Source organism: Mustela nivalis, assembly GCF_964662115.1.
Source record: "Mustela nivalis genome assembly, chromosome: 7".
NCBI lineage: Eukaryota > Metazoa > Chordata > Mammalia > Carnivora > Mustelidae > Mustela > Mustela nivalis.
The window spans coordinates 146,550,381-146,691,096 of NC_139026.1; the positions used below are offsets into that span (position 1 = coordinate 146,550,381).

Consider the following 140,716-nt stretch of genomic DNA (forward strand, 5'->3'; position numbering starts at 1 on the left):
TCTAGCAGAGCTAAGCATGAGATGATTCTAAAGAAGAGGGTAAACTCAGGTATTCGACATAATGAAAAATCTGAAATACGTACCTGCTCTCACGTGTGTCCTGCCTTTGTTCCTAGCACGAAAGCACGGGGGTCGCACTCCGACCCAGGGAGATCCCCAGAGGTGGGGGGGAGGTTGGGAAGTGTTGCCCTGGGTCGCTGAGAGTGGGGATGGCGACGGGCAGAAATGTGCTGAGTGGCCTCCTGCGGTGGCAGCTGTGACCGAGATGCCCGTCTTTGTGTCCTGAGGAGACGCCAGTGTGTCACGCCGTGGACTAAGTGCGTCCTACGTCTAATCAGAGTGACTGAGATTTCGCCAGAGGAAAGCACCGTTGTAATCATGCCGCCATGTGGAGAATTACAATCCCCCACTCTGGCGTGTGGGGTCTAAGGTTGCGGAGTTGTCGGAGCAAACAAGGAGACAGAAGTAGGCATCGCCGTGCAGTGCAGGGAAGAGTGCAGCCGGTAAGAACTGCAGGTCCGCTGGGGTCCCCCCAGGGAGCAGAGCTGGGAACCAAGGCCGAAGCCTCCCGGAGGCTGGCGCGTGAGTTTGCCGCTGGGAGGACTTCCATTCGGCACACACTCACTGACGCCGGTGGTCGGGAAACGACTAGGATACAAACTGTACGACTGGCTCCTGCCTTTGCAGAGTTTATAAGGAGCCAAGAGAAAGGACAGCACACAACCGGCGTTTCTCTGCCTTGCCGCAGCAGCTGGTGTTACAGGTGCACCTTGAAGGACTGGGTCCCGCCGATGATGGGGTGAGGCAGGTATTCCGGGAAGGCTTCCTGGAGGAGGTGCACGCGTCTGCCTTCCGTCTGGGAAAGAACCGCTGACCACTTCCGGGAAGGAAGACAGGAAAGACAGAAGGGGAAGCACACTGGGGCGCGGGCGGCTCAGCGTGCTTGGGGACTCCGGCTGGTCTATAATCAGGAGAGGGAGATGTCAAGGCCCGTCAGGCGGTTGTGGTTAGTGGTTAAAAATGGAGCCTGCTGCCTTTCGGGCTGTCCCCTCTGTGAGCTCTTCACGGCGGGCGAGCAGCAGGGGCCACACATCTCTGATGACTGCACGGGGCGCCTATTTCAGAAGAGTGAGGCTGACAGTCTTCATTAGAGAAGTTTTGTGGGGAGAGGCCTGCCTCTCAGGAGACGTGTGGGAGCGCAGCCCAGGGCACCTGCTCCGTCCTCCGGGAGGGGCGGGGGCCACACTCCAGCTGGGGCGGCGGCCCCGGTACAATCAGGGGCGAAGCTGGTGGTCGCCGTGGGCGCTCCAGGCTCAGGACACAGGCAGCCCGCCTCGCCGGGGCCTCCTCTCCCATTGGGATGTCTGTCATTTCTCAGCAGGCGGAGTGTCCACAGATGCTGGGTTAAAAAGAGATGTCCAGTGTGCCAGGTCTCCAAGATTGAAATGTTCCCATTAATTAAAAAAAAGTTTATTTAGCCCAGTTCTCTGCCTGAAACATCCAGGCAAGTGTCTCCAAACGTGTCTCATCAACTCCTCCTTCGTTTGGCTCCGGTCTCCTGGACAGGAGAACTAGTGGGGCAGCCAGTTGTGGTGGAAATGCGGTCTTTTCTGGGACCTGGAGGCGGCGAGGCTCCATGCAGCTCAGCTATCCCAGACCACCTCCGCCGGAAACGGCAAGAATTTAAGCTGCGGTTCCCGCCAGTGTCCTCCGTCCGCCCTGATGGAGCCGCTTTCCAAGGAAGCGCGCATCCAACCACAGGAGCCTCGAAGGACCAACCTGGGTCTTCACCGTGGCTTTCCACAGAGGAGCTAGACTGAAACTGCATGGAAGTTTCTCAGACCCTTTCTCGAGGTAGGGCCTCTCTTCCCAGAATTTCCGTGCTCCCGTAAGCCCCACACCTCCCCTAGCAGCCCACAGTTGTGCGACTCTCCCTTCTCCTGCTCCCTGCCCCGAGGCCTCCCAGCCCTGGGCGGGGGGGCGCTAACACCCACAGCCACCGGCCCAGCCTCTGCAGGGGAAGACGTGGGGGTCTCGCCGGACAATGTTCCAGAAGGCCCTGGCGCAGCCTGGGAAGAAGTCCTCTCCCGCTGCTTTTGAGCAGAACATGCTTCTGGGTTATGCCCAGACAGTGACTTGAAACCTTCCATCTCACCCCCGCAGTTTTGTTATCGTGGGGGAATTTAAACACCTCCAGGAGTGGGGAGGAGTTTTGGGAGCCCCTACACGAGGGGTCTATCCTGGAGCTTGGACAGCGGCCTGCCTGCTGGCCTCTGTTCCCACTGACCACCTCCCTATCTGATGATCTGGAAGGAGATCTGAGACGTCAGGTCATGCCGCTCCCCGAGGCTTCAGTACTACCTCTAAGAGCAGATCTCGCCTTTGCCGAGTTCCCAACTCACAGACACGTCGCAGCACTTCGTACCCTACCTTACCGAGTCAGCTTCGGTCGCACTCTCTGTGCGTGGGAGTTCCGACCGCGTCCACCATTGCAAACGTCACTCTGACGGAGCAGCTGGGGTGGGGTCACACACTGCATTCACTTGTCACGTCTCCTCTGTTGCCTTTGATTTGGAAAAGTCCCTCAACCTTTCACTGTCATTTATGACCTTGATATTTTTGAGGATCAGGGCCCATTGTTTTGTTTATGTCTTTGCTTTAAATTCGTGATTGTTCCCTCTTATTAGTTTTTGCACTTTCAGCAGGAAGGCCACCTAGCTGAGGTCATGTCCCCTGACATTAGGAGGCCACCATTATTGGGGATGCCAACTTTCAACCCTTGAGTCACATGAGGTCCACATGTGTATCCGCTGGAAACACACCCTGTCCCCCTTGAAATGACCGAAGCGTGCGCAGTTAGGGAGCCGTGAAATGGCGGCATAGCTCGTCCCTCAACAGCCTCCCCCAGTGACGTCAGCCTTCCCGGATGACTCCTGCCCGGACCCCATGACAGCCGCATGGGACTTGTGAAATCACTCCTTTTCGATGTCTCAGTCAGCTTACTGTAAAGAAAAGCTTTCTCTTTTCCTTCCTCATCTTTAGTATTTTTTTTTTTTACTTACCATGTATTTGCATTTCCTAGTATGAACTCATGCGTTCTTCCCCACCCCCCACGTGTTCTCATGTATTACTGTCCTATTCCTTCAGACACTACCACTCATCTGACTAAGCTAGTTCCTTATTACATTTCTATTCGGGTGGCGTTTTGGGGACAGAGCTCCGCCAAAGCTTAACCCCTTTTTTGAGTCCCCTCTCGCCTCTTAGTAAAATCTCGACTCACTCTCAAATCCAAATATCGACCCCTGGGGTTCTTCCTTCCTTGCCCCTTGGGGTCCTGTGCCCTCCACACACCTCACCAACTTGACTTTTTGCCTTGCTGTGCTCAAATACTTCTGTTTTGACCTGGACTGGCCTCCCCCTCCTTGCCAGGGTGCTTCTCTGCAGCCTCTCCACTCTGGTCTCCTTGGCCTTGGCTCACTTCTCACTCAGATTCCCCCTGCAAGTGGGCCCTGGCCCCTCCAGTGCTCGGCTCCCCCAGGGGCAGGTCCATGCACGCAGCGGGGGAACCTTTCCCGCACCGTCCACTCGCTGTCTCCCCAGCACTTAGCACAGCCCTGGACGGGAAGCAGGTACCTGGTGAGGACTTGTTTAACTTAATAAGTGAATAGTTCTAAATCATCAGGAATAAAGCTTGAGCATTGTGGCTAAGCCACAAATGAGTTCCCTAACGTAGAGGTGACTTTTGATGGTGCTGTACACAATGGAGAAAAAGTGTTTATTTTTCACAGAAAATGCTGGGAGAATAAAAGAAATTTCGGCCTTTACTTGGAGAAAAATATGTTGTTGTTTTTGATTGGGCAATTCAGCAGACATTAGGGAGGTCTTAGGCACCCCTCCTCCCCACCACACACACACACACACACACACACACACACACAACTAGATACCACAGATGGTTTCTACCTGTGCAACTGGCCACTGTCAGGCCTGACCGGCACGTCCGTGGCAAATTCTAGCAGTGTTGACAGAGCGATGAATACAGCACTATGACGACCCGGAAAGGAAACCAACCGTCAAAAAAGAAAAGGTTTAAATGGTTGACATTTGAGCAGTACCTTGAAAACAAAGCCTGATTTTACCAGAAGTGGAAGGGAGATGGACAGCTAGGCAGAGGGCAGAGAACAGACGTGTGTGTGTGTGTGTGTGTGCACTAAAGAACCCAGGTGCTCGAAAGTGAAAAGAGGCTCCAGGCTCACCAGGAGCCCCTGAGCCTCCTTCTGCTCTTTCCTTAAAAGGACTGTCAGGGACGCCTGGGTGGCTCAGTCGGTCAAGCCTCTGCCTTTGGCTGAGGTCATGATCCCGGGGGAGCCTGCTTCTCCCTCTGTCTGCCACTCCCCCTGCTTGTGTTCCCTTGGCTCTGACAAGTAAATAAAATCTTTTTAAAGGGAGTGTCAGTAAATGGTACCATCCTACCGTGTAGAGCCCGTGCTTCACTCCGTGACACACCCAGTGTCTCCCCCAGAGTCAGGTGCATGTGATGAAGGTCAGGTGTCCGACCCGAGGGCAGGGAAAGAGATGCAAGGAAACATCTGCACTGAGGACCAATTTGTGAAGGGCCTTCTGCTCCATAAAACACAACCTGGACTTGACCCTCCATGGCCATCATCATCGGAGGACGGCAGGGAGGATTTCTAAGGAAATGTGTGTTGGCACCGTGAGTGGGGGGTGAACAGATGTGAAACAGAGACCAGCCGCCATGCTATTAAATCAGGAGAGAGGAAACAGGAAGCGAAACCATCCCAACGGGGAGGAACGATTTTTTAGGTGGGATAGGTAGAACTTGTAACTGTATGACATGGGAAATGAGGGGGACCATGGGTTGAGAAATTTACACTGAAAAATTTTTTTTAATTGATCTTATCTTTCTAAGCGGAAATGCCATAAAAATGTGTTTTGTGTTATAACCTCACGTTCCAAGGTGAAAATGGGTGTTTCTTTTGAAACACAGGTGAAAAAAAAACCAAACAAACAACCAAAAACAAAACAAAAACAACACAGGGGTGCCTGCTTGGCTCATTGGGTTAAGTGTCTGCCTCTGTGCAGGTCATGATCTCAGGGTCCTGGGATTGAGCCCCTGGTCTGGGCTCCCTGCTCAGTGGGGACCTGCTTCTCTCTCTCCCTCTGCCCATCCCCCTCGCTCATGTTCTCTCTCTCTCCCTCACTCTCAAATAAAAAAAGGTCTTAAAAAAAAAAACCCCAAAAAAACAAAGGGGAATAAAAACCCAGTTTTTCTTTTATTTTGTAAATTTTATTTGTATTTTCACTCTAGCACAGTTCACTTTCAGCGTGATATTATTTTCAGGGGTACAATGTAGTGATTCAACACGTCCATCCACCGCCTGGTGCTCCTGCCTCCCCACCACCCAGTCGCCCATCCCCCACCATCTCCGTGCTGGTGACCAGCAGTGGGAGCTCCACAGTGAAGAGTCTGTTTCTTGGTTTGTCTTTTTCCTCTGTTTGTCTGTTTTGTCTCTTAAGCTCCACATCTAAGTGGAATCATATGGTGTTTGCCTTTCTCCGACTGGCTTACTGCATTTAGCCTAGTACCCTTCCGCTCCATCCGTGTTTGTGCAAATGGCTAGATTTCGGTCTTTCCGATGGCTGAGTAATACCCCACTGCACCCAGACCACGTCTCTTCATCCATTCATCTGTCAGGAGACACTTGGGCTCTCTCCACAGTCTGGGTGTTGCAGACATTGCTGCTGTGAACATTGGGGTGCAGGTGTCCCTTCAGATCACTCTGCTTGTATCTTTCGGGATAAAGACCCAGTAGTGCGATTGCTGGGGTGTAGGGTAGCTCTACCTTTAACTCTCTGAGGACCCTCCACACTGTCTTCCAGAGCCGCTGCACCGGCTTGCATTCCACCAACACTGCAGGAGGGTCCCCCTTCTCTGCATCCGGGCCAGCACCTGCTGTTCCTGGTGCTGCTGATTGTAGCCCAACAGGTGTGAGTGGTATCTACAAACAGCCAGTTTTGACTGAAGAAGGATCACACTGTGTGAGTACGAAAGAGGAGATGTCATTTCAGTATAAAGATGTCATTTCAATAGGAAGTATTCTCGGATCTCTTAGGTTACTGACCTTTTCCGTAATTTAGGAAATTATCTATGTGTCAAAATGTCTGCTTGAGTGTTGACACAGGCAAAAACGGTGGAAGTCTACCACCAGCTTTGGAGAGTTCCCCATCTTCCCAAGGTGGTCTGCAGCGCTGAGTTCAGGCGTGGGGAGGAGGGGTCCGGGCCCAGGAGTGGACAAGTGCCGGGAAGCAGGCCCGTGGCACTGACAAGGCCCCCCCGACCCGCCAGTCCTCTCGGGAAGGGAGCTCCCAATGCTGGATGTCCCGGGACGTTCCACTCTTCCTGCCTGTTACGAAGTCATTACAACGATTTTACTTTTTAATTTATTTTAAAAAAGATTTTTATTTATTTGCAGAGATCACAAGCAGGCAGAGAGAGAGAAAGAGAGATTGAGAGAGAGAGAGAGGGAAGCAGGCCCCCGACCAAGCAGAGACCCCGATGCGGGGCTCGATCCCAGGACCCTGAGATCATGACCCGAGCCGAAGGCAGCGGCTTAACCCACTGAACCGCCAGGCACCGCCCCCACTTTTAGAATATTTTTATTTATCTAAAATGATTTAAAATATCATTATTTAGCCTGTGAGCTTTCTTGCCACTTGGATGTGACAACGTATCAAAGGGGCGCGGGGTCTGGGGTGTGTCGCGGCCCCGGCCTGACCGGGAGCGGAGGCCTGATTCTGCCGGGAGGTGGGGGGCGCGGCCCCGGGGTCTCGGGGTTGGATCGCGGTGCCGGGAGTGGAGGCAGGGCGCGGCGTGTGTGGGTCTCTGCCCCGGGGGAAGGGGGCGGGGGCGCGGTCCCGGTGGGAGGGCGGGGGTCGGGCGGTGTCTGCCGCTGCCCCAGGAGAGTGGGGGCCGCAGTCCCGGGGTCCAGGACGCGGAGGGTGCGGTCCCTAGGGCCGGGGGAGCGGGTGCGGCGGCCGCCGGCAGACGGGTACCGCGGAGCCCGGTCCACGCCGCGCAGGGTCGCCGGCTCGGGTCGCAGCGGGGGCGGCGAGGGCGGCGGGGCGGGGCCGGGAAGCGTGCGCGGGATGGGGCGGGGTGGCGTGCGCGCCCGCGCCAATCACAAGCGCCGCCGGGAGGGGCGCGCGCACGGAAAGGCCGGGAAGCGGAGGGGCGGGGCGGGCGGCGCGCGCAGCCAATCGGGACGCCGCGCCGCCCTGACGAGAGGCTCTCCCGGGCTCCGAGCGCCCGTCGGCAGGCCGCGGCGCGGGGGGCGCGGGCGCGCGGGCGCGCGCGCGCGGAGGGCGGGACTTCCGCCGAGCCCCGGAAGCGGGAGCTGTGTGTTCTCCTGCGAACGGGAAGGAGCGTTGGGGCGCCGGAGCCGCGAGGTTGAGACATTTTCGGGCCCGAAACGGGAAGGAGCCGCCGCCGCCCGCCGCCCGCCCGCGCCGCGCCGCCCCCGCCGCTCGTCCGGGCCGGCCGCGCCCTCCCCGCCCCTCCCTCTCGGCCCGTCCGCGGGTGGCGCGGTCGCCGGGCTCCGGGGCTGCGGCGGTCGGCGGCCGGGCGGCGGCGGCGCTGCTGACAGGTGAGCGGGCGGCGGCGGGGCCTCGGTGCCTGCGCTCCCCGCTCGCCGCGGCCGCCGCCCGGGCCCGCGCCGCGCCCGCCTGTCACGGGCCGCCATCTTCCCGGCGGACGCGGCGCGCGGAGAGCGGGGCGGCGGGGCCGGGCGGCGGGGCGCGGGGCGGCGGCGGGGCCCGAGTGCGGGCGGGCCGGGGGGGCCGGGCGGGGTCGGGGGCCGGGCGGGGTCGGGGCCGGGGTCGGGGTCGGGGGCCGCGCCGCCGCCGTCCGGCCCGCACTGCGGAGGCCTCGCCCTGCCCTGCGCGCGGGGGCCCGGCCCGGCGGCCGTCCGGGCGGGGACGGACGGGGTCACGGGGACCAGGAAGTGCGGCTCCGGCGGTCCGGGCGTGTCCGGGCGGCTGCGGCCGAGGCGGGCTCCGGGGGCGCCGGAGGAGCGGGGTCGGGGGCGCGGGGTGCGGGCGGCGGCGCCGGGACGCGCGGTGGCGGGGCCGGGTCAGCGGCCGCCGGGCGCGGCCCGTCCGTGGGAACTTCCCGTCGGCGCGGTTCGCGCTCGGTCCGGCGCCGGCGGCCGCGCTTCTGGACGCGCCGCGCGGGAGCCCCGGGAGGGCTTCGGGGCGTCCGGCCGCGGGCTGTGCGTCCTGCGGTCAGGGGACGTTCCGAGCCGCGGGCGGGCGGGCGGCGAGGCCGGCGCCGGCCTGCGGACCAGCGTCGTTGGCGTCCGGGGGTCCCCTCGGGGCTGCGGGTTCTCCTGCCGCCGCGCTCCGCCGCGAGAGGGACGCGCCGCAGTCGGGCCCCGGGGTCGTTTGCCGGCGGGGAGGGAAGGACGAGGTCCCCGTCCCGGGCTCTGCCCTCGCGGGCGCGGACGCCCGACTTGCCGCGGCCGCTCCGTCCGGGCCGCAGCCCCGCCGCACACGGGTTGACCCGCGGGCCGCGCAGGAGCCGCCGTCGCGGGAGCCAGGCTGCGAGCGCCCGTCCGCCGTGGTGCGCTGCGGGGCCGGAGGCCTCGGGCCGGCCGGGCGGGGACCGCTGGCCTCCGTCCGACGCCCGCCCGCGGCCAGAAGCGCGCTTGGCTCCGCTCCGGAGCAGGGCCTGAGCTCGCTGGCCGGCACCAAGGCGTCTTCCTGCTCGGCGGGGACCGGTCCGCTCGGGGCCGCGCTTTCCTCGTCTCCTCGTCCGGGGTCGGCCTCGCGGGGCCGCCGTGCCCCCGTCCGTGGTGCCGTCTCCGCCTGCTTGTACGAGCGCGTTGTCCCCGACCCCTGCGGGCGCCGCGGGCCGCCTCGCTGTCCCCGTTCTGCCCGCCCTGCCCGTGCCGGCGGGTGGACGGCGCCTGCCGGGCTCGCTGGCCGCTCGGTCGCCTGCCTTGGCGCAGGGGAAGCGGGATCCGAGGCTCAAGTGTGCATGTCGAGAAAGGGGCCGCCGTGTTGCAGTGGGAGCCGCAGAGAAAATGGGGCCGGCCAGGTAGTCGGTGAGTGGGCCTCGGGAAGAGCGGCTGACCCTGGCCGCGCGGGGAGGGCCGCGCTTGACTTTACGCAGGGCTCCGGGGTTGTGCTTTCTTTTATGTTTGTAAAGAGTTTGTGTATTTGGCAGCCAGAGACCGCAAGAGCAGAAACAAGCAGAGGCGGTGCGAGAGGGAAGGCAGGCTCCGGGCTGAGCCGGCTCCGTCCAGGACCCCGCACCATGACCCCCCCCCCCCCCCCCCGAGCCGGTCGCTGAGCCCCCCAAAGGCCTCCCAGGGATTGTGCTTTAAAAGCAGTTGGGAGTTGGAGAATTTATGGAACTTCATATGACTTCCACTAATAAGCACAGGTTTTGACAAATACATATTTAAACTGTGCGGAAACAGTCTAGTGGCTTGTTTTTGTGGTAACACACGGTTCTGAAACGCACAGGGCAAGTCGGGAGCCCCAGGTTGTGAACGGTCATAGGTAAGCAGCGCCTGCAAGGAGCCGCAAGACTGTGAGTGGATCTGCAACAGTTTGACAAGTTTTCTAGTGGGAGACCTGAGGGCCTGTTACCAGTGGGAAGTGGGTGCGGCCCACTCCTTCCACTGTTACTTCCACGGAATGCTGCAGGTCATACTTTCCCTCCTGATAAGTAGCATTATTATTTAGGCCTTCTAATTTTAGTAACATGCTATCTTTTTCTTCCTTTTTTTTTTTTTAGATTTTATTTATTCGACAGAGAGATCACAAGCAGGCAGAGAGGCAGGCAGAGAGAGAGAGGAGGAAGCAGGCTTCCCACTGAGCAGAGAGCCCAATGGGGGGCTGGATCCCAGGACCCTGAGATCGTGACCTGAGCCGAGGGCAGAGGCTTAACCCACTGAGCCACCCAGGTGCCCCTAACGTGTGCTATCTTTATGATGGTCCCTCGAGATGGTTAAAAGCTGTGTAGATAAAGGATACTTGGAATGCTATTCATAGTGTCTTCGTGTTAAAGGCACGAACGAGTATTAAATATGCTTTCAGAACCCCTGGTTGTAGTCTTGCAGACTTCTCTCATACTTAAGGATTTTTTCAGATAGGTAAAGGCAAGAAAATCTCAGTATATTCTTGTAATTCCTCCTACAAGGCCATTGACTCAACAGTTTTCTAATGGACAGAAGAAAACAAACACTGAGGTTTGTTTTTATGGAAAATGCATGGTTAGAAACAGAAACTTGCTGGGCATTATTGCTTATGCTGTTCTGTAAGATTTTATTCCTGTGAAGAGTTCTCTTTTCTGTAAGAGCTCATTTTAAAGTCTGCAGTCAACGAGGCCCTGCCTTTGAGCGCGCAACTCACCAGATCTGATTTGGGTTCAGTTCAGTTCAGGCTGTGCCGCTCAGTGTTGCACTTGTTGGTGTCCCTGGAGCGACTCCGCTCCTCCTGCAGTTCTCGGGGTTAGAAATTGAATTTCTTTATAGGAATATTGAATTGTAAAGTGGAAAGTTTAGGTTCTTTTATTAGAAGGAAGAGAACTCCAATGTGGAAATGATTTTTTTCCCAGTGTTCCAACACTTTATTTTTCCTGCACGTGTCTTTAACCTCAGGAACAGCTAAGAGAAGTGTTAAGTCAGCTCATACTTCTTCCGTTCCTATCTTCCCTCACCCCAAAACTCCTTCTGTCCCTTTGATACTTTTTTCCTCCCTTTGATATTTTTTTTTTTTTAAGATTTTATTATTTGTTTGACACAGAGAGAGAGATCACAAGTAGGCGGAGAGGCAGGCAGAGAGAGAGAGAGAGGGAAGCAGGCTCCCCGTTGAGCAGAGAGCCCGATGCGGGGCTCGATCCCAGGACCTGAGATCATGACCTGAGCTGAAGGCAGAGGCTTAACACACTGAGCCACCCAGGCACCCCTCCTTTGATACTTTCATAAACTATCTTTTCACCATTTTTCTGTGAATCCCTCATAGCTTAGTTAATAAGGGCTGCTGCTGAGTGATGCCAACACTTTCATGTCCTCTCTCGCGGTTCGGTTTTTTCTTCAGTGTCCTTCCTGCTTCCCTGATAGTGAGACCTAGGTCACAGAGTGCATTGTAGAACACTAGGACATTTCATATTTAAGTCACATTTGAAAGCGTGCTACTTAATTTTTAGAGGGAGTTTAATAATCATTGAGATGAGACTTAGTTTTCACTGAAAGTGTTCTTAATGGAATTTGGAATGCATATGTATGGGCTTAAAAACTTAAAATTAGGATAGTATTTATTTGTGTGATAAAGTGCCTTTTTTATGTGCAACATACCATTTTACTCAAACTGCGGCCAGAGCTTGCTTTACAGGCATATCCTGATTGCTAAGCCCTTGTAAAAACTCCTCCGTGACTGTCCCCTGTCTAAATGAGAGACGCCCAGGGGCCCTGCTCCAGGGGCCTTGGCATTTCTGCCTCCTCCTTGCTGGCTGGGCTGCCTTCCTTTGGCCTAAGCTGACCACTGCCTCTCCCTCGGAAGCGTGGAGTTGCAAGTGCTGTTGCCTGTGCTCCCCGTTTCTCTGGTTGAGATGGAATCTTTTTTTTTTTTTTTTTTTTTTACTTCTTCGCTCTTTAATCCATCTTTATAAGGGTATTTCAGGAGTCCTTCAGGAATCCTTGCCTTAATTTCTAAGGTTGTGCTTAATGCTTTGCTGTTTCTGTAGTAGCTCAGACACAGCCCCTAATGAATTAATGTAAGCTCCTCTGGGTGAGATCTCTTTTATTTGTAACCTCTTTGGGCAGCTTAGGTCCAGGTGCACTATACAGATCTTCTCGACTTGTGATAGGTCTGTCCCGGTAGAGCTACTGAAGGCTGAAAATACTAAGTTGAAAGTGGATTTCATGCACCTGACCTAGAGTATCACAGCTTAGCCTTGTTGGCTGTAAACAGGCTCAGAGCACTTACATTAGCCTGCACTTAGGGAAGAATCTCCTAACACAAAGCCCATTTGTTTATGAAGTGTTGAGTATCTGTCTCCTGGAATTCACTGAACACTGTACTGAAAGTGACAGAATGGTCGCATGGGTGCAGGACCGTAGTCAGTGTATCTCAGCTGTCACTCCTCTGATCTAGGGGCTCACTGGGAGCAAGATTGAAATTCAGAGTTTGAGGTCCGGTTTCCACTGAGTGTGTATTGCTTTTGCACCATTGTGAAGTTGAAAAATTGTAAGTTCAGTCATCGAAGGTTGGAGACCCATCTGTAGATGTTTAGTAAACTTTGCTCAACCAGCTGGAAAAAGGTGTGTCTGAAGACACCTCTCATTTTGGTTGTAGGGAAATGATCGGCAGATTGTACAGTTGCACGCCTTTGTAAACAAACATAAAAATCTTCACTCGAAATGATTGCAGTAGTGCAGTTATACAAAATAGACAAAATATTAGTGATTTGATAGTGGTATCTAGTGCATGCTGTGAATTGGATGGAGTCATTTAATCATGTGACCTAGATTGTTCCCTTTCTCAGTCTTTAAAAACTTGCCCCCTTTTAATAAAAAATGTTTCTTGGCTTTAAAGTTAAAGCAGATTGTATTAACCTAAAACAAATCAATTATAATACACAAAAATTAAATTTATTTATTTACTTCTTACAAGATTTTAAAAACTTATTTGGCAAGAGAGAGACACAGCAAGAGAGGGAACCCAAGGAGGGGAAGTGGCAGAGGGAAAAGCAGGCTTCCCGCTGAAGAGGGAGCCTAATGCGGGGCTCGATCCCAGGACCGTGCGATCATGACTTGAGCCAAAGGCAGACACTTAATGACTGAGCCACCCAGGCACCCTGGGAATGTATTTTTAAACTTCAGTGGATTTTTTCATTTTTCATTTCCTGTAGAGAGTCTTCGCTTCAGGATTTGGTAGGAACGAAAGGCAAGAGGTTGTGCCTTCCTTGAGCAGGTGTTTTTGATCAGTGAGACACTAGCAGTAAGAAGACCAATGATGCCGGAACTTTTCACTAAGGCTCCTGGTCTACAAGGGATTAGAAAAGTGGGATGTTTTATTTAAAGGAAAGCAGGCAGGCATTTGGATTCTTGAAGCTTCCATCCCCAACACTTACTGATGGCTCTCAGCACCACGCTCCCTCGAGTGGTCTCGCTCTTCCTGCAGCGCACACTCCTCTCCCGTCCCTGCCTTGTTTTTCTCTGTAGCTCTTACTACATTATGACGTACCATGTCATTTCCATAGGTCGTGTATGGTCTGTCTTCCGGGGCTTGAATTAACTCTGTAAGCTTGAGGGTTTCTATTTTGTTCGTGGACAGGAATCCAGGCCTCTCAGTGGTACAGAGTATTCACCAAATAATTCAGGAATACATCTGGGGGCTAGAGTGGTGAACAAAAGGGATGGATTGCCCTGCTTTTTGGAGCTCATGGGCCACAGGGGCAGGTGGATGACCAGATAACCTCATATGAGAGCCATACATTGTGCTGGCCTTGTGGGCCTCGCGGGGCCACGGGGCTCCGGAAGGAAGAGTGTGGTGGGGCAGAGTCAGCCTGCAGGACAGGATGACTGTCAGCGATCCCCGTGCAGGGACGCGGACGAGTACTCGGAGTGAGGCTCAGTGAAGGAGGGCGGTCAAGGTAGCCGCTGGATCATATAGAATGTGAGACGTCTTTGTGTAGGTGAGAAGTTCTCTCTGTATCCCAAGAACAGTGGAAAGCGCTTGGAGGGTTTTCAGCAGGAGAATTACATGACCAGAATTGCCTTTTGAGGTGATTAGCCGGCTTTGTGGAGAGTGACACGAGAGGAAGGAGAGGGCACACATGGGCAGGCGTTCCGCACGGGTCCCTGGGGTGGAGGGCCCTGGTGTTTATGCTTCCATGCGTCACGGGGGCAAAGGCCAAGCCCTGGCCTAAATGGAGAATAGCTCGCTTAGAAACTCATCCAGTTTTATTATACAGAATGTTTAAAGTGATGGTTTAAAAATATGCCTTAAATTTACTAGTGTTTAACGGTTGTAAAGTACGTTACATCAGCTTTTAAGGTGGGCTAATTGACAGATCCTTTTTTAGAAACATCGCTGAGAAATGAGAACATCCTGTTTTCAGATTTTAAAAAGCTTTGTTTTACTGTCAAAGCTCAAAATATAAGAACAAAAACAGTGATCGATTTGATACACATTTACAAGTCACCTTAATTTACAAGTTGATTATAGCTCTCTGAACATATGAAACGTGCCCTTTAAGTATTTTTTTTTTTTTGAAAATACCGTGTCCTTTAAAACCTATTCTTTAAAGACTGCTTTCTGAGTATTTCTCTTTGTTGATTACTTTATGTCTGTTTTATTCTTAAATCTTCCATCTGTGTAACTCCTGCCCCACCATGTAGAAGTATATGCCCACAGAGGTGCAGTACGGTAATCCTTTGCTGCCTGGCTTTTCCCAGCTCTGCAGAGTCATAGGATAGCAGGCACTTTTGAAAGTAGACTTGAAGTCCCTATGGAAAGTTACCTTTTAGCAATCTAGGCGTTTAGAATGCAAAACCATTTTCTCCTTAGGAGGTAAAAACATTCAAATAATTGGTGGGACGCTGGTTGTCATGGAGTGCAGAAGTTTAGTGTGAAAACCTTTTTGGATGAAACTTTCCTTGGGATTATTGGAAGTTCCATGTTCCTATTTGATTAATATCCATAACTCCAGTGCTGCTTGTTTTCAGACTCTAATGCTATTTCCGGTTTCCCTTCAACAGGTCACTTGTGTACAGACCATTGTACAAATGAGTAACTAGTGAATCAGCAGTATTTTCTTCTGCACCTCTTAAACACGGGGGTGGGGCCAGCCGTGCAGACCGAAGGTCTGCATGACGGCGGGTCCGCACACTTCTTTCTGTGTGTTGCTGTGTTTCCATTTCTTCTGCTGAAATCATTACCTTTCAGGCCTCTGTGCCGGAGAATTGACCCCTAAGGGTGAATGGAACGAGGGAAGAAGAAGACACGCTGGCAGGCCGCTTGGGGGCTGCTCCTGTCTTCCGCTCAGGCCATCATCCTAGGATCGAGTCCTGCATCAGGCTCCCTGCTCAGCGGGGCCTGCTTCTCCCTCTCCCCTGTCTGCTGCACCCCTGCCCTCTCTCTCTCGTTTAAAAAAGAAAGAACAACATGCATCTGCCATACACATCTGCAGGAGTGTCTGTGACCTGGTGAGGCTTCCCTCGGAGTGCGGCCTCTTCCTGCACAGAGTTCCTTGAGGGCCTCCTGACCCTGAGTTTTAGTAGGTTCGGTTAGGCGTCTGGACAGTCTTGGCACTTGTCCTTTGAAGTTCAGAATATGGAAAGTGTGCTTGTCACTGTGCAGGTTAACAGGTGCTCTGTTAACTCACTGTTTTTCTTGAAAATGCCAGATTATAGCTCAAGGTAAAGAGCCATAGGTCAGATGTTTTCCGAGGGTCATTATGTGGCCACAAATGCTATTACTGGGCGGTTTTATGAGCAGGGAAATTAAAGCTAGATCATTAACTTCCGGTTTACGTTGCCCCGCGTTGCTGTGGTAAGTTTGTCGGACACTTGGAAGCATCGTACTGGCCGAGTGTTTAGTAATGACATAGTACATTTGATCAGCCTTAATCCAGTTGCGTGGAGAATGTTGTTTCCATCAGCAGCATCGGTCACTGTGGAGTTACCAGACGGGGACGAGAGAGAGCTTCTGTTCTTCTGCCCTGTTCCTGCAGTGCTCTGAGTGAGTGCGGTAGCGCTTGGGACGGTCGCTGTCGGAGGCTGAGTGTTGGTCTGCTTTATTTTATTAACTGAGATTTGATAACTTATTTCTGAAATAACTGTCAGAAAAATAGTGTAACTCTGCAGTTCCTGTTCGAGGATTTTGGAGCTTTAATGACTCAAACTGAAGGCCCCAGAAGTGTAAAGTTAGTGCAGAGGCAGCCATTTAGCAGGCGGCAGAGTGCTGTGCCTGTGCTGTCCACTCTGAGCTCAGCCCTGCGTTGTGCTCTAATTACAGACCTCACGTGAGATGCTTCTTACTAGTGGGATTTCGAAAGAAAAAGTGAAACTGGTAAAAGCGTTTACTTTATGTATGCTACAGAATTTTAAGTTGGCATTTTATTATTTTTTTTAAAGCAGAATCTTAAAGCTGCTATTAAACTGTGTTTTTAAAAACATTTTAAAGAAAAGTAAGGATATTGTTTATCATGTTAGATAATTTAACTTACTGGCTTTAATTACCTTTGGAAGGCGCTAATAGGTCTTCCAGTTTGTGTCCTATATTAAGACTGCGGTTTACATATTGTCTTTGAGAATTAGTTTGAGAAATTCCCAAGAATTTGGTGGTTTCCTTCCTAAACGGCACCTTGGTATCTCCGCTGCTGGTGCAGGGTTCCCTGTTCAGGCTTTGGTAGTGTCCGCACCTGTGTTCGTGCTCCTCCCCTTTCGGTAAAGAGGAGCTCGCACCTGAGACAGGATCAGTTAGTTGAGTGCGGTACCGCCTCTCCCGGCCGAGTTTACTGGTTTACCGTCCTCCGCCGCTGTTCTCGCCCGCTCCCTGCCGTGTGCAATGACTTCAGATTTTAGCAGCCTGGAGTTTGCCTACACAATGTGAGAAATGAATGCAGATTGCCACAGTTCTCATCCTCAGCAATGTGTTTGGCTTGGAATTCAGAGGACCCAAAATCCTTGCTTGTTTTTGTTCTCGTTTTTCAGAACACCTGTTTTGCTGTTTGGAAAACTGGAGGTCTGGAGACAGTTTGCTTTACATGTCATGATGAAGACCAGAAAATGGGGTCTATCTTGTTTCTTTCTTCTAAGTCCATTGAAAATAGGACCCAGCTCTTGTATGCATTAGGTACAGTAGCCTGATACATTTGTGGCCTATGCCACACAGCCCAGCTGAGCTTCAGAAATGCTGGTTTTATTTAATCAAATTAATTAATTAATTTTTTAAAAGATTTTACTTATTTATTTGACAGACAGAGATCTCAAGCAGGCAGAGAGGCAGGCGGAGAGAGAGGAAGAGAAGCAGACTCGCTGCTGAGCAGAGAGCCGGATGTGGGGCTCTGTCCCAGGCCCCTGGGATCATGACCTGAGCCCAAGGCAGAGGCTTTAACCCACTGAGCCACCCAGGTGCCCCAGAAATGCTGGTTTTAACCAGAACATTTTAATAGTACTTTTTATAGTGAGTGTCATTGGGGTCAGGGGCTCCCCAAATCCCAGGACGGAGGGAAGTTCATTTACCTTGCTGAATAGCCTCTCCGAATTATTGGAGCTGATGCGGACTCTGATAGTTTGCTTGGAACATCTGTGGTGTTAAGTTCATCTGTTGAACTCCAATCCTGACTGAGTCGTGATCCAGTTATTTCTAAAATGGAGATGGTATTAGGCCTGGGATACATATCCTTTGGTATATCAGAATGAAAGATTATCTAAAGTGGTATGTATTTTTGAACTCATTAGCTGTGGAACTTAAATTCTTTTTTAAGAGTAGTGTCAGTTTTATAAGGAACACTTCATGCTAGGTGGTATTCGTTGCATTTCAGTATTCCCTTTTAGCATGGTCATGCTGGGAGGTGTGAAAGCAAGCTCAGGTTGTCACACCTGGCCTTTGAGCCCTGTGCTCAGGCTCCGGCTGCTACTTTGTGAGTCAGGGTGGTGCTTCGTGGCTCCTGGTGTCCGGCCTTTGCCTAGTAATTAGTTATGACTGCATTGGTGTTTAATCGTGCTCTGTGCTGTACCTGCCCTCAATACGCCCACAGCAGGTCAGATGAGTGTGCCCAGTGTCGCTGCCCGGTTAGTGGGAGTCAGGGTGCTGGGTGCTCCTCGAGTCGCTGCTCTTGACCTCCTCCTCAGATGTCCAGCTTGCTGTCCGTAAGGTGGACTAGGGGGTCCTTGAACTTCCTAGTCTGTGTTTAACATTCAGGTATATGTCTGTTTTCCCTGGGGAAGGGCTCAGCTTTCAGCAGATTTTCAAAAAGATATTTGACCTCCACCTTCAGTACAAGTCATAGTTTTAGTGTGTTTGCCACTTGGAAGTTCAAGGATTCGTTGTTATTTTTTTTAGTTAAATGTGGTTTTTTTATTGTGAGCATCACCGTAGTTAACTCTTCTGCATGCTCAGATTCCAAGTACACACATATGCACACACACATACAGCATCTCGAGAGTATTTGAGATGAAATGAAAATGAACCCACAGTAATTTTGCCCCAACCTAAAAACACTGCCTTTTCCTACATTAACACATTTTTATAGTATGTAGCAACAGAGGCTTTTACTGGGCATCATCATTTTAAATACCAAGAATTTCTTCTCATGTGTTTATTGCATGAAAAATGCAGTGACTAAACAAACACATATCTGCTGAGGTTTTGTTCTGTTAGGTTCTGTGTCAGAAATACAGTGACCGAGAAGGTAGACTTTCCTGCCTTCCCAGCACTGAAGAGACCGTGGGCATTTGGCGTACACCGTCCCTGGGTGTGAAGGTCTCGCAGCCCAGGCAGTGGAGAAGATGGGCAGTCCCAAGTGCGGGCCTTTGGGGATGAAAACCACGGAGTGGAAGACCATCTCCTGCATCAGAAAAGTCATCTACAAAGAATTGGTGTGGGGTTGGAGATGCAAAAGAAGTTGGGGTGGTAATTTGGTTCAGAGATGATGGTTATCTGAGTAGTTTTTATCAGTAATAGAGATCGGGAGACAGATACAGGCTTATTTGAGAGGAAGTTCAAACTGGTTTGTAGATTTCTGGATTGGGCAGCTGGGTAGATGATCTCTTTCCTTGAGACGGAGGGATTGTCAGTTTTTGTTTATTTGTCTTAAATGAGAAGGGTGGTGGGAATGGATTTTTCTTTTTTTTTTTTACAGATAACATTTTACAGATCTTTTTTTTTTTTTTTTAAAGATTTTATTTATTTATTTGGCAGAGATCACAGGCTGGTAGAGAGGCAGGCAGAGAGAAGCGGGGGGAGGGGGGAAGCAGGCTCCCTGCTGCACAGAGAGCCGGATGTGAGGCTCCACCCCATAACCCTGAGATCATGACCCAAGCCCAAGGCAGAGGCCCGACCCATTGAACCACCCCAGGTACCCCAGGAATGGATTTTTTTTAAACAGCTGATTTTGAGGAGTCTGTAGGTCAAAAAAATGGTCTGCGGAGGGGCACCTGGGTGGCTCAGTAGGCTAAAGCCTCTGCCTTCGGCTCAGGTCGTGATCCCAGGGTCCTGGGATCGAGCCCTGCATCGGGCTTTCTGCTTGGCAGGGAGTCTGCTTCCCTCTCTCTCTCTGCCTGCCTCTGTGCCAACTTGTGCTCTCTGTCAAATAAATAAATAAAATCTTAAAATAAAAAATGATCTGCAGATATTTGCTTAGTTACACTGATGTTCGATCTGTGGTGTTCACTGAAGCCATGAACGCAGAGCCCAGGGAAGCACAGCTCACGCCAGTGAGCCCAGATGCGGCGCCTAGTGGCCCATGGGCCAGGCTGGCTGCGCCGGTGCCACCTGCACCCTGCCGCCCTCTTTCTCTGCCTGCCTGATACACTGTCGGCTTAGAAAAGCCAGTGAAGTGCGTTCCCAGACCTGTTCAGCGCAGTTAGACTCCTTAGTGCAGTTACAGGATTTAACTAATAGAAATTGATAAAAATAGTAGAAAAACATCCGTAGGAAAACTAATTTGAAAACTTGGGAGTGTCTCAGTAAAAACAAACCACTAAGAAAACTATTCACTTGGGTCTTAGATAAGACAGTTGTAAAAAATTGGAGAATAATTATTCCAGCAGGACGGTACCGTTCACACTTTGAAACTAAGCTGTACGTTAAAGAGACAAAGTGGAAGTCTTAGGTGATGCGTTAGGGTTTATGTGAGAAGACAAGACGGCTTCGACCGACCGGCTCGCTCTAAGATGAGATCCCACGGGAAGGAGCCTGCACAAGTCGAAGTGGGTACAGACCGTGCCCGGGCTTTAGAGTGACCTGCTTCCGTTTCCAGTTGCTTCCGGCCACGCAGGGCAAGCCAGCGCTTCCCTGCACTCTGCGGAGGAGCAGCATCTGCGGCAGCGAAGGGAGCGGGAGGCCTGCCGGCCGCTGGGATGACCTGTGTCCCGTGGCGAGGAAGGGCGTGCGGAGGCCTGGGGGAGCGTCTCCGCGGCAAGCGGGGTGTCCGTCCCGGGGAGCGGCGTCTCCGGAGAGGCTGCACCTTGCCGGGGAGGCCCCCAGCTTCTCCCTCCCGTCCTGCCGGTCTCTGCGCCGGTCTCTGCTCCGCCGGCCCTTCCCGCTCAGCTCCTCGGGTGCTTCGTGCTCCGAGGGAGCCCCGGGATTGTGTTTGAGCGGTGAAGGAGGGAGAAGGGGAGCTCCGGGCGGAGAGGATAGAGGACCAGTGCGCCTTCCGCGAGTACGTCCTTGTTTCTCTGAACCATTGTTTTGGTAGCAGTGATGTATTCGAGAGACACGGAGAGCCCGAGTGTGAGTGAGAGCTGGACGGGAGAGAGCCTGAGCCTGAGGGAGGGGCGGAGGCCGGGGGAGAGGGAGAAGCGGACTCCCGACATGGGCTCCAGCCCAGGACCCTGCCGCGATGACCTGGGCCAAAGGCAGACAATTCCTCGACTGAGCCACCCAGGTGCTCCCTCCAGACCTTCCTTGACGTGGAAACCACTAAGGAAAAACTTGGTCATTTTCATGAAGGTTTTTCAGGTTGTCTTACGTATAGGCTGTCGTTGGGTCCCTAGCGTTGACTTACGAGGTCTGATTTTCAGGAGCTGTGTAGGAGTGTAGTTGTTACGGAGTATTTCCCTCTCACCACAGTGCTAAGAAATCCACATCTGTTAGGAATGTTAAATTCAAGAAAGGAGGACGCGCTTTAATGTAGGTTTGAAATTAGGCATATTATATCACCACTTAGAAAGCTATTAAATGGCTTTTAATTTCTTTAAAGACTTACTAGAGTGAGCCACCGCAGGACAGCAGGGGCAGGGGCAGGGAGAGGGAGAGAGCATCTTGAGACAGACTTCCCGTTGAGATCAGAGTCTGACGCGGCTCCGTTCCACGACCCAGAGATCCTGACCTGCACGGAGGGCAGGCGCGTGCCCCAGTGAGCCCCCGGGCACGGTAGTCGTCTCTATCACTTCATCTGTCGGACCGAACAGCTCTGAACTTCGAGCCCTGCTCAGTCTTGGGAATGTTTTCACGACTGGCTGAGTTCCATGGTCCTTCGTTTGGAGAAACACTGTTCTTCCTTTGTTTTGATTAATTGGCTGTTGATAACGCAGATCAAAAGTACCTTTTCTGAAAGTAAAGCCTTTTTTTTTTTTTTTTTTTTTAATTTAACATCTTTGCAAACTGCATGCCTGTTACAGGGTGAAGAAGTGGAAATAGTCTGTCAGTGTCAGGTGTACAGGTTTTTGTCGTGTTGGCTTTTCTTAAATTTAACTTCTTTAAGTAAACTATATATAGTTCCGGACTTCACACCGGTTTTCCACCTCTGGTTCTGATCTTTGGCCCCCTCCTGGGTCAGCGGCGTGCGGCTGTCCGGCAGCCCGGCTCAGGGCGCTCTAAAGTCGTAGTTCGGTGACCGTAGATGGAAAGGATAATAAAATGTGATCGGCGTTCCTCGGGGGAATGAAAGCTGGACGAGAAGACCGAGGTGCATGGAGACTTTCCTTTGAAAAGCGTTGAAGCAAGGTCCTGTCCAGAGCCTTGTTTTTTTTTTGAAGAGGGCTTCGGGGTCTCTTGAAAGACTTTTTGTGGTGTTGATTCTGACCTTTCCTTGGTGCAGCTGTACACTGATACTACATTAAGCCGTCAGCATTTTTTGTGTTCAGATGTAAAAGAGCGAAAGTGAAGATTCTTAGGGAGAGTGTGGATTATCTCAAGAAGATGATGCCATGTTCAAAATGAAGTTAACAAAACTGCGTTATCAAACAAGGGAGAGCCACATACAATGCAGTTCCCTGGGGTAAGAATAAATTCTGAAAGAGACTGCATGGGGCAGTTCTGCTCTTTCCATAAGGTGATAATACAGATGAAATGCCAGCAGTCGGCCTTTTTTTTCTGCCCTGGACACTAGACACACTTGGCTTGCAATCGGTGGTTGTGTGTGGCAGAGGTGGAGGTGCCCCTTGACCCGAAAGTGCCTGGGTGGCCGTGATCCTGGGACTGAGGGGGCCTGAGTAAGGCCCGGGCGGTTCAGCGGGCTGTCCGTCTGGCCGGCCACTGGGGCAGCTCTGGCTGGCCCGGGCTTATGGTTTACAGTAGGGGAAGTGGTTCTTACTGGGGAAATGATGATGGACGAACGGAGGTCAGAGTACACTCCAAGCAGGCTGGATTCGGGGCAGTTACCTTTTCAAGTATGGGGTTGAACTTGGTGGAAAATAGATCTTCCTTTATTGTACTCCTTTCATTTTAGATGGCACGGAGTAGACAGGCTGCATCGTGTCCGTAAGGGCGCCGGTTTGGGCTGGCCTTGTGCTTGCTGGTCGTGTTCAGACAGGCGTGCGGACCAGCTGAGCTCGTGCCCTATGTAGCTAGGCCTAATGTGCTCAGTGCTCCTTCCATCTGCTGCTTTTGGGTGAAAAGATGTGTATCTGTTTCGGGAGATGGTCTTCTCCTGGAAAAGAAGTGACTCATGGTCAGAGGAAAAGATAGAGTTGGAGGGCCGGAAGGCGCTGTATCTAAGGATATGATCACCTACCCCAGCTGTGTGCCCGCTTACAAAATAACCATCACAGTCACACGCAGGGTAAGAGATAGGACTTTTTAGTCTTCCTATTTGTTTCACTTGTTTCAAATAATATTTTATTTAGGCTTCCTTATGACCAAGTATTGGACTGGTAGTTTGAAGTTTGTCAAAAATGCTTGTAACCAGAGGGTTAATGAGATGACCTAAACTCTCCCTTTGTTTTGTGCTATATTTTCATAAGAATTCCAGCTAAGACAATCTTTTGAAATAATTGACCTCTCCAGAGTGAGATAACGTGTCATGCATCATTTTTTTTTTTCTTTTGAGGTAGTGTGGAGAGAGGCAGAGAGAGAAGAAGAGAAAGAATCTTTTTGAAAAAGATTGTATTTATTCATTTGGCAGGCAGAGATCACAAGTAGGCAGAGAGAGGAAGGGAAGCAGGCTCCCCGCTGAGCAGAGAGCCCGATGCGGGGCTCGGTCCCAGGACCCTGTCCCAGGACGCTGAGATCGTGACCTGAGCGGAAGCCGAGTGCTGACACTTCACCCACTGACCCACCCAGGCGCCCCGCCACCAACCAGCTTATTCATAAAGCTGGAAGGGACCTTTCTGAGTGTGTGTGTGCAGTTTGTAGAGAAGTTCTAAAAAGCTGTTAGTGGGATAATTTTTAAATGTAACTTCGGGGGTTTACTTCTCATGTGGGTACTTTTCCAGTCCTGTTGGCTAGAGAAATAAGTGTGTCTTGTGTCTGATTCTCTGCCCTCTCTAGGAGCAGAATCTGATCGAACTGTAAAAAATAAGTTCCCTTTTCCCACTGCCGGCTCTTTCAGTAGAAGCACAGGTGTACATGTGTGAAAGGAAATTAGAAAAATTAATCTGGAAGCTTACTGGCAGCATCTGTTCAGGACTGTTTCCCTACGGTTCCCTACAGTTTAAATGTGTAATTGAACAACCACTCACTAAGGTTGGATTCCTTCCTTTCATTTGCTTGTCTTTGCGTGCCAGCCACAGTTAGGGGAAGGAGCTCTGTGGGGAGTACGGGCTGTCGTGGAGAGAGTGCGTCTGAGAAATCGCTCTCCTGGAGACAGCTGTCTGTTGCTCTGTGAGTGTTCCCACTCTTCAAGCCTACAGAGTCCGTTGAATATATGATCTTTGTAAGGTGCTGTGGAAGGTACACAGACTAACCTCTAAGACAGGCTCATGCGGTGCAGACAGCCGCTGAGCTGCGAGAGAAACCGGGTAGTGCGGCCTGCAGCGTTAGGGGATGCGCGAGGGACCCGGACTCCTGTGGCAGTATTTCATTTTCTTAACGCCTCCATTTAGAGGTGTGCAAATGGAGTTCCTAGAAGAAAGTTGCTCTTCTTAACAAATGTCCTTCCAGATCTGCAGACGCTGTGATTGTACTGGAATGATTTGATTTAGCTTCTTTGACCATTTCTGTTTTTCCCAAGGAGTTTTAGTTCTAGAGGTCTGGAGGTAAACTGTCTTTCTACAAAGTATGTCTAGACTTTGAAAGTAACAGATTTTGGCTTTTCTAATTGATTCTCAAAGGGCATCATATAGTACTCTATTAAGGGCAGTCTCTAAAGTTTTCCACCACCTGTTTTCCATATTTGGATAAAACTATGCTTACTTACCTACTTGAATATTCATTTACGGTTTTTGGAAAACAGTCCTAGCAGTTCCCGGGTGTTCTCAGAAGGCGAGTCTGTGCAGCAGCATCTTGTCCTGTCCCGCTGCTCTTCTCAGGCTCTGTCCCTGAACCCCTTGCTCCCAGCTGCAGACTGCTGGAGGTGGAAGGTGCCTTAGCTGACTTGACCTCTCCCTCATTTTGTGGTTGCAGGCACGGAAGCAGAGCGTGGAGACAGCACTGGAGCTAAGCCACCTGTGTGCGGGTGTTACTGACAGAAGGACTCTCTCGGGGGTGAACTGTAGCATCCATTGGTGGGATACATACTCCTCCCGTACCCTGTATGTGAGGACATGAAACACCTGGGTTCCTTAAAGAGGGTCGGGATAGTAGTAGGGGAGAAGCCCAGATCTGGTCAGTGCCCCGAAGAACCGGGAAGGCTTTGCGTGCCTGGAGGAGGGAGAGAGGAATGGGAAGGAAGCTCTCCAAGAGGGAGGAGTGGCCCGGGCCAGAAGAGAGTGTGTGGCGCGTTGAACGCTGGGTGAGGGGAGAGCCTGGAGGGCGACCTGGCGGCGCAGAGACTCTTGGCTTCAGAAGAATGTTTCTAGATCGAGAAAAGAGGTCTTCTAGCTGGTCCCCATAGCGTGGAATCTCATCTCATATGAAATGCTTTACATTTCAAGGTCAACTGATAAAAAATTATCTGTATACTTGAAAACGTCCCAGGAAGGTGCAACAAATCATCTCAACGCGGCGCGTTTTTCTTCTGGCATTGAATCAGGTCGTCGTATAAAGAGATGAAATATTTGGCTTCTATTTAGGCACCATGTTGGTTTTTTTGTTTTTGTTTTTTTTTAAAGATTTATTTATTTGACAGAGATTACAGGTAGGTAGAGAGGCTGGCAGAGAGAGAGAGAGAGAGAGAGAAAGAGAGAGAAGCAGGCTCCCGGCCGAGCAGAGAGCCCGATGTGGGACTCGATCCCAGGACCCTGAGATCATGACCTGAGCCGAAGGCAGTGGCTTAACCCACTGAGCCACCCAGGTGCCCCTACCATGTTGGTTTTTTAAAAAGTGCTTGTTTTTAAATGCTTTCTTCAATCATCTGTGCACCGGTGCGCTATGGCCGGTCCCCCGAGAAGGGAGGAAGGAATGGAGACGGGCTGCGGGGCTGGGTCGTGTCCCGGATGCCCACTGGCCTGGGTTGGCGGGGTGAGCAGCCTGCCCTACTGAACTCCTGTGTGGGCATACAGAGTGGCAGAGCGGAAACTAGATGTGTGTCTGCGGATGAGCTCGCTGTGTGACCGTGACTGAGTCACTCCTGAACTCACTTTCCCAGTCCGCTAAGTGGGCAGGAGACCTTACGAAGAGAATGGAAGTCAATTCAGTGACCTGTAAAGCACTTCAAGGAATTATTGCATAACAGAGATCCAAATGCTAATTCTTTCCTTTTTGGATTTCTAATACGCAGACAAATCATCTATGTTTACACACCACCTGTCTTGTAAGCAGGGGGAAAAAATCATGTTTAAGAGAATGATATCTTTATTTTGATTGTTTTAGAAATTATCAAGTTCTTCAGCTATGGTTCTCGTTGTTTGAAGCATGCCAAGCACATGGATGAAAATAAGGATCTTGACCTCTAATGGTTTGAGTTATTTCCACTTTCTGGCTATTATGTTGCGATGAGTATTCATGTGCGATTTTTGGTGATGATATGCGCTTTCTGTCCTCGTGGGTGTGTATCTGGGTGTGGGATTGCTCAGTCATTCGATGAGCTTGTGTTCAGCATCTGCAGCCGTTTCCCAGAGGGGCCGTGCGGCCTCCTGTTCCCACCAGCAGCGTGCTGCGATTCCAGTTCTTTCCGTCCTTGCCAACACTTGTTGTTTGTCTTTTGATTATATCCATTCCAGTGAGTTTGAAGTGGCATTTCGTGTTTTGGTTTGCATTTTGCTAATGACTAATGATGTTGAGCATCTTTTCATGTGCTTATTGGCCATTTGTATGTCTTTGGGAAAATGTCAGTTCAGACTCTGCCTGTCTTTTACTTACTTGTCTCTTAGAATTGAGTTCTAGGAACACGCTCTTTCCTCTCTAGCTCCGTATATATACACATATCCTTTACGAAGTATGTAATTTGCAAATACTCTTTTCCATTCTCTGGGTTATCTTTTCACTTTGCTGGTGCTGTGCTTTGAAGTCCAAAAGTTTTTAATTTTGATGAATACCAGTGGATTTTTTTCTTCTGCTACCTGTGCTTTTGGTGTCCTCTCTAAGAAGACATTGCCTGACCCAGGCCATGAAGATTTACTCCTATGTTTTCTTCTGAGTGTTGCAGTTCTAGTGCTTACATTTAGGTGTTTTTTTTTTTTTTAAAGTTTATTTTACTTTTTAGTAATCTCTGTACCCAACGTGGCGCTTGAACCCACAACCCTGCCATCAAGAGTTACGTGCTCTACCCACTGAACCTCCTGAACCTCCCAGGTGCCCGTATTTAGGTGTTTGATCCATTTTGAATTAATTTTTATGTACAGAGTTGGACAGAGTCCGCCTTCATTCTGCTGCACGTGGATCCCAGTTGTCCCAGCACCGTTTGTTGAGAAGAGCTTGCTTCCCCCATTCAAAGGTCTTGGCACCCATTTGAACATTAACTGACCGTAAATGTGAGGGTCTGTTTCTGGACTCTCAGCGCTGTCTGTTGATCTCTGTGTCTCTCCTTACGCCGGTACCACACGGTCTTAATTGCTGTAGTTTTGTAGTAGGTTTTGGAATTAGGAAGTGTGAGTCTTTTGGCTTTGTCCTTTGCAAGACTGTTTGGCTATTCTGGGTCCCTTGAATTTCCATAGGAATTTTAGGATCAGCTCATTAATTTCTGCAGAAAAAGTAGGGGGGATTTTGATAGGGATTGGGTTGACTCTTTAGATGTGGGGACTGTTGCCATCAGAATACTACGTCTCCCCATCTGTGAACATACGGTGTCTCCTCTCCATGAACACCAGGCATCTGCGCATCAGGACTAGTTTTGTCTTCTGTTGGTGGTTCTCAAACATTGTGGTCTTGGGACCTCTTTGCACTTTGAAACATTGCAGATCTTTAAGAATTTAGTCTGTAGGGCTTATCTTTGTATTAAAAATTAAGACTCAAATATAAAAAGATTTTTCTTTGACAATAATAACAAAGCCATTACATGTAATATAAATAACAGTGGTTATGATAAAAGGTAACAGTCTTTTCAAAAAACAAAAAATAATTTGATGAGAAAGACATTGTTTTATATTTTTATAAATCTCTTCAATGTCTAATAGACTCTCAAGTCACTTCTCTCTTTCTGCATTTGATATGTTAGCAATAGGTTATTTTGGTTGAAGAATGAGAAGGAAATCTGACCTTACACAAATACACAGTTTGAAAAGTGAGGAATCTTTATTTAATAGTCTTTTCATATAACCTTGGCCATTCTCTGTAACTGCCCCAGAACCCCACGGCAGTTTACGAGGAGAGAATGTGTGGCTTTTTGGCATTGTTGTGCCAATTCGTATGACCTGGGGGCCCTGGGAAGGTCTCTGGGTCCCCTGACAGGCCCACACCACCCTTTGTGACCCTCTGTCTTAGAGAACAGGACTGAGTTATGCATTTTCACAAGAAAAATGCTGTGACACCCATTTGGCAGTTTTATTAATCTGTATTGATAACCCACTGGGAAGGGCGTTGGGTGCTTTTCCTGCTGGATCAGTGCTTACTCCTTTCTAGAGGAAAAGTGCGATGGGGCTCCGGGTTGTGTGCTTGCTTGGCACACATGCAGCCAGCAAGCCCGATGAGTTTTATGAAGAGCAGCCTCTGTGTGCCCGTCTGTCTTCAACTGCCAGCCACGTGCTGCAGTCCTGTATTTTTGTTTCTTAAATTTACCAAAAAAATTATTAGTGTATTTTAAAGCAAATTCTGGGTATGTAATGTCATCTGTAGTCTTGCAGTTTATATGTTTTCCAGATAAGACCTTTAAACAGATGTAGCACCTGGTTTGTGCCCAGTGGAATCAATAATCATTCGATAATACCCTTTGTTTCCTAGGCAACAGTCAGTTTTTCCTGTCAAAAATGTCATTCTAAAGTTAATTTATTTCAATCCAGATACAGTTTTCACGTTACATAAGGTTATTTTGGTTAAAGCTTTTGTATTTTGTGGCAATAAAAAAGTCCCTTCCATTTGTCCATGTCTGCGTGTGCTGCAGAAAGGAGGCCATCGGTCTTCCGGAATGCCCCGCACTTTGGATTTAGCTGATGGCTTTGTGTTGATGTGATTAAACATGTATTTTCCAGAATTTCCTTTGAATTGGGAGTCCAATCGAGAGGTCTGACTAACGACAGGTTCTTTTCTTGGGAAGAATGACTGATATCAATGGTGCTCGCTGTTCCCATCAGGAAGGATGTACACCCGGTCGTTGCACTTTCCCGACAGGATGGGGAGTTGCGCTGGTGTCCCCTCTCATGCCGCCGTTGGGAAGTCCTCCATCAGCTCTGCCCCGGGCTTGAGCACACATCCGTGGTTATTGCTTTTTTATTTCATTAGCTCTTGGAAACAGTTTGATTTTCCAATTTGGTCTCTCAGTGTTTATTAGTTGTGGCTCCTGTACGGAGAGCCGTTCGCCCTGACCAGCTGCGTGGCTGCGCTGCAGGCGTCACGCGGGAACGGCCGGCCGATGACTGCTGGCCTGGAGAAAGCTTCAGAGAGGTGACTTGGTATCCTGAGATCCTCCAGAGGTGACCGGCGTGGTGTGTGGATTTGGACACGTTTGTTACCCGTTCGTTCTTTCCAGGCTCTGTCCTTCTGTGGCCGTGAGAGCCCTGCCCTGCCCGTGGCTGCTGTGCCGAGTCCGCAGGCACGCTCCTGGGCTTCCTTGCTGTCATAGTGAGTGCGGCCCAGGTTGGCGTGACAGAAGCAGTCTCCGGCGCTCTTGGAGAGTGTGGACAAGCTGAGGAAAGCCTGAGGAGTTGTCACAGGTGGAAGAGACAACTGAATGCTGTGGGAGGTCCCAGGCGGGACCCCCGAGACCTTAATGAAGGTTTCATTATGAAACAGACATCTCTGGTACATGGGAGAAGGATTCTTTAGGAACCGATCCGAGACAACCATCCTCTCCCAAGTGTTTAATAAGACTGATTAAACTTTTAGGTGTAGCTTTGACAGGTGAAATCAAAAATGTCCAGCTAGCATAGAGACCACAGGACAGGAAGGAGGCCCTTTGATTTCATCTCTGCCTTTTCACTTCCAGAGATGAAGTCAAACCAGGGAAGTAAGTCCTTTTGTTCTGCTCAGGAAGGCTTTGTGAAGGCTTCCTCGGAACACTATCAGGTCTTCAAATTCCTAGGTCTTATGCTGGCAAATGCTTTGTTTTGGTGATAACCCCCCCCCCCCCCCATTTCTCTTTAAAGCCTGGAGACCTACTCTTTGGCCATTCCTGGAAGCAGTAGTTTAAATGGTTTAAGTCTCAGGGCGGTTTGGGGCTCTTGAGTGAGTGATGAAAAAGGTGGTTTTGTTATTTATTGAACTCTTGTCAGTGTTGCATCATCCTACTCTGTCTTTATTTTAGATTCAGACATTTGATAAAGTCTGATTTTAATGCTTTGTACCTTTTGTGCTGCTTAAACAAGGTGGAGATCAGTAAGGTCTTCCAGGTGCAGGACTTAGAAGAACAGTGCGTGTTAGATCAGTAATGAAGAGATCTTGTGGTGTGACGTCAGGAGTATTTGTTTGGGGACAGGAGGCCCGGGACAGACCAGGTCCGCTGTGTCTGTCGTGCTAGGACACTGCCCTGCTACCTTTTCAGCCTTTTGTCGTGGAACATTTTCAAGCATGTACTAGCGGACTGGATCGAATCGTGAGCCCCAATGTCCCTCTTCCACGGGGAACAAATACGAACTCCCACCTCTCTGTCCACATGTTATTGTGAGGAAGATTCCAGACATCACATTATTGACCTGTAAATATTTCAGTATGCAACGCTGTAAGGCCTGTTTTTGTTTTTGTTTTTTTTTCTAAATTAAAGGTAACCATAGCATCATTCTCACGTCTTAGAAAATTTAGTAATTGTTTGAAACCATCAAATATCGCATCGGTACTACTTCCCTGATTGTCATTTGTTTGAATTGAATAAAGCCACACAAACCAAGTAAAGCCATGGTTTGGCCAGTACGTGCATCTTGCGTCGGTTGGTGTTGAGGAAGCCAGGCTACTTGTCCGCGTATTCCGCACCCCTGGGATCTGCAGGGGCACTGTTGGAGGCGAGTTGGTCAGTAAGGAGCAGTAGGTTATTCATGAGCCCGTCCTGGGTGCGTGCGTACTGGTCGTGTGTTTGTTTTGCAAGACCACTTCCTGGCCTTGCTCTGGTTCTGTCAGGAGGCACAGAGTCTCTGACTGAAAAAATAGAGGTAGTAGTTGTAATAAAGGATTTTTACAGTTGAATTTCCCCCTTTTGGCTGTCTTACCTTGTTTTTAACGAAACATTTTTTTTCATTGAGAATCTTACAAATCGAGGAGTTCATGGTGGTAAAGTGTTTACAACACCTTCTGGGTGCCAACACGTAGTTAGCATCCCGCGACTTCATTTTCTGGATGTGGTGTTTGGGGAGAGTCGTGTCCGTCCATCCGTCTGTCCCTTCCTTCCTTTCTCTTTTTCTTTCTTTCGGTTTTATTGATTTGAGAGAGAGAGGGAGAGAAAGCGTACCAGTAGGGGAGGAGTGGAGGGAGAGGGAGAAGTAGTTGTCCAGCAGAGCAGGGAGCCCAGGATCGTGACAGGAGCCGAAGGCAGATGCTTCATCGAGTCACCCAGGCGCCCGTTGATGTTCGTTTCTGTGATAGTTTCACATGTTGCAAACTCTTACAGTTCAGCATCTGATACCCTGATTTTGGAGGACGTCGACCTCCATGAAACTGGTCTGTTTCAGGCGTTTCTTTGCTTCCTGCAGTTCATACTGCCAAACCTGTCAGCACAGGAGTGATTTTGTGCTTTCGTGCCTGATGGTAGCGTTGACTGTTGGAAGAGATTACCTCCGATCTTCAGATGGTTTCATCCACAAGAGTTTTGGGAATTTCTCATAAGCAGGTTATGGAGAGTAGGGAGCACCATCGTAAAACTAAGAACCTGCCTGGTTACCTTGCGAGACAGAAGTAGCGAGCTTTTAAATCTCTGTATCTGGCCTGTGGCTGCTGTGTTTCAGGAGAGCCTGAGAGGAACCTGGATTAAAGCCAGTCCTAGTGGTGCCCTGTGGCAGCGCGGCGCTGCAGAAAGAGGGAAACACCGAGAGGTCAGCCCCGGGTGTCTGAGAGCCCTGGTTCTTAAGCTGATCGTACGAAATAATGAGTATTGTTGTCTTCAAGAGTTATTATTTATGCTGTTTGGGAAAATCAGGTGCGATCTCTTGTTGGAAGTTCAGTCTCTAACTGTTGAGGCGAATCAGTGCTTTGGAAAGTCTGCTTTGCAGCAGCGGGGCTCCATCCCAGGACCCTGGGATCATGCCCGGAGCTGAAGGCAGATGCTTAACCACTGAGCCACCCAGATGCCCAAGTCCTGCTGTCTTGAGGTGGTTTTCGGTTTGTGTGGGTCAGCATTTTGAAGGGATTCCTTTTTAACTAATTATTGTTTATTTCTCTTTAAAACTCTCGTTCTGGAACAAAATAAATTAATGGGGCCAGTCAAAATGATACATGTGAATTTGGGATTCATCAAAGCACAAATTGGAGTCCTATTCATTTTATTCTTTTCTGTTTTTAAGAAAATGGTTTTCTGAGTATGAGTGGGTTTGTATATGTTAACACGTGATTTCTAGTCTTAGTATATTCTTGGGTTGAATTATGGGCAGATTCCTTTTTTTTTTTTTTTTTAAGATTTTATTTGTTTAAGACAGAGACAAAGAGAGAGAGCGAGAAAGAGAGAGAGAGAATGTGCGCACGAGCAGTGGGAGAGGGAGAAGCAGACGCCCCTGCTGAGCAGGAAGCCTCATATGGCTCAGTCCCAGGACCCTGAGATCACGACCTGAGTTGAAGGCAGATGTGTTACCTCCGGAGCCACCCAGGCGCCCTGTGGGTAGATTTTTTTAACTACCCAGACTGCAAAGGTGCCTGGGTGGCTCAGTCCGTTGGGTGGTTGGCTCTTGATTTCTCCTGGGCTCTTGATCTCAGGGTCATGAGTTCAAGCCCTGAGTTGGGCTCCGTGCTGGGCGTGAGCCCAAATTTAAAGCAAAGAGGTAAATAAGCCGCTTGGACTCCAGAGGGATAAACACATGTCCTGGAAAACCTGAGAATTTTAAGACTTCCTAGTAACTTAATTTCGAGCATCCGTTGTATTCTGTACTTCAGGTTACTGATGTGTTGTCTTCTGTTGTTTCACAGCATTCTACGGTCGCCATTCAGCTTCTCCCAGTGCAGCCACAAAGCAAACAGCTCATGACTTCTGATCAGGACACTAAGGTCGTGGCTGAACCGCAGGGCCAGCGAGTCCAGGAAGGGAAAGACAGCGCTCATCTGGTGAGTGTGGGTCGAGGCCAGAATTGGCCTGGTGCCTCGCTCTCCTTTTCTCGTCACAGAGGCTGTGAATCAGACGAGTGACTCTGGCATGCCTTACAACCGAAGTATAGGTGTTACATTCTGAATAAGTTCATGGGGAGCTTAGTAGTAGAGGAAGCAGTAGTGGGTGAGAGAGAAAGCATGTATCTCTAGACGCTTAAAAGCTTTTGGAGTTGAAATCACCAAGAAAAATGCAGTGATTTATAAATACTGTAATAACATTACACCTGTTGTACTGGTAGGTATTTAAAGAATTAACTAGGACTGTAAAATAAATTTTGACGCTTTTAAGATTTTACCGTATCAAGCAAAGCAGATTTTTAATTAATTTTGCCCATTGAAACTATAAGGAATTTTGCTTACAGTGGTCAGTTAGAATTTGAATATATTTTAAGTTTCTAGGCTCCTTCATCTCTCTGAATATTATTGGTTAATCATGTAAAAATGTGTTTCTCTTAGGGGGTTTTGTTTTTGCTAAGCTACTGTGGTCTGAAAATACTGCTTTCAATTGTAATGATGGTGTGTTTGATGTTTTCAATTTTACAGATGAATGGTCCCATATCTCAGACCACTCCTCAGACAAGCTCCATCCCAGCTCTGAGTCAGGTAATTCACAGCTGAGGCTCACAAACAACTGTGTATGTAACAAAATTAGAACATGTTGATGTTTCCCAACAAAGGGGGGTCTGGTGGTGGGGGGGGTCCCATGTGGGTTGTTGTAAACGGCCAGTACTTTGTGTCCTCCTCTGACTTCTGTGTGTGCTGCATGTCTGGGTCTGCAGACGGGTGGGCCGCATGCTCGTTTAGTCTCGGGTACTCATCTCGGTGTTCTTAGTGATCCATTAGTAATCTGTGGGCTCTATATGATTAGAGCGACATTTTGAACGTCTTTGTTCTTTAAAGTACACAAGTCATAGTAAGCTTTTACTAAGAAAATCAGTTTCACATTTTGGCTGTGGTGAATGAAAGAATAAGCAAATGGAGATGCATTGGTGTTTCACTCTGTCTTTGCCTTATGCGCATACGCGTATGTCAGGTGCATTTGGAGCTGCTCCAGATTCAGCTTGGCATCTTCTAAGTGATCCTATAAACCTGGCACAATTTAAAAAATAAAAACTTCTAAAGTAATCTTAGAAAACTTAGAGTAAATTTTGTCCAAATTGCAAGCAGTTCATGTAGCAACTGAAGGAGGGATTGGATTGCTGATCCTTTTAATAAGGTAGAATTTTTTTTTTTTAAGATTTTATTTATTTATTGGACAGAGATCACAAGTAGGCACAGAGGCAGGCAGAGAGAGAGAGGAGGAAGCAGGCTCCCTGCTGAACAGAGAACCCGACTCGGGGCTGGATCCCAGGACCCTGGGATCATGACGTGAGCCGAAGGCAGAAGCTTTAACCCACTGAGCCACCCAGGCGCCCCCATTAAGGTAGAATTTTTAAAAATGAAAGATTCCCTCCAAGCTATTATTATTTCATTGTTGTTATTATATGTGTACTTTTTTTGTATATTGTATTTTACATTGATTTTTTAAAATGAATTTTATAATATTTTAAGTAGTTTAAGATCCCAATACAAGACCTTTAGTAATCTAAAAAGGAAATTATACAGAAATCATTAAAAAAAAATCTTTTTAGGACCAATCTTCTTCCTCCCCATGGTTGATTTATGGTCCAACATAGTATTCGGATAATCTTTTTAAAACTTACTGCAAGGATAAAATTAATTTTGGATTTTTTTTTGCCTGTTTTATTAATTTATGCATAAATATTGAAAAGAATTGAAACACTTGAGCCAGAATGTAGAATTTCACTTCTGTATAGAAATAATTTGCAACTAGTACTGCCTGTATATGCTTTGTCACTTTTAAGAGCTAATGCCCTGTAAGAGACCCTTGATGGCAAGTTCTTGGTTCGGCCTTGATCTTTTGCACCCCTGGTGGCCCTTGGGCACATCCCGTCTCTGATGAAAAGTTTTGTAAAATGTGGATGTACTATTTGCCAGTGTTAACAGGGTGTTGCATACTTAGGTTTTCATAGGATCATTAAATAGTAGAGCTCAAGGTGCCCTGGGAGATATCTGGGCTTATACCAAAGCTTTATTTTCAACAAACTTGAGCATCTTTACAGAAAACGAAAGGATACCACATTTTTATGGAGTTGTAATCAGCACACATACATTTCCCCTCGTCTTTTCCCACATGGCATGATTTTGTCTCTGTATCTCCTTGGCCTTGCCATTATGGTATTTTCTTTATATTGTAGTGCTCTGGTTCTTTAGCCATTGGTTTGTGGGCATTTATATTGTTTTCTTTCTTTCCTGCTGTTGTAAACGTCATGGCTTTGAAGAGTTTTCTAGCTGGCATCGTCGCGGTGCGCCCGAGTGTGGGCGTGGCTGTCGGTGCAGAGCTGCCCGTGTTTCGGTGGCTGAGTGGGAGAGTCTGGCAGGCTGATTGGGGAAGTGGTCTCTTGAAGGTTCAGCCTTCCTCCAGCTGGACATGGTGAGAGTAGAATTGCCGTACTGGTGCCCAAATAAATGTCTGAAAAATTCAGGAGCAACTTTGCATTTATCCAGTGGTAATATCAATCCTATCTATTGTACAGCCCCCGCCCCCACCACTGAAACCTTACTGAATAGTAATTCTCCCAGCCAATCAGGGAGCATAAAAAAAAAAAAAATGATCTTTAGCTCATGAAGTTGAGACCCAGAGAGGCTTAAGTAATTTCCCCAAGATTACTTATCTGTAGAGTGGCAGAACCATGATTTGAACCCAGGCAACCCCGCTTCAGAGTCCAAACTCAAGGTGAGATGCACCTCCTCTCTGGTGTCTGTTATTTCTTTTTTTTTTAAGATTTTATGTATTTATTTGACAGAGAGAAATCACAAGTAGATGGAGAGGCAGGCAGAGAGAGAGAGAGGGAAGCAGGCTCCCTGCTGAGCAGAGAGCCCGATGCGGGACTCGATCCCAGGACCCTGAGATCATGACCTGAGCTGAAGGCAGCGGCTTAACCCACTGAGCCACCCAGGCACCCCTGGTGTCTGTTATTTCATTTAAAAAAAGAAACAAGTAGAAAATAATACCTGAAACAACCTATTTGACTGATCTCTGAGTGGATGGAATTAACTTGGGTTAAAGTTGTGAGGATTTTAGGTGGGGAATAGCATGACTTGTATTTTAGGAGGATGACTTTGGCTTCATTTGTTTTTATAGATAGTAGATTGTAGTGAGCAAAGCAGGCAACTAGGAAACTTAACGAACGGAGGTTAGAAGTGATGATGGTGGATCGGACTAGGAATGAACGGATTTCAGATATTCTGGAGGTGGGCTTAACCACATCAAGTGGTGAATTGGGTTGGCGTGAGGGGGAGATAAATCGGGGGTAGTGGGACAGCTTGATGGATAGCGGTTTCTTTTATTACGAGATGGAAAAAATTGGAGCAAGGTTTGTGGAGGGGAAACCCAGCTGGTAGAAGCTTCAGCAAGCAGTGGGGGGCAGTGGGCGCAGTTGGACCCCAGTGGAGTGGTTGGAGTCTGATGGGTTTAAGTTTGAAATAAACAGATAGAGATTTTATTACTTGATAAATTTATTATATAGTAAAGACCATCAAAACTATGTAAATATGGATTGGGGATATATAATTGGAAAGTAACTGAGTTACTACTTGGAATAAAATCAGCTCTAATCCTTTTTTTTCCCCCGTAATTTTTTGCTTATCTTGACAGACGTTGATGTCCCGCAGTGGCATTCCTGGCTTTAACTTTTCTTTTCATTGATTCATCCTTTTCTGATAACCTGTATTGCTTTTATAATTTGCTTAAAATTTATTTAAGAAGTTATGTTCTATATTATTTTTAAAACATGTTTCAGGTGGGGCACCTGGGTGGCTCAGCTGGTTAAGCATTGGCTTTCAGCTCAGCTCGTGATCCCAGGGTCCTGGGATGGAGCCCCTCATCGGGCTCCCTGCTGGGTGGGGAGCCTGCTTCGCCCTCTGCCATTCACTCTGCTTGTGCTCTCTGACTCTCTGTATCTATCGAATAATAAAATCATTAAAAAAAAAATGTTTCAAATGTCTTAGTTTTCTCTCAGCAGTTTTAAGACCCAAAAGGGCAGGAACTGTGTAATGGACTTCATTGATACATGTTTGCAAGGCATACTTACCTAAATTGAAAAATCTCATTAATATCAGCACGTTATAATTGATAGTTTAGTTGTTTATTCTAAAACTTATCTTTATCTAATCACACATATATCTGGTTACCATAGGAATTACGTGTAATATCCAGAAGTTATAACTGCCTAATTTTTCATCCTACTTAACTTCAGTAACACACAAAAACTGTTCTCTTGTAAAATCCTCCTCCTCCTTTTCGTTACTCGTGTCACAAATTACATCTTTATTGCTACATGCCCAGTAACATGGACTTAAAATTTTTTTTATGCACTTGCCTTTTAAATCTGTAGAAAATAAAAAATGGAGCAGTAAATCAAAATAATAATCCTGGCTTTTGTAACTGTCCGTGTATTCGCCTTTGTCAGAGAGCTTTGTGTTACTGTGTCTTGTGTTTCACTTCAGCCTGAAGGACTCCGTTAGCCTTTCTTCCTGGGCAGACCCGGTGTTAACAAACTACTTCAACTTCTGTCTATCTGAGAATGTTTTAGTTTCTTCTTCAGTTTGGAAGGACAGTTTTGCTGGATAAGGAATTCTCAGCGGACAGTTTTTTCTTTCAGTGCTTTAACTGTATCTGCTCCTGCCTTCCCACCCTGTGAGGTTCTGGTGAGAAACTGGCGGACATCCTACTGAAGAGCTCTTGCACCTTACAGGAAGCTTTTTTCTTGCTGCTTTCAAGATTGCTTTGTTTTTCAGCAGTTTGATTGTAATGTGTCTTGGTGTGGGTCTTTGTGTTTATCCTACTTGAAGTTTGTTGAGTTTGTGGACTTGTAAATTTGTGTATTCATGAAAATTGGGAAGTTTTGGGCTACTATTTCTTCAAATTCTCTTTTGCCCTTCCTCTGTTGGGACTCCCACGACGAGTGTGTTGGTCCACAGGGGACATAGATGATCTCCTGTAAATCCTTCAGGCTCTGCTCACTTTTCTCTGGTTTTTTGTTTTTTTGTTTTGTTTCTTTTTTGTTTTTTGTTTTTTCACTCCTCTAGATAATTTCATTTGTCCCCTGTTTAAATTTGCTGATTCTTCTCTCTACCCAAGTCTGCTGTTGAAAACCCTCTAGTGAATTTTTCAGTTCAGTAACTGTACTGCTGTGCAGCTCCAGAATATTTCCTTTTGGTTCTTTTTATAAATACCTGTCTCTTTGTTGGTATTCTCGTTTTCATTTTGTTCATATATCATTCTCCTGGCTCACATTAGTTCCTTGTCCGTTGTTTTTCCCTTGTTCTTGGAGCACATTTAAAAATGTTTTCAAGTCTTTATGGAGTAAGTCCCATCTCCGCTTTCTTCAGGATAGTGAATTTGGTTCCTTTGAGTGAGTTGTGTTTTCCTGTGTCTTTGTTTGCCTTGTGATTTTTGTTGTTGCCGAGAACTGGGCATTTGATTTTATGTGTATAATGTCTTACTGTTTTGAGGCTTTCCCAAGTTATTTTTATAAAGACTGTCCCTTGTCATCTGTGTGTTCATTGAAGTCTCTGTTCTTTTAGCTTGTGTAGCAAATGTTTTGACAGAGACTTCTGTTAATGCGGGGAACTGAAGCAGATAGTCCAGACACCTTCCTCACCGAAGGAAACAGTAGAGAGATTACAACTGCTCTTTCGAGTCTTCGTACACTGGCTCTGTTCTGAAACAGCCCCTCACTGATTAGCTCAGTGTGCTTAGAGACTTGGGGATCAACCCAAGGTGAAAGCCGAAGGTCTTCTCAGGACTGTTCTGAGCGTCTGACTCGCCTGGGTGTGGCTTTCGGAATTTCCCATGTACATGACTGCTGTTGATTTCCCTGATTTCCCAGAGTTTCACCCTAGCTTTTGTGGGCTTCAGACAGTCCTTTATTTACTTTATTATTATTTTTTTTAAAGATTTTATTTATTTATTTCACAGAGAGAGAGAGCGAGCGCACAAGTAGGTAGAGAGGCAGGCAGAGAGAGAGGGAGAAGCAGGCTCCCTGCCGAGCAGGGAGCCTGAAGCCGGGCTCGATCCTAGGACCCCAGGATCATGACCTGAGCCAAACTGAGCCACCGAGCCGCCTCTGATGCTGGGACATTTTAAATCCAACTCTTCTCAACAGAGCAGGTCAGTTAAAGTATTGTTGCGCCGTGCTGTTGTGCTCCTCAACTTATGTACAAACATGGGCATGTCTTTAAGATTTTGTGTTTACATCTTTTTAAATTAAATTATTTATTTGAGAGTGAGAGAGTGTGCACGAGTGTGGGGAGAAGCAGAGGGAGAGGGACAAGCAGACGCCACGCTGAGCACGGAGCCTGACATGGCGCTCGATCTCATGACCCTGAAATTATGACCTGAGCTGAAATCGGAAGGTGGATGTTTAAGGGGCTGAGCCACCCAGATGTTCCTGTGTTTGCGTCTTTTAACCCTTTGAGAGCACCTGCAGATTCCGAGGCCAGTACAGACCCCGGTTTGAAGTAGTTGATGGGACCAGCGCTGAGACTTGCTGTCCGCATGCTTTCCTAGAGGCACAAAGAGGGACCAGCGTGTGGAGATGGGAGACGGTAGTCCTGCCTAGTGGGGGGATGACCTTACAAAGGATGGTGCGATTGGAAAGCTTGGCTAGGAGTCATGACAGACGGGCAAACGCAGGCCGTGCTGGGGTCGTTTGGTCGCGTTCCGTGGATGAGCTAGAGAAGGTGAGGAGGGAGGCATGACAGAGTAGGAGGCGGCTCTGGAGGTGGCCTGACGCCAGAGTGCGTGGACTTCAGTGGGGTACTAAGGTTCTGACCTGAGTATTTTACTTACTGTCCTCATGCCAACTCTTCAGAACAGCTGTTGTTGGCCCCACTTTACAAATCAGAAAGCTCGTAACACAGAGTAGGTGATATTCCAAAGCTTCTGCATGTAGTAATCAAAAACCGAGCTTCACTCCTGGACGGTAACCTGGACTAGGAAGGGTTTTGGGAACTTTCAAGGGACTTGGTGCTGTTGGCCTGGTGGGTGTTGATTTCTTTTTTTCTCTCATTTGCTCTTTCCTTTGTCGTAGTGAGAATATATAGACATCTGCGCAAGTGAAAATAATAAAGTAAACCTGATGTGCCCATCGTGACCTTGAAGAGCCCCCCCCCCCCATTTTGCTACTGGTATTTTATCTCTTTCTTCCCTATACACACACACTTTAAAAAAAACGATGTGTATGTATTTACTTCTTGACTTGCTGGGGTGTTTGAGAGCAAATCCCGACTAGGCGCCATTCACCATAAACACGGCCATGTGTGTCCCTTGTGGACACCGTTCTGGTGTCGCGCCTCGCAGGTACTCCTCTGTACCTGCGGTCTTGGTTCTCAAAGCCGGAGTGAGCTGCAGCTCCCGCTGCCTGTACGCTCTAACGAACACGTCTTTGTTGTCGTTTCTCCTTGGGGAACAGACCCGCTAACCCTTGGGTCGCCGTCATCCCACGGCGCGTGATTCAGAGAGTGCGGAAACAGCGTGGAGAGCCGGGAGTCTGGGATGGCTCGTTCCGGCTGCGATAACAATGGCAGGGTTTTTATTTTTTGTTTATTTATTTTTAATATTTTATTTATTTATTTGACAGACAGAGATCACAAGCAGGCCGAGAGGCAGGCAGAGAGAGAGGGGGAAGCAGGCTCCCTGCCCAGCAGAGAGCCCGATGTGGGGCTCGATCCCAGGACCCTGGGATCATGACCTGAGCCGAAGGCAGAGGCTTTAACCCACTGAACCCCTCAGGCGCCCCGGTAGGGTTTTTTTTAAATTGAATTTATGAGAATAGGAAAAATACTACGAAAATTATGTATTGTTCTTCTGAGGCTTTGGATTCCACGTGGCGTTTGGTCTCCAGTGCGTGGCGGAGGATGGCTGCTCGGCAGGGCCTGGTTGTACTTCGGGTTTGGATTTGAGTGGCAGGGACATGTGACTGCTGTGCAAGGGGTTATTTTTGGTGTCTGGGTGTCGGCCTCTCGTCAGAAGTCACGGCAAGTTAGCGCGAGATGCACTTGGGGAGGCTCCGACAACGGCAGGCATGGTTGCGTGAGCTTTTCAACTTTCGAACATGGGTTGTTGCTTCAGCAAAGAAGTCAGCAGTGACAGGGACAGCGAAAAAGCTGGCCTGTTGCCCGAATCTGTGGAGGAGGCGGAGTCAGGGCACCAGATAAGTCAAGCTTTGTCTTCATTATTTGATACCCTTGAAGGTGAGGAGCTGCCCAGCGTCCGACATGGAGGCGGCGGCGGAGCGGCTGCCGGAGCCGCTCTGTGGGTGAGGGCTTCCACGAGGACGGGGCCCCCGCGGGGGCTGAGGCTGTCGTCGGACTCTGTGTCCCCTCCTGTGCCCCAGTTCCTGCCTAGGTCTGAAAGCTTCGAGGAGAGAGAGACGAATTCAGAGGCTGTTGCTCTTGAGCACGGTTGTGGCCGTGTCTCGGTCACTCGCAGTGTGAGCTCTGTCGGGGAACAGGGTTTCTCTGAAGACATTCGTCCCAAAGGTGACGAGGCTCTGTCTTCTGGCCAGGGCGTGCAGGGAGGCGCCCTCGTAGGGAGCCATCTCGGCCGTCCCCCAGCCGCTCGCAGAAATGCCCTCACCGAGCACGACAGGGTGGTAAACGTTCAGATCCGAAGTGACAGTAGCTCTTCAGACAGGTCTGGTGGGGGGGTGACGGGCAGACACCCTGTTTGCAGTGGTCACCAGGCACATGGGGCTCGGAGAGAGAGCGAGTTGTACAGTGTTTGTGTTGTAGATCCTGACAGCCTGGGCCTTGCCGAGGAGCTGGGTGCCCCTGTGTGTGGCGCAGCTGCCGGGGAAGACAGTTGCTCAGCTGTCACCTCTGAGGAACTTTGCACAGGGGCCCGGCCGCCGGGGAAGGCTGCACAAGGCCCAGGACAGTTAGCTGCCCCGCAGGAAGAGCGGTCCCCACGGGGCATGCCCAGCCCAAATGAAAGGAAGGAAGTTTTTAAGGAAAATACTAAACCTGGTTTGGAACTAACAACTGTGTCTTTAAGGGCTCACGCTTACACCGGGTTCCCTCGAGATTGCACAGAAAGTAGCGCAGTATGTAATGCGGGCACACTCCCTGCGCTTAACCGTAACGTGGGCACTAGCTCGCCGGGACGTGTGTGTGCCCTCCCTGAAGGAAGTGAGAACTGTAGTCTAGAACAGGTAAGTCCCACGGGTGACTCGCACGTTGATTCACTAACCCACCCTTCAGAAACGGAGAGAAATGGTGAATCTGGGGCTGTAGCACTGAGCGTAGGCCAGAGCTTTAACTCTGAAAAGGAAAGAGAAGATAGTTCTTTGAGACCACTGAAAGATAGTGATTATTTCCGCTTTGATGTTAGCAGGCCAGAAGGTAGTCTGCTTCCCCGGAGTCTAGATAGGATTCATCCGAGTGTCCCTTGCCTGAGCCTTAGAAACCAGCGTCTTCCCGTTCATGCCAGTTTTCGAGAAGCAGCCCGTAACGGACCCGGTGATGCTGGACCGGCCCGCCTGCTGGGGCCAGCCATGGCTGGGGGGCAGCAGCCCGGTGTCTGCGGCCTGGGACCTGGAAGCATCCAGCCTGTGAACAAAGCACACTTGTCTTTGCAATCTGAAAGTAGTTCATCTTACCCAGATAAGGATAAAATGAGCATTTTTGAAGAAAAGGTTCATGGACAGAGGGCTTGCGAATGGAGGCCTTCACATCAGGTGGCAGACCTGTGTGCAGACCCTGGGGCCAGCGCGGCCCAAGCACAGACCTGCGATGTAGCTGCTGCGCTGTGCAAAACGGGCGCGGAGGGGGTGTTCCCCAGAACAGGCACCCCGGATCTCAGAAGCTCCCAGGAAGTGCCCCCAGATGGCAAGTCTCTGGACGGCTCCCACTGTTTGCAGGGTAGCTTTATTTCCTCTGCGTTTGCTTTCGCCAGCCCACAAGAAGGTGAAACGGGCCCGTGTGTTAAAACGGAAGATGTGGTGTGTGTGAAGAGCGCAGTGAGCGACCGGCCAGGGCCGGGAGGTGCCCGAAAAGAGTCACTGAAGGCCAGTCCAAGAGAGCCCCGTGAGGATGACAGAGGAGATGTGAAGTCAGACTCGGAAACCGCCTCCCTCTGGGGGACCAGCGCAGCACCCCACGGGGCGGCTCCTGGGCTGGCGACCTCCACGGCGCCGCCTGGTGGCAGCAGCTGCCGCCCACAGGAGGGCGGCGCGGCCGGAGCCTTGAGTGCTTGCAGATGGGAGGGTCCGGGTCGCGCTCCGCCTCTGAGCCAGGGTTCGAGTTTGGGAGAGCAGAGGTCACAGGTAGGAGAGACGGACTCTGTTCACAGCCGTGAAGAGGCAGGACTGCAGCAGGTTTGCTCAGACTCGGCTGAGGAGCGCGTGGATGCCTTAGGGGGTGGCGCGACGGGGTCGGCCGGGCCGGCAGCAGCAGGTCAGGGGCGGGACAGGGACAGCATCCGCGCGTGCTGGGTGAGCACGCACGCGCGCCACATCGGGCAGAGTCGCGCCCGGCCTGTGCCCAGTGGCGGAGTGGGCGTTGTGGGAAGTCCACAGGCGACTGTCCGAGAAATGGAGCTGGGGGAGACTCTCGAGGCGTGTTCCCGTGTGGCCCGAGTGGACGGACGCACAGACCCTCACGAGGTGCTGCAGGTGGTTCCCGTCCCCCGAGGGGACAGTGCAGAAATAGCAGTGCCACACGGTGGGGCCCGTGTCTTCCTCCTCCCAGGAGACGCTGTAAATCCACCTGCGAGTCCCGCAGGAGGGGACTTGCCCAGCTTCCCAGGGCCGTGGTGCTCCCCGTCTCTGCATGAACCCGCCTGTTACCCAGTGGGAGCGTTTGCAAGTGCAACATTTTCTGAGGGACTGGCCGACGGCTGCCGGGAGCATCCAGAGGGCTGCACGTGGGCTTGCGCCGTCGGGAACGAGGCCTTGGAAGAGGAGCAGGTGCCCAGCGCGTGTCTGCACGGGAGGCCGCCGGCCGTAGAGGTCGCTCTCTTGTGGCTGGAGAAGCCCCCCTATCAGCTACCAGCGGCAGAAGAGGCTGTTCTCTGGGGATGGCAGAATAGAGGTGGACAGTTAGTAAGTATGTTTATTGGTTTTTATTATGGGGGAAGGCTGGGGCTTCACTTTGAAGTTTTATTCTTTAAATAACGGACAGTCATTTGAATGTTTATGTCAGGCCGTGAGTTCTTGTAGCCTCAGCTTAACCATTTCCCACTTGGGGACTGTGACTCAGTGGACCACGTGATATATTTGGGCCAGCGTTTGTGGGCCGGCTGTCGCTGGCTCGTGTCTGGCTGTCGGACGCAGCTCGGTGCAGGCCTCTGCGGTGAGGGCGCGGCGGCTGCTCCTGAGGGCTGCCCTGCCCGGCCCGACCTCTCCCTCACCACCCGTTGTCGGAGCGGAGCAAGCGTTTGTCCCGTGGCATTTTAAAGTCCTTTCACAGAGGCCACAGTCGGACAGTAGAGAAGACTCAAAATCTGTGCTTTCTGCTACACGTTTGCTGCTTTTCACTGGTGCGAAGTCTGTCTTGTGTCTGGAGAAGCCCCTGCAGGCCCTGGCCACAGGGTGCTGCTCCTTGGAGAGGCCGCACGGGCCGCTGCAGCCGCTGGTCGGTGGAGCGGCCTCTCCGCAGCCCGCGGCGAGCCTGCACACCGCCAGACGTGCGGCCCGCCCTGCGCTTCACGGTCCTTCTGGACACGCGTGACTGAAGGGCAAGCTTCTAACAGCAGAATCTGGTTGGCTCAACCGCCGGTTTGTTTATTTAAGCTATAAACCGGGACGCCTGGTGGCTCCGTGGGTTAAGCCTCTGCCTTCGGCTCAGGTTGTGATCCCAGGTCCCGGGATGGAGCCCCGCCCCGGCTTTCCTTCTCAGTGGGAAGCCTGTCCCCTCTGTCTGTGGCTCCCCCTGCTTCTGTGCTCGCTCTTTCTCTCTCTCACACACACGCAAAAAGTTTTAAAACTAAAAACAGTTCACCCATTTTCCCAGCCCCCCGCCACGGCCACCAGATTTGTTCTACAAGCTTGGTTCATTTGTTCGTTTTTAAGTTCCGCACAGAAGTGAGATCATAGGGTGTCTGTCTGACTTGTTTCCTTCAGCCGAGTACCCTGACCCTTCTGTCCGCACCGTTGCAGGCAGCAGGACTTCACTGGTTTCATTTACGACCGAGTCATGTTCCGTCGCGCAGACACCACAGGGGCTTTATACAGCCGCAGACACTCGGTGGCTTCCATATCTTGGCTTCTGTAAATAATGTTGCAGGGGACATCCGGTGCAGATACTGTTTTCAGATCCGTATTTCTGATTTCTTCAGGTAAACATCGGGAAGTGGGGCTGCTGGATCTTAGGGGCTTCTGCTTCCAGGTGTTTTTTTTTTTTTTTTTTTTTTTTTTTAAAGATTTTATTATTTGACAGAGATCACACGTAGGCAGAGAGGCAGGCAGAGAGAGAGGAGGAAACGGGCTCCCTGCTGAGCAGAGAGCATCCATACTGTTTCCGAGAGTGGCTGCCCCAGTGCATTCCCCCCAGCAGTGCATGGCCTCCTTGTCAGCATCCTCACCAGCACTTGTTGTTTCTTACCTTTTTGATGATAGTTTATTTACCTTTTTAAATTTTTATTTTATTTATTTATTTATTTTAAAATAAAGATTTTATTTATTTGTTTGACAGACAGAGATCACAGGTAGGCAGAAAGGCAGGCAGAGAGAGAGAGGAGGAAGCAGGCTCCCCGCTGAGCAGAGAGCCGGATACGGGGCTCGATCCCGGGACCCTGGGACCATGACCTGAGCCGAAGGCAGCGGCCTCAACCCACCAAGCCACCCAGGCGCCCCTATTCACCCTTTTTTTTTTTTTAAAGGATTTTATTTATTTGAGAGAAGAGAGAGAGCTCATGCATGCACGTGTGCACACAGGAGGGAGAGGGGAGGGTCAGAGGCAGAGGGAGAGACAGAAGCAGACTCCCCTCTGAGCAGGGAGCCTGACTCGGTGCTGGATCCCAGGACCCTGGGCTCGGGATCCAAGCTGAAGGCAGGCGCTTAACGGACTCAGCCACCCAGGTGCCCCATGATAGTTTACTTATTACTAGTGATTTTTGTTGCATTAAGCAAGAAAAATGATTGATGGTAGCGAGGAGACAGATGCGGTTCAGATGTTAATGTCAGTTACATAAGCATCAGTAACGTAGGGACTTACCCATTAGTCTCTTTTCCATTCCCACATTTGGGACTTTTGCCAAAAGGAGTTACATTCAAGTTAATTGCTTTTGTTTCCTAAATAGTCGTGGAGGCAGAACATAACAAAATTAGGCCTTTAAGTGATACGCACAGAACTGTTTGTGTAGCGGGTGTCGGGACCAGGCCGCCGCCGGTCTGTGCGGGGCTCAGCCGCGTAGCGCGCTCGGGCCCTGGTGCTCCCTTCAGGTGAGATGCGCGGGTCCTTTCCGATTGTGACGCAGGCCTGCGTGCTGCTCTCGTCTGAGCACATTTAATGCAGGCGTTTTCTTTTCACCGCTTCCATTTCTCAGAGCGCTTGGCCGGACGCTGTTTCCCACCGGTCCTAGGCAGTGCCTCTTACTGCATTTTGCAGATGAAGAACCGGAGGTAACACAGGCTTGAGAAGCCAGTGGACTGCGCTGAATGATTCTGCTTCTTTAGTGGCAGTAGTCTGTGCTAACTTGAAATAAAATATTTGAAAGTTTCCTGTCTTACCTACTTTATATTCCCCAGCTCCCTCGTCCGCTTCTCTGATACTCGTTACTGATTCCTACTCAGCAACGCGTCAGTGGGACTGTTCTATCTCGTGCCCAGAAAAGAGATTCATGAATTGTTAGGTTTTGTGTTTTTGTTTTGTCTTTTTTTTTTTTTAATGGAGCCTACTGTTGGGGGGTAGAGTTTCTTTGGAGTGTCAGAATTTATTTATTGATTTATTATTATTATTTTTAAAGGTTTTATTTCTTTATTAGAGAGAGAGAGAAAGAGAGAGAGAGCATGAAAAGCGGGGGGTGGGATCAGAGGGAAAAGCAGACTCCCTGCCAAGCAGGGAGCCTGATGCGGGACTTGATCCCAGGACTCTGGGATCATGACCTGAGCCGAAGGCAGTTGCTTAACCAACTGAGCCACCCAGGCGCCCTTGATTGACTGACTGATTGATTGATTGATTTTTTAAAAGATTTTATTTATTTATTTGACAGAGAGAGATCACAAGTAGGCAGAGAGACAGGCAGAGAGAGAGGAGGAAGCAGGCTCCCCGCTGAGCAGAGAGCCCGATGCGGGACTCGATCCCAGGATCCTGAGACCATGACCTGAGCCGAAAGCAGAGGCTCAACCCACTGAGCCACCCAGGTGCCCCTTGATTTATTATTTTTTGAGAATTTCTGGATGCTCTACTTTGAAGGAGCGGTATTGGTCATTAATATAAAATTACTTCAGGGATGGGGCCCCTGGGTGGCTCAGTAGGTTAAGGCCTCTGCCTTCAGCTCAGCTCATGATCCCAGGGTCCTGAGATCGAGCCCTGCATCAGGCTCTCTGTTCCGTGGGGAGCCTGCTTCCTTCTCTCTCTCTGCCTGCCTCTCTGCCTATTTGTGATCTCTGTCTGTCAAATAAATAAATAAAATACTCAAAAAAAAAAAATTACTTCAGGGCGTGGCTACTAAGGTCAGCTCAGGTTTTTCCTTTTTTTTTTAAGGTTTTATTTATTTGACAGAGAGAGGGAGATCCCCTAGCAGACTCGAGGTAGTTGTCATGCCGTCAGCTCCTAAGTCTGTGTCTCCATTCTTTCATCCCTTGTCACTCAAGAGTATCCCCTGAGCACCGGTTAACCGCTTACGGTTCTGCCGCGTCCCGAGTTCTCGACTTGGACCGCAGTATTCACCGCCCGAGAAGTGGTACCTTTCACAAGGATGGGTTTCCTTTCAGTTCTGGCACAAAATTCTTGTTGTTCTTTATTAAACATTCATTCCTTGAGGCCCTTTTGCAGGCACAACTGTACCGAGGTCAGGACTGCACGGCGCTAGCAGCACCGTGGCGAGCAGAAGGGACGGACTAGTGGGAAGGTCAAGTGTGTCGTAGCAGGGCGAGCCCTCCGCTGGCTCTGAGGCTGTTGCTTTGGGTGTTGCGTCCTAGTGTGGCCGGCAGTCGGTGCGGGGGACGCCCCAGGGCAGGTGGCTCTGGAAGGTGCTCACGCTGGGAAGGACCCGTGTCTGTGGGCGGCAGGAACTGGAGTGTGCGCCTGAGGTCAGGGGCCACTGCAGGGGGTTGAATACAGTAGCGTGGGAAGGTGTGGGGGGAGCGGGGGGCGGTTCCCTCACCTTGTAGGTGTGAGCAAAGTGCATCCTGTCGCCTAACCACATGGCCTCTCGTGTCCGCGTCCGTTTTGGTTCTCACTGCAAGCATTCATCACCCCCGCCCGGGGGACTTACTCTGTCTTCTGAAGAGTATTAATCCACACTTGTCCTCCATGGAGGGTCATGATATTTCCTGACCCTTTTCACATCTGGGGACAGTACTGCGTAACATCTGCCCTGGGGCTCAGGCAGGGCAGCTGCTCCCAGTTCGGGCTCCTGCCTGACATTCCCTGGGAGCTCCTGGGACGAGCACCCCTGTCGCTCTGCTAGGGAACTCCGACTTCTGTGTGGTGGTATCAAGGCTGTGTTAAGTGGGCAAAGGAAATTATTTTAGGTTTGCTGAGAGCATTGTGACGACGAATTGGAGTGAGTTGGAGCAGCTGCCCCAGGGACATTGATTTTTCTTTAGACTCAGATACCACTTGAGGCGTGTGAGCCAGAGAAGAAAAATCAGGGGCTAGTTAGGTGCACCAGAGAAGAGCTCACCCATGCCCAAAGGAAGTGAAGGTGTGAGCCTGTGGACAGTGGGGGAGCATTTGGGACAAGCCGCATGGCGGAGCTGGAAGGCGACGAAGATCCTGCGCGGGAGCGGCTCGGAACCCTTGCCCGGCAGACCCATTGTGAGACCTTTGCGCTTCTGAGGGTCTTGTGTCGTCTGTCTCCTTTGCTTATGTGAATGGTGGAGATTGAAGAATTTTATCCGTCTACTGTCCGTTCAGGGGGTCAGTCTGTGAGTTGTGTCTAGGACAAGAGATGACAGTTGGGTCCCTGTTACTTCCCGAATGTCCACGAAGGCAGGTACCTCGTCTTCTGTGTGCAGTTTCTGGAGAGCCTTCTGCTTACTGGGAACGGAGGGGCCTGCTGGTGGACGAAGCTGAGCTCGGCCTGTCAACTTCCGTTCCGTTGCACGACGTTTCCTTTCCAGTGGACGTGTCAGTAGACTCTGCCTTTCTGGCCTAACTCTCTCACACAGATGCGTTTCAAGTATGAATTAGTAAGTAAAATTGTGTTTGATTGGATTGGGATACAGATGTTTGTCCCATTCTCCCCTAGGTACCGACAGCCAAGGTTTCGGAGCTAAACCCTAATGCTAAAGTGTGGGGGACGCCGGTGCTGCACTTGGAAGCGGGCAGCGCGGCGGACGGCGGTGTGAGTGCCGACTGGGCGGAGCCGTCGGGCCCTTGCACGGACTGCAGCCAGGAGGGTGAGCTGTGGGCGTGACTGGGATGAGGAGAGCCTTTGTTCTGTTCTCACGGTGGTGTCTTTGTTCCCGTTTAACCCATCTTGAAGGACTTGCTGACTGGGGCACCTGGCTGGTTCAGTGAGCAGAGCGTGCGACTCTGGATCTCAGGGTTGTGAGCTCAAGCCCCACACTGGGCAGGAGGGAGCCTAGTTAAAATTAAAAAAAAAAGGAAAAGAATTGAAAAAGGAAATTGTTAATTAAGATTTGTGTTGTGGTGATAGTAGAAGAACCAAGGAGTCCAAGTTGCAGAAATTGAAGTAACTGCAGCTGTGAGCTTTTATTTTGTTTTTTTGTTTTTGTTGTTTTTTAAAAGATTTTATTTATTTATTTGACAGACATGATAAGTAGGCAGAGAGGCAGGCAGAGAGAGAGGGGAAGCAGGCTCCCCGCTGAGCAGAGAGCCCGATGCGGGGCTCGATCCCAGGACCCTGAGATCATGACCTGAGCCGAAGGCAGCGGCTTAACCCACTGAGCCACCCAGGTGCCCCTATTTTGTTTTGTTTTAAAAGAAAGTTACTTTTCTGATTTTGTCTTTTGGGATCAAATTCCTAATTACAGGATTGGATGCCAATGGTGATGGTGACAAAAGTCGTGAGAATGTGGCGCTGTCAGATTTGCAGGAGTCAGACCAGACCGCGGTGAGCTCTTTGGCTCTGGGTCGCTCGGAACATGAGTCTCCGCCTGAAAATAGCGAGACCGGTAAGGCTGTGACATGAACTCATTTTTATATAGAGTGTGAGCTTTTTCATTTTGCTTCTTATAATTTAGCTTAAGTCTTCCTCCAAACAACGTGCCTTTCATTGGTTCCTTTGATTCTCCTTGAAATTCCCTCGTAAGTGGGTACGGAGCTCTGTTAGGAAGGTGCCGCAGGGAGCGGGAGAGCCCATGGGTGCCTGGAAGACGGGTCTGGGTTGACTGGGAGAAGCGGGAGGGGGACTGCAGGGGGAGGCGTCGGGGACAGTGCTGTGGGGACAGTGCTGCGGGGGGCGGTGAGTGCTGGAGGCGGGGCTCGGAGCCTGCGGAGTGGCTGCTTCATGAGAAGGGCAGGCGAGTGGAAGGCTGTTTGCAGAAGAGAAGGAGCGGGGCGGGGGGGGGAAGAGAGCGGTTGTCGTGGGGCCGGGATGGGGGCCGCGTAGAGCCACGTCAGGGAGATGGTTCTGTGTCTGGAAGGCGAGCGCAGTGCGAAGGCCCCGCAGACGGCGGGCCGGGCCGGGCCGCGGCTGCCTCATGAGCGGCTGATGGGGCCGTGGGAGCAGGACAGGTAACTCGCGGAAGGTTGCTGACGGGAGTCACGCTGACCAGAGGCACGGGGAGTGTGTCTGGTCCCCCAGGGGACAGGCCGGAGCCACGCGCGAGCTCGAGAAGGCCCACCTTCCCGGCGTGTCGCCACGCAGGCTTCCCAGAAGGCGATGTGGAGGGCACAGCAGCGCGTCCGTGTTGGTGTGTCCCCGTCAGGGCGAGCCCCGTGAACACCTTGCCTTCACGGTGGCCGCTGGCACTCGCGCCCCCGCCGTCTCTTCCTCCCGCCTCTGCGTCCGTCACCCAGAGCCGGTTCTCCCTTCCTTCCGTCCGTGCGCTCTCGGCCTCCGGTGTGTGTGGTCCTGGCCGGATTGACGGTGGCCGAACCAAACATGCGGTGTGCAGTGCTGTCGTTTTGAGTTCGGGATCGCAAACTCCCAGCTGTGCTGCCGCGGGCCGGTGGGGCCGGGCTCCTGGACGGCCGTGGCAAGCCCTCTGTTTCCTCCTAGACCCTGGCGCTCCTCCGCTTTCTTCGGGCTGCAGAGCTGTGCATGGACGCACGAGCAGCATCACGTGCCGGGAGTGGAGCACAGCTTTCCTGTAGGTTTTATTTGCCCTGGTTTGGCGCACACGGTTGGGGGCGCGGTCGGGTCGATTTGCTGACTGCTCCCACTCTGTCTCTGCCGTGTCTGGTGAGATGTGTGTGTCCCTGTAACGCCGTCCAGACCGTGGCATACCTGTCACCGCTGAAAGCTTCCTGGGCCCCTCCCTGCCCGGGGCAACCACTGACTGATACAGGCTCTCTGTCACTCTGGGTTGGTTTGCATTTTCTAGAATTTTATATAAATGGATTTTTATGACACGTGTGCTTTTTGTGAGGCTTCTTTACTTGGCTTACTAATTGCAAGATTCACTCACGTTGTGACATTCATAGGTCATTGTTCGCTTTTTCCGAGCGCAGCATTGTGTTCCATCCCGTGCCTCGGTTGGTTTTTCATTCACCTGCTGGTGAATATTAGGGTGTTTTCCGGTGTGGGGTGGGGCTCTTACCAATAAAGCTGCCGTGATCACTTATAAGGCGGGACTTTGTATACATGTATGTCTTCGCGTCTCTTGGGGAAATACATAAGAATGGAATCGATGATCAGCCGGTAGGTCTTCTTCTTAAGAAATGGTGGGGCTGTGGTCTGTAGTGGTGCTGCTGTGAGCACGTCCGCCGTGGAGTGAATCCCCGGCCGCGCCACCCGTTGTGACCAGTCCTTTAATTTCAGCTCTTCAGAAGGTGGTTGGATCGTACTGTAGTTTTAAGTTCGTTTTCCTAATGACTAATAGTGTCAACCATCTTTAACATACGCATTTACCATTTTGGTGAAGGATCTGTTTGGGTCTTCTGCCCATTTTCCTGCTGGGTTGTTTAATCACTGAGTTTTGGGAGTTCTTTATATGTTGGTACACAAGCTCTTATCAGGTTTATAATTGCAAATACATTCTCTCGGTCTGTGGCTTGTCTTTTGTTCTTGTGACATTATCTTTTGAAAATTAGAAGTTTAAATTTTATAGGTAGTCTAGTTTTTTGTTTTTTTTTTTAAGATTTATTTATTTATTAGAGAGAGATCACAAGTAGGTGGAGAGGCAGGCAGAGAGAGGGGGAAGCAGGCTCACTGCCGAGCAGAGAGCCCGATGTGGGGCTTGATCCCAGGACCCTGGGATCATGACCCGAGCCGAAGACAGAGGTTTTAACCCACTGAGCCACCCCGGCGCCCCAGTCTAGTTTTGTTTTGTTTTGTTTTTTTAAATCTTTTTTTCTTTTATGAATCTTCTGGTTTTTTATCTAAGAAATCTGTGCTTAATCCAGAGTCACAAAGGTGTTCTCCCAGAGAGAGAGAACATTTTAAATTTTACATTTTAAGGTCTGTGGCTCATTTTCAGTTAATTGTTGGATATAGTGTGAGGTACAGCAGCAAAGTGTTTTTTCAGTCACCATTTGCTAGAAAGACTTCCCCTTTTCCTTTGAGCTGTCTTTGTGTTGCCATCAGGATCATTGTCCCTACACGTGTCCGTTTATCTCTGGACTGTGTCTTTCCTTTCTGTGTATCTATTAAATCTGTTTTCACAACAGTGCCACACTGTTGTGATTACTGGAAGTAATTCTTAAAAACAAGCGGTGTTAGCTTTCCAATTTTGTTCTTTTTCAGAATTATTTTGGCTATTCTAGTTCCTCCTTTTCATTTCCATACAGGTTACAATGACCTGGTCAGTGTCTGTCTCCAAAGTGGTGAGATTTTTATTGGGATAGCATCGAATCCATAGATCTCTTGGAGAAAAATGGCATTCAAAAAAAAATTTTTTTTTTGAGACTGTATTTATTTATTTGACAGAGATCACAGGTAGGCAGAGAGGCAGGCAGAGAGAGAGGGGGAAGCGGGCTCCCCGCTGAGCAGAGAGCCCGATGCGGGACTCGATCCCAGGACCCTGAGATCATGACCTGAGCCGGAGGCAGAGGCTCAACCCACTGAGCCCCCCAGGTGCCCCGAAAAATGGCATTTTCGTGTGGTGCATGCGAGCTGTTGCATGTCTACACCTGGTTAGGTCTTCCTCAGTATCTCTTGGCTGTATTTTTTACTTTTCAGTGTCCTGGTCTTCCATGTCTTCTGTACTTAAATAATTATCCTTAAGTATTTCATATTTTGGGGGGGCTGTTGTAAGTGATTTTTAAAAAATTTAATTGGAAATTATTCTAGTATGTAGAAATACAGTTAATTTTTGTAAATTGATATTCTCTGGAAACATGTTAATGTCACTTACTAGTTATGGGAACTTTCTTGTGGATTCCATATCTTTTGCATAGTCGTGTTATTCGTGAATACATCCAGCTTTATTTCTTATCCAGTCTGATTCCTTTCTCTTTCATTCTTTCTTTCTCTTTGTCTTTCTGTCATTCTTTCTTTTTTCTTTTTATCTTTCTGTCTGTCTTTGCCTCTAACTTCTTCGTCTTGCCTGATCTCCCTGGATAGAGCCTTCATTCCAAAGGTGAACAGAGGGGTACCTGGATGGCTTAGTCATTGGAGTGTGTGGCTCTTGATACAGGGTTGTGAGTTCAAGCTCCACGGTGAGTGCAGGGATTACTTAAAACAGGTGAGCAGATCATGAGAGCAAACGTCTGACTAATCGTAGGGGAGAGACACTGCATTTTACAGTAAGTGTAATGTTAGTTTTGGCTTTACGTACATGACCTTTATCAGGTTCATGAGGTGCCCTTCTGTTAGGCTTGCTGAGAGTTCACATAAGGAGGGTTCTTGGAGTTTGTCCTGCTTTTTTCTCCATCGCGGCAATGACCATACTTTTCTCGTTTAGTCTTAGGACGATTTTTCATGTATTCAGCTTATCCTGGGATCAGCTTCGCTGCGTCATGATGTGACACACTTGATTCGTTGTTAGATTAGATTGGCCAGAATTCTGCATAGAATTTTTATACCTGCGTTCATGAGGGATGTTGGTCTGTAGTTTTCTTTTCAATGTATTCTCTCCTATGCAGTTTTTTTGGGAGGGGGGGGAAGAGGCTATTTCTTTTTTAAATGAAGAAGTAGAGCTATTGGGGCCTAGGGTTTTGTGTTAGGGTAAGTTTTCAGCTGTAGCTTTTGTTTGTTTTTAAGTAGACTTCACACCTAGCACAGAGCCCAGCACGGGGCTGAAAACCCATCGCCAGACACCAAGACCTGAGCCAAAACCCTAAGTCCGACACTCCGCTGTCTGAGCCACCCAGGTGGTCCTCCAGTTTGCTTTTTCATGTAGGGCTACTCAGGTTTTCTGTATCTTCCTGAGGGAGTTTTAGTTACTTGGGTCTTGTAAAGATTCTGTCCCCGTCATTTGAAGTGTCAACTCTGTTTCTTAGACTTGCTCCTAATGCTGTGTTGATTGACCGTCTGTAGGATCTGCAGCTGTGTCACATAACTCCTTACGGTTATTGGTAATTCGTGTCTCTGCTCTCCCTGTAATAAATCCGTGTAGAGGTTCGTCAGCTTTGGTGATCATCTGAAAGAACCAGTAGTTGGTTTCGTTGTTTTTCCTCCATTGTTTTTCTCCTTCAGCTTTCCTTGGTTTACTTCTGATCTGTATGATCTGCTTCCTCTTGGTTACTTGAGGTTTACTTTTTTCCCTAGTGTCTTACCGTGGAAACGGAGCTCGTTGATGAGAGGCATTTCTTCTTTTCTGAGGTAGCTGTTCACTTCCGTAAGTCTCCGAAGTAGTCTGTCAGCCTCACAAGTTCCGAGACCTCGTGGGTGTGGTTTTTGAAAAATGCAGTTCAGAATTATTTCTGATTTCTTTTTGAATTTTTTTTCTTTGATCCATTGGTAATTTACAAGTCTGGTATTTAGTTTCCAAATATTTAGGGATTTTCCGGGAACCTTTCTTTTCTTGGTTTCTAATTTAATCTCCTTGTACTCATTGGACGTAGTTCGTGTGACTTGAATGCCTTTAAATTTATTAAGATTTGTACTCTGGACCAGAATCCGGGCCATCTTAGTACATGTTTGAGAAGAATATGTATTTTGCCCTTGAGAAGAATATGTATTTTGCTTTTGTTAGGGGGTGCTCTGTGGTTATCACTTCTGGTGGTCTTCGTTTGTGTAAATTTGGAGCTCTTCTGGTATCCTTTTGCTTCCACCTAAAGGACTTGGATGTTTCTTGTAGTGCATATCTGCTGTGATGGATTGTTTCAGCCAAACCATTTTTATTTTACACTCATTTTTGCTTTGTATAGAATTCTCTTGTCAGATTTTTTTTGTCAAGCCCTTTTTCTTTATCAGTGGTCTTGGGCGTTTTGATTATGATATGACTTACAGACAGTCTTTATGTTTCTTATGGTAGGTGTTCATGGAGTTTCTTCAGTCTCTGATTTATAAATGTTTTCACCAGACTTGGAGAAATGTTGGCTATAATATCTTCAAATGTTGCTCCTCCCCCAGTGCCTCCCTGGCCTTTTCTTTCCTTTCTTGATCGCTGGCTATTCCTCTATTAAGACCCTTGAAGTTGTCCGAGTTCACTGATCCTCTCTCCTTTTTTTTTTTTTTAATTATTATTATTTATTATTTTATTTTTATTATTTATTTTATTTATTATTTATTTGACAGACAGAGATTACAAGTAGGCAGAGAGACAGGCAGACAGAGAAGAAGCAGCAGGGAGCCCGATGCGGGGCTCGATCCCAGGACCCTGGGATCATGACCTTAGCCGAAGGCAGAGGCTGAAATCACTGAACCACACAGGCACGCCCATCCTCTGTCCTTTTTAAAAATTCTTATTTCTTGGTTTCATTTTGGAAAGTTTCTGGTATATCTGTCTTCAGGCTCATTAATCTTCTCTAATGTCTAATCTGTTGTTAATTCCATCAAGTATGTTTTTCATATCAGACCTTGTAGTTTTCATCTGTAGAAGTCTGATTTGGGTCTTTTAAATATTTTTCATGTTTCTACCTGACTTTTGAAGCATGTGGACAGTTGCCATGATAATTCTCTTGGTCAGTGTTTACACCTGTGTCGACGGCTCTTGCTAGGTCACTGTTCGTTAATGGGTGACTTTTCCTGCTTGGCATTCATGGTAATTTTTGGTTGGGTGCTTGGTATTTTTGTATTTCTTTCTTTAGATAGTTGGATTATTGTTCCAGGATGCATCTAACTGACATGGAAATAGTGTGATCCTTTTAAAATCTTGTTTTAAGGTTTGTTAGGCAGGAATGGAGTGCTGCTTAGGAGCCAGTTACTTCCAGCCCCCGAGGCAAGGCTGCATGCTCTGTGTAGCTGTGGTGTTCTGGTCCCGCTGGTGGGAGCAGGCACTGCTTCCAGCCCTGTGTGAGGGAGGGATGCATGCTGCTTCTCGTCCTTTTGGGTGGTTCTTCCCCACTTCCTGGGATCGCATCACACCCGTGCTGTGACAGGGCTGCCTGCTTGTGAGGCCTTCCTGGTGCGGCCTGTCCTGGCACCCTCTTCTGTGCCTCTTAGCTCAGCGTGCCCACTGGGTGCGGCCGTCCTGGCACCCTCTTCTGTGCCTCTTAGCTCTCTGCTTGCAGAGCCCCGGCTTGGGAAGGTTGTAGGTCTCACATCTCTTAGGGACCAGTGTTCCTACATCTGGAAAACTTGTTTCATTTACTCTGTTTTGTTTTTCCATTCAGAAGTATTTATTCAGAACCCACCATGTGCCCTGTCTACTTGGGATGCATCAGTGAGTGTCACGGACGAGAACCCCTGCTGTCCGTGAGCTTCCTCTGCTTGGCAGAGACGGACAGTGACTGCTGCACATACTGAGCTTGCGATAGGTAGGGTGAGAGGATGGGAGCTACAATAGGAAAGGTAAAAGCGTAAGGAAACAGTCTAAGAAAAATGGGGTAAGGTTACAATTTTTTCTAGCTTTATTAGGTATAATTGACAAATAAAATTTGAATATGTTTATGGTATCCAACATTGATCCTTTGATATTACATAGTCACTGTGAAATGATTACCATAGTCAAGCTAATTAACACACCTATTACCTCACAGTGTTTTTGTTTTTCTGGTTTCGGTGTGCTGAGAACACGTACGATCTACTCTCCTAGCAAGTTTGCAGCATTTGATACAGTATTGTTGACTGTAGTCAGCGTGCTGTACCTAAGACCCCCAGAACCTCACTGAGCTGGTCACTGAATCGTATCCTGTGACCAGCACCTCCCCTTGGTTCCCACTTTCCAGCCGTGGGTCCGTCCTTTGCTTGTATGGTTTGGACTTTGTAGATTCCACATGCAGATGAGATCATGTAGTTTTTCCCTTTCTCTGACTTCTGTCACTTAGTGTAGTGCCTCGGTGCTCATGTTGTCTCACATGGCAGGACTCTGTATATCTCAGTGTGTGTATACATCACAGCGTCTTCATCCGCGCGTCCGCGGACAGCCGCGGGGGTGGTCCCCGGTCTGGGCTCCCGTGAGCAGAGCCGCCGGGAGCACGGGCGCGCAGAGCCTTCCGGGTGCTGACGTCCCTTCTGCGGGATGTGCGCCCCGTCGTGCGATTGCTGGGCCGTCGGGCGGCTCTGGTTTTAACGTTCTGTGGGCGCTCCGTACTGGTTTCCAGAGGGCCGGCCCCAGCTTGCATTCCCAGCAGTTCCTTTTTCTTCACATCCTGGCCAACACTTGTTGTCTTGGTTTTCGATGGTAACTGTCCTGCCAGGTCTGATGAGTGATACCTCACCGCGGTTCTGACGCACATTCCCTAATGGCTGGTGATGTCGGGCACCTTTTATGTACCTGCTAGCCATTTGTAAATCTTCTTTGGAAAAATGTCTATTTAGGCCCTTTGCTCAGTTTTTTTTTTTTGAACATTTAATTCATTTATGAGGGAGAAAGTATGAGCAGGCGGAGGAGAGAGGGAGAAGCAGGCTCCCTGCTGAGGATAGAGCCTGAAGTGGGAGTTGATCCCAAGACCCGGAGATCATGACCTGAGCCGAAGGCAGACGCTTAAACTTTGGCGGAGCCCCCCAGGCGCCCCCTTTGTCCATTTTTAAATCAGGTTTTTGTTTTGCTCTTAAGTGTGAATAAATTCCTTATATGTTTTGGATATAACCCCTTATCAGATAAATAGAGATACTATAAATATTTTCTCCCATTCCATAGGTGACCTTTTAATTTTGTCAGTGGCTTCCTTTGCTGTGCAAAAACTTTTAGTTTGATGTAATCCCACTTGTTTGTTTTTGTTTCTGTTGCCTGTGCTTTTGGTGTAGGTCCAAAAAGTTGTTGCCAAGACCAGTGTTGGGGAGCTTCTCTCCCGCATTTTCTTCTAGGAGTTCTGCAGTTTTAGATGTTACATGCATCTTTAACCCATTTTGAGTTGATTTTTGTCTGCTTCACAACAACATGACATCTTATGTGATGTAAAATAAAGGTTCAGTTTCATTCTTGTGCATGTGGCTGTCCAATTTTCCCAACACCACTCATTGAAGACACTTCTTCCCCATTAAATATTCTTGTTAGCCTTGTTGACAATCAGTTGACTGTGTGTGTGTGGGTTTATTTCTGGAATCTGTTCACTGATTGTGTGTCTTTTTTAATTCTCATACCAGCCTGTTCTGATCACTTAACTTGGTCGCGTAATTTGAAGTCCCCTTTGTCCTTCTTGAGATTGCTTCGGCTATTCAGGGTCTTTGTGGTTCCATATGAATTTTAGGATTGTTTGGTTTGTTTCTTTGAAAAATGCCATTGGAACTTTGGGTTGGATTGCATCGAATCTGTGGATTGCTTTGGGAGTGTGGACATTCTAATGATAATGTTGCAGTCCATAAGTGCAGACTGTCTTTCCACTTACTTATGTCTTACTCCGTTTCTTTCATCAGCGTCTGTAGCTCTCAGGGTACAGGTCTTTCACTTCCTTGGTTGAATTCTTTCGTGGGTGTTTTGTTCTTTCCGATGCAGTTGTGAGTGGGTTTGTTTTCTTGATCTCTCTCTCAGGTTGTTGGTGTTCACACGCAGACAGGCACATGGTCTCTCTCAGGTTGTTGGTGTTCACACGCAGATGGGCGCGCGGTGCCTGTCGCTCACGTAGACTTCCCACTTGTCTTCATTCTTGGTTCTTGTCGTCTCTCTAAGGGGCTGTAGTCACGTGACCCGTCTGCGTTTGCTGAGTCTTCCTCCGCACGGCTGACTCTGCTGTGGAAGTGCTGTGTTGAGTTCTCGGGTTTATCCTTGTGTTCTTCAACTCCAAGGTTTCTGTTTGGTTCTTTCCTGTCTGTTTTGTTACTAAACTTCTTACTTTGTTTCTGCATCATTTTCCCGATTGCATTTAGTTGTCTGTGTGTGTGTTCTCTTGGATTTCACCGAGTTTCTTTAAGGTGGTTCTTTTGAATCCATCAGTGTTTCATTGGCATCAGTCACTAGAGCCTTGTTAGTTTCCCATTGGTCGTGTCATTTCAATGGTGCGCATTTGAAGGAGCAGACCCCTCTTCCTGTCTTTACAGACTGGCTTTGTCTGGCAAGGACATTCTCCTGTGGGTTTGGGCTGATGGCATTCCCTCTGCTTTCACAGTCATGATGGGTCGGAGCTGGGTCACGAGGCTGCTGCTGGGTCTGCAGTGGAGTTAGTGGGCTTGTTAGCAGGCTGTGGGTCTTGCCTGGTCCCTGGGCGCATCTCCGGGTGGGCAGAACTGCTTGTGGACTGGTGCAGCTGGGAGGAGCTGAAGCCGAGTCGCAGGTGTGCTTCAGGACCCTGAGGTCGGCTGGCCTGTCTCTAGGGGCACTGACTGCAGGCATTTTCCTTTGGGACCCTTGGCCAACAGACCTGCTCAGGGACCAGCTGGAAGGTGGCTGGAGCCCACTTCCAGGACCCATAGTACTTGAGTGTGACCGAGTATGCTAACTGGACTGCAGCCCAGCGGGACTGGAGCTGGGTTGTCGGCCATTGTGGGGTCCAAAGCCAGGACTGAGGTCTGTGCACCTATGATCTGGGGCTTGGGTGGGCAAGGCTCCTTCTTGGCAGAGGATGCTGGGGACAGAACCAAGTCAAAGAAGGCTGTAGCTGGGGCCTCTGGCAAGTCAGCTGCCTGCATGCAGGGCCCGCTTTCTCAAACGGCTCTGCTTAACCTTGGACTGCTTGCGGGTTTCAGTCTCCTCCCTGGTTGCCACAGCTGCCGTAGGGCATTTTTGTCTGAGGACGGACGCTGGATTGTTGCTGAGGAGGGAGCATGAGTGGGACCTACTCTTCTGCCATCTTGCAGCTGGCACGGCCCCTCCATTTCCAGCTGTCTGCTGGTGGTTCTCTCTCTTGCCTAGAAGCAGATGTCCTCATATCTGTGTCTTAATTGTGAGGACTGGCGCTGTCAGAAGAGTACTTTACCCCTGACACCTGTCTGTCTCCCGTCCTCTGTGACCCCTCGGCTCGTACGTTCAGAGGGGCCCTGCCTCGGCCGCGTGAGGAGTCTTCCACAGAGCTCTGTCCCCGATTCCGTACATGAGACCGCCTTCGATACCCTGTCTTCCCCCACCAGAACTCTCCAGAAGCATCGTCTGGATCAGCTGCCTCTATGTGCTAGCCCTCCATGTGCCCTCACGCCCCGTCCAGGTGGACTGTTGCCCCAGCCTCCTCACCAGCACGGCCTTTCTCCAGGCCTCCGGTGACGGGGTGCTGCCGGTCTGAGTGGGGAACCCGTGTCCTCCCACATCCGGCCTGGCTGTGTCCTGTTTCCTGCTGACTCCGCGTCCCGTCGCCCTGGCCTTGTCCTCCTGTGCTCGCGGCTCAAGTCCCATCCCTCACCTGGAGTGGCCCCGAGTACTCGTTGGTCCTGGATTGTTGCCCTGGCCTCCGAACGAGGCGCTGCTTCCCTCTTGTGCCTTCACCGATGCAGAGCGGAGCAGAGAAATTGCTCCAAGACGTCCGTTGGCGTCCCATCCCATTTAGGTTAGAATTCTCATCTCCTCAGCCTCCCTCCCTGCCTCTGTGGCCTCATTCCTCACGTGTCCCCTTATGCATATGGGGGAGCTGCCTGCTAGGGGGTGCGCTCCCTCGGATCCCTGCCAGGCCTGCCGTCCCCTCCGCCGGGCTCTGCCCCGCGCCGCCTCTGCGGCGGTGCCCCTCTGGCTGCTGTGACGAGCAGCTCCGCCCTGCTCTCCCGCACCTGTGGCGGTCTCCTCGGGGTCCGCTTGCTTCTGACTTGATGTCCAGTGTTTATTTACTCAGCCGCGCATTGCCTCTCCGTCCAGGAGCAGAGTTGGACGCCTTTAGGCTGAGGAACCAGCGTTGCCACAGTGCCTGGCGTGCGGGAGACAGTAGACGTCTGAATCTGTGGTGGGATCGGAATTTAACTGAGTGCCCAGGAGAGGCCTTTCTGGACAAAGGAATGACATTGGATTGTGTTTCAAGGGCCTTTTGTAATTTCCAGCCTCATCAAGTCCGTTGGTTTTATTCTGTTGGTTGTGGGGTTTTTGCTTTGTTTTATTGTTTGCTTTTGCTGTTTGGGGGTGGATTTTGGTAAAGCTCTATATGAAACAGGCTCGAGCTCTCTGTTCTTATTTGTTAATGAACGCCTTCCTTTCTCCTTACTTCTTGTTGGTCTTTGACTTTTAAAATTTAAGTGTGTCTTCTCAGAAAATTCCACATATAGGATTATGCAGATCTACAGAGAAGTGTATGAAAAACTTGTTAGTTCTTTGTGTTTCCGTGCCTCTGCTATCCTGACAACCTACAAATAGGGTCCTCGCCTGCTGTGCAGAGTCCGGGGGCGGGGAGGGAGCAGGAGCTCACCCCAAACTCCAGTATGAAAATCCTCCTGTCACGTTGTGTGGCTGCTGGCGGTGCCAGGGCCTTCCCCTGGGCTCCAGCCCCCCGGTCCGTGTCCAGTGCCTCACGGGAGACACACTTCAGTGGCCCCCACTGTACCATCGGGCATCTTGGGAGAAGTCTCCCTTAGAAGCCGGTGCCAGCCCCCGCCTGCTCGTGAGGGCCGCGTGTGTGCTCCCTCCCATCAGACTCTGAAGCCCAGCACTTGCCGCCTGGAGCTTTGACCATGTGGGCTTAGAGCAAGTTCGTAAGACTCCGGTGTGGAGACTGCGTCGTCCTGACGGCCCGTGGGCTTAGGAGCCCCAGCTTTATCGTTCTGGCCTGTTTCTCTTTTTCCTTGTTTTATTCTTTCCTTTATATTTTGTTTTTTTGTTTTTTTTTGTTTTTGTTTTTTTTTTTAAGATTTTATTTATTTATTTGACAGACAGAAATCACAAGTAGATGGAGAGGCAGGCAGAGAGAGAGAGAGGGAAGCAGGCTCCCTGCTGAGCAGAGAGCCCGATGCGGGACTCGATCCCAGGACCCTGAGATCATGACCTGAGCCGAAGGCAGCGGCTTAACCCACTGAGCCACCCAGGCACCCTCCTTTATATTTTGTTAATGTTTAAGTATCTGTGTTCTTGCAGGCTCCCTGGAAGTCCTTTTTGAATTGATACAAGGTATTAAAGAAACTTAACACTTTTTTACAGGGCGGAGGAACAGGGAAGGAGGACCTCCGCACTCTACTAACAAGGCCGGCTCCTCAGATTAAGTGTTGTTTTGGGTTAGGGGAGAGGGGATGTTAAGTTTTCTGCCTCTGATTTCCCTTTCTTAGTAGGTAAAGTAGCGGTTTTCTTACTGTCTGTGCACAGATGTGTAGATGTGTAGATGAATTAATACGTATGTTGGAAACAGGAGAATCACTGTGCTGAATCATCTGCTTGGTAAATTTTAAACCATTTTTCCTGAGTTGATCATTTCTTTTATGTAGGAGGAAATGAGTCTCAGCCGGAAAGCCCGGAGGACCCCCGAGAAGTACTTAAAAAGACGTTGGAGTTCTGCTTATCTAGGTAAGGATGCCGATGGCTGTTCTAGTGCCTGCCCTCTCGGCTGTTGTGCGCTGGCTGCTACGTACAGCTGTGACACTGTGCAGAAGGGGCGAGGAGCTGCTGATCTCGGCACAGGACATGCGGAATGTGGAGGAGGGAAAGCCTTTGCTGGGGAGAACTGAACCGAATCAGCTAGGCCGGTGTTTCCCACGGTTCTCCCCAAATTCATCGTGATGATCATGACCTGGGTTGCTTTTTGAAATTCAGAGTCCTGGACGCGACCCCCGCCCCCAGTCCCACGGAATCAGACTCTGAGGGCGGGACCTCACAGGGACACGGTTGAGCGCGGTGAAGTCAGAACAGACTTCCTGTTCCAGCTCCCCCAGCACGCCGGGCTCTGCAGTGCAAGCCGTTCTGTGTCTGTGTGTGCCGCCTGTAGTTCCACGCGTGCCTTCGTCCTGAGAACCGCCTTTTCTGTTGACACGCGGAGTGGAGCCTTTAAAGTTCCACGTGGCGGAAACCTACATGCAGGAAGGTGGGATTGGGCTCAGTGTAGTTCTCTTTGTGAGGATAACTGACGGGCCGTGTGGAAGGTCTTCTGTCAGTGGTGGTGATATTTCAAGTGTTTCTCTGGGGCTGCCTTCGGACTTCCACAGAGCCTCTGGGAAGGGCTGCTGTAGAGACCGTGGAGCTGCGTGGAGGGGAGAGGTGGGACGGGTGCCCCAGCTTGCCGTCCTGGCCCACCCCTCCCCAGTTAGGGCCCTGGCACACGGCCTCCGTGTACGCTGTGCAGGGGAGAGCCGCTGCTCCGAGGCGGCGAGGTGGAAGGGCGGCGTCTGCATCTCACACAGCTCCCTCTGGGCCGCCTGCGCCGCCGGACCGGTGGGGATGGAGCAGCGTTGCCGTCTGCAGGCCTTGGAGACTGTCCTCTGCCTTCCCTAGGACCAGTGCGTCTGCGTTGAGGTGTTCTGAGCACGTTGTCCTGTTAACGGAGACTTCTTACTAGAAGCCTCTCCAGAGGTCCAAACCTCTGAGCTGCCAGCACCTGCAGCCTGCCTGCTGTGACCCCGAGGGCTGTGGGATTGGTTCTGGGTCCTTCTCTGCTTCCGGCTGCTAGCGTTCCAGATGGCTCGGCGGGCGCAGCAGGCACTTGGGCACTGGCCTCCTGGCCTGTTCTTACAGATGGATTTTCTTACCTAAAAAACTGTGTGTATTTTTAATAAGTTTACTCAGATACTTTTTAGCACAGAGATAAGCTATAAATACATTTTTAATGGATTATCCAGTCAGTCATTGTGATTGTAAAAGGTGCACTGTACTTCTGCTCTCTCTGCCTCCCCAGAGGTCTCTAAAAAAAGTTTTCCCTAAGGTCCGAGAGAGGATGAGGCCCAGTTGGGGTTGGAGCTCTCCTCTGGCTCTGAAGCCGGGCCACGCTCACCCCTCTCCGGAAGCGTCCCTTTAGAGAAGGGGGCATTAAAAGCTCTTGTCTTCTTTCCGCAGGGAGAACCTGGCTAGCGACATGTACCTTATATCGCAGATGGACAGTGATCAGTATGTGCCAATCACCACGGTAGCTAACCTGGACCACGTCAAGAAGCTCAGCACTGACATGAACTTGATTGTGGAGGTGCTGAGGTGTAAGTAAACGGCGGTCTGGGTGGGTGAGAATGTGGTCTTGAGGGCAAGTGAGGTCTTCCTTCAGCTTCCTGGCTGCTCCGGCCGGTGCCCTGTCTGGTGGGGGGTGTTGACAGGCTCAGAAACGCATCTCACCGGGAGTGCGCCCGAGAAAGGCTGCTGCAGAGGCGGAAGCCCGCTGGGGCTGGTGACAGATGTGGGGAAGGGTGGCGCTGGAGGCCGGTTCCATTAGCATAAGGGCTATAAATTTCAAATTCTGGCTCAAGTTTGGGTGGAGTGGGACTTTTTTCTTTAGAAAGTTATTGTGAGTGAAGTTGTTTCTTGGACCTCTGACCACATCAGAGCAAGGTTTAATACCTCAGAGTCCGGCAGGGGTTCCGGGACTGTGGGCTTCTAAGCTGTGGTTTGCTGGTGCAGGCGTCTACAGCCCAGCTACTTGGTCATGTGTTTCCAAAGACATCATCTGCCTGGGTTACAGGCGACATCCTGGGCGCTGCGCTGTGCGTGCGTGTGCCGCTTGGCTGCGTCAACGTGGGCCTCAGCGTGCGGCTGCAAGACCACCGCCGCCCGGAGCTTTTGGAGGGCCCCTGTACTGCCTCCACCCTCCCTGCCGCCTGGGATAGCTTCCCTGGGGATGAGTTTTAAATTCAGTGTACAGTATATTGGATATCTTTTCAAATGGGATTGTTTTTAATTATAGAAAGTCACTTTTTATAATAGGACTGCAAGTACCAGATGATCTATTTCCGCAGTCTCCTTCTCAGGGCTGCTCTGACTCCTTCACAAAGATCACCGTGTACAGTATGTCCCCTTGCCCCAAATATTTCTAAATGAGGGGACATCCGTCAAGCCAGAACTGAAACCCCGTTTCCCTGTGTCACCGCTGTGACTCTCCGTCACTGAGGCAGCAGTGATTCTACACTCTCCCCAGCATGACTGACGGGTGGTGATGACTTCTTGTGTGCATTTGACTTCATAGAAGAATAGGTGAACGTTTTATCTTAAAACTTGGTTGGATTTCTATTCGCAAATGAAAGTTCTCTGCTTCCTGTTCCTAGACAGATTTTGTAAGGTCACTAAATTATTTGAGCAGATAGTGAAGAAACGAGCAAGCATCATCTATGAAGTTTGAATTCTGAAAATTACAACCGCCGTTTCCCAAGATAGTTTATGCTTTCCCGTGTGGCTTTGTTTTTGACGTTCCGTTCAGAAAAGAAGTCTGTTTGCTGGTCGGGTTGAGTCTGGTCCTGTCTGGTGCACTTAAATAAAGGCCAGTGGCTTTCCTGACCCAAGAACACTTGACTCAGTTCACGGTCTTTAGTCATTATCAGGAGTCCCAGGTGTAGTTATTTCTTCCAGGCGTTGCTTGGGAGCTCGGCTGCCCCGTGGCTGATTCCTGGGTGACGCTGGCAGGAGTCGTTCCTGCGGCGCAAGAGGCTGTTGGGTTGCCCGGCGTGGTTGCTGCAGGGAGGCTGTTTCTCCCCGTGGACCCACAGCCCCGCCGGCCTCTCCGCCCTTCTTCTGCCTTCCCTGCTGGGCGGGAGGGTCTGGAGTTGCGGGGGTACCTCCTTGCCTTCCTCCTCAGCTCTGAAGTGTCTCATTGCCTCGTTCACTTGGCTTCAGACAGAGACACGTGCCAGCACGGCGGCCTGATGGATCGTGGAGTTAGCGTAGCGGTTGTGGTTCTGCGGACGGTGAGAGAAATGAGCCTCTGTGAGCAGAGATCTCCTGTTTAAATCTTACTCCTGTCCCCAGAATGCCTCCCACGTCGCATTAGATACCCAGTAGACCCTTGATAACATTTTATTTTGAATATTCCCCAGTACAACACCAGAACTCTAGTGTTGGTTGAACTGCATAAATTATGTTTTTGTGAAATAATATACGTGGTACGGAGTGCATGGCACAGAATGCCCGATTCAAACGCTTTGCTTTTATACTTAATACAGTTGAAATTGCTAACTTAAGAATAGACTCAGGTGTTTGTCCCCAGAGCATGAATAGATGTGACGGAGCCTCACCGTGAGCGCTGGAACGATTAAAATAAACTAGGCTACGTTTTCAGCAGGAACCCGTCGTAATGCTGACTACAGAGTCTGTTTCACATACCTGCGGGCTGATAACGTCTGCAGCGTGTAGGTACGAGTCACAGAGATCGGAGTCGGCCTTTCATGGGTCAGAGGTCCAGGGCTGAGAGTGTAAAGACCCGAGTGGGACTGACCTTCCTGGTTCAAGGTGACCCTTGGGGGGGGCACACTAACTGGGGACAAAATCAGGAGATGAGAAGCACAGGGAACGTCGCCAGTCCCTGCTTGTTTTGTTTTTACAGCTTTCCTGAGGTAGAGTTTACACACCTTAAATTACTGCCTGTACATCTGTCAAGTCACGACGTCTTCATGCACCTGCAGAGCTACCGTAGTGGCGATGACGACCGTACTGTCCGCCCGGGGGTTTCCTCCTGCTTCAGGCCACCCCCCATCTGCTTTTTGTCACTGTGCCTTAGTTTGCATTTTCTGAAGCTTCGTGCAAATGCAGTCGGTCGTGTAGTGACCTTTAGGGGTGGGGGTCCGGTCTCCCGCGCTCAGCACGATTGTTGGAGAGCGCATCCATAGCTTTTGGTCTCATTGCCGAGTCCTGCTCCGCGCTGTAGATCGGCCGCACTTGGTTATTCACCCCCGTTGTGAGACTCGCTCTGGCCAGGCTGCACCACTCCAGATCGGGTGCCACGAGCACTGGTGTGCAAGTGCCCTTGTGTGCGGGGCTTCTGCTTCTCTCTGTAGCCGGCCCGGGACGGAGGGTGTGTTCTGACTTGTGAAACTGCCTGCGGTGCTGCAGCCAGTTGCCCCACACCTCTGCTGTCGGGGGCTGCCTGCGGGGGTCTTACTTGCAGATTCTCTGACTTTACCTCATTGCTCTTTCAGTTTCTGTTTCCCTAATGGCTGGTGACACGGAACAGTCTTTCCACGTGCCTCTTTGCTCTGCTTTTATCTTTGTTGAAGTGTCTGTTCTTGTGCCCCCACCCCCACCTCTTTATTAGTGTTCGTACAGTTGAGGTTTGTGGGAGGGTGTGTAGTGTGAGACCTGTGTTATCGTTACCTGGGTCCGGGTATAAGCTGTTATCAGGGGTGTGATTTGCAAATACATTCTCCTAGTCTCTAGCTTCTCTTTTGTATTCTGCCAATGATAGTGTCTTTGGAACAACACTCTTTTGAATTTTTGGTGTAGTTCAATTTATTAATTTTTTTCTTTTATGATTTTGCATTTGGTGGCATAGCGATTAAGAAATCTGTGGTTACCAAAGCCATGGAGGTTTTCTCCCAGAAGTTTTATAGTTTTAGGGTTTACATTTTTAGGTCTGTGGTCCATTTTAAGCTAATACTAGTATGTGGTTTGAGGTATGGATCTAAGTTCTCTGCCCCGCTCACATGTGGATGTGCAGCTGTTCCAGTGCCGTCAGCTGCACGGGCTCTCCCTTCGCCCCTGAGTTGGATGGTGCCGTTGTCGGGACCGTCCGCCCCCCACTGCCGGTTTATCTCCGGGCCTGTGTCCTTGATTTGCTTCTCTGCTTTGACACCTGCCCTGCAGTGTCTTTTTTTTTTTTTTTTTAAATTAAGGTTTCTTGTTGTTGTTGTTAAGATTTTATTTATTTATTTGTCAGATTGAGAGAGAGCACGCACAAGCGGGCAGAGGGGCAGGCAGAGGTGGAGAGAGAAGCAGGCTCCCTGCTGAGCAAGGAGCCCGATGCGGGACTCAATCCCAGGACCCTGGGATCATGACCTGAGCTGAAGGCAGCTGCTTATCTGACTGAGCCACCCTTAAAAATATTTTTATTGGGATTGCATCGAATGTACAAATTGATTTGGGGAGAATTGACACATAACGATGGTGAGGTTTACATTCCGTGAGCACAGTAACTCTCCATTGATTTACATCTTTTATAATTTGTTCTTGGTAATTTCTGCAGTTTTCAATGTACAGGTAGTCCATATCTTAACAGATTTTATAATTATTTTCCTGTTTTTCACACAGTTTTAAATGTGTTTATTTCAGTTTTCCATCAGTGCTAGGATGTAGAAATACAATTCATTTTAGTATTTTTTGTAACAAAGTTTCAAACTTTGTTAAAACTCCTCAATTCTAGTTTTTTGGGAAATTTTTTCAGATTTTCTTCATAGAGATAAGCTTGTTGCCTGTGAATGGAAAGTTTCAGCTCTTCGTACCCGGTCTGGGTGCGTCCAGTTTCTGTCGCTCACGTTACTGCCCTGGTTGAGCCTTCGGGACAGCGCCGACCAGAAGCGGAGAGAGCGCTGTTGTTGCTTTGTCCTGTCTTCAGTAAGTGTGATGCTAGACCTTGGCTTTTCCTACATGAGGAGGTTTCTCTCGTTCCTAATTTGCTGAAAAAATTTCTTTTCAGGAATGTTGGGTTCTGCCACATACTTTGCGTCTGTGAGGTGATTGTATGTTTTTTTGTTTAGCCCATTAATGTGAATTCTGTTGCTTAATTTTTTTTTTTAAGATTTTAGTTATTTATTTGACAGACGGAAATCACAAGTGGGCAGAGAGGCAGGCAGAGGCAGAGGGAGAAGCAGGCTCCCCACAGAGCAGAGAGCCCAGTGCGGGGCTTGATCCCAGAACCCTGGGATCACGGCCTGAGCCGAAGGCAGAGGCTTAACCCACTGAGTCCCCCAGGTGCCCCTGTTGCTTAATTTTTGATTGGTAAACCAACCTTTCATTACTGAGATAAAACCCACTTGTCATGGTTTATTATCATTTTTATATATTGTATGGTTTGATTTGGCAGAATTTGTGAGAATTTTTCATCCGTGTTCACAGGGGATATTGGTCTTTAGTTTTCTTGCTTTGTGTTGTCTTTGCTCCGTCTGAGTATCGGAGAGCGGCCAGCTTCGCAGGTGGAGCTGGCGGGTATTCTCTTTCAGGTATTTAGGAAGAGGTTGTGCTGTAGAACGGGTTTATTTTTTTCTCAGGTGTTTGATAGGATTCTCCAGGGATACCACGTGGGCCTTGAGTTTCTCTCTCTCATAGATCCGGGTCTGTGTTGGTGACTGTCTTCTTAGAGTGAACGTTGCTAGTGTGTATCTTTAAGGATGTTTCTGTTTTGTGTAAGTTGTCTAACTTACGTTTATTGGCAGGAACTTTTTCATAATGTTCCGTTAAGGTACTTTCAATATTAGTAGAACCTGTAGTGAAGTTAGTCTTCGTTCCTCATGTTGGCAGCCTGTCTTCTTTGCGGGGTGGACAGCTCTGAGCCCTGACTGTGTCGTGCTGCGTTGTGACTAGAATCTACACGTGGTGCAGTTTCATAGACGTGACACCAAAACAGAACATCACAAAAAGGAGCGTATGTAGAAACTTGTGAGGTCTGAATCCGGCTTGTCCCCGTGTTGGCACTGTTGCCCCAGCACCACCGTCCTTGTGCTGCCCGTGGGCTGCGGTTTTGGAGGACGTCATTGCTGGGAAAAGCTGTGTAGGATGCCCGTGGCACCTCGTGATTCAAAATAAAGAGTCATGGTGGGTCAGAAAATTATTTGACGCTAGGGGCTTGTAGAAAAGAGGAAGCCAGTAACTCTTGAGTTGTCATCTACAGGTCGCTTGCGCTGTTGAATCCTTGTTTCATGGCGTTGAATTTATTCTAGATCTTAAAGGACTTTTTAAATTCCTGTGCTCCTTGGTTTTGAGAAATTTAACCTGTGAGATGGGTGTAAAACCTTCTGATGGGTTGTGTTAAGGTGTCCCAGTGCATACACGTGTCTTCTTTGTGTTTAGTAAGTGAGATACAGCACATCACACCGGAGTATCTGTTATGTCATAACTAGAATACAGACAATTTCTTTGAATATTTGTGTTTTACCATTCATTTTTCTTCTCTTTGTAGCTTTACCGTTAGTCCAAGTGGATGAGAAGGGAGAAAAAGTGAGGCCAAATCAGAGTCGTTGCATTGTGATCCTGCGGGAAATACCGGAGTCCACGCCTGTAGAAGTAAGTCTCCTCTGAAGCGTGCTCGGACTTTGTGGGTTTTTTTTATTTCTGTTTACTTTTGTGGTTTTTTTAGAGGGCGTATTGTAAAGAATACGCACAGTAACACTTTCTTCCCAGGATTTACACACTGTTGGTTACAGTGTGACTCATTTTTAAGAGTGGTGCTCAAACTTTCGGTCTTGGAGCTCCATTCTATTCTTCATGGTAAAAAATACTGACGAGGGTGGGACGCCTGGGTGGCTCGGTCGGTCGGTTAAGCGATCCCCAGGTCCCTGGGATCGAGCCCCGTGTGGGGCGCCTGCTTCTCCCTGCTACCCACCTTGTGCTCTCTCCTCTCACTCGATCTCAAATTTTAAAAAAATAAAAAAAGGTACCAACTTAGGCAATAATTTGAGGGAACCACAGTATTTGATCGTGTCAGAGTCACGAGAAGTCTTCCACAGTTATTGCGTTGCTATAAAACTCCGTCCCTTGTCCGAAAGCATAGACTGCGGTGCCTCTTGCAGTGACAAGCTGGCAGCCGCCCCAGAAATGATGAGGAGCCTTCATGTGAGGCTCTGACAGCACCAGCTCTGGCCTGTTGACAGCACGACCGCTGTCTGCTGCAGGGACTGTCTGCGACCCCAGGAGGTTCGTTCCGTCCGTCAGGGGTGTTTGTGGGTCAGGCCTGAGGGACTCGAGCCGCCCGCGCGCTCAGGGCCGTCTCAATGGAGGCGGTCAGTGCGTGTGTGGGTGTCTGAGGGACGCTTCTTGGTGCGGTGTGGCGGAGGCGCGGTGTGACCGCCCTGGCCGAAGAAGTCTCGCCCTTCTCCAGTGCCACCCTGTTCCAGCGAGTTTTACTCTTTGTTCAGCTAACGCTGTTTTCTAGTTCTGGGTTCTCTATGAAGAAAAAGAAATTGGGAATGAATTTTTTATCCTCTTCTTTCTGAGGTTGTAAATATGGAGTGTCACCTTACTTCTTTCTGCCGGTCCGGAGTCTTGGTTAGCTCCCGGTGACCCCGCACACGGAGGTCCTCTGAGACACTCGGAAGGGCTAGAGCCGAGAAGAATTTTCTCTTTTGAGCCGCACACGATGATCTTGGTATATTTGTGTTATTCCAAACGGCACCCCCTACATCTGTTGTAAGATTGAGCCATGGAAGTGTTTTAGATTTTTGGTAAACTGAGTTTGAAACAGAAGCGAAGGGGAGAGCGGCCGGGCTGCAGGGGCGGACGCGAGCGTGCGGGGCGCAGAGCCCTCCGCGCCGGCTGCGGAGCACGCTTCGCGGTGCCGCGCAGCCCCGTGCCTGCCCGTGGTTGGAGAAGTCTTTAAATGGCAGTTCATTTGGTTGAGTAATGGACTTTCACAGAATGGCCCTGATTCCCCGGGAGTACTTTGCTCTGGAACCAACCGTAGTGTCCGCGGCATTGCCCCCGTGCTGTCCTGTCCCTCTGGGCACGGCCCGGCGTCTGCGCCTTTAGCGCCTTGGCTGTCGGCGGCGGGAGCAGACGGCCCGCGGGCTGCCTGGACAGGCGTCCTGCTCTCCTGGGCCGCTCGGAGGTTCGTGGCCTTCTCGGCAGGGACTTGGGAGCGTTTGGTGTGAGCCCTCAGCGGGGGGACTGGGTTTGGATTCCCGCCTGCTGCTCCGTCTCTCCGTGCTGGTCCTCCCTCCTTTCCTTTCTTCCCGTGCCGCCCATTCGGCTTGGGTCACGTTCGTTCTCTCTGTCTCCCTTTCTTGGCTTCTCGCTCTAGCTCTTTCGTTCTCCCGGCCGGCCCGTCGGTGGGTACGTCCTCCGCGGGCGTCGCCGCTCCCTGCCCGGCTGGCACTTGCTGCCGCCCCGAACCACACGGTATGTTGTCCTGTTTGCGTCCGACAAGCTCATTTTCTTTCCGAGAGCTTGAAAGTAAGCGAGATGTCTTTAGGCAGCATTTGCCATTGACGTGGCTTTTTGTGCGCGTGTCCAGGTCCGCGCTTGCTCCGGCCTCCTTTCTGCCCACGTGGTCCTTCAGTTCTCGGGCTCGGCTCTCCTGGCAGCGAGGGTTTTCAGCTTTGGTGTGTTTGAGAAATTCTTTTCTTTTCTTTTTTATTCATTCTTTTAGAGAAAATCTGTATTTTTTCCTTCATTTATGGAAGCCCTTTCCTCTGGGTGTAGAATTCGGGGTTCCAGGTTTGCGTTCCTTCCTGCGTCCGCAGCCGCTGCTGTCCTGCGCTCTGGTGCGCGTCGTGTCTCCTTAGCTCCTCTGCGTGTTAGCGCTGCTCCCTTGCTCCCCGGTGCTGTGAGGTTTTAAGCCATTTGATGGTGATGCCCCTTGGTGCCGCTCGCACGTCTCTTGAACAGAAGTTTCCTGAAGTGTCATTTCTTCACTTTTTCTCTTCTTCTGTCTTTACTTGTCAAAGTTCCTAACTAACGGCTAATCCTACATACCGCATTTTTCATTCCAGAAGTTCTTTTTGGATCTTTGTTTTTTCCTCTTCTGTGTCTCTTTAACATGCTCAGTCTTTACGTTTTTGAATATAGAATATATATCCCAGAGCTGCTTTAATATTCTTGCCTTTTTATTCTGTCGTCTGTATCACTTCTGGGTCTAATGTGATGGGTTCTTTTTTTCTCCTTCAGGGCCCATTTTTCTGTTTCTTTGTGCGCCCAGTAGATTTTGAATGGATGCCAGGCATTTTGGATTTTACTTTATTGGGTACTAAGTGCTCGCGTGTTGTTTCCTGGAACTGGAGTTGAGCTTCATGTGAGGTTCCCTTTGACCTTCCAGGAGTGCTGTGAAGCAGAAGTAGGGCCCCGTGACTCCAGGGTGTGTCCGTGCCCACGCCAGAGCGGTGCCCTTCTGCACGCTGTGCCCGAGCGCCTGTGCGCCGGGAGTGTTCTCCGCTCTGCCTGGTGGGGGAGACGCACCCCCGTCCCTGGGAGTCGCTTCTGCTTGGTGAGGACACATGTGGCAGAGATGAGAGTTAATTTCTCCCTCTCTCTTTCCTGTAGGAAGTAGAAGCATTATTTAAAGGAGACAATTTACCGAAATTTATAAACTGTGAATTTGCCTATAACGATAATTGGTTTATTACGTTTGAAACTGAAGCTGACGCACAGCAGGTAAGCTGTCCCCCCACCCCTGTGTTACCCTTACCTCACAAGCCATACGTGGGGGGCACTACATTGGGGCCTGGAGATGACTTCTGTGTGGTGCTCCCAAGTCTGACTATAAAGCACAGGGGGATCAGGTTAGAGCGACTGAAGTCGGCTGTTGTGAAGACCATTGTGGGGCAGTGGGGCACGGGACGTTATTTCCCAAGGACGTGGAGCCCGTGAACATGACTTCTATTCTTTCATCTGGGTGACAGAAAGTTTTAATATTCAAAAAGTGTTCTGGGAAATCTGAACGTCATTTTAAGTTTCACGAGGCATCACTGTGCGTGTCAGAGTTGGCAGAGGCCTTGGGGAAGCTCTGTGAGGACAGGGAAGGAGTGAAGACGCTCTCCCTGGCCTGAAAGAGGGGTCTTGATTGGGGGAAACATTAACGTGATTCGAGGAATGCCAGTACGGTGGACCCCTGAGCGACAGGGGAGTTACGGATGCTGACCCCATGCAGGGGGGACGCACCTCGAACTCTGGACGCCTCCCATCTGAACGGCTCGTACTCCACTGCCAGCTGCCCCGTGGGCTTACTGATAGCAGCAACATTTGGCACGTGTTTTGTGTGTTATTTGTGTTGTGTACTGTGTCCTCGTAATAAAGTAAGCTAGAGGAGAGAGGAGACTGAAGAAAATCACGGGGAGGAGAAAGTCCGTTCATAGTCCTGTCCTGTGTGTGTCCGCTGAAGCCTGCCCTTAAGTGGACCCTCGCAGTTCCGACTCCGGTTGTTCGGGGGGAGCCGTGCGGTGGGAAGCGATGTGGGTGCTGCGATGATCAGAAGAAACAGGCCTCTGAAGGACGCGCTTGACTGGGTTGGAGGGAGGGGGCATAGGAGGGGCCGGGCGGTGGGAGATGAGGGGGGTCCCGTCGGCGGAGCAGGCGCAAGGCCCCTCAGCAGCACGGGCCGGGGCGCGGCTGGGGGCAGCGCAGGCGGCGCGGAGCCTTCCCAGCTAAGGAGGGCACTTAGGAGAGGCGTAGGAGCTGCACCGGTACCGCCATCAGAGTGTCTCCCTTTCTCCAACTGTGAATCCGCTTTCACATCAAGGTAACTGCTAGGGGCTCCGTGTCCTTAGCCTGTGGTCGTGGGAGGCTTTGGTGGTGTGTGTTAGCACTGATAGAATCGTACGTCATTCAGGAGAGTTTTTGCGAGAGGCTCCCTGGGTCTTAGAGGTTCTTTGAAGGCGTCTGTGACCCGAAGTGGATTAAGAATCAGTGTTCTGGGTCTTTGTCTGTCATACCTTACCTGTACCATTCCTGGCTCGAGGCATTGGGTTGTTAGTTCATTTGACTTACAGGATTAACACGGTGGCATTTTGGATGATTTTTGCCCTCAGGCTTACAAGTATCTACGAGAAGAAGTCAAAACTTTTCAAGGAAAACCAATTAAGGTAAGCAAGACCTTGGTTATACTTTCTTTACTTGCAGACCGGTTCTCGAGCACTCTGACAGAAATCTCTCTGTTCCCACATAGGCACGGATAAAAGCAAAGGCAATAGCTATAAACACATTTTTGCCAAAGAATGGATTTAGACCTCTGGACATGAGCCTTTACGCGCAGCAGCGCTACACAGCCTCCTTTTACTTGCCTCCGGTCTACAGCCCCCAGCAGCAGTTCCCCCTGTACAGCCTGATCGCCCCCCAGACGTGGTCGGCGACACACAGCTATCTCGACCCCCCCCTGGTGAGTCCTGTCTCGTTGCTTGGAGCTCGTGCAGCAGGACGCTGTGGACGCTGCACTGGGTGCTCGGGAGGGATGTTCTGGTAGCGAATCAGGGGCGTAGATGGTTTGCCAGCATAAAACAGACCTGAGTTCTTCGGTGGATTTAAACTTAATCAGGAGATCAGTATGCAGCGTCGTACCCGTAAAAAAAGCGTTCGGAGGCTCTACTATTGATCTCAGCCCAGTCTGCCTGCTCTCCCGTGTGGCGGCACCTTCCTACGCTGTGTAATCCCCAGGAACACACACAGCGTGGTCGGTCCGGGCTCTGGGAGGCCTGGGTTACTCCTGAGCGCGGGGCGGGTTGCAGCGAGAAGTGCTTTTGAGGAGGTGGAGGAAGGAGTTTCAGTAATTCCAGCGGCCGAGGACGAGTGGAGGGCCTGCGAGCTTTCCCTCACAGCAGCCCTAGAGCTGACCGGCCTGTGAAGTGGCGCCCGTCGCTTTCCTCCGGGGGCGCTGCTGGCCAGAGGGGAGAGGTCCGAGAGGTCAGGCGGACCCTGCCTCGGCGCGGCCGCGCGCTTGTGGAGCGTGGGCGTGAGAGGCAGCACTTGGCTGCTCAGCCCCGGCCCTCGGCCTCCCGTCCGAGACCGTGCGGATGGACGGACAGATGGACAGGTGTGCCTGGGGCTGCAGGGCGGCTTTCGTGGGCACCAGAGCGGGGCAGTGGAGTGTGTGGAAGGTCGTGGTCGGAAAGCAGGAGGCCAGTCGATGACTGAGGATGGGGCCGTGGCGTGAGTAGGGCCAGTCGTGCGGCGCTCAGGTCAGGTGCGGGGCACGGGAGACGCCAGCGAGCCAGGGGCCGCGGCTCCCCGTACCACTGGCAGTGGGAGGAGGGCGTTGGCTGAAGGGAGGCTGGAGAGGAGCGAGTCGCCGGAGCGGGGACGCTGCCTGTTCCCTGCTGCCTCGTGAAGATGTGTCCGTGGAGGGAGGCAGCCTGGGGAAGACAGCAGCGTCCGTCGGACACGCGGTCACTGACAAAGCGGGACTGAACACGGTGAAGCCTCAAGCTTGGAGGTTGCCCGGGGCCCCGTCCTCCTCCGTTGAGCTTACAGCAGGAGTGTGAGGGAGGCGAGGCTGCAGGAGAGGGGGCGGCGTGTGCCGAGGCCCTGGCAGCGCTGGCATCGTGGGGGTCTCTGAGCTGACCCAGAGGCGGAGGCGGGTAACTGGGAGACAAAGCTGTTCGGCTTCTTACTGTGCCCGGAGGCATGTGCTGTTGGCCTGTGGCTTACGGGATGGGAGGAGGGCAGACGGGGAGGGTCAGGAGGGGTCCTCTCCGGCGCTGGCGCAGGCCTAGAACCCCGCGGTGGCAGAGGCAGTTAGCAGACAGGTGCTGGTGTTGAGCCGCGTCTCTCTCTTCAGAGGGACTCCTCATAATGCTCTCCTTCTCTGAAACCTTTGTTGCTTGCTGTAAAAGCGTGCCGACAGCCATGAGCTGATACAGGATGAGAGAACCTTCCGGGGGAATAAAGTCCTCAAATTCTTGTGTGGGAGAATTTCTCCCAAGGAAGCTAGCCGCCGTGGTTGTGCAGTTCAGTTCCTCTTAAGTCTCTGCTCTGACTTCTCTGATGGCACCCATATTGGGCTGGAGTAGGGGCCCTTGGCAGCTGGGGTCAGCTGTCTGGCCTCTTAGGAGGGTTCCTGTGGTTCTGGTTTGGGGGTGGGCACCTGCGACCTTGTGCTTGCTCGAAAGTGTGCTGTGTTATTTTGAGCAGATGTGAACATACGGTGCCTGTGAATTCTCTGTGAGTCCTATTAAATTACTGGGTCAGGAGCTAATTTATTTTTTAGACTCTTGAGCACAGGCGCGCAGATAGCAGGATTGTGTATGTAAAAGCACATCCAGGAAGGGGTTTGGTACGAGTGACCTTTGCATTGTTCATGATCTCAGAATCTGCTTCTGCTGTGATTGATCCGTTTTTAAATAGTCTGACTCTGGCGGCTGTTCTCAAGCAGCCTATTGAGGTGGCTTACAAAGTTCCAAGGGTATCTTTCTGACCCTGAGTTTCCCCTGCTGCTTTTCCTTTTTCCTTTTTTAAAAAATCAACTTCTGGTTCTCCACTGTCCTGAACATCCGTTTTCTGCCCCGCTTGCTCTCGGCTCTAGCTTCCGAGTAGGTGTCAGTGGCTTCCTCGGCAGGCTGCTGTGACATCGCCCGAGTTCACCCGGAAAAAGGTCTTGCCCCAGCCCGGCTCCGGAAATACGCGTCATTGGCAATGATGTAACACCATGTTCTTTTCAGCCTGGGAATATTTTCAGTATAAAATTGAATAAAATGTCGAGAAACAGCCCAGATAAGCAGAAGGTCTGCATGGTGTTCACCAGTTCCAGGTCTGTTTACGGCTTGTTGACTTGTTTGTTTTTAATGAACCTAGGTGACTCCGTTTCCAAATACTGGATTTATAAATGGGTTTACGTCTCCAACGTTCAAACCTGCAGCCTCTCCTCTGACTTCCCTCAGACAGTACCCTCCACGAAGCAGGCAAGTTGCATGAGTGGTCGAAGGGCGGTGGTTGTCTGGCGTTGGGGGTGACGGGTCCCTGCCGTGCCGTGTGCTCGAGGGCACAGCAAGACAGATGACGCTAAACCAGGTGGCCCTCCCCACGTGCTCGAGTCACTTTGACTTAGTGAAGAAACGGCCTTGGCGATCTGTCGGGTTGTGTTTGTGTGAATCAGACTGCTTGAGGCACGACTTACGTTTCGTGGGATGAATGAAGCCCTGAAACGTGTGCGGGGAGCCTGCAGATGGTCTGCACCTGTCTCTGCGGGCGTCCGCTTTTAACGTGGGCTGGGACGCCGCTGGGCAGGACGTTGATACCTCACAGATTCACGCTGGCAGACACGGTATGCGTGAGCTGTTTCTTCAGTAACATTTTCAAGATTTTTCTAAGTAGAGAGCACATTTGAGCCGGGACATTCCTATACTAGTGATCCCATTTTAGGATGCCACGATCCCATTATAACTGAATGAGCATGCAAACCTTTTGTTTACAGGAATCCTAGTAAATCTCATCTACGCCACGCCGTTCCCACCGCAGAGAGAGGAGCTGGGCTATTAGAAAGCCCTTCGATATTTAACTTCACCGCTGATCGGCTAATTAACGGTGTTCGAAGCCCGCAGACACGGCAGACAGGTCAGCCTAGAACACGGATACAGAACCCTCCGACCTACACCAAGAGGGAGGTTGGGTCTGGCCGAGTGGAGCAGAGCAGCGCGGAGTCGCCTCCTGGCTTAGGGAGAGGGAGGTGAGTCCTTCCGAGCTGCTGTCAGATAGCCGTGACCTGCCTTTCCTAATAAGTTCTTAGTATTTACAAGTTCCATCAATTTAGGCATGTTTTATAAATGTTATTTTCAAATACATCACGAGCACTCAGCTCGTTAGGCCATCTTGGGCAAGACTGCTTGTAGGTTTTCTGTAAAGGAAAGGAATTAGTCAAAATTACTTCTTTGAACTCCTGTCCAGCTCACACAGACAGTACCAGTGTATTCCGTTGGAATAACAAAGGGAAGAGTAAATAAAAACAAAAGTGTGGAATAGAATTAGCCTGCGGGCTACGAGGCCACAGAAGCCTGTCCAGGGCATGAGAGCGGCGTGTGGCCTCCGGGCCTGCCAGGGCTTGGCCGCTCCATCGGTGTTTGTTGCTTCAGTGCGGGACACGGTGCCGGTCCCAGACCTCTCGAGCCCTGTGCACACAGCTGGGAGCTGGCTGTCGCAGGTGCCTGGGGCTTGGAAACCTTAGTGCCGCTGGCGGCAGTGGACGGGGGCTGATGTGGTCATGTCCGGGCTGAGAGGGAGGGAGAGCAGGCCAGGCTGCTTTGGCGTCTTTCCACTTCGACGGTTAACCCGGTCCGTTTTCATTAGCAGTGCTTAACAGCTCACCTGCAGAGCTCACTGTCTGATTTTATGGGTCTTGTCAGGGCAGCTGAATGGACGGTCAGGTATTTCTGTAACAAAATCCTAAATGTCCACTAGGAAAATTCTCTCAGTAAATGTTTTTCTTACTCTTTTTTTTTTTTTTTAAATCTCGACATCACTTTTAGTCTTTTACTACAAAATTTTTGTTTTGCTTATACTTCCTAAGGTTGGGATTTTACAATAAAAAGTCAACTGTAATCGATTACAAAGTAAGAAAGACTATGTGTGCGCTTACACGTGCTCAGTGAAAGACCTTTCAAGTGGGAAGAAGTTCACAGTGTTTTGCTTTCCTCTTCTCTAGGAAGAATTCCTTTGGCTACCGGAAGAAACGGGAGGAGAAGCTGACAGTGAGTACATCCAGCCCTTGACCCCATATAAGACTTTAAACCCAATTTGTACTAAACAGACGTGTGATTTAACGGCATGATTGAAGGTTAAGTCGTGTGGAGCTTTTCTCTACCGTGATGAGCGTCAGGTGATAACTGACTCGGTGGCCTGAAGGGGACAGGCTGGCGGCGCATCTGTAGACATGCTGCTGGCCCCCGTGGCTGCAGAGTGTCGCCCCGTGGTGTCTCCATGCGCATGCGCTGTGTGGCAGGCAGCGCCAACCACCCAGTAGGCGCGCAGGGCGGTCTGTGCACACCTGGAGATGCGTTGTCTGTCTGGGTGACCGCGCAGTGCCAGTGAGAGTAACAGAACTTAATGGTTCTTGACAAGCAGAGTGGACTTCTAAGTGGGAATTAGTTCATTGGTATTTTTCATTCAGAACATTTAACTTGTATCCCCTACACAGAAAGCGTTACTGCCAGAGCTCCGGGGGCGCTCAGTGGGTTGGTTACGTGTCTGCCTCCAGCTCAGGTCATGATTTCCAGGTCCTGGGATCGAGTCCTATTATCGGGCTCCCTGCTCGGTGGGGAGTCTGCTACTCCCTCTCCCTCTCCTCCTGCTTTCGCCTCTTTCTGTCTCTTAAAGAGAAAGAAAGCAAGAAAGCATTACTGCCTTCTGTTGTAACTTACGTTTGGAACAAACCCAGGAATAAAGGGTGGCTCATGTGAGCGCTGAGTACCTGGGGCACGGCCACATTTGCTGGGGTTCTGTACGAGTTTCTCCCGTGGCTACGGCTTCTGCCCAGCTCTGGTGTGCAGGTGGAGCCGCTGTGTGTCCACACGTGGGAGGAAGGATGTAGACATCGACACTTGAGAGGACTGGAGAGACGGAGTGAATTCTTGGTCCAGCCCCCCGAGCCAGTGGGTAGGTGCGCTCCCACTGTAAAAGGTCTGTTTTCTCTGTCTTGAACTCAGAAAGTACGAATTAGTAGTTAGTAAAACACCCAGAATTCTACCTTGTTGGTTAGTTTATTCTGGTTTTGGTGAACCCTTTGATACGGTCATTTTTATTGGCTGATTATAGTTGGAATTAATTCCTGTAACGTTTGGACTAGCAAGCCTAGCATCAGAGTAGGTCGTCAGTTAATAGTTACCTTAAGTGAATCGTTTTCCCTGGTTACTAAATTACATTTAGAGGTGACATTTCTTTCATTGCCATCTGCTACATTTTGTGTTCCTGACTCCCAGTGGTCGCGGCCACATGGAAGGCCAGGCATGCGATGCAGGTGCATTTCTTAAGGGGAGTGCATTTGTGGTTGCATCAGGACAGTCTGGTGACTTCTGGAACTTAGAAATGGGCAATAGCGTGTGTTTGCTTGGCCCACCCAGGCTGTGGGACGAGGGCCACATTCGTACCTCACCTCAAGCCGTGCAAATCCTAAAAACTTTTTGAACGCTGCACTCAAGACGAGCCTTCACCTGTGGGCGCGGCCGCTCAGCAGCTCTGTGCCTCGGCCGTTGTCGCCTGCTCTTGTTCCCCAGGACTCGGGGTCTAGTAAACTTTTGTGAAGTTTGAATGCCTGGAAATGTGGTCTTCTGAAAACCTGGGTTCCCTTCAGAAAATGCAAATGTTGAGAAGTACTTGGCGACCACAGGTCTGGGCCTCACTCAGAGCCTTGCCGAGTCACCGAGGTTCCCGAAGCGTGGAGGGGCCTAGTGATCGTAAGTGCTGGCCTGCTTCTGAGGGCACATCACCCACCGGAACAAGCTGAACCTCAGCTACCTGCACCGTGATAAAGGTGAGAAACAGGCAGTACCATCTGATCTCACGCATATGCAGAACTGAAGAAAGAGCAGATGGTACTGTCTGTCTTTGACTTACTTCACTTAGCGTAATACCCTCTAGGTCCATTCATGTCATTCCAAATGACAAGATTTTGTTCTTTTTGATGGCTGACTAATATTCCATTGTTACACACACACACACACACACACACACACACACACACACAGTTTGGCTGTTATAAATAGCGCTGCTGTAAACGTCGGGGTGCATGCATCCCTTTGAATTAGTGTTTTTGTTTTTTTGGAAAAATACCCAGTGTAATTGCTGGGTCAGAGGGTAGCTCTATTTTTATGTTTTTGAGGAATCTCCATATTGTTCTCAGAGCAGCTGTGCCAGTTTGCATTCCCAGCAACAGTGCACGGGGTTCCCCTTCCTCTGCACCCTTGTCAACACCTTCATTTTCTGACTTGTTAATTTTAGCCATTCTGACCACTGTGACGTTTTATCTCATTGTGGTTTTGATTTGCATTTCCTTGATGATGGGTGATGTGGAGCATCTTTTCATGTGTCTGTTCGCCATCCAGAGATCTCTGGAGAAATGTCTGTTCATGTCTTCTGCCTGTTTTTTAATAGGAGTATTAATTTTGGGGTGTTGAGTTATAGAAGTTCTTGTAATTTTGGACACTAACACTTTATTAGATACATCACTTGCATGTAACTTCTCCCATTCTGAAAGTTGCCCTGCAGTTTGGTTGATTGTGTTTCCCGTGCTGTGCAGAAAGTTTGTATCTTGATGAAGTCCCACTAGTTCATTTTTGCTTTTATTTCCCTTGCCTCTGGAGACTTATCAAGAAAGAAGTTGCTACTGCCACGGTCAGAGAAATTACTGCCTGTATTCTCTTTAGGATTTTTATGGTTTCACGTGTCACATTGAGGTCTTTGAATTTATTTCTGTGTGTGGTAAGAAAATGGTCCAGTTTTATTCTTCTGCATGTGGCTGTCCAATTTTCCCAGCACCATCTGTTGAAGAGACTGTCTTGTTTCCGTTGGACATTCTTTCCTGTTTTGTCAAAGATGAGTTGATCGTAGAGTTGAGGGTCCATTTCTGGGCTCTCTGTTCTGTTCTACTGATTTATGCGTCTGTGTCTGTGCCAGAACCACCCTGTCTTTATGACTGCAGCTTCGTAATTCAGCTGGAAGTCCGGAATTGTGATGCTTCCAGCTTTATTTTCTTTTTCAAGATTGTTTTGCCTATTTGAGGTCTTGGGTGATTCCGTACAAATTTCAGGATCATTTGTTCTAGCTCTGAGAAAAATGCTGTTGGTATTTTGGTAGGGGTTGCATTCAACGTGCAGACTGCTTTAGGTCTTACAGACATTTTCACAACATCTCTTCTTTCAGTCCATGAACATGGAACACCTTTCCATTTCTTCATGTCCCCTTCAGTTTCTCTCATCAGTGTTTCACAGTTGGCAGAGTGTGCACGTCTTTCTCCCGTTTGGTCAGGCTTCTTTCTTCCCAGGATCTTACCTGGTTTTGGTGCAGTATTGAATGGGATTGATTCTTTAATTTCTCTTTGTGCTGCTTCATTATTGGTGTATAGATAAACAACAGATTTCTATACATGGATTTTGTAACCTGTGACTTGACTGAATTTATCAGTTCTAACAGTTTTTTGGTGGAATCTTTCCAGTTTAAGGTGTGGGCCGTTATCTGAAAATAATGGAAGTTTTGACTTCTTCCTTGCCGATCTGGATGACCTTCATTCCGTCCTTCCTTAAGATTTAATTATGAGAGAGACAGAGACCGTGAGAGAGTGGAGGTGGGGTGGAGAAAGAGAGAGCCCGATGGGGGGCTCAATCCCAGGACCCTGGGATCATGACCTGAGCCGAAGGCAGACACTTAACTGACTGAGTCACTCAGGCGCCCCTGGACGACCTTTAGTTCTCCCTGTTGTCTGACTGCTGAGGCCAGGACTTCCAGTGCTGTCACAGATAACAGTGGTGAGAGCAGACGTCCTTCTTGTGTGGCTGCCCATACAGGAAAGGCTCTCACCTCTTCCCCATTGAGGGTGCTGTGGGTTGTTCGTAGACGGCCTTTATTATATATGGAGGTATTTTTCCTCGGTACCTACTTTACTGGGGGGGTTTATCATGATTGGATGTTGTGCTTTGTCTGCATCTACGGAAATGATCATGTGGTTTTTTATTTGTAAGCATTTTCTTTATTGGACATAGAGAACAGCGATAGAGGGAACACAAGCAGGGTCAGTGGGAGAGGGAGAAGCAGGCTTCCTGTGGAGCAAGGGAGCCCGATGCAGGGCTCGGTCCCAGGACGCTGGGATCATGACCTGAGCCGAAAGCGGAGGCTTAACCACTGAGCGGCCGAGGCGCTTGCTCACATATGATTTTTATCCTTTCTTTTATTAATGTGGTAAATCATGTTGATTGATTTGTGAATATTGAACCATGCTTGAAGGCAGGAATAAATTCCACTTGATTGTAGTGAATGATTTTTTAATGGGTTGTTGGATTTTGTTTGCTAGTACTTTATTGAGAATTGTTGCATCTATGTTCATCAGGGATAAGTATGCCTGAACTTCTCTCTTTTTTTATTTTTAGTGGAGTCTTTATCTGATTTTAAAATTAGGGTAATGCTGGTAGAATTCTCCCGGGAAGCCATTTGGCCCTGGACTTTTGTTTTTTGGGAGTTTTTGGATTACTTATTCAATTTCTTTGCCTGTTATTTGTCTGTTTAAATTTTCTGCTTTTTCTTATTTCAGTTTTTGTAGATTATAGGTTTCTAGGAGCTTATCTATGTCTTCCAAGTTGCCCATTTTTTTGGCATGTAATTTTTTTTATAATATCCTCTTACTGCCTGTATTTCTGTGGTGTTGGCTGTTATTTCTTCTCTCTCATTTGTGATTTTATTTATTTTTGATAAGTCTTGCCAGGGGTTTATCAGTTTTATTCGTTTTTTCAAAGAACCAGCTCCTGGTTTCATTGATCTGTTCTGTTGTTTTCTTTAGTTTCTGTATCACTTTTTTCTGCTCTAATCTTTATTATTTCCTTCCTTTGGTTGGTTTCGGCTTTGTTGTTCTTTTTCTACCTCTTCTAGGTGTGAGATTGTTTATTTGAGATTTTTCTTGCTTCTTGACATAGGCCTGTGCTATATATATATACTTTGCTCCTAGAACAGCTTGTGCTGCGTCCCAAAGGTTTTGGAGCTTTGATTTTCGTTGTCGTTTGTTTCCCTTTGTTTTTTAATTTCTTATTTGATTTCCTGATTGACTCATTCATTGTTTAGTAGCATGTTGTTTAACCTTCAAATATTTGTGGTCTTTCAGATTTTTTCTTGTGGTTGACTTCAAGTTTCCTAACCTTGCAGTCTGAAAAGATGCATGGTCTGATCTGAGTCTTTTTTGTAGTTGTTGAGGTCTGCTTTGTGACGCAGTGTGTGGTCTGTTCTAGAGAATGTCCCGTGTGCACTTGAAAAGAATGTGTACTCTGCTGTGTTAGAATGAAGTGTTCTAAATATATCTGTTAAGTCCATCTGCTCCATTGTGTCATTCCAAGCCATTGTGTCCTTGTGGCTTTGCTGCTTATATGTTCTGTCCATTGCTGTGAGTGGGGTGTGGAAGTCCCCTACTCTTATTTGTGTTAACACCAATATGTTTATGTTTGTTATTAATAGGTTTATATGTTTGGGTGCTCCCCTGTTGGGTGCATAAATACAATTTTTAGGTCTTTTTTTGTTGGATTGTCCCCTTTTCTATGGTACAGTGCCCTCCTGTTCTCTGTTTACAGTCTTTGGTTTATAATCTAGACTGTCTGTCGTAAGTCTTGCTACTCTGGTTTTCTTTGACAGCCGTGTCCCTGGATAAATGGTTCTCCATCCCTCCCTTTCAATCTGGAGGTGTCTTTGGGTCAAAAATGAGTCATAGGCAGCCCATAGATGGATCTTAGTTTGTTTTTTTTTAAAATCTATTTTGAGGCTTTGTGTCTTTTGATTGGAGCATTTAGTCCATTTACGTACAGAGTGGTTGTTGATAGATCTATATTTAGTGCCATTTTATTACTGATTCCATTGTTTCTGGAGATTTTCTCTGATCATTTCCTGTCTTTGTCATTTTTGGTCTTTCTTTTCCCCTCAAAGAGTTACCTTAATACTTCTTGCAGGGCTGGTTTAGTGGTCATGAACTTCTTTAGGTTTTGTTGGTCTGGGAAACCCTTTGTGTCTCCTATTCTGAATGACAGCCTTGCTGGATCCAGTGTTCTTGGATGCAGGTTTTTCCCATTCAGCACAGTGACTATGTCATGCCACTCCCTTGTGCTTTGCCAGGTTTCTGTTGCAGAATCTCCAGCTAACTTCACGGGTCTTCCTTTTTAAGTTAATGATTTGTGTTGGTGCTTTTAAGACATTTTCTTTATCACTATTTTTTGCAAGTTTAATTTACAGTATGTCTTGGTGTTGGCCTGCTTTTATTGATTTTGAGGGGAGTTCTTTTTTTTTCTTCTGGATCCCAGCGTAGGGAAGTTTTCAGTTGTTACTTCCTCAAATAAACTTTTTGTCCCTTTTCTCACTTCTTCTGGGACTCCTGTTGATAAGAACGTTACTGTGTTTGATGGGGTCACTGAGTTCCCCGTGTCTGTTCTTGTGTTCCTTATGTTCCACAATGCTTGCTTTCTTTTGTTCAATTTCATTACTTTCCATTACTTCATCTTCTAGGTCACTAATTTGTTCCTGTTTCCTCTAGCCTGCGGTTCATTGCATCAAGCCTGTTCTGTCTTGTGTATTGTGCTCATCACCTCTGGTCGATTGTTTTTTGTGTGTTTTTTATTTGTTTTGTTTTTGCTCTTTTTTTCTCTGGGGTAAGGGTCTCCCTGATGTCTTCTTCTCTCAAGCTCAGTGGGCATTTTTATGGTCATTATTTTAAGTTCTCTGTCAAGCATATTACTTAATTTTTTTGCTTCGATCTCTGGCTGTGGTCTTACCTTATTCTGTGATTTGGGATGAGTTCCCTTAAGACACAGTGGGATTTTTGTCAACGTGGATCCTTTTTCATTCTTTAACCTGCTATCTCTCGAGTGCTAACGGACTTTCCAGATTCTGCCTCTGTAGGGAATCCTCTTCCTGTTGGTGTAAGCTGCCGGGCAGTATTGGTCCTTTGAAGCTACCTGAGCCCCATGAAAGCCTTGTTTCCGGTCAGAGTAGCCTGTACCTCACCCAGATAACTGTCCCCCGCTGTCCCTTATCTTCTCCAAGGAACTGGATGCTCACAGTATGACTCTACCTTGTTAAAGCAACTTGCTCTGATAATTTTTCAATAAAAAAACATCCCTTGCTTCGGGATCTTGGGTTTATACATTACTCTTGGATATTTTTGTGAAGAAAACTCAAGAAGTCTGATAAAAATCTGTCCTCAAATACCATGTTTTTACATAGTGATTTTAAAGTATAGAGTGTTTAAATAAGTAAGGTTTCAGGTAACTGAAGTCCCTTCCCCCTTCTTAAACTTTTTTTTTTTTTAAAGAATTTATTTGACAGAGATCACAGGTAGGCAGAGAGGCAGGCAGAGAGGGCGGAGGGAAGCCGGCTCCCCACCTAGCAGAGAGCCTGATGCCGGGCTTGATCCCAGGACCCCGGGATCATGACCTGAGCCGAAGGCAAAGGCTTTAACTCACTGAGCCACCCAGGCACCCCCACCTTAAACTGTTTTTTTAAAGATTTTATTTATTTATTTGACAGAGAGAGATCACAAGTAGGCAGAGAGGCAGGCAGAGAGAGAGAGGGAAGCAGGCTCCCTGCTGAGCAGAGAGCCCGATGCGGGACTCGATCCCGGGACCCCGGGATCATGACCTGAGCTGAAGGCAGAGGCTTTAACCCACTGAGCCACCCAGGCACCCCCACCTTAAACTGTTTTTTTTTTTTAAGATTTTATTTATTTATTTGAGAGAGTGAGACAGCGAGCCATCAGGAGAGGGGAGGAGGGGCAGAGGGAGAGGGAGAAGCAGACTCCCCACTGAGCAGAGGGCCGGATGGGGGAGTCGATACCAGGACCGTGGGATCATGACCTGAGGCGAAGGCAGATGCTTAAGTGACTGAGCCACCCAGGCCCCCCTTTTAAACTATTTTTTAATGGAAATCTTTGCTCTGAAACTTATGTAAGAAACTTTACAGAGTGGCATTTTTTTGTTTCTTTCTTTCACTGTCTCCTCTGTAAGTCAGGTGACAGGCTCTGCGGTAATTACACGGTCCTTGTTGGGAGATGCATACGGTCCGTGGCCGCACTCAGGCCGCTGTGTGTTCAGCCGGGGTTGAATTCGCCTTCCTCACTTGTCCCTCTGCTGTCGGTGTGCTGTGCTCTGCTCAGCATGCTCGTGTGCCCCGGTCTGTGGCCCGGGAGCCGGACGGTCTCGGCATCCCAGAGAGGTAGCTCTGTACAGCCGGCGGCAGCCTCAGGAGGGCTCAGCTTCCTAGCTGTGCTCCGGGTCGTTCCAGCTGCGTAATAAATGACCTTTGCTTAAATGACGAAGTGCTGTGGTGGCGGGAGACGTCTGTTGTTCCCAGACGGGCGGAAGCCGGAACGCATCGCTCGCCTTGCTCTCGGGCCCCGGGGCGCAGTCCGGACAGCCCGCACTCCTGCAGCGTGACCGTGTTGTTCTCTTTCAGAGGAGTCAAACTCAGTCTCCAACGCCACCAAAGCCCCCGTCCCCGAGCTTCGAGTTAGGACTGTCCAACTTCCCTCCGTTGCCTGGGGCAGCAGGCCACCTGAAGACAGAGGACCTGTTTGAAAACAGGCTGTCTAGCTTGTTACTAGGGTCCTCGAAAGAAAGGGTAAGCTCCGGACTGCGGTGTGTGCCTGGTGCCGAGTCGGCGCAGGCGCTCTGCCGCACTCTTCCTGCGGGCCGTGCCGACGTGTGTGGGAGCTCCAGGGAAGGGGGTGGGCCAGAGGCTATGTGGGTGTGCACTGGCGGGGTCACACTGGAACCCGTGACTAGACCTTCCCTGTTCATTCCCTTACTGCCCACCAAGGGCAGGTGTAGACCGGTGTCGCGTGCCATACAGACGCTCCGTGTCCCCACAAGGTTCAGATCACACTTCTGTTGTTACTTAGGACGTGCCTTTAATTTACAAGTCCACAAAGTAAAACAGAAATCTAAGTTGCAACCGAAGGGGTAGACTTTTTAGTGATGCACGCCACGGCACGGGGCCTGGAGGCATCCTGCCGTAATTCTGCTCGGCGGCATTGGTTGGCTCTGCGACCACACTAGTTGCTCTCCCGCTTCTGTAAGCACCTGGTGAGCTACGTGAGCCAGAGACCGTGAGTCTGCAGTGCTCCTTCTGCCTTCTGTAGCAGCTCCCAAGGGACGGACGGTCTGTGCAGCTGCCGGGAGCGATGCATGGTGCCTGCGTGAGCTCTCTCCGGGGCAGAGGCGTGGGGCACCCAGCAAGCTGCCACAGTAACATGCGTCCTTGTGTGAGACTTCTGCCTGGTCAGTCGCAGTCCCCTCCTGCGCCCTGATGGAAGGCCTCTGGATTGGGGCAGGTGCCGCCTTGCAGCTGCACCAGCCTGTGCAGATGTACCACCACAGAGCTCTTGCATTACTAGCTCTGGGAACCAGAGGCTCAGGGTACCAGGGGTTCGGGGAGGGGTTCATCAAGCCCCGTGTCCAGTCCCCGTCATGCTGCCACGTGCTTACTGCTCTGGTCCTTAACCTTGGAGGAGGCGTGGACTGCAGGAGTCTGTGCGTGGCAGTAACCAGCACATGCTGCCCTTGGCATGTCTTGTGTGTTAAGTCTTAAACCTTCAGACCGTAGTCTCTGGGTTACAGCTGCCTTCTCCATCGATGTCAGAGTGTGCGCGCTGGAGGGACCTTGACTTCTAGCATTCCCCCTGGCCTTAACTCCCCTTGGTGGCGGGAACGGAAGAGAACAGGCTGGCCTCCACGTGCTTCAAAAGCAGGAGCTGCAATGGTTCACATTTCGAGTCTCCGTGTAATTTTTTTTTTTTTTTAAAGAAAGAAGGGCCACTTTAAACAGGTCTGAGCTGGATCCCACTGCCGGGGGACTCACAGCTTCTCCCCGAAGCCCCTCCAGCAGCTTTTTCCGTTGCCTTGGCGCTTGCGTGAGGGAGGCGGCTGGAAGGGGCTTGGCAGCTTGCCCCCGAGGGGAGCGGGTCGCACACCGGCTGCTGTCTGCACGGCAGCGTAGCGAGGCCCCTGGAGTCGATGAAGCTTTACAGAAAGGAGGTGTTTTCCGCTCCCGCAGCAGAGCATGGACTCGTGAAGAGTCTGGTGCTTTGGGAGGCCCTGGTGCCAGGGCAGAGGGCCCAGACCGTGCGTCCCGCTCGCCTTGCTCCCTCCAGGCGTTCTCAGCTCAGTCCGCCTCGGAACCTTTGGTCTCCTGGAAAGTAGCATTGGAAGAAAGCACTGTTTGTGCTTGTGCGGACTTGCAGTGACACGGCCGTCACCCGGCACGAGGAACGCCGCCCCGGTGCACTGCCTGGAGCAAGTGCCGCGGGTGCTGCTCACGCCATGTCCCACGGCCAAGGACAGGTTCCTGTCCAGGTTCCCAGCTTCCGTTTCCACAGCTGTTAAACTGGGGGTTCATACACCTGCTTCCAGGGGTGGGAGCTGTCGGTGCCTGCCACCCACCTTGAGGCACCCACATTGATTTGTCTATATTGAAGGGTTGATCTTTGGGGCTTTAGTTACGAGGAGCTGTGCGGAACTCGGTCGGGAGCTCCGCATGTAGCAGACACTTGAAGACTCCTCATGTGCCGGCTGTGCCGGGCACTGGGGTGTTAGGGATAAGATGCTTTTGATACTTACAGCTTATGGGCGATGCAAGTGGAGGCCGAGGGGAGCCCGTCGCAGAAATGGTGAGGGGTCCGTGAGCCATGAAGGGGCGCTCTGGACGGGCGGGCCTCTCTTTCCTCCTGCTGCTGTGTTTTCCTGCTGCCCCGCTTGGTCTAGGCCACGCTCTGACCCCGATGCCCCCCCACCGGCGGAAGGTGGGAAGGCTTGTCATTCAGACTAGGACCTTTGTTTGTGTGTCTGATTCACGGAGGGAGAAGTCTGAGGGCTGCGTCTCTACTCAAGTTCAACTGTCCTCCTCCTGGTTTTCAGAGCCTAAACGCGGATGCAGGCACGAGCTCGCTTCCCGCAGTGACCCCCAGAGAGCCCTTGGTGCCGGCTCCCTGTGCCGCGTCTGCAGCCTATGGGCGCTCCCCCTCCCCCGTCCGGCTGCCGGAGTAAGTACTGCCTTCTGCCGCGCTCGGCGCCCTCGGACTGCCCTTGCCTGTCGTGGGTGAGCGCGAGAGTCACGCCTGTGGTGGCATTTTACAGGGATCCCAAGATGGTGGAGAAGCAGAGAGAAGCCTCGAGTGTGGACAGACTTCCTTCCGCCCTAACTGCGACGGCCAGTAAGTCGGTGCAGGTGAACGGCGCTGCCACGGTACGTGTCCCAGCCGCCCCGGCGGGGAGGGGCTCCTTTCCTGTGTCCACTGCTTTTCAGTGACCTCTGGCTTGCAGGGTTTTCACCTGTGTCGGTGCCATGCTTTCCGCACCGAATACCTTGGGTGTGGCGGTCGACCTCCCACCGAGGGCGCCGGTTGTCGCTGGTTGTGGGGGCTGCTGCTCTAGCTGCTGGTTGAGTGAGGTTGTCTTTCGAAGTGTCAAGTCCGCAGCCCCACGTGTTCCATGGATTCTTGTCACTTGGGCAAGTCTCCTCCCAAGGGATGTCAAGAAGGAGCCACGCCAGCCCTGCCCGCCCGTTCTCCCCGCCGGGCGGCCCCGTCCTGCCCACGGCCTCCCTCCAGCTCCTCTGCCTGCCTCCTTCCCCCTTGGTGCACCCGGCCTTTTTATTCTGATTTGGGGAACTTTTGTCAGTTAGATTTGGGAGTTAAAGCCCAGCTATAAGGTTGCATCTTGAAAGGAAACGTTAGTAGATTACAGTTACTTTTAAGTTAGTACACGGCTTATGGAGGTGAGACAGTTCTAAGTTTCTCTTCTGTGACTTGGCTTTCAAGCTTCCACTTACCTGAAAAATTAACTTTTTAAAAAGTTTTTTAACTCTGTCTTCACCTTTCCTGAATCCACACCACCAGCCTCTGGTTTGAAATGGGCACAGACATTATTTGAATCTCCTTGGTCAATGATGGGCAGCATGGTTTTCGGGGGTTCCAGGAAGCCCATGCTGTGCAAAGTGACGGTGTTTGCAAGGACCCGTGGGCAGGGAAAGTAGATGCTGCTTCTGGCTCTTTCCAGAGGCACCTTTTCTCACACCTTTTAGGCTTCCGTGTGACTCAGGAGGGCACAGAGGTCGGCACTGTATATCTCAGGACTGTTTCTGGTTTTACCCATTTTTATGAGCTGTTCCTAGAGAGTGTCTCAGAGAGAACCTTGTGCTGCCGGGAAACAAAACCTATTGAAGTTCATGAACTTTTACCAGTGATAGCACTTCCGAGTGTGGAGTCGAGCACCTGCTGAAGACTTGGTTCACTTAGCAGGAGCGAACTTACTCTCACACATGTGGAGGTGTCCTTTTGTGTACGTAACCCCAGCATTGCGTCTGTTCCCAGGAATTGCGAAAACCCAGCTACGCGGAGATTTGTCAGAGGACGAGTAGAGAGCCTCCGTCTTCCCCGTCGCAGCCGCCGAAAGAACAGAAGCCCAACGCCGTCGGCTGCGGGAAGGAAGAAAAGAAGCTCGCCGAGAGAGAGCCCCCCGCCCCCAAGTCCAACCCGGGACCACCCAAAGACCAGAGGAGGCCGCCAGGCCGCCGGCCCTCGCCCCCGGCCGCCGGGAAGCGTCCACACAGAGAACAGAGCACCCCTCCCAAGTCCCCTCAGTGAGCGCCGAGGTCTGGGAGGGCTGTGAGGAGCTGGGGTCGTCACAACGAAGCACTGCCCCCCTCGGGGCCAAGAATGAGCCGCTGGTTAGGGGCTTGCAGCGTAGACAAGGCCGGTGAGGTGCCTGCAAGTGGTTTTCTTCCATGAGTCAGATTTCCCCCCTCTTGAAAAAATCTATTTTTCAGGATTTAATTAATATAAACCTTATTTTAGGTTGGTGCTTAACTGGAGGTGATGCATAAGTCTGATTTTTTTCAGGATAGAAAATGCATTTATCCTAACAAATTGATATTTTTATTAAGCCTCCATGTGGCTATGAATGCAAGCTATATATAGTGAGTTTTTCTAAATTAAGCGGAACTATGCTACTTCTTTTTTTAAAATAACTGGTTAGCAAGTGCATTCCTCTGCGATGTCCAGACCGATGCGTGGGCTGAGGACGGCCGGGATGGAGGTTGGAGGTGACACGGTCTGTGTGGCCCGGAGAAGAGATGGGGTCCGGTCGCGCCCTCGCTGGCATGGGAGTTGTACTTCATTCAGAACCTTAGCAAGTGACGCTAGTGTTTTTGTTTTTGTTTTTGTTTTTGTTTTTAAAAAAGTATAGCCCGTTTTTGATCTACTGGGCGAGATGCACCCAAGAGAGCCCTGAAACCTTGAGTTTTGATGTGCTGCAAGCAAGTAACCAGCCGCTCACTCCTGGCTCACATGGCTGTTGTGTAAGATAGAGTCAAAGCACATTGTGAATAGAACTGAAATGAAAACATAAACCTGGTTGCCCACTGACGTGTCCCCGCGAAAATGTGCCCTGATGTTGTCTTGCTCCTGGGAGCTGCGGGGTGGGCGTGGGTGCCGGCGTGGCTCCCGCGTCTGTCCCCCGTTAGCCGGCTCCGTGGGCGCCTTCCCGGACCTCCGCGGCGGCACACAGTGGAAGTGTTCCTTAAGTCGTGAGAGAGCGGTGTCTGCGGTGCCCTTGGCGGCGAGGCTCGCCGTTCCTCTGAGATGAGGGTCTCCGTGACCCTCTGGAAGTGCTGCGCTCAACACCACGCATGCACTCACGCTAGCAGTTCATAATAAAGTTAAATATAAATTATTTTGTTTTAAAATGCCTAAATTTTTTCTTGAAGTATTCTGAGCAGCAGACATTAAAACATTTCCTGCTAAATGTAACCATACAGTTTATTCTACAGAAAGTTATTTAACAAGACTGAGGGTTCTTTTTAAAACATTATTTCCATCCAATATTTAAAGACTTGAATTTTATTTAAACTTGAAAATGACTTTGCCTTAACTTTTGTATAAGACAGCTTAGAGTTGGTGGAGACTGGCCCCTGGGTTGGTGCGAGTGGGTCACAGAGCCGCTCGGTTGGGTGGGGCTGCCGCCGCGGGTGTCGCTGAGCGCACGCTCTGTAGCACAGGGCCTGGCAGTGGCGTCTGTCATAGACCCGAAGATCTTCAACAGTTGACCTTTTTCAGATGGTTGGGAAATCCTGTAAATGCAGATGGTCAATGCTGTATTACATACGTGCACCTGGGAGTGTGTGCTTTGCTTGTACAGTTGTAAATAATCAGAACATATTAAAAAGGTACCCTACAGAGAAAAATCTGATAAAAATTATTGATATATTATAAATGTTGCTATTGAGCTGGATGTAGATAAACTAAATGTTGTGGTTTGAATATTATTTTAATTTGTTGAGGTGTTTTTCTTTTTCTCTGATGCTGGTCTGTTGGTCTGATTCTGCCTCTTTGCTGCTGCAGAAGGGAAATGGAAAGTCCTAGCAAAGCCTTCCGACGTTTTCCTGCTCTTCTCACAAGTCTGTAAATACGTACTAATCATAGCTAATGTGAAAGCAGAATGTAGGAAGCAGAAACTGGCAGGGGCTTCAGGAGACGGTAAAGATAATCTACTTAAAATCAGAACGAGCACGGTTCGCCCTGCTGGAGGGGCGCCCGCCCCGGTGCGCGGGACCGTCTCCTCAGAGAAGCCGTCAGGACTCGAGTGCCCACAGCACACCGTGCTAGCATGAGAGGAGCGAGGGGGTTTCTTTTTCTGTAGGCGAGGGATTGCGGACTTAAGAAATCAGGAATTAATTGACCTCTGACGCCCCGACTCCCACGAGTGCTGTAAGGAGAGCTGGAAAGGTGAGGCCCAAGATGTCCTGCCTGCGGTGGTCTTTGCCGGCGGAGGGAGCGGACGCAGTCTGCCTCCGTCCCCCCCCCCCCCCCCGTCCGCAGACCCCGTGGAGCTGACACTGCTAGCGCCAGCTGTAGCCGTCCCCCGCAGGCAGGGTGAAGGTGGCCAGTAGTGACCGCCAGCGGGGCCCGACCAGGCCCGGGGGCGGCTGGTGCGCGGGAGCGGCGTGGCCTGGCGGTCGGCCCCGCGCTGCTGCCCTGCGGCCCCGCCGGTGGCGTCCAGGGTCGCGGCTCGCCTGCGGGGGTGTTTATAGCACCCTTCCCCGAGAAGCCAAGATGATCCGCGAAGTAGCTGCCTCTCGTGTCTGAGCACCAGCGTTCAGAGAGCACGGGAGACTTTCCACTCCCGGAAGGGCAGCCCTGCTAGAGGAGGCTGGGACGCGGCTGGGAGACGGTGGCTCCGCGCGAGCGGCCAGCGGTTGGAGGCTTTTGTCCGTCTGTAGAAGCAGAAGTCTTTGCTTTCCCCGCAGCGTCTCAGGGCGAGGAGTCAGACAGCACTCACAAATGACATGTAACTTGTGAAATCGTGTGGGGACACTTGCAATTTGGAAATCGAGGGAGGAGAATCTCGCCCCGTTTCACCAGACATGAATTTCCGTAGAGTAGTTGCTTTTTAAGAGTTGGGGTCCCGATGTTCCTGGTCTGGCCCGCCGGTCCCCGCATCACTGACTGTCACTAGCGGGCAGCAGTGGACGCTTCAGGCGGCCGAGTTGGCCAGGGTCGCGCGGTTTGCACGTACGAGCCGGTTCGGCGTGCTGCCAGAGCCGCGGGGGAGAAGGTGCGCGTCTGCGCCTGCCGCCGGCGGCTGTGGTCGCGGCTCGTGCGCCTGGGGGCCTGTCCCCTGGAGCGGCAGACAATCCAGGCCGGAGGTGGGGCCGGCGGCCGCCAGGCCACGGAGCGGGACGTAATGCGGAAGCTTTCTGGAGGGTCTTTGTTTCTGTTCTACTTCTTTTCATTAAGACTGGAATCAAGCTTACGTGTAAACTATTGATAATTTAAGTTTCCTTTTGTGTCATTCAGTGTAAAACTGTCTAATTTGGAAAAAATGTAGGTTATGAAAAATAAAGATTTAGGCACTGTTCAATTTTCTTTTGATTTTTTTAAATTAAAAATTCCTTCAAGAATACATCTTTTTAAAAAATAATTCTTGTCTCTTCCCGTCATGTACATGAGAATGGAAAGTGGTTGCCTCCCAGCCGGTGTGGGATTGTCGCGGCTTCTCGCACACTCCGAGCGGGAGCGGCTGCGGCGTGAGGGGCCCCGGGTGGCGTGCGGCTGGAGGCGTTCCGGGGAGCCCTGCACGGAGTCCGGGTTTGACCACGGAGCGGAGGGTCCCCGTGTTGGGGTCTTGCATGGCTTGTGTGAAACGGCCCGTCTCTTGTGCGATGTTCCCACCGAAGCTCTTGGGGAGGGGCTTTTGTGGTTTTTGGGGCAGACGGAGCCTCGGAAACAAGGTCACCGACTCTCCGCCCAGGGCTGCAGGCGGGTGCACGGCCCGGAGGTGGCTGAGTTGGGGCGCGCACGGGTGGGCTGCGTAGACGGCGCTGGACTGCTCGCCCTCATCTGAGCGGTTTCCTTTTCCCGTTTCTTCCTGCGGGGTTGTCGCGCTCACGCTGACGTGTTCCTGCTCCGTCCCGCTGCTGACTGTCGCGTGTGTTACAGATACTTTCCTCGACCCCCGCCAGCTGTCTTGTCTTCTTACCTTACAGTTCCTGATTATCATTCTCCTCTGTGGTCCCAGCGTCTTGGTGCCGTTTATGAAGGATTTTCCTCCTCTGTAGGCGTAAGATCATGTGTGTGCGTGGGAGCGCGTGTGCGCGCGTTCAGTCCACCTGGGACCGCCGGCCGTGCGTGCGCGTGTGGTCTGGGTCACGGCCGCATTCTCCCTGGGCCGTACGGAGACTGTCTTTTCTCTGTGTCCCTCGTTTCTTCTCCGTGATGTGTGCTGCCACCCGTGGTGCCTGCAGAGTCCCACAGACGCGTGCGTGTTGTCTGGGCACCCCGTCCTTTACCGTCCGTAGTTTGGTCTCTGCTGACACCGTAGGCTTCCGCTCAGCCACGTCCCCAGGAGCTTCTTTGACGGAACTCCCCGCAGCCGTCGCTCGGTGTGCGTCCCGAAGGCAGGGACTGAGCCCAGCCCAGTCGCCTCTGTATCCCCGGTTCGGAGTACACGGTCTGCCGCGTGGCTGGGCTCAGTAAATGTTTGTCAGGTTGATGGGATACCGGGTACGTATTCTTTTTAGCACAGCACGGGCCTAGAGAATTCGAAAGAACTGGGCAGATGCTTTGCTGCTTCCAGGCGACCATCCAAAACTCTGGCCCGACGTGACAGTCACACATCAGGATCGGCTGATGAAGGCTCGGTGTGGCGGCTCTGCCGACCCTGGCCCCACTTGTCACAGATGCATGGGGAGACACACGCCTCACCCTGCGCGCTGCTCCTCTGGGCCCGCAGGCCAGCCAAAGCCCGTGTGCTGCTGGCCACGGGAGGGTGCAGGGGCTGAACCGCGGCGTCGCGGCGTCCCTTCCCCCAAGAAGGTGGAATTGTTGCATTCTGCTCCGTGGGCCGCCACATCCGTCACCAACGTTGATATCCTGTGTTTTTCTGAATCCTGGAACCAAAGCGATGGTGGCAGCACCACCAGCAGACGGTCTCACACTGCAGGGTGCGACGGGCAGGGAGCCCCGCTGGAGGCCAGGGCGCTCAGACTGGCGTGTCTGGGATTCCCTTTGACGCTGTTCCTGGCCCCCCTGCGGAGGCGGTGGGAGGTACGGTGGGAAGTCAGAACGGCGGGGGACTTGCAGCAGCGCCCCCACTCAGGTCTGCGCCTCCATGCATCCAGAAGCACCACGGAGAGCTGCTGGCACATCGGTGCCCACCAGAAGCCCAGTCTTGGGCTCCCGTGCCGGGAGGCTGGGTGGGCGGCGGCGGCCTGCTCTGCGCTGCAGCGGGCAGGTGGGGCACCAGGCAAGGGGGGTTCCGCTGCACTGGCAGGGCCCAGGGTGGCATTACCAGAGGAGGCCCCCGACGAGCCCACGGGGTGGGGGGAGGACCAGCTCTTCATGGCAGGCCCTGGTGATGGCGTGTGCGAGCCACAAGGTGGCGCTGCAGCCGTCAGTGCGTGACCCCAGTGGAGCCAGTGCCTGGGTTCGCTCCAGCCCAGGCTGTCCTTTGAGCCACAGTAGCCCTTTGTGTTGCTGAAACTCATGACCGGTTCAGGAACAGTTGTGCGTCCGGGGGCTCTGTCAGAACACATGTGTGTGCAAGGGCCCCCTGGAACATGGAGAAGCAAAGCAGGCGCACTCCGGGCGCGGCCGCTGGTCCCGCAGACGGGACGCGTACTCGGAACACCAGGGCCCGTATGAGAGGGCCCTTCTGAACGGGTGCTGTGGCGAGGCCCCAACGACTGGTCGCACGAGTCTGGGATCCACAGAAGGAAGGACGAGCTGGCCCTGCCTGGCCTGGCCCCCGTGGCCTGCGAGGCGTTCGGCACAGAAAAGTTGGCGGGCGGTGTCTGAACGGGGGAACAGGTGGGAGAGGTGGACGGGCAGGTGGCCGCGTGTCAGGGCTGAAGCCCCGCCCAGTCCGCACCCAGCCCTTAGAATCAGACCTTTTCGCTGTCATGACCTGGGTGACCTGGGAGCCGTCCCTGCCGCCACAGCAGGGGCGGGAGTGCCGGAGGTGAGAGCCGGCCCCAGGCCTCGGGGCAGGAGGCCAGCTCGGCTCCCAGCCGCGTCCGGCTCCCACGGACCCCGGGCAGCCTCCCGGCAGAGGCCATGTGCTGGCGGGTCACCGTCCGACCTGAGGACAGGGCTCACTTGCGGCCGCAGTGGGGCCTGGCCCGATACCCCTGAAAACCACACCAGCAGACTCTTCTTGTTGGGACCAGCTTCCGAACTAGCCTGAGCCCAACCAGCAAAGGCAAACTGAGATTTCCTCCTGCTGCCTCTCCTGCCGTGAGCTTGGGGTTCAGGGCAGGGGGTGGGGTAGGGACACGGGAAGGTCGCCCTGCACGCCAGCCGCTGTGGAGGACAGTCGGGGGGTACTTGTGGTCGACAGGTCGAGTGCCCTGGGGAAGAAGCGGGCAGCCCCGCAGGAGCGCTGGACGGGCGCGGGGGCGGCCTGGGGGCGGCCTGGGGGCGAGCCGGGGCGCAGTTGTCCTTGAGTTTCCTTCCTCCTGCGGCCTCTGGGTTTCTTTTGCTCTTCTCTCTCTCCCTACTTTCTCAGGAGCTTAGGAGGACAGGTTTACGGTCCTTCCCGAGGTCGGCGTTCCGTGCTTTCCGTTTCCCTTGAATCCCAGTTCTTTTTTTTTGAGGTTTCTTCTTTGACCCATGGATTCTGTAGAAGGTGGTGTTTCACTTCGCGGTGTTGGGAGGTTTTCCTCTTGTCTTCGTGTTGCCGGTGCCTAGTTTGGTGGCCCCGTGCTCAGGCAGGTCGCCGTCTGACCGCCGTCCCCTCCGATGCGTCAGGCTGGGCTTGGCGGCGTGCTGAGGGGCGCTCGGGCCTGGCCTCTGTGGGGCGCCCCCGGTCCCCGCTGTGGCGCGCGCTCCGCCGGCCAGTGAGCATTTGCGGGGTGGTGGGGAGCTCGGCTGTGGGAGCCTGCGCCTCTCCCGCACCCCGTCTGCTCGTGGCCGTGTGCGCACCGAGGACCCGTCCCTGCGCCGCGCGGTGTGTCTTCCACGAGCTGCTCTGTCTCGTCCTGTCCTCCCTTCCCGGACGGTGCTGGGCGTCATCTGCCAAGTCCTCACGCCCCAGGTCACCCGGGGGGGCGGTAAACACACGAGTCCGCTGCCTGTCAGAGCCGCCAGGAGTTTCTCACCTCACTGGGTGGACTCAGGGGCTGACTCCATCCTTGAGCAGCGCTGGTCAGACCTGCGGGTCCAGCCTGGGGTGGTGGGAGGGCGCCTGTGAGGCGTGGCCCGGACACACGGAGATGCTCCTCGGGAAACGCCGCTGCTGACACCGTGCACCCCCACCCCTCGGGCCCCACGGCCCCTGAGCCCTCCCTGAACCTGCCGGCTCGATGCCGCTGTGCGCCTGTGCCGGGCAGCTGACCTCGTGGTGCCCGGGCGGCCCACGGCCTCATGAGCCTCTAACGGCTGCCCTGACCGGCCATCCACCCCAGCCCGCACGCCTGCCGCCACCCGTGGGAGTGCATGTGACCTCCGGCCTGCTGACCTTGAGGCCCAGTGGCCATCTGACCGGATGTGGCCGTGTGGCTGGCCCCCAGTGGAGTGCACGCCCCTACCTGGGCATGCACTGTAATGCCGTTGGCCTAGTGCCTGGAAGTGTCTGACGTGTGGGGCAGGGCGGTCCGAGTAGAGCCGTGTGTGAGGCCGTCCGGGCCGCCTCGGGAGAAAGAAGAGGTGGGTGGGGGTCCAGGGGGAGTGTGGCCGGGAGAGGCTGGAGGACCACGGCCTGAGCCCGGGGGTGCAGGGTGGAGCATGGGGCAGCTCCGGAGTTGTGTTTGCACACTTGAATTTTGTGAGGCCACAGTGGTTGGGGAGTCCGGGCGCCAGCGGAGCCGGAGCACAGAGGAAGGAGGCGACATGGGCCAGCGCATGGGGACAGCGCCCTGCGGGCAAGCGTCCCCGGAGCACCCTGCGTGACCACCGCTGCTCCAGGAGGGGCCCAGCTGCAGCGCGGGCTGGGGACGCTGGGTGCGGGGGTGCCCGCCTCCTCCAGGAGGTCGCCAGGCTGACAGGCGTGCCAAGCATCTCGAGGGCAGAGGGGCTAGCGGGCTGAGCTGGGCCATGCTTCCCACGCAGACAGGGGAGCCACAGCGGTCCCCTCTTCCGCCCTCGTGGGCCCCTCCTCGACCACCCGTGGGCAGCAGTCTTGGTTTCCCTGGCTTTCCATCCCAGTTTGCAGAAGGGACACCTTCAGGGCCAGTCACCCTGACCACGAGCCCGACAGTCAGACTGGGCTGGAGGCCGGCTGAGTGGAGCCCGGTGGCCACAGGGCTGTCTGTCCTGCTGTTCTGATGGGACACACAGTCTGCCGCGGTGGGAGTGGCCCAGGGGAGGCCTCCCCCCTGTGATAAGACAGGAACAGCGCTTCCCACCCCGCCCTGGGTCCTGCCCACCTCGGCCCTTTCTCAGTAAACCCACTCACGGCCAGTGCTCTTGGCCAGCACTGTCCTGCCAAAATGCAGCGTGAGTCCACACGGCACTGTGAGCACCCTAGTCAGTAAGAGCATAAAAAGAAACAGGGGCCACCAACCTGGAGCTAAGTTCACGTCCCCCATCTGTGTGTGCCTGCTTCGCTGCAAGACGCTAGGCTTCCTCGGAGCTCCAGACGCCTTCAGGGGTGCATGGCCTTCGGGGGTCCCAGCACCATTGCCCCCCCTTGTGTTTCTGGGAGTGTCTGACCTTCCTTGCGCACTCTGTGGAATTAAGCCAGGAGTCTGGAGAGGCTGTTGTGCAACCTTGAGGGTCTCCGTCCCTCCTGCCTGGCATCCCCCGTCGGCATCCCTGTGGCCTGTGCTGCTAAGGTCCACACTCTGGCCTGTGCTGGGTCCCTGCGCAGTGGACGGATGCTCGTCACCGGGGCAGCCGCGATGTGCTCACAAGGGACCTGCACCCAGCAGGGGATCGCGGGACGGCTCAGCGTGGACGGGTAGTTCTGGCTTCTCTGCCACATGCCTGTGCACCTGCTGGGGACCTGATGTCCACGTGTCGGGATCCAAGGGTCGAAGCAGGTCTTGCCTCCCCAATGGCAGTCCTGGCTCCTGCCACCGCCTTCCAGTGCACGTGGCGTTGCACCACACGGGTCTGTCCCTCCCCGACCCTTTCAGGAGCAGTTCTTCATTCTGAGGCAGAAAGTTCTGCAAACCGCGGCCACGGAGATTACCTGCCCCGTGTTTTCTGGTGGTTTCATGGTTTCAGTCCTCGCGTTTAGCTCTGAGATCCATTGTGCTAACTTCCGCGTGGGAGGTGAGGGGCGAGCAGGGTGCTGCCGCCCGCGGGTTGAGTGACTTTTTCCCGGTGGTTTACTTTGCACCTTTGTCGAACATCAGCTGATCCGGCGTGTGGGGGTCTGATTCCCGACCCCGCTGGGTGCCGAGCCTGCCCGTCTGTCCGCCCGCTAACATGTCGGCCTCTGCTGACCGTGGCTTCCCGGTGGCTGGGGACCCGGAGGCGCCCGCCCTCCACTTAGTCCTTCATCTGCGAGGTTGTGGGGCCGCGGCAGCTGGTCAGTTCTCACCAGAACGTCCTTCTGGGCTTCGGATGGGAATGAGCCTGGATCCGCAGACCCGTCGGGGGGTACAGAGTCCCCGGCCCTTTCCGAGGCTCTCCTGACAGCCCTCCGATGGGTTTTGGACCTTCCCGGGCCGCGCCGCTCTGTGTGTCTTCCATTAAATTCATCTCCGCACGGCTCGTGTTCTGGCGCGGTTGTGAGTGGCACGGTCGTGAGTGGTGCGGTCGTGAGTGGCGCGGTCGTGAGTGGCGCTCCCCACTCTCTTGCCATCTTTGCAGGCACACGGGAACACGGCGAATCGGTGTCTGTGTCCCTCTGCTCGTCCCTGCCGGTTCAGACCTCGGCCGTGCCTCCGGCAGCGACCGTGAGACGGGTCTGGTCCTGCCGAGCCCTCGAGAATGTATCTTTATTTATTATTTTTAAAGATTTTATTATTCGAGAGAGAGAGCATGGCAGGGAGGGTCTGAGAGAGAACAGACACCCCCGTGAGCAGGGACTCCCATGCGGGACTTGGTCCCAGGACCCCAGGATCATCACCCAATCTGAAGGCAGACGCTTCAGGCATGGAGCGCCCCAGGGGTCCGGGAATGTGTCTTTAGATCAAACATTTTATAGGGTCAAATAAGCCCCCTGAAAAACTCCAGTGCTGTCTGGAGATCAAGGGACTAAAAGGCCTACAAATGCCGGGACGCTGCTGGTCTCCCTGCCCCGGCCTGCCTGCCCTCTCCTTTGAAGATTAAAAATACTCAAAAGCAGCCCATAGCCTGGAAGCCGCAGGTGGCACGGCTCTGCCAGGACTCAGTGCCTTTCCCGGGCGCACAGAGCGCGGGGCACCCGGGGCGTGGGGTGGAAGCCCCTGTGCTACCCCATTGCCCCGGGGCGTCTGGCCGTGCAGCCCCGGCCCCGCCCATAGACCACGCGTGGCCTCACCGAGAATGGGCGCTGGGGGCTCCCAACCAGGACCCTGCAACGTCAGCTCGCTGGGGGCTCCGGGGCGCAGAGCCGCTCAGCTCGGGTCGTGCACAGCTGCAGCCGCCAAGCCCGCACGCACACGGAGCACGCACACGGAGCACGCAGACACGTGCACGCACGCCGGAGCCCGCGCACGCCGGGGCAGTCGCAGGAAGGCCCCCCGGCCCCGGGGTCACATGTCCCCAGCAGGGACAACCCCAGGGAGTCAGCCAGCAAGAAAGCAAGGTCATGAGGACAGTGGAGGGAGCCGGCGCCGCCTGGGAGGCCGCGCGTGGACGGCGCGTGGACGGCGCGGAGGAGCTCCGTGTCGGAGAGAGCCGCGGCGCCCACGGTAAGGACAAGCGCCGGGACTGCGGCCCCGGAGCGCTTTACCGACCCGCGTCGCCGATGCCGGGCTGAGCCTGGAGCCTCTGCATTGCGCGCGGGGGAGCTCAGTGATTCTGCTCTTAAACCGAGACGCAGTGACCGCAGGCACGCACGGGCCGGGGGTGCGGGTAGGGACGCGCAGCGCGCACGCCCCGAGACAGTGCCGCGCCGAGCCCAGGGCGCCCGCGGCCCCGCGCACTCCCTGGCGGCGGTGAGAGCGCTCGGGGCGCGCCGGGGAGGAGCGTGTCGGGGCGCCCCAGGCCCGCTTCTGTTACGCTGCGGGTGTGGTCCCGGTTGACCCGCTTCCCCGTGTCGCCTGCGCCCCACCGCCCCCGCTGGGAACCCCAAGTCTGTTCTTGCTCTGGGAGTTTATTCCGTTGTTTTTCTAGGTTCCACAGATGAGCGAGGTCCTGCCTGCCGTCTTCGCTGTGACTGAATTCACTGCACACAATGCCGTCAGGATCCCTGCACGTGCCTGCACACGCACAATCTCTTCTTTATGGCTGAGGAATATTTATACACGGCCTCCCTGTCCCTCCATCGTGGAGCGCACGCGCTGCTCCCGCATCTGCTGCTGGCGACCATGCGGCAGGGGGCAGGGGGCAGGGGCGTGGGGGGTGAAATGCCTGCTTGAGTTCCAGGTTTTGTTTTCTTCTGATAAATACCCGGCAGTGCAATTGCTGGGTCCTAGGGTCGCTGTGTGTTAACATCTCGAGGACCCGCCACACCGTCCTCCACAGCGAACGCACCAGTTCGCACTCCTGCCGCAGCTGCGGGAGTTTCCGACTTCTCCACAGCCCGGCGACACCCGCTGTTTGTTCTGCCCTTGACTTCTGCGGTTCCGGCCAGAGTGAGCGGTAGCCGCAGCGCATTGCGCTTTGGATGTGTGTCATGCCTACTTCCCGGGTGACACGTTGTATCATGCGTACTTCCCCGATGACACGTTGTATCATTCGTACTTCCCTGATGACACATTGTATCATTCGTACTTCCCGGGTGACACGTGCTGGTGACCAGATTCTCAAGAGCCCATCGGCGGCTTTCTTTGGAAAATGTCCATTTAGTACCTCTGCCCATTTTTTAATTGAATTTTTTGTTTTCCTACTCTTAGGTTTTATAAGTTCTTTGCATATTTTGGATGTCGGCCCCTTATTGGACACATGATCCGCAAGTACTTTCTCCTTTTCCAGAGGCTGCCTTTTCGCTGTAGTGATGGATTCCTTTGCCGTGCGGAATGTTTTAGTCTGATGTAACCCCACGTATTTATTGGTGGTTTTGTCGCCTTTGCTATTGGTGTCAAATCCAGAAAATCCAGGAAAACAACATCAGGGCATTTACTGCTAAGTTTTCTTTTAGGAGTTTTATGGTTTCAGGTCTTACTTTCAAGTCTTTGATCCATTTCGGGTGAATTTTTGTGTATGGAGTACAGGAGTGGTCCCTTTCCTTCTTCTGCCTTGACTGTCAAGTTTCCCAGCACCAGTTCTTGCCTCCTTTGTCATGAATTACTTGCCCATAGATGTGTGGGTTTATTTCTGGGGTCTCTCTTCCATCAACCTCTAGGTCTGTTTTTAGGCCAATTCCAAATGGCTTTCATTACGGTGGCTTGTGATACAGAGAGAAACTGGCAAATGCGATGCCTTCCGCTTTCCTCTTCTTTCTCAAGATTACTTTGGCTATTTGGGCCCTTTAGTGGTTCTGTATAAATTTCAGGATAGTTTGTTTTATTTCTGTGAAAAATGTCATTGGAATTTTGGTACGGACTGAATTAAATCTGTAGATTGCTTTGGATAATGTGGACATTTTAACCATGTTAATTCTTCCAGTCCGCAAACGTGCTAGATCTTTCCATTTCTGTCTTCTTTGATTGCTTTCATCCATGCGTTACAGATTTTTGCATACAGATAGCTCACCTTGGTGGTTAATTTTATCCCTAAGTATTTTATTGTTTTTGATCCAATTGTAAATGGCATTATTAATTTCTCTTCTGATCATTTGTTATTAATGTATGGAAACACAACAGATTTCTGTGCATTGATTTTATATCTCACAATCAATAATCAGTACTGAATTCATCGATTACATCTAGTAGTTTTGGGTGGAGTCTTCAGGGTTCATTGTGTAAATATGATGTCATCTGCAAAAAGTGACAGTTTTACTTCTTCTTTTCCAATTTAGATGCCCTGTATTTTTTGTCTGGCCTGGCCACTATGGGTAGGATGTCCAGGAGTGGCTTGAACAGGAGTATAAGTGTGGACCTCCCGGTCCTGTCCCTGGTCTTAGGGGAAGAGCCTTCAGCTTTCTACTGTTGGGGTGATGTCAGCTGTAGGCTTGTCATACGTGCCCTTTCTCCTGTGGAGGAGTGTTTCCTCTGTTCTCACTTTGTTGGAGTTTTTATCGCGAACGGATGTTGAGTTTCATCCAGTGCTTTTTCCGCACCCGTGTTTCTGCACCATGTGTTGAGATGCTGATGGCACTTCTGTGTCTCACTGTGTCACTGTGCTGCATGCCACGTCGGTCTGCAGATGTCAGACGCTCTGTGCATCCCAGGGGTAGTCCTACTGGATCACGGCGTAGGATCCTTTTATAGTGTTGTTGGATTTGGTTTGCTAATAATTCCCTGAGGATTTTTCTGGATCCACATTCGTTAGAGATACTGGCCTGGAGTTCTCTTTTCTTGTGTCCTTGTGGCTTGGTATTAGGGTAATGCTGCCCTCGTAAAATGAATTTTTAATTGTTCTCTTCTGTGTTTTGGAAGAGTTTGGGAAGGACAGCTGTTAATTTTTTCTCTGAACGTTCCGTGGAATCCCCCAGCGAGGCTGTCTGGTTCTGGACTTTTGTGTGTCATGGGTTTTCTATCACTGAGTCAACCTCCTTAGCAGTAATGAGTATCCAGACTGTCTATTTCTTCACAGCTCGGTCTTCTAAGTGACCTTCTAGGTGCACGCACACGGACAGGCTTCTTAAGTTACCTGGAGTCTGCGAAGCTGGGGGCTTGAACTGCCCCATGGGCCTCTGGGTCAGGTCCCTGCAGCTGTTAGGTCTGCTGCTGTTGGAAGGCAGCTTGGAGGCAGTTGGAGTCTCCTCCAGGGACGGAGCCCGCTGCTGGGGACGGTGGGCAGGCGGTGGGCCCATCTGAGCATCAGCAATGGGAAGGGGAGCATCAAGAGGGCCAGCCAGGCTCCGATCCCGCAGCACAGGCCTTCATCAGGACTCGCCCCTGGGCCGCCACACAGCCGGAGCTCTGGAGGTCCGTCCTGCGCGCCCCGCCCCCATCGCTGGGTCAGCACCTGCCGGGGTAAGGGGTGGGGTCTGCAGGACACACAAGCGAGGGTTGGGGCTTGGTCACCAGGGGGCGGTGGACAGCCGTGAAGGCTGCAGGCTTGGCCCTGGTGCCTCCTCCTCCTGGGGGCAAGATCAAGGCTCCGCTTGACGCCTGTGGGCCCGGGGCCTGGTCAGTCCTCGCTGCGTTAGTGCCTGTCCTCTCAGGCAGCTCTGCTCCTGTTTCAAAGCCGATTTCGGGGCTGTGAGTTCTGGCTGGGCCTGGGGAGGCCCCTGGGCGGCCGCTGTGGGCAGTGCAGGCCTGGCCTGGGACGCCCAGAAGGTGCTTTCACAGCCGGGGCCTGCGCAGAATGTGGTGGTGGGCGCCGTCTAAACGTCTCCAGCCCTCTGTCCCCGTAACCATAAGGGTCAGATCAGCCACAGCCTGGCGGGCCTCCCTGTGCCTCGCCCCCATCCAGGGCTGCTCTGGGGCTTCCCGGCCAGGCCCCGAGGCTCCGTGGCCGGGGTTCCCGACGTTCAGGCACAGTGGGGCCCAGGGAGCCGTGGGTGCTGCTGCGGGCCTGCAGCCCGGGGATGTAGATGAAGCCGCGCGCGGGGATGCCCGCCTTTGCGGGAAGAGCTGGAAGACACCGAGGCCAGGGTCCGTGTTTTCTTGGAGGGGGAGGCATGTTTAGGCTGGACAGCCCCTTGTCTGGTGCTGGAGGACCTGAGGACCTGGCGGTCTCTCCTGTGTCACCGTGTGAGTCCCCGGAGTTAACCCCGTGTCTGCCGGCTCCAGGCCCTGCGCGGGCGGCTGCCGAGCCCCACCGGGTCGTTCGCACAATGGCCCAGCAGCCGCCTCCGCCTTCTCTCCCGAACACGTTTTCCTGCTTCTTCCAGATTCTTCCCAAATGTCCCCCATCTCCAGGCTCTGGCTCCTTTTCCCGGAACAATTCCTGCAATTTGTGTTCCTTCCCTCGTTTTCCTGTGAGCGGTCCGGAGAAGCCGGCGCAGCGCGGACCCAGCTCAGAAGCCTCCCGGGCGCGCGGATCCAGCCTCGGCCGCGGCGGCTCCGGCGTTCGTGGGCGTGTGCGGTGTTCCCGAGTGTGTGCGGTGGTCCCGAGTGTGCGCGGGCGTGCGTGGTGGTTCCGAGTGTGCGCGGTGGTCCCGAGTGTTCCCGAGTGTGTGCGGGCGTGCGTGGTGTTCCTGAGTGTTCCCGAGTGTGCGCGGTGTTCCCGAGTGTTCCCGAGTGTGTGCGGGCGTGCGTGGTGTTCCTGAGTGTTCCCGAGTGTGCACGGTGTTCCCGAGTGTGCGCGGGCGTGCGTGGTGTTCCCGAGTGTGTGTGGTGGTCCCGAGTGTGCGCGGGCGTGCGTGGTGGTTCCGAGTGTGCGCGGTGGTCCCGAGTGTTCCCGAGTGTGTGCGGGCGTGCGTGGTGTTCCTGAGTGTTCCCGAGTGTGCGCGGTGTTCCCGAGTGTTCCCGAGTGTGTGCGGGCGTGCGTGGTGTTCCTGAGTGTTCCCGAGTGTGCACGGTGTTCCCGAGTGTGCGCGGGCGTGCGTGGTGGTCCCGAGTGTGCGCGGTGGTCCCGAGTGTGCGCGGGCGTGCGTGGTGGTTCCGAGTGTGCGCGGTGGTCCCGAGTGTGTGCGGGCGTGCGTGGTGTTCCCGAGTGTGCGCGGTGTTCCCGAGTGTTCCCGAATGTGTGCGGGCGTGCGTGGTGTTCCTGAGTGTTCCCGAGTGTGCACGGTGTTCCCGAGTGTGTGCGGGCGTGCGCGGTGTTCCCGAGTGTGCGTGGTGGTCCCGAGTGTTCCCGAGTGTGCGCGGGCGTGCGCGGTGTTCCCCAGCGCTGGGATCCCGCGGTCCGCGCCCCGGAGGCCTGGTTCCCACCAGACGCTCTGTAACGCGGGGGTTTCTCTCCTGCCCTCACCCGAACCCCTGGAACATCCACGTTCCGGCCGACAGATGTATGGTTTTCCAGAAGTTTCCCTAAGTGCCTGCCCCGCCATCACCTGCCCCCCACGTACCCGAACCGGGCTCTGCCGCCGCTCCCCGCCCCTCCGCGCCGGGATCTCGTCTGCTGTGCGGCCACGCCGGGCTGGGGTCAGCATTGGACGCGGAGGGAGCCGTGAGGGGCCGAGGCTGGGGGCGGGAGGGGCAGGGGCCCGGCGGGCGGGAGCCCCTCGGGAAGCCGGGCTGGAGCCGCGCAGGCTGCCGCGGCCGGATGAAGGAGGGCCGCGACCCTACCCCGGGCGCCGAGTGCGAGGGCACCAGGAACGGTATCAGGTTCACACGTGGGCAGTTCACGGCAAGTTACACATGGGGGGACTGGGCAGGGAAGAGGCTGGGAGAATAGGTGTGAGTCACGACGACAGTCAAGGGAAGGTGGGATCTTGGTGGGAACAGAGAGAAAGGGGCAGGGGGCCTGCCAGGGGGCCGGCACCACCGGAGCTGTGAGCGGTGGGGCGTGGGCCGGCGGCGGGGGCGGGGGGTGCGGGGCCCAGCGGAGGACACGGGCTCTGACAGAGCGGGACAGAGCAGTGTGGCCCGTACGCCCATCTCCGCTGCAGATGGTGGGGGCCTTCAGGGGATACACGTGGGGTCCGTGTCCAGTGGGTCGGGGCTAGTCTCCAGAGAGGGGAGCCCTGTGTCCCTGTGTCCTGTCTCCAGAGCGATGGAAGCTGACCCAAGCCCAGCCCAGCTGGCAGCAGGTGATGGGCTGGAGAGACAAGTGTGCTGTGGACAAATCCTGCACGGGACAAGGGTCACTGAACTCCGTGCGAAAAAAGATAAGCCCCTCCCTGGCTCTCCACAGGGGGAGGTCCTCACGGGACCCTCTTACCGGCCACAGGCCAGGGAGAGCATCTCAGCAGACACTGCCGCTGTGGTTGGGTTTGGGAGGGACAGGAGCGTGGGGGAGGGGCCTGACCTGCATCTCACTGAGAACACTGTCACACTTCGGGGTCCTTGGTGTCGCGTGCATTTTCTGCCTATAAAAAGTAAAATTATGGGGCGCCTGGGTGGCTCAGTGGGTTGAGGCCTCTGCCTTCGGCTGGGGTCATGATCTCAGGGTCCTGGGATCGAGCCCCACATCGGGCTCTCTGCTCAGCGGGGAGCCTGCTTCCTCCTCTCTCTCTGCCTGCCTCTCTGCCTGCTTGTGATCTCTGTCAAATAAATAAATCTTAAAAAAAAAAAAAAGAAGTAAAATTATTTGCCTTCTGCTCGGACTGTAAAAAGGAAGGATCTGAGCAGTGCTCGCCCATAGCATGAGTTACTGAATCCCTTCTTTGGCCCTCACCACCTCCCTGGTCCTGTGTGCCCGAAGGGCCTTCGCCCCAATCCTCCTGCCTCTTGCCAGCCTTGTGCACCGGATGTCACCGGGCCCCTGAGCCCGAGCCGCCCCCCTGCCGTCCACCTTCGCTGACTCCGCTGGGGTCTCCAGGCTGGGTTGAATCTGGCGAGGCCCAGGGGCCCCCTCCCTCTTTAAGGCTCCGGCTGTGCCGGTCTGTTTGCCGGAAACATTGCCACAATTCCTTAAGCACTCGGAGCTGGTCTCGGTGCCCCTTCCCCTCCCCGGGCTTCGGTCCTTAGCAGGAGACTGGGAACCCAGCACTGTGGACACTGCTGCCCCCCCCCCCCCCAGGAGTTCCCCGATGCCCCACCTTCCCTGTCTCTGGATGCCACCCACCGGACGCCTGCCCCTCAGGCCTGTCAGAAGTCGCAGGTGTCCGAGGGGAGCATCCGAGAGCCGGGTCTGGCTCCGAGGGGAGCATCCGAGAGCCGGGTCCGCCTTCTCTGAGTGCTTTCTTCCCACCCGGATGTGCGACCTCTGTCCCTGGAGGCCTGGCATGAGGCAGGTGGGGGCGGGTGCGCCGGCGAGCACCGGGCGCTGGCAGGCAGCCGTGTGAGCAGGCAGGAGGGCGGGTGTGTTGCACGGGGCAACGGGCGTCCTGATGGCCCACACGCTCTTCCCTCTGACTGCCTCTGAGGCCCGGCCCCCCTGCCTCCTTACAGACCATGCTCCTGCAGGGGAGGGGCGGGGCGGGGCTGGGAGCACCCGCACCTGTTTCCGGTGCAGGCGAGGGCTGCCGCAGGGGTGGCTCCGCGTGCTCGGGCTCATCAGGTGCAATTCCAGAAGCCTCGGCCCCGCCCCCAACCCCGGCGGCCGTGGCTTTGCAGCGCCGGGAAGCCTCGGCCCCGCTCCCGGCTGCAGACCCCCCCCCCCGCCCCCGGCCGGGCCCCTGCTGTCTGGGTGCTCAGGAAAGCCAACCGCGAGCGAGGGCGACAGAGCCAGGGGAGGAGGGGTGCGCAGCGAACCCAGAAGGAGCCCGCCTTGCTGCGGCCACGGTCGCGTCCTTCCCGGTGCTGCGAGCGCGCACGCCGGCTCTGGGGACGCGGACGGCCCAGGCCCCCCAGTCCCGCGTCAGCCGCAGACGTGCGGCGGCTCAGCACCGGTTTCCAAGCACAGGCACCGCGGAGGAACGTGCGCCCCGCGGAGAGGGCGGCGGCGGCGCGCTCAGGGCGCAGCGGGTCCCGGTGCCGACGCTGGAGAAGGCGCGCCGCGCAGGGAGGAGGCTGGGGTTCGCGCGGCGCAGGAGCGAACCCCGGACTCCGGTGCTGGGCGGGGGTGGGGCTCGGCATCCTCAGCGGTCCGAGAGCCCTTTCCCCGCAGCGCGGGCGGCGGGCGGCGACTCCGCGCGCTCCTCCGGCTGCGGGCCCGGCGGCGGCGTCCTCGGCGGCCCGCACCCCTGCAGGCGGGCTCTGCGGGCTGCGGGCGCGGCTGGGAGCGGGCGTCTGCCTCCGGGCAGGGGCTCCTCCCCGGTCTCTGCTGCTGCCCAAACGGGGGTGAGCGTCCCGCCCAGCTCCGGCGTCTCCGAGGGCCTTTCCGCGGCGAGGATGGGCTCCGGGAGTTCCGGACCGGCCCAGCCGCTCGCCTCCCCGTGAGGGGCGGGAATGCCAGCCGCCGCCGGGGGATTCTGCAGGGGCGCCCCTGCCCGCCTCCTGCTCCATGCAGATGCCCCACGCTGGCCTCAAGGCCAGTCCTCCGCCTACCCCGCGGGGACTCCGCACTCGGGGGAGGGAGCGGTTTGAGGCCCTCCAGGGCCTGGACAACGGGTGCCAGCAGAGATATAAGGCGAGGCACAGAAGTAATTTTAAATTTCCTAGTAGCCACGCTAAAAAATAGACAAAATTAATTTAAGCATTTTTAATTTACTCAACACATCCAGAATACTGCCGGTTCAATAGATAATATCAGAAATTATCAAAGCCCCATGGCGCTGCACACCCAGCACTAGGCGCTCTGGAGACCGGGGGCTCTGGCCAGAGGGGCTCCCCTTACACAGCCGAGTGGGCCTCCTGAGCTACGTCTGGTCCTCCAACCAGGGACTGCAGAGCTCAGGAGCTGAGCAACACCAGCCCATCTCCCACGAGGGAGAAGCCTTGGGACAGTGGCTAGCTCTGGGGACACAGCGCTCTTGTTCCAACTCGCACAAAGGCCAAGGGGCCTGTGGGCCAAGGGGATGCAAGTTCAAGTTCTGCTTTGCCATTTAATAGCTATGTGACCTGGGGCATGTCACCTAACCTCTCTGAGCCCAGGTGAATGCAGATGACAAACGGGGGAAGTAAAACCCACCTGTTGGGTGTTTTGAAATGAAGGAAATCATGCGTGAAAATGCTAAGACCAGGACCTAGGAGGACCCCGTGTGGGGTGACAGTGAGGCTCCTGTGCCTCAGCTCGGGGAGCTCAGTACCATGAGCAGCTCACCTGTCCCCCCAGGACCACCGAGCTTTAAGCCCAGCTCCCCCCCTGCCCCATGCCCCATCAGCCTCAGCGGTCCCCAGGAGTCTGTCAACCCCCGACAATGCAGGGACCAATCCTGAAGGTCCACCGCTGTGCCCCCAGAGCCGGCCACTGTCCCTTCTTCTCTGAGAAGTGCCTCTCCTTCCCACCTGTCAGGCTGTGCCCCAGTGGCCACCTCTGGTTATGCGGCTCCTGAGGCACAGAGAGAGACAGACAGGCAGGGAGAGAGACCTGGGCACGGGTCTGGCCTGGGGTCCGGTTGGTTTTCCGTGATCTAGCCCCTGCGGAAAGTGGATGGTGCCCCTGCCCTCGCCTTGATGTGCGGCTCCTGCCACCTGACCGGCTAAGCCAGGGCGGTGGTTTCCATGCGGCCGCACAGTGAGCTGAGCTGGCATGAACCCGGGGAGGGGGACTGCAGCCCGCCGAGCCGTGCCACCGTGGAAGGGACAGGAGCCTTCTTGAGACCCCAGCCCTCCCTGGCAGCTGTGCCGTGCTGGCCGTGGTGCTGGGGGGCCAGATCCCCTGCAGCTGGGGCCCCCGGTCTCGCTGCTGGTGGACATGAAGCCGGGCCTCCTGCTTCACCCAGTATCCTGGGCCCTTGCCTGCCCCACAGGGACTCCCTCTGGGACCACCTGCCATGCCTGGGGAGAGCCAGAGCCCGACTGCCCTCACTGGTCAGCCTGTCCTCCCGTCCCGGCTCTGGACACTTGTCTGTCTGCAACAGAAGGCCGCAGCAAGCCTGCCTCCGTTCAGGTGCTCCCCTATGACTGGATGCTGGCCCGGCCGCCCTCCCCGTCGGCCGACCGGGGGAAGCAGGCCTCTTGGTGTCCTGCAGAGCGTGCGTGGGGCCTCCGGCCGGTGTGGCGGGACCGGAGACTCTTCTGCTCTGTGTGGAAACCCGTGCAGCAGATGGCGGGGCTCTCATTTCCAGGGTCGGGTCACAAGGGGCTCCTCCGCTGGGCGCGGGGCTGTGTGCGCCGGGGCTACTGACGGACGGGCTGTTTGCTACCTAGCAGCTGGCAGCCACGCCATTCTTCCTTGTCCAGGTGTGATCTCCAAGGACAGCGGAAGCCCCTGCAATGGAACTGTGCCCTTGGCATTCTTTGGGGGCCCGCGAAGCAGCGGGACAGGATGATCACAGGTGGAATGTTCAGGAAAGGTCCCCAGGACAGGGGTACCCCCAGCTGTGGCAGCCTGCACCCATGCGCTCTCCCAGGATAGGGGCATGGCAGTGCTTGGTCCTGGCAGTGACCGATGAGTCTGACGGGGGTCGAGGAGGTCTCCCCTCTCCGGTCCTCTCTGGTCTGCTCGTGGAGCACAGACCTAGCATAAGGTGTGCCTGCGGCGTTCACGGCAATCACGCCAGCTAAACCGCCATCTGGGCTGCCCTCTGCAGGGGGAGACGTGGAGGGGGGCATCTGCAATCCCCCAGTGATGGGGCCTGTCCCTGAGGGAGTTGTACACGCTTCTGGGACCTGCTGAGGGAGCCCCAGCTTTTTTCCGAAGACTGCTCCGGAGTCGGCAGGGCCCATCCCACGCCTGTCCTGTCCACTGTTCAGTTACATTTTGGGGGGAAATCCAGTCAGGGCACACCTCTAAGGCAGGACGTCACCGAGTGAGGACCGCTCTCTGGCTGGCTGCCCGGGACGCGGGGCCTGGTTCCCAGGGGTCCCTGGCCCCAGGTCTGACTGCCTTCATTGTTGGGGGACAACATGCTTCCAGTTGTGGGCCCCCAGTTGAGAGCAGGGTCCTGTCTAGACCTGATCCCCCATTGTAGGCCTGGCTTCTATCCCCAGGCAGACCCCTGTTATAGATCTGGGTCCTGTCCCCGTGCAGCTCCCCCTCACCACAGAGCCAGGTCCTGCCCTGTACTGATCCCCTGTTACTGACCAGGGTCCTGTCCACACGAGATGCTCCTCCACAGGTCTTGGCAGAACCCACACTGAAGACCCAGGTCAGGTCCCTGTGAGACGCTCTTCCGTCTGCTGGGCTCCAGGTGTGCGGCAGGACCTGATCCTCAGTCAGAGGGGCCCGAGGCTGGCAAGGTCCCTGTGGACAGCTGCATCTCTTGGGCGGTGGGGGGGAGGGGGCACTTTCTCTTCCGGTTCTGCCCGCTGGGAAGTAGTGCTCGAAAATTCTATTCTGATAGTGGGATTTCTGATTCACTGGCACTGAGCCCTCAGTGAGGCTCTAAAAATGGCTTTTATGAGCACTGACTCAGTGGTTCAGAGGCATTTGGAAGGCTTGTCCCTGCGGCAGAGGAAGGAATGACTCACCCGCCCACGCGGAGCTGGAGAGGTCCTTGACCTAACTCAGGAGTTGGAGTCCAGGTCCAGGCTACTGCTGAGCCGGGCAGCCCAGGGAGAGAACGCGTCGGCCCAGCCTCCCTGCCTCCCAGGACGGATGGACCCTGTGTACCTGCCCCGGCTACGAGGTGGGAGCACACTGTCCCGTGAGCTCGGAGCTGGCCTCCAGGAGCCAGCACACCTGCCCGCGGCTCCTGCCCCTCCCTCCACGGAGGCCTCTTGCTCTGCGTCACAGAGGGGCACCACCTTTGACCAGAGGTCAAGGCCAAGACCAGGGCGTGGCATAAAGCACACTTGGTCCATCCCTGGTGCTGGTCCACTCTCCTTTATTTTGCCGTGCTCTCCGGACAAGGCCCCTGCGTCTCCCCGGGAAAGTCTAGCGCCCCCAGGCCTCTGCCCACATGCTGGTCAGCGGCACGTCCTCTGCTGCCGGCCCCTGGGTGCTGGGGAGCCAGGAGGCAGCAGAAATACCTTGTCTCCACCAGGAGCTCATGGGACGCTTCCCCATAAGTAGTGCCAAAGTTGGCATTTGTGGGCACAGGGCCTGCAAGAGCCGTTCGGAGAGCCCCGGGGCGGGGGGACAGCAGACGCCAGTGCCGACAGTCCAGGCCGATCCAGGGTGTCCCTCACGGCCCCACAGGGAGGAAAGCCCAGCCCAGGTCTGGGTGATCAGGGGGACATGGCGGGTGGCAGGTGGGCCTCAGTGACCACAAGGCGTCCAGCCTCTGTCCTTGGGCGCCCCCCACAGCCTTCAGGTCAGACCATCCTTCTTTCCCCCGGGGAGCAAGCAGGTGCGTGCCGACTGCGCTTCCAAGGCCCTCGAGGTGCCATGGCTTTGGTGACGCCAGCGGCGAGCCCTGAGCCCACAGGAAAGCCCGGAATGCTGGAGGTGTGGTGAGCAGGAGGACGCGTGTGGGAGGGAAGGCCGTGCGCCAAGGCCAGCCTGCAGAGGCCCAGCGGGCCCAGTTCTGAAGGGCGCGGCCTGCGCGGCCTGACGGCCTCTTCCCCAGCAAGGAAGGGTTTTCCGCTTCCAGGCTCCCCGGCAGCCGTGGAGGGTGGACGGAACGGGCCCTGAGTGCATCTTTGGCTGCCCGCCAGGGCTGAGAGCCGCTGTGGACAGCGCAGAGGGACCAACCTTATAAATAATCCAGGGGAGGGAGCCGGCCTCACCCTGCGCAGCCCAGCCCAGCCCGGGCCTGGACTTCTCTGAAAAGAGGGCAGATCTTTCTGGCTCAGAGGACACCCAGAGGGCCTCCTGGCCTGGCGGCCCAGCTGCTGCCTTGGAAAGACAGTGAAGGCAGGATGCTAATGCCAGGCCCGGGGTCCTCGCCAGCGCGTGTCACAAGGCCCGGAGACTCCCTGAAATGCGAAAATCAAGATCAGGCTTCACATCTGGAGGGTAGGGCTCCTGGTCAGAGCTGGAAAGAGGTCCCCTGTGCCTCGGGCCCTGCTCACGGTGGGGGGGGTCGTCTCACCTGGTGGGCTGGGAGGCTCTGTGGGGCACATAACACCTCCTCCCAAACCGAGCAGCACAAACTCACAGCTGTTTTACTGATTTTGTGGGCCAGAGTTCAGTTCAGCAGAGCTGTCTGGGGTGGGTTAGGGGGCTCCGAGGCCGGCCAGCACGCCTCCAATGGGCCAGCTGCCTTCCCCTCGTGCAGGTGGCCTCTGTGAGGGCAGGAAGGTGCCGGCAGTGTCCTCCCTCGGGGGCGGAGGCCCGACCCCTGCGCGGCCGCCACTCTCCCCACGGTGGACCTCAGGGGCTGATGCAGCTGACGGGGTCGCCAGGGGGCAGCCCTGGAAACTGGGCACTACACGACTGAAAGCCCAGCTGAGAACAGAGGCCACGTCTGCCACGTGGAAGGCGCTGGAGACGCAGGCGGATGGAAGGAGTAAATGCAGGAGAGCGTGAGGCCAGGGGGCAGCCCTGGAAACTGGCCACTACACGACTGAAAGCCCAGCTGAGAACAGAGGCCACGTCTGCCACGTGGAAGGCGCTGGAGACGCAGGCGGACGGAAGGAGTAAATGCAGGAGAGCGTGAGGCTGAGAGCGTGAGGCTGAGGTGCGGCGGCGGCTCTTGGGCAGCAAGGAGGACAGACGTCTCCTGCCGGGGCAGTCCTGCAGACGAGCTCTGCCCAGCTCGAAGGGCTCGCAGGGACCCGACTCTCGCTTCCTGCATGGACCTCCACCCGCAGGCCTCCCTGGCTGAGTCTGGGGCAGCACCCAGGCCCCTGCGCCCATTGCAATACCAATGAAGTGAGTTTTGAGGAGGACAAGCCAGAAATCAGGAATGCCCACAGTCCGATGGGCAGAGCATGGTGGGGACCAGCTCTGAAGAGGGGACCTGGAAACAGGGGATCTAGAAACAGCAGGCCCTGACCACACCCTTCCTAGCCACCTGGATAATCTGTCCGGACAGCCGTGCCAGCCGCTATTCCCGAGATCCTTAAGTGCAAGTGGGTTGTAGAGCGGACTCGCTCAGCGGTTAAAACCCAGGCCTGGAGATGGGTGGAGCAGGACGGCGGAGGGGCGGGAGAGGGTCTCCTCCGGCCGCGGGGTCCGCTGGAGCGATCGAGCCACTCCGAGCGACCGAGCCACTCCAAGCACCCGCGAGCTCAGCAGATGGGCGACGGGCGAGCCGCGGGTCTAGATGGAACCGACCACTCCCCAGCAGGCGGCACGTGTGGAGAAGCGGCCCCGTGGAGGGAGGGGTTGGCTGGGAGCCCTGGAAGTGGCGCCCTTATCAATGCCTTTTTAGAAATCTTTTTAAATTTTAATCTTTACAGGGGCGCCTGGGTGGCTCAGTGGGTTGGGCCTCTGCCTTCAGCTCAGGTCATGATCCCAGGGTCCTGGGATCGAGCCCCGCATCGGGCTCTCTGCTCAGCGGGGAGCCTGCTTCCCTCCTCTTCTCTCTGCCTGCCTGTCTGTCTACTTGTGATCTCTGTCTGCCAAATAAATAAATAAAATCTTTAAAAACTTTTAATCTTTACAGTCATATTCCATCCCTTCATCATATTTACCCTTATTTTGGTATTTATATAAGTTTATTTATATAAGTTTTTCTCTTTAAAATTTTGGGAGGCAGTTTCTTCTAACAGACCAAAATACACCCAAAATCTAGTGTGTGGCTCTGTTCTATGCACCAGCCTGATCATATTCTTTTTTTCCCCTTTCTTTCTCCCCTGGTTTTGGGTCTCCTCTTATTTTTTTAGCGTATAATTTTCTGGTGTTATTGTTGCCCTTTTAGTATTTTGTTCTCTTGTTCATCTATTCTATGGAAAAAATGACAAAACAGAAAAACTCACCTCAAACAAACAAACAAAACAAAAAAAACCCCAAAACCCAAAACAAGAGACAGTACTTACTGCCAGGAACCTAATCAATACAGACGTTAGTAAGATGTCAGAACTAGAGATCAGAATGACGATTATATAGACACTAGCTGGGCTTGAAAAAAACAGACGATACTAGAGAATCCCTTTTTGGAGAAATAAAATCTAACAAACTTGAAATAAAAAAGGCTATTAATGAGGTCCCGTCGAAAATGGAGGCTCTTACTGCTAGGATAAATGAGGCAGAAGAGAGAATTAGTGATATAGAAGACCAAATGATGGAGAATAAAGAAGCTGAACAAAAGAGGGACAAACAGCTACTGGACCACGAGGGGAGAATTCGAGAGAGAAGTGATACCATAACACAAAACAATATTAGAATAATTGGGATCCCAGAAGAAGAAGAGAAAGGCGGGCAGAAGGTATATTGGAACAAATTATAGTGGAGTAGTTCCCTAACGGGGGAAGGAAACAGGCATCAAAATCCAGGAGGCACAGAGAACCCCCCTCAAAATGAATAAGAATAGCTCCACACCCTGTCATCTAAAGGTGAAACTTACAAGTCTCAGAGACAAAAGAAAGTTCTGAAAGCAGGTCAGGATAAGAGGTTGGTAACCTACTATGGTAGAAATATTAGATTGGCCGCAGACATATCCACAGAGATCTGGCAGGCCAGAAAGGACCAGCATGATATTTTCAGAGCACTAAACAAACAAAAAAAAATATGCAGCCAAGAATACTATATCCAGCTAGGCTGTCACCAAAAATAGGAGGAGAGATAAAAAGCTTCCAGGACAAAAAAAAGCTTAAAGAATTTGCAAACACCAAACCAGCTCTACAGGAAATATTAAAAGGGGTCTTCTAAGTAAAGAGAGAGTCTAAAAGTAACATAGACCAGAAAGGAAGAGAGACAATATACGTAATAGTCCCCTTACAGGCAAAACAATGGCACTAAATTCTTGTCTTTCAAGGATGTAAATGGGCTAAATGCCCCAATAAAAAAATACAGGGTATCAGAATGGATTTAAAAAAAAAAAGATTGATTGATATGCTGTCGGCAAGAGACTCATTTTAGACCTAAATACACCTCCAGACTCAAAGTGAGAGGGTGGAAAACCATTTATCATGCTAATGGACATCAAAAGAAAGCAAGGGTGGCAATCCTTATATCAGACAAATTAGATTTTAAACCAAAGAGTATAAAAGATAAGGGAGGACACTATATCATACTTAAAAGGTCTGTCCAACAAGAAGAGCTAACAACTTTAAATATCTATATCCCTAACATGGGAGCAGCCAACAATAGAAGCCAATTAGTAACAAAATCAAAGAAACATATCGACAATAATACAATAATAGTAGGGGACTTTAACACCCCCTCACTGAAATGGACAATCATCCAAGCAAAAGATCAGCAAGGAAATAAAGGCTTTAAACGACACACTGGACCAGATGGACATCACAGATATATTCAGAACATTCCATCCCAAAGCAACAGAATACACATTCTTCTCTAGTGCACATGGAACGTTTCCAGAATAGATCACATCCTGGGTCACAAGTCAGATCTCAACTGGTACCAAAAGGTTGGGATCATTCCCTGCATATTTTCAGACCACAATGCTGAGAAGCTAGAACTCAATCACAAGAGGAAAGTTGGAAAGAACCCAAATACATGGAGGCTAAAGAGCATCCTTCTAAAGAATGAACGGGTCAACCAGGAAATGAAAAAGTTCATGGGAACAAAGGAAAATGAAAACACAACTGTTCAAAATCTTTGGGACACAGCAAAGATGGTCCTGAGAGGAAAGTATATAGTGATACAAGACTTTCTCAAGAAACAAGAAAGTACACAACCTAACCCAACACCTAAAGAAGCTGGAGAAAGAACAGCAGAGAAAGCCTAAACCCTGCGGGAGAAGAGTAATAATATCAGACCAGAAATCAATGAAATAGAAACAAACAAACAAACAACCCCCCCCAAAAAAAAACCAGTAGAACAAATCAACGAAACTAGGAGCTGGTTCTTTGAAAGAATTAATAAGGTTGATAAATCCCTAGCCAAACTTACCAAAAATAAAAGAAAGGACCCAAATAAGTAAAATCATGAATGAAAGAGAAGAGATCACAACCAACACCAAAGAAATACAAACAATTAAAAGAACATATTATGAGCAACTGTACACCAGCAAATTAGACAATCTGGAAGAAAGGGATGTATTCCTAGAGCGGTATAAACTACCAAAACTGAACCAGGAAGAAATAGAAAACCTGAGCAAACCCATAACCAGTAAGGAGATTGAAGCAGTCATAAAAAATCTCCCAATAAACAAGAGTCCAGAGCCTGATGGCTTCCCAGGGGAATTTACTAAACATTTAAAGAAGAATTAATACCTATTCTGAAACTGTTCCAAAAAACAGAAATGGAAGGAAAATTTCCAAACTCATTTTATGAGGCCAGCATCACTTTGATCGCAAAACCAGACAATGACCCCATCAAAAAGAAGAATTATAGACTAATATCCCTGATGAACATGGAGGTAAAATTCTCACCAAAACACTAACCAATAGGATCCAACAGTACATTAAAAGGATTATTCACCACGACCAAGTGGTATTTATCCCAGGGCTGCAAGGTTGGTTCAACATCTGCAAATCAATCAGTGTGCTAAAACACATTAATAAAAGAAAGAACCAGAACCATATGATACTCTCAATAGATGCTGAAAAAGCATTTGACAAAGTACAGCATCCTTTCCTGATCAAAACTCTTCACCATGTAGGGATAGAGGGTACATCCTTCAGTATCATAAGAGCTGTTTATGAAAAACCCACAGCAAATATAATTCTCAATGGGGAGAAACTGAGAGTTTTTCCCCTAAGGTCAGGAACGTGGCAGGGCTGTCACTATCACCCTTGTTATTCAACATAGTACTAAAGTCCTGGCCTCGCAATAGCAAAACAAAAAGAAATAAAAGGCATTCAAATTTGGCAAGGAAGAAGTCAAACTCTCACTCTTTACATACAATATGATATTTTGTGTAGAAAACCCAAAAGACTCTATCCCAAAATGGCTAGAACTCATATAGGAATTCAGTAATGTGGTAGGATATAAAATCAATGCACAGAAATCTGTTGGATTTCTATACACTAACACGGAGATAGAAGAAAGAGAAATTAAGGAATTGGCCCCATTTTAATGTAAGATACCTAAGAATGTATCTAACCAAAGAGGCAAAGAATCTGTACTCAGAAAACTATAGAATACTCCAGAAAGAAATTGAGGAGAACACAAAGAAATGGAAAAACATTTAATGCTAATGGATTGGAAGAACAAATATCATGAAAATGTCTATGCTACTTAGCGCAATCTACACATTTGGAGCAATCCCTATCAAAATACCATCAACTTGCTTTCAAAGAAATGGAAAAAATAATCCTATAATGTGTATGGAACCACAAAAGACCCCAAATAGCCAGAAAAAGGTTGAAAAAGAAAACCAAAGCTGGTGGAATCACAATCTGGACTTCAAGCTCTATTACAAAGCTGTGATCCTCAAGACAGAATGGTACTGGCACAAAAACAGACACATAGATAAACAGAACAGAATAGAGATCCCAGAAATAGACCTTCAACTCTATGGTCAACTAATCTTTGACAAAGTGGGAAAAAATGTCCAATGGAAAAAAGACAGCCTCTTCAACAAATGGTGCTGGGAAAATTGGACAGCCACATGCAGAAGAATGAAACTGGACCATTTCCTTACACCACAGAAATAGACTCAAAATGGATGATATACCTCAATGTGAGACAAGAGTCCATCAAAATCCTTGAGGAGAACACAGGCAGCAACCTCTTTGACCTCAGCCGCAGCAACATCTTCCTGGGAACATCACCAAAGGCAAGGGAAGCAAGAGCAAAAATGAACTACTGGGACTTCCTCAAGATCAAAAGCTTTTGCACAGCAAAGGAAACAGTCAACAAAACCAAAAGACAACTGACAGAATGGGAGAAGATTATTCGCAAATGACATATCAGATAAAGGGCTAGTATCCAAAATCTATAAAGAATTACCAAACTCAACACCCACAGAACAAATAATCCAATCAAGAAATGGGCAGAGGACATGAACAGACATTTCTGCAAAGAAGACATCCAGATGGCCAACAGACACATGAAAAAGTGCTCCATATCACTCGGCATCAGGGAAATACAAATCAAAACCACAATGAGATATCACCTCACACCAGTCAGAATGGCTAAAATCAACAAGTCAGGAAATGACAGATGCTGGCGAGGATGCGGAGAAAGGGGAACCCTCCTACACTGTTGGTGGGAATGCAAGCTGGTGCAACCACTCTGGAAAACAGCATGGAGGTTCCTCAAAATGTTGAAAATAGAGCTACCCTACGACCCAGCAATTGCACTACTGGGTATTTACCCTAAAGATACAAACGTAGTGATCTGAAGGGGCACGTGCACCCCAATGTTTATAGCAGCAATGTCCACAATAGCCAAACTATGGAAAGAACCTAGATGTCCATCAACAGATGAATGGATGAAGAAGTTCTGAAGCTTGCTGAGTGTTCAGGGATACCATGGGAAAAAAATTGCAAACGCCATATTCTTTGATTCAACAAGTCACATATTCAGTGAGTCCCACGTACTTAGATTAAGCATGGCTCAAAGGATTCAAACATATGGCAGCAACGGGGGACTCGTTATGAACGTTTATTAGCAAGAACCTTGGGAAGGTGAGGGCTATCGACTCGAAGAAACCAAGGACAAAGGCTGTGGATATTTCTAAGACATTTGGAGATACCAAGAACGTAAATCTCTGTTTTCTATTTTGTGTTAAAGATTTATCCATTTCAGAGAGAGAAGGAGAGCACACAAGCAGGGGGAGGGCGAGGGAATCTCAGGCAGACCCCCTGAGTGGGAGCCTGATGCGGGGCTCGATCCCACAACCTTGAGATCATGACCCAAGCTGAGACCAAGAGTAAATGCTTAACCGACCGAACCACCCAGGCGCCTCTCTGCTGCAGTGAAATACACATCATGTAGAAATTCACTGCCTGAACTATCTTTAACTACAACTTACTGACCTTAAATACATTCATGCTGTCTGTCCCCACCGTCTGCCTCTTGAACTCTGGTCGTTTTGCAAAGCTGGAACTGTCCCTATTGAGCAATGACTTTCCACTCTCCTCTGCCCTCGGGCCCTGGCGCCGGGCGTCTGCATTCTGTTCTGAATTTGACGACTCTAGCAAGTTCGCTGAGCGAAACCATGGGGTATCTGTCCTTTCCTGACCGACTGACTTCATTTCATTCAGGGTCCATCCACGTTCAACATGGGCCCGAATTTCCTTGCTTCTTCAGGCTGGATGAGATTTCATTTTATATGTCACCCCACATTGTCCGTACCCACCCGTCCACTGAGGGACACCGGGGTCGCTCCACTGTTCAGCAGCTGTAAACGTGCTATCAACACGGTGCAGGGGGCACAGATATCGGGGCGAGTCTCTGCTTTCATTTCCTCTGGATACATGCCAAAAAATGGAATTACTGGATCATGAGCTAATTCTAAATTTTTTATTTTTGTGAGGAATCGGCATACTGTTCTCCAAAGCACCTGCACTATTTTACATTCCCATCAACGACCACCGGGAGTTTTGCTGATATGGGTTGTTCTCTGGCTTTATGGCAGTCACCGTCCTAGTGAGTGTGAGGGGGTATCTCGTTGTGGCTTTGACTTGCATCCACCCAATAACTAGTGACACAGTATTTTCATGGGTTTAGTGGTCGTTTGTGTGTTTTCTTTGGAGAAATATCTCTTCAAGTCTTTGCCTATCTTTTAGTGGGTTGTTTTTGGTTGTAGTAGCTCTTTATATATTCTGGATGGTAACTCCTTATCAGATGTATAATTTCCAACTATTTTCTTCCAGTCCATAAGTTGCCTTTTCACTCTGCTGATTGTGTATTTTGATGCACAGAAGTCTTAAATTTTGATGCAACCCTGTTCATCTATTTTTAATTTTGCTGCTTGTGCTCTTGGTGTCAGATGCCAAGAAATGACTGCCAAAGCCAAATTCATGAACATTTCCCCTGTATTTTCTTCTAAGAGTTTTACAGTTTTAACTCTTGCATTTAGGTCTTTGATCCGTTTTGGGTTAAGTTTTGCATATGGCACATGTTACAGTTATGTTACTTCTTTTGTTTGTGGACGGCCCCTTTCCCTAACCCCATTTGTTGAAAACACTGTTTTTCCCGATTTATTGGTCTTGGCGCCCGTGTTGACAATCACTTGACTATGGATGTGAGGATTTATTTCTGGGCTCTCCATTCCGCTCTTTTATTCTGCCTGTTGGTCTGTTTTAATAACTTCAGTTTGTAGTAAGTTTTGAGATCAGCAAGTTGGAGCCCTTCAGCTTTGTTCTTCTTCTTCTGGATTGTTTTGGCTGCTTGGGGTCCCTTGACATTCCATATAAATTTTAGGATGGGTTTTTCTGTTTCTGCAAAAACTGTCATTGGGGTTTTGATAGATTGCATTGAATCTGTAAGAGAATGTAAAACTTGATCCAAGTCAGGTCAAGGTCCTTTTCTTTTTTAAAGATTTAATTTATTTACTTGAAAGAGAGAGCGAGCATAAGTGGGCAGAGGGACAGAGAGGGGGAAGCAGGCTCCCGGCTGAGCAGGGAGCCCGATGCGGGGCTGGACCCCAGGACCCTGAGATCATGACCTGAGCCGAAGGCAGACTCTTCACCGACTGAGCACCCAGGCGCCCTCATGTTGACATTTATAGCTGCTCTAGATCTTGCGCTAGTTCCTGGGAGAGGTTATATCTCAGGAGCTCCTTTCTGTGTCCTCTAGAATTCAGACACTCACTTTCGAATAATCTCTTGTGGGGTTCAGCAGTCCTGAAGCCACGCACACGCTTGCTTGTCTGTCTCCTCACTTGTCTGAAAGGAGCTTCGTAGACTTTCAGTTACGAGAAAGCTTCAGGACCTTCGTGTGCACGTCTCGGGTCAAGCTTGACTGCCGCATGTCGGCAACTCAGATTCAATTCTTAGGAGCACACGTGACAAATTTCTATTTATACTCCTAGTCACATAGAGGAAGCTCCCACCCTTTCCAAGGTTGCTGGCAGACTTTCTCATAAGTGGGTGTTGAGTTTTATCATTTACTGAGAGTCCTGTGCGAGTTCTCTCAGGTAGCTTACAAAGGTGGTAAATTGCATTAATTGATTTTCTGTGTGAAACGACATCATGCGGTCGGCGTAAGTCCAAGTTGTCAGACAGTACTTTCCTCCTGTGGTGCTCAGTTCTGTTGCTAAAGTTTTGTTTAGGGTTTGGCCTCCGTGTTGGTAAGTGATGAGGGAGCCCGTGTTCACGGACGACCCCACGTCTCCCGGGATCCGTGCGGCGCGTGGGCAGTCCCCTGGCCCTTCGAGCCCGGATGCAGCCCAGTTTAAGCACTCGGGTGCGGCGGAATTAACGCCGAGCTCCTTCTGGGCACACGTCTCAGAAAAGCTGTGTGGGTCTGGCGATGTCACTGTCGAGAACCACCACGGGCCCTGCAGCAAACCTTGCTGACTGGCTGCAGCAGCGCAGGGGGCCGCGTGCTCGAGTTCGCGTTCTGAGACCGTGTGGGGAGAGGCTGTCCCCTCGTCCCCGAGTGCTGGCCGAGCCGAGTGTTCCGGGGGTCCCCAGCCCGGCGGCACACGCGTGACGACGCCGTCTCGGACAGCCCCACAGCCGGGCCCGACACTGGCCCCTGGAGCCTTCTGTGCGCACGAGGGCCTCTGCAGCCATCCCGCCGTGGACGGGATGAGTGTTTGCTCCACACCCACCAGGTTTGGAGGGTTTGTTCCCGCTTTCCCACATGCTCGCCCACCAGCGCTCGCTCGCCGTCTGCGTTCCGGGTGTCCTGCTCGGTGGGACGCTGTGCGTCGCCCCGCTGTCGTTCTGCGCTTACCTGGTGGCTCAGGAGGCCGAGCTGCTTCTCACCTGCTTCTTAGCCTTTGGCGCCTATTTTGGAGACACGTTCATGCTTGTCCGTGGCCCATATTTCAGTTGAGTTCTCGGTCTTTCTGGTGTTGAGTTGTAGGAGTTATTTATATATTTTGGTTGTTACACCTTCCTCAGATACATGATTTGCAAACATTTTCTCCCATTCTATATGTTGTCTTTTTATTTCCCAGTGTCCTCTGACACATGGAAAGTTTTAATTTTGATGCAGGACCTTGTGTCTCTGAGCTGTCTTGCCGATCGTTCTTTTGTGACCATATCTGAGGATCCACCATCCAATTCAAGGCCATGCCGATCTACCGCACTGTGTTTCTATTAGTTTTAGTTCCCATAGTCAGGATCCATCTCAGTAAGTATTTCTGTCTGGTGTGAGGTAGGGACCCAATTCATCCCATTCAGTGTGGAGATCTGGTCGTCCCAGCCCCGTCCGTTGAGGGCACTTCTCCTTCCGCACTGGGCGGACGTGGGTCCCTTGCCAGAGGTCAGTCGGCGGTAGATGCGTATGTAGGTCTCCACCTGGACTCGGTTCTGCTCCCTTCGCCCTGAACTCCACGTAAGACAAGTGCATTGTCTTATGCAACGCCGCACTCGTTGTGAGGACTTCTGAAATCAAGAGTCCTCTAACTCTGTTCTTTTTCAAGGTTGTTTTGGCCTTTTAGGGTCTGTTGAAGAACCAGATCAGTGTGAGGATCACCTTCCTCATTTCTACAAAAAAGACTGTTGGAATTTTAGCTGGGAGTACACTGACTCTGCAGACAGCTTCGAGTGATGCCGATGTAACAGCAATGTTGTGTCTTCCTTCTTCGGAACAAGGAACGTCTTTCTCTTCATTTCAGCGGTGCGTGGCAGTTTCCAGCGCCCAGCCTGGTCCTGGCTGGGTTTACGGCTGGCTATTTCATTCTGCAGACGCTACTGCGGTGCCGGGACCTCCCTAACTTCACCTTCAGCTTGCTCCTCGCGCGTGTGCGGAATTGCTGCTGGTTCGTGCATGTTGGTCTTACAACCTGCAGCTTTGCTGAATCCCTTTATTAATTTTAGGCGCTCCCTTGTGGCTTCTGTAGGATTTTCTGTCCATACCATTATGCCATCTGCAGATAAGGAGGATTTAATTTCTTCCTTTTGAGTTGGGATGTCTTTGTTTCCTCTCCTGTTCCAGTTGCTTCTGCTAGACCTTCCAGCACGAGGCTGGGTAGCAGGACTGGAAGTGAGCGTCTCCGTCTTGTTAATCTCAGGGGTGAAGCTTCTGATCTTTCGCCGCTGGGTATAATATTAGCACAGGTTTCTCGTGAACGATGTTTATTATGTTGAGAAAGATGCCTTCTATCCCTAGTTTTCTGAAACTTTTATCATAAAAGAGTGTTGGGTTTTTCAAATGCTTTGTTGCATTAATTTAGGTGCTCACTTGCCTAATTCCCTTTGTTCTAGTGATGGGTGTATTATAGTTACTGATTCGCTTGCGGTGAACCACACCTGCATTTTTGGAATAAACCCTGCTTGGGAAGGTGTGTAATCCTTTTAACTTGCCCTTGGGTTTGGTTTGCTACTATTTTAGTGAGGATTTTTAGAATCAGTATTCATAAGGGTTATTGGTCCCCGGTTCCTCTCTTCTGTTGTCCTCATGCGGCTCTGCTGTCAACCTAATGCTTGTTCACTGAGGAAGTTAGCAATGTTCCCTCCTTCTTTCTTGTCTGGAAGAGTTTGAGAAGAATTGGTACCAATTTTTCTTTAAGTGTTGGATAGAATTTTCCAGGGAAGCCGTCTGGTCCTGGACTTCTCTTCGGTGGAAGAGACATGATCACTGATTCAGTCTCTTCCTGTTACCGGTCGGCTAGGATTTTCCATCTCATACTGAGTCTGTTTAGGGGATTTCTAAGTTTCTAGGAATCTGTCCATTTCACGAATGCGTCTGTTAGCAAAGGACTGTGTGTGTATCATTTCCCGGTGATCCTCTTCACTTCGGTAAGGTCAGTGCTTTGCACCTTCTGTCTTTTGTCTTTTTCAACCAAGGTTTGTCAACTTTGTTCATCTCCAAAAGAAGCTTTCTTGTTTTGTTTTGTTGATTTCATCGTTTTTCTATTCTGAAGTTTACTTATCTCCTCCCTAATTTGTATTATTTTCTTTCTTCTGCTAGCTTTGGGTTTACTTTTCCTTTTCTGGGTCCTCACAGTGTGAAGTTAGGTTATTGATGTGAGATCATTCTTCTTCTTAATTTATTAATTGGTTAATTTTTAAGTTGAAGTATAACGGACATATATTAGTTTCAGGTGTACCCAGTGATTTGATATTTATGTACATTACACAATGCTGTGTAAAAAATGTAGTTACCATCTGTGACCATACAAGGCTATCGCCGTGTGACTATTTCCTATGCTGTGCTGTTCATCCCTGTGCCTCGTTTATTTTGCAACTGGGAGATTGTAACTTTTAGTCCCCTTCGCCAATGCTGTCCCTCCCAACACAGCTCTCCCCTCTGGAAGCCACTAGTTTGATCTCTGTATTTATGAGTCTGTTTTGTTTTAGTTTTTAGACCGCACATATAAGTGAGATCCTACGGTATTTGTCTGTCTCAGTCCGACTTATTTCACTTAGCATGATACCCTCTAGTTCCATCCGTGTTACCACAAATGGCAAGATTTTCTTCTTTTTTATGGTTGAATAATATTCCATTGTGTTTTTACCCCACATCTTTAAAAAAAATTTTTTTTAAAGATTTTATTTATTTATTTGACAGACAGAGGTCATAAGTAGGCAGAGAGCAGGCAGAGAGAGAGAGGAAGCAGGCTCCCTGCTGAGCAGAGAGCCCGATGTGGGACTCGATCCCAGGACCCTAGGATCATGACCCAAGCCGGGCGCAGAGGCTTTAACCCATTGAGCCACCCAGGCGCCCCTACACCACATCTTTTTTATCCATTCATCAGCCAATGGACACTAGGGCTGTTTCCATATCTTGGCTGTTGTTTATAACACTGCTGTAAACATCAGGGTGCATGTATCCCTTTAAATTACTATTTTTAGATTCTTTGGGTAAGTGCCCAGTGGTGTGATTGCTGGATTGTAGGGCAGCTCTATTTTTAACTTCTTGAGGAAGCCCCACACTGTTTCCCAGAGTGGCTGCCCCAGTCTGCACTCTCACCAGTGGTGCAAAGGGCTCCCCTTTCTGCACATCCTCTCCAACACCCATTTTTTTCTCGAGTTGTTGGTTTTAGCCGTCCTGGCCGGAGCGGGCGGCATCTCATGGTGGCTGTGGTCTGCATCTCCCTGACGCCGAGCGATGCTGGACACCTTCTCATGTGTCTGTTGGACACCTGTGTGTCTTCTTTGGAAAAGTGTCTATTTATATCTTTGGCCCATTTTAAAAATTGGATTATTTGGTTTTTTGGGTGTTGAGTTGTATAAGTTCTTTATATATATTTTGGATACTAATCCTTTATCCGTGGTTTTGATTTGTTATTTCTCTGGGGTCTTCTTTTAGCATTTAGGCATTTACAACTTACACCTCTAAGTTTTGGTATGTTGCGTTGTTTTTTATCTCTAAGGATTCCTTCATTTTCTCTTCGACTTCTTTGGCCCAGTGGTTGGTGGAGACTGTGTTGTTTACCACATATTTGTGAATTTCCCAGTTTTCCTTTCATTATCTTTTCTAGCTTCATTTTATTGTCATCAGAAAAGATACTTTGCATGGTTTCGATTGTTCTATTTACGGAGAATTGTTTTGTGGCCTAATGTATGCCTCATCTTGGAGCACGTTCTGTGCGCACTCGAGAAACGTGTGTCCTCCACCGGGGCTGGATGGCGTGCTCCGCGGGCGTCTGTTGCATGCAGTTAGCGTGTCGTTCAAGGGCCCTCGCTCCTTAGTGGCCTGTCTGCTCTGTCTGTCCAGTATTGCATTTTACCGTATAACTGTTTCTCTCCCTCTCCTGTCAGGGCTTGCTCTGTACATTTTGGATCTCTGTTGGGTGCATATATTAATATATAATGTCTTTATTTCTTTTAACAATTTCAAAATTTATTTAAGACAATTTTTGACATGGAAGCATTTTTATTTTTTTAACTTTTCTTCATCAGGTAATCTCTACACCCAACATGGGGCTTAAACTCATGACCCCAAGACCAAGAGCCATGGGTTCCACCAACGAGCCCGCCAGGTGCCCCAGTGGTTTTTTATTTAAAGTCTGTTTTGTCAGGTGTTAGTATCCCCACCCAGGCCCCTTTTGGTTACTGGTTCTACGGCATATCTTTCCAATCCTTTCACTTTCAATCAATTTGTGTCTTTGGATCTCGGGTGAGCCTCTTGTAAACATCATATAGTTGGATCATGGGTTTTTTTTTTCCTCTTAATTTTAATCCATTCTACCAATCTCTGCCTTTTGATGAGAGAGTTTAAAGTGCTAATAAGAAAAATCTTCTACCCTTTTGCTCTTTTCTTTGTATCTTACATCTTTTTCTGTTCCATATTTCTGCTTTCTTTTGTGTTTAGTTGATCTTTTAAAAAAAAAATAGTGAACCATTTGATTGTCATTCCGTTTCCTTTTGTGTATGTATTTTTAAAGATTTTTTTTTTGGTCACCATAGAGACTGTGTCTAACATCCTAAACTTCAAACATTTTTTGAGTTGTTACCAGTTCATATTCAAAAGCGCACAAAACTGCCCTGTACAGTTCTGCCCTCTCCTGGTCATGCTGTCGTCACAAGAAGTCCCTTCATACAGGTGTGCCCAATCGGATAGATGCACCAATTTTTAAAAACTTCGATAGGAAGTAAAAAGTAGAAATAGATACCAGAATCCAATGCGCTCGCTTTTGCATTTGTACGTGTGTTTACCATCACTGAAAGTCTTCACGTCTTCATGTGTCTTCTGTCCTGCCGTCTCTAGGGCCATTCGGTGGTGGTCGACTCCCTCGGACTTTGTTTTTCTGGGACTGTTTTATTTCTTCTTCATTTTTAATAGACACTTTTGCCAGATATAGGATTCTCTGTTGACAGTTTCTTTCAGCTCTTTAAATATGTCAACCCACTGTCTTTCGGCTGCCAAGGTTTCTGGTGAGAAACTGGCCGTTAATCTGAGGATTCCTTACACACGATGAGTCACTCCTCTCTGGCAACGTCTCTCTTTGTCTTTGTCTTTCCACAGTGTAATTATAATGACTCTCATGTAGGTCTCTGAGGTCAACTAGACGGAGCTTACTGAATGTCCTGGATTTGTAGGTTTATAGGTTTTTTGTTTAAATCAAATTTGGCACATTTTAAAAAGAGATTTTATTTATTTGACCGAGAGACACAGCAAGAGAAGGGACACAGCAGGGGGAGAAGGAGAGGGAGAAGCAGGCTCCCCGCTGACCAGGGAGCCTGATGTGGGGCTCGATCCCTGGACCCTGGGACCATGACCTGTACTGAAGGCAGACTTATCCCATTGAGCCACCCAGGCGCCCCTGGATTTGGGATATTTTTAATCATTATTTCTTCCAATCTTCTTCCTGCTCTGCTCTGTAGCTCTCTTTCTGGGGCTTCTGCGTGACGTGTTGGTTGATTCGCACAGAACGCACACATGTCCGTATGTTCGTGGTTCCGTCAAGTCCCTTGGAAACGGTTCCTTATTTTTTTTCCCATCATTTTTCTTTCTGCTTCTTCAGACTCAATAATTTTTTCATTATCGTATTTTAGGTTTGCTGATTATTCTACCTGCTCAAACCTGCTGTTGAAACTCTCTGGTGAGTTTTTATTTGTTTGTTGTATTCTGCTCTGGAATGTCTTTTTGAGTCCGTTTCCATTGTTTCTACATCTTTGGTGATATTCTTGTCCTGTTTGTACATCATTTTCCTGATTTGCTTTAGCACTTTGTCTGTTTTTCTTCAGGTCCCTGAGAGTGTAAAAAAAAAAAAAACTGTCATTTTAATGTTTTTGTCTCTTAAGCCCGAAGTCTGGACTTGCACAAGGTGATTTCTGTCTGTTATTTTGTTCCTTCGGACGGGCCACGCTCTCCCGCTTCCTTGCACGCCTCTTGCTGCTGCTGCAGGTGGCGTCTGAGCAGCACGAGGTGGCCCCTCTGGAAAGCAGACTCTGGCTGTGGCTGGGCTGCTGACCGTTGCACTGGCTGATGCGCACCTTCCCCGAACCCCCGAACCGGAGAGGTTGTGCTCCCTGCCGACGTGCTCCCTGAGGGCTTTGATCGTCTGCGCCCTGTTCAGCTAGTGTCTTGATGAGACTTTCTAGGATGCTGGGAATTAAGACAAGAAACAGACCAACATGGAGAAGAAGAAAAGAGTAACAGAGACTACGAGGCAGAGGGAGAGGCAGAGCCGCCGGGACGGCGGGAGCCGAGGCGCAGAGACGCAGGAGAGCGAGCACGGCCTCTCCCCGCCTTTGCAAACTGGTGCCCTGCGGGACCCTCCGTCAGCTGTTAGCCAGGTCGCGCTGAGTGACCCCCGCTGGAAGTTCAGGGTCTTCGCGGGCTTTTTCCCAGCATGCACTGTGCTTGGGCATGGGTCTGGCTTCCCAGATGTCCCCGTATGAGGTTGATTTCACGTGTCCTGGTGTCCCTCAAAACCGGCCCAGCTTAGGCCGCAGGCAGGTAGTTCTGTATCCTCCACAGCAGCTTCGCTCCGGAAACCGAGGGCTGTTGGTTTGGCTTGTGGCGCTTTCACGCGGTTCTCCCCTTCAGGTGGACCCCGTACGGCTGCCTCCGCGGGAGTTTGTTCGTAAGGTCCGCGCTGCGCCCTCCGGACCAGGGAAGTGACTCCACGGCGGGAGCGTGGGCGCTGCACCTGCTGCGCCTGCTGCACCTGCTGAGATGCTTGGGGAAGACGCGGCCGCGCCGGGCAGGAGTGGCCCCGGGACCGGGAAATCGCCCCAACGCTTTCCTCCCAGCCCGCGTCCCTCTTCCTCGAGACGGTGCTCACTTGCTTGCGGAAAACTCCTACTGTTTCCCGGCATTCTCCGAACACTGACTCTTACCACTTCTGCTGGTTTCTCAGGTCTCGTTGGGGGGCGAGGGCTTGGAGCTCTGTATGGCACCGCGCTCTGGCGTCGCGGTCAAGGCTCCCCGTGATGAGAATTCTCAGCGCATTTTGCCGTCCTTTGACCTCGGTCTGTATCACTGTATGTGAAGTTCATTCCTTGTTTACAGCATGAATTTAACTCCTTTCCTCCCTATGTTCTGAAAGTCTCTGTCTTTTAATTGGTGGGTTTAGATGGCTTATACTGAATGTAATTATTGATATGCTTTGAAATCCAGGATTTTATTTTTATTTATTTATTTATTGAAGATTTTATTTATTTACTTGACAGAGAGAGATCGGTACAAGCAGGCAGAGAGGCAGGCAGAGAGAGAGGGGGAAGCAGGCTCCCCGCTGAGCAGAGAGCCCGATGCGGGGCTCGATCCCAGGACCCTGAGATCATGACTTGAGCCAAAGGCAGAGGCTTAACCCGCTGAGCCATCCAGGCGCCCTGAGATCCAGGATTTCATTACTTGTTTTCTTATTCCCTCTGGTTTTTATTCCTCTGTTTCCACTTTTCTGCTTCATTTTTGGCTATTTGAATATTTTAAACATTTAACTTATCTATTCTGGTTTTTACTCGATCTCTCGGTATGGTTTTCTCAAACAGGGTGTTGTAGGGACCAGAGCGTATGTGGGTTTCCATAGTCCACTTTACGGCTTCAAGCCAGACACAGAAGCCTCTTCGCCACAGCGGCCTCACCGTCCCCTCTTCATGTCGCCCTTGTCACACACAGTGCGTCTGCTGACGCTGGGAAGCCAATCACTGTTGTGATCTTTGCTTTCCACTGCCAAACATATTCAAGAACTGGAAAAGTGGTCGACCTTACGCAGGTGTTTTAAGGCTCTTCCTGGTGCCGTTCCCTGTGTCGGAAGAGTCCCCTGTAGCGTTTCTTCTGCAGCCGGCCTGCTGGCAAGGGATTCTCCTTGTTTTGCTTCATCAGAGAATGTCTTTACTTTCACTGGATATATGGTTCTGAGTCGACCATCGATCAGCCCTTTCTTCCCAGCACTTAAAAAGTGTGTCACTTCTGACATATTTCTGCACAGCAAAGGAAACAGTCAAGAAAACAAAGAGGCAACCCACGGAATGGGAGAAGATATTTGCAAATGACAGTACAGACAAAAGGTTGATATCCAGGATCTATAAAGAACTCCTCAAACTCAACACACACAAAACAGATAATCATAACAAAAAATGGGCAGAAGATATGAACAGACACTTCTCCAGTGAAGACATACAAATGGCTATCAGATACATGAAAAATGTGCATCATCACTGGCCATCAGGGAGATTCAACTTAAAACCACATTGAGATACCACCTTACACCAGTTAGAATGGCCAAAATTAACTAGACAGGAAACAACATGTGTTGGAGAGGATGTGGAGAAAGGGGAACCCTCTTACACTGTTGGTGGGAATGCAAGTTGGTGCAGCCTCTTTGGAGAACAGTGTGGAGATTCCTCAAGAAATTAAAAATAGAGCTTCCCTATAACCCTGCCATTGCACTCCTGGGTATTTACTCCAAAGATACTGATGGAGTGAAAAGAAGGGCCGTCTGTACCCCAAAGTTTATACCAGCAATGGCCTCGGTCGCCAAACTGTGGAAAGAATCAAGATGCCCTTCAATGGACGAATGGATAAGGAAGATGTGGTCCATATACACTATGGAGTATTATGCCTCCATCAGAAAGGACGAATACCCAACTTTTGTAGCAACATGGACGGGACTGGAAGAGATTCTGCTGAGTGAAACAAGTCAAGCAGAGAGTCAGTTATCATATGGTTTCACTTATTTGTGGAGCATAAGGAATAACATGGAGGACATGGGGAGATGGAGAGGAGAAGGGAGTTGGTGGAAATTGGAAGGGGAGGTGAACCATGAAAGACTATGGACTCTGAAAAACAATGTGAGGGTTTTGAAGGGGGTGGGGGTGGGAGGTTGGGGTACCAGGTGGTGGGTATTAGAGAGGGCATGGATTGCATGGAGCACTGGGTGTGGTGCAAAAATAATGAATACTGTTATGCTGAAAATAAAAAATAAATTTAAAAAAAAGTGTGTCACTTCCTTCTAGCTCTGTGGTTTCCGATGGGACATCCGCAGCCATGGGAATCCTGGTGCCCCTCAAATAGCCGGTCGTTGTGCTCTCATTGCTTTCTAAGTTTTTTCTTCGTCATTAGTTTCCATCTGTGTCATTATGGTGTGTTTGCGTGTGCATTTCTTTAGGTTTATCATACTTGTGTTTTACTGAGTTTCTTGAAACTGAAGACACTGAGGTTAATGTGTTTTGTCATATGTGGGAATATTCCAGCCATTATCCTTTAAGTAATTCTTTTTGGCACCATATTCTTTCTTCTGTCCTTCTGGGACTCTGGTGTCATGACTGTTAGACCGTTTGTTGTTATCCTACAGTCCCTGAAACCAATCTTTTTTTTTTAATCTTTGTATTGTTCAAGTTGGAAAATTTCTATTCATGCTTGTTCAAGTTCACTCTTTCCTCTCCCATTTCCATTCCACTATTGAGAATGTCCACTGGGTTTTATTTTTTTTTAAGATTTTATTTATTTAGTTGACATAGAGACAGTGAGAGAGGGAACCCAAATAGGGGGAGGGGCAGGGGAGAGGGAGAAGCAGGCTCCCCGCTGAGTGAGGAGCCTGATGAGGGGCTTGGTCCCAGGACCCTGGGCTCATGACCTGAGGCTGATGGCGGATGCTTAATGACTGAGCCGCCCAGGCGCCCCGCCCACTGAGTTTTTAATTTTTCCGTGGCTGTATTCTTCATTAATAAATTTTCCACTTTTATTTATATTTTCTATTTCTTTGCTGTGACTCTCCATGTTTCCATTCGTTTCAAGAGCACTCACTTTCATGGCCTCTTTTTTTTTTTTTTTAAATATGGCCCAAGGATTTGAATAGACGTTTCTTCCCCTGTGGAAATCGCATGTGTGTGTAAGGTCATCGCACACATGTGTGTAAGGTCATTGCACACACACTTCGGAGGTGAGTCCGGATGTCCTCGAGCACATGAAAAGACGAGGAACCGTCCCACCTCAGGAAAATGCAGACCGAAACCCAGACCATGAGACACACCCTCAACGGCCACGCAGGCGGCTGCCTCGGAAAGACAGTGGGGCTTGTTAGCAAGGGTGCGGAGAGGTTAGAGCCCTCCGGCGCCGCTGCTGAAAATAGAAGGAGAGGTGGCCAGCGTGGAGGGTCCTTGCAGGTTCCTCAGAAAGCTCAACACCACGGATTCCACACCATCGACAGCCGTTTCCCATGCTTCATCCTGCCAACCGCGGACCTGCTTCTGCTCTGTCTCTGCGGACTTGCTTCTTTTGGGCATTTTGCACCAGCAGACCACACAGCGTGTGGCCTCTCGTCTGACCGCTCTCACCTGGCATAATGTTCCCAAGCTTCATCCGTGTCGCGGCGAGTACGGAGACGGCATTCCTTCTGATGCTGAGCAGCGCCCCCCGGAGTGACGATGTCATCTTGGTTTACTCGTTTCCTCACTGACGGAAATTTGGATGGTTTTTCTGACGCTTGTGGAGAGTTCTACCATGAACACGCATGTGTGTGTGTTGATTCAAACACCTGTTTACAGATTTCACCTTCGCGTCTTGGAGCATTTTTAGAATAGCCGACTCCAGCGTCCCAGGGGGTTCCAGCGTCTGGGTCCTCTGGGCATTACGGTCTCTGCATTGTCGTTTCCATGCAATTTGAGGTTTCGCTGGTTCTTCTTACGTCAAGCGGTTTTGATTGCATCCTGGGTAGTTTGAACATTCTGTCGTGGGGCTCTAGGGCTCGTCGAACCCTGTGGAAATCGCATGTGTGTGTAAGGTCATCGCACACACACTTCGGAGGTGAGTCCGGATGTCCTCGCACAGCTGCGTGCGTCGGCTTCCCTGAGATCCTCCTCCTCCACAATTTCCCTGGCACTTTGTAAACTTCCCAGAACTCCCCATTTCAATCTTCCACCAGAAAAAAAAGGGCTTTAATGGCCTTCCTCTGCTGTACCTTCATGCACCGGACCATGCGTCTGGGGCTGATCACTCAGAGAGGAATAAGGAAAAGCAACGTTTGCTTCTGTCTGTCACACCGTCTCCGGACGGAGAAGGCAGAGGAAGCTTCTGCTGGTTCGGCTAAGCTCCTGGGGGCGGCCCTTGCTGTTTCTGTCGCCTCTGCTACCACTCAGACCCATTCCGAGACTGAGATGCGAGGAAGTAGAGAAAATGAAAACAGATTTCTGAGCACTAGGACCCTCCTGTTCCATTATGCAAGCCAGAGTCGGACAGCTTCTGGAGACGTCTCCGTCTGCCCTCTCCTCTGGACTGTCGGCCTCGCCGAGCCGGGGCTGGGGGACGCTGGAAGCGAACGGGGGTGAAGTCCCTGCTGGTTTGGGGTCTTGGCATCCCGCCCTTCTGCTCTACCTGCTGCCGCGCCCCTGATGCTGCTGTAGAGCTAAGCAGCCGCCTTCAGCGGGACAGACAAGGTGCAGCGCGTTCCAGCAGAGCCGGAACCCAAGTTTTCACAGCCCAACGACTCGCACTATTTCTTTTTTAAAGACTATTTATTTGTTTGTCAGAGAGAGAGAGCGAGCGAGCACAAGTCGGCAGAGAGGCAGGCAGAGGCGGAGGAGGAAGCAGGCTCCCTGCCGAGGAAGGAGCCGGATGCGGGACTCGGTCCCAGGACCCCGGGATCATGACCTGAGCCGAAGGCAGTGGCTCAACCCACTGAGCCACCAGGTGCCCCTCGCAGTATTTTAATGTACCACATGAAACATGGAACCCTTGCCGCGAGCCCGCACTGCTTCCAGGCCCAGCCTGAGCGTCCTGGCTGTTGGGTGGGTTTCAGCCGCGTGCGTGATGGACCGCGAAGGTGCCGTTACAGTATCCGCTGGAAATAGTCGCTTGTGGATGTAGAAATTAGAGGCAAATAAAGCAAAAAAAGGTCTTGTGTTCAGCCAGACAGTTACCCTTTCTCACGCTCTTTATCCGCTTCTGACAGTCCGACTCCGATAGCGCCTCCTCCTACTGCGCAGAACCGGCTTCCTCATCCCTGGCGGTGTTAGTTTTCCGGCGGCAAATTCAGTTCTGTTAGATGAGAAGGCATTTTGCCTTGAGCCTTTTTTTTAGACTTTATTTTTTGTAGAGTAGTTTTAGGTTTACAATAACACCGAGAGGGAGGTAGAGGGGTTTCTATGCACTCCGTGTCCCCACATGCACAAATGCCACCGCGACCAACACCGCTGCCGCGTGGTGCGCTTGTTCCCGGGGCACCCGGTACCAGGACGCCCCGTAGTCTTCCAGAGGCCGCAGCTAGCTGAGGGGCCCGTTCTTGGTGCTGCCAATCCAGTGGGTTCGGGCAAATGTATGACAAGTCTGTCATCGTATCATACAGTGGTGTCACCGCCTTATACACCCTCTGCTCTTGGGACAATTACCCTCCCCACTTCTACTCCTGGCGCCCACTGATCTTTTCACTGTCCTCATAGTTTGGCCTTTTCCAGAAGGCCATAGAATTTTTTTTTTAAAGTATTAGGTTTTTTAAAAAAACTATTTTATTTATTTGACAGAGATCACAAGTAGGCAGACAGGCAGGCAAAGAGAGAGGGGGAAGCAGGCTCCCCGCTGAGCAGAGAGCCCGATGCGGGGCTCGATCCCAGGACCCTGAGGTCACGACCTGAGCTGAAGGCAGAGGCTCAACCCACTGAGCCCCCAGGCGCCCCTCAGAAGGTCACATAATTCAATCATACAGTATGTAACCTTCTCAGATACGCTTCTTTCACTCAGTAATATGCATTTAAGATTCCTCCGTGTCTTTCACAGTTTAATAGCTCATGTTTTCTAATCCCGAAAAATAGTCAGCGTCTGGATTCTCCACAGTCTATCTACGCGTTCCCCTATTAAAGAACGTCTTGCTTGGTTCCAGGTTTGGCAACTACGAATAAAGCTGCAGTTAACATCTGGGTACAGGTTTCTGTGCGGACATCTATTTTCGTATCCTTCGGCTAACCATAAAGGGGCATGACTGCGGGGTTGTATGGAAAGGGTGTAGGTTTAGTGTTAGAAGAAACTGCCGAATGACAATGTGGCTGTATTACCGTCACCAGTGAAGGAGAGTTTCTATTACTCCGCATCCTTGCCAGCATTTCGTGTTGTCAAGTAGCACAGAATTTGGTTACCCTAACAGGTGCGTCATCGTATCTCATTGCTGTTTTAATTTCCATTTCCTTGATGATGTAAGGTCGGGAGCACATTTTCATACCCTTATTTGTCGTCTGTGTATCTTCTGTGGTGAGGTTTTTCTTCAGGTCTTTGATTTTCAATTGGGTCATTTGTTTTCTTGCTGTTGAGTTTTAAGAGTTCTTTTTGTATATATTTTTGATAATAATACACTATCAAATGTATCTTTTGCAGATATTTTCTCCCGGTTAGGATTGTCTTCTAATTCTTTTGCTATTGTCTTTTGCAGTGCAGAAGTTTTAAATTTTAGTGAAGTCCAGTTTATCCGTTATATTCCTTGAGAGATCATGTCCTTGGTGTCGTGTCTAAAACGGCAAGACCATACCCAAAGTCGTATAGGTTTTCTTCTATGTTAGCTTCTAGGAATTTTATAGTTTGGGTTTTACATTTAAGTCTAGGATCCATGTTGTAATTTGTAGTGAAGAGTGTAAGATCTGTGTACCGATTGTTTTGGGCTCGTGTCTGTCCGGTTTTTCCAGTATCACTCGTTGAAAAGGCCTTTGCTCCATTGTCAACGATGGGTTGACTATACTTATACATAGTGTCTGTATAAACAGACTATGTTTACATACATTTATGTGGCCTATTCCTGGTTCTCCGTTTTGTTCCACTGATCTGTTTGTGTAGTCTTTCATCAATACCCACTGTCGTGGTTACCGTAGCTTTATAGTAAGTCTCGAAGCCAGGTTGCATTAGAAGAACTTTGTTCTTTTCCTTCAATATTGTGTTGTCTATTCTGGATCTTTTGTCTCTCCGTACAAACTTTAGAATTAGTGTGTAGATACCCACAGATAGCTTACTGGTGTTTTCCCTGGTACTGCACTGAATCTATAGATCAAGTTGAGAAAAACTGACATCTTGGCAATATTGCAATTTCCTGTTCATGAACATGGAATACGTCTCCATTTAATTAGTTCTTCTTTAATTTCATTCATCAGAATTTGTGTAGTTTTCCTCTTCTATGTATTTTGACTTGTGTCTAAGTATTTCATTTTGGGGAGTGCTAAGGTAAATGGTGTTGTGGTTTTAATTTCAATTTCCTCTTGCTCTTACAGGAAGGCAATTGACTTTTGTTTATTAATCATGCTCTCATCCCTTATTAGTTTCAGGGTTTTGTTGTTGTTGTTGTTGATTCTTTCAGATTTTCTACATAGATGATCATGTCACCTGTAAACAAAGACAACTTTATAACTGTGTATGTTTTATTCATTTTCCTGCCTTACTGCATGAGCTCGGGTATCCAGCAGGATAGGGTGAGGAGACTTCCTTGCCTTGTTTCTGGTCTTAGTGGAAAAGCTTTGATTTTTTTTTTAAGATTTTATTTATTTATTTGACAGACAGAGATCACAAGTAGGCAGAGCAGCAGGCAGAGAGAGAGGGGGAAGCAGGTTCCCCACAGAGCAGAGGGCCCGATGCGGGACTCGATCCCAGGACCGTGGGATCATGACCTGAGCCGAAGGCAGAGGCTTTAACCCACTGAACCACCCAGGGGCTCCAAAGCTTTGGTTTTTATCACCATATTGTATGATGTTTGTTTCAGATTTTTTTTTTTTTT

The 140,716-nt window shown here is 51.2% G+C and overlaps 1 protein-coding gene across 6 annotated transcripts; it reads left to right on the forward strand.

The window, feature by feature from the left end:
• The first annotated feature begins 7,362 nt into the window (after window positions 1-7,362).
• Window positions 7,363-95,746, forward strand: LARP4B (La ribonucleoprotein 4B). 6 transcript variants are annotated; one of them, XM_082739783.1, is made up of 19 exons: window positions 7,395-7,509; window positions 24,544-24,671; window positions 32,713-32,847; window positions 33,433-33,492; window positions 49,373-49,523; window positions 50,121-50,261; window positions 63,062-63,140; window positions 64,620-64,756; window positions 70,648-70,751; window positions 73,722-73,832; window positions 75,206-75,259; window positions 75,343-75,552; window positions 77,961-78,067; window positions 78,580-78,831; window positions 79,804-79,849; window positions 88,287-88,451; window positions 90,746-90,870; window positions 90,965-91,073; window positions 92,200-95,746. In XM_082739783.1, the coding sequence occupies exons 3-19, from the start codon at window positions 32,767-32,769 to the stop codon at window positions 92,470-92,472; spliced, it is 2,205 nt and encodes a 734-aa protein (XP_082595909.1). In that variant the 5' UTR covers window positions 7,395-7,509; window positions 24,544-24,671; window positions 32,713-32,766; the 3' UTR covers window positions 92,473-95,746. The 6 variants fall into 6 exon arrangements, with proteins under 6 accessions (XP_082595908.1, XP_082595906.1, XP_082595909.1 ...); XM_082739781.1 differs by having other exon boundaries at window positions 7,406-7,664; XM_082739784.1 differs by having other exon boundaries at window positions 7,438-7,509; window positions 24,544-24,675.
• Window positions 95,747-140,716: the final 44,970 nt, after the last annotated feature.

Coding starts and splice junctions, on each gene's coding strand:
- LARP4B (XM_082739782.1), top strand. CDS start 32,767: ATGACTTCTGATCAGGACACTAAGGTCGTGGCTGAACCGCAGGGCCAG. Junction 33,493..49,372: donor CCATCCCAGCTCTGAGTCAG/GTAATTCACAGC, acceptor ATTCTCCCCTAG/GTACCGACAGCCAAGGTTTC. Junction 90,871..90,964: donor TCCCCCGTCCGGCTGCCGGA/GTAAGTACTGCC, acceptor GGCATTTTACAG/GGATCCCAAGATGGTGGAGA.